At 36.7% G+C, this 118087-nt stretch overlaps 8 protein-coding genes, 1 long non-coding RNA gene, 1 other non-coding gene and 4 pseudogenes across 17 annotated transcripts; 10 read left to right on the forward strand and 4 right to left on the reverse strand.

Moving 5' to 3' along the window:
* Positions 1 to 8508: 8508 nt before the first annotated feature.
* On the reverse strand, positions 8509 to 23377 carry MAD1 (mitotic checkpoint family protein). Its single transcript, XM_059590040.2, has 16 exons — positions 23086 to 23377; positions 22597 to 22696; positions 21855 to 22015; positions 20086 to 20283; positions 19896 to 19988; positions 19426 to 19542; positions 17583 to 17830; positions 16089 to 16260; positions 14528 to 14638; positions 14236 to 14439; positions 13153 to 13315; positions 12349 to 12439; positions 12173 to 12242; positions 10431 to 10559; positions 9559 to 9597; positions 8509 to 8828 (listed from the first exon to the last, which is right to left on the reverse strand). Exons 1-16 carry the CDS (start codon positions 23260 to 23262, stop codon positions 8739 to 8741), a joined length of 2163 nt encoding a protein of 720 aa, XP_059446023.2. The 5' UTR covers positions 23263 to 23377; the 3' UTR covers positions 8509 to 8738.
* Positions 23378 to 28703: 5326 nt separating this feature from the next.
* ARF1 (auxin response factor 1) lies at positions 28704 to 40118 on the forward strand. 2 transcript variants are annotated; one of them, XM_059590043.2, is made up of 15 exons: positions 28704 to 28937; positions 29792 to 29887; positions 31129 to 31244; positions 32128 to 32223; positions 32348 to 32404; positions 32513 to 32665; positions 32777 to 32861; positions 34077 to 34167; positions 34266 to 34430; positions 35556 to 35675; positions 35753 to 35828; positions 37353 to 37518; positions 37600 to 38093; positions 38576 to 38766; positions 39461 to 40118. In XM_059590043.2, the coding sequence occupies exons 2-15, from the start codon at positions 29842 to 29844 to the stop codon at positions 39630 to 39632; spliced, it is 2028 nt and encodes a 675-aa protein (XP_059446026.2). In that variant the 5' UTR covers positions 28704 to 28937; positions 29792 to 29841; the 3' UTR covers positions 39633 to 40118. The 2 variants fall into 2 exon arrangements, with proteins under 2 accessions (XP_059446026.2, XP_059446027.2); XM_059590044.2 differs by having other exon boundaries at positions 29802 to 29887.
* A 938-nt stretch (positions 40119 to 41056) lies between these two features.
* LOC148586074 (homeobox protein) lies at positions 41057 to 41779 on the forward strand. The gene has a single exon (XM_088515408.1). The coding sequence runs from the start codon at positions 41203 to 41205 to the stop codon at positions 41683 to 41685; it is 483 nt and encodes a 160-aa protein (XP_088371534.1). The 5' UTR covers positions 41057 to 41202; the 3' UTR covers positions 41686 to 41779.
* Positions 41780 to 42472: 693 nt separating this feature from the next.
* On the reverse strand, positions 42473 to 50805 carry LOC132177828 (Zinc finger C-x8-C-x5-C-x3-H type family protein). Of its 2 annotated transcripts, none has more exons than XM_059590295.2 (9): positions 50322 to 50805; positions 50051 to 50203; positions 49803 to 49940; positions 49474 to 49632; positions 47078 to 47170; positions 46248 to 46364; positions 45538 to 45612; positions 45123 to 45310; positions 42473 to 44062 (listed from the first exon to the last, which is right to left on the reverse strand). In XM_059590295.2, the coding sequence occupies exons 1-9, from the start codon at positions 50712 to 50714 to the stop codon at positions 42832 to 42834; spliced, it is 2547 nt and encodes an 848-aa protein (XP_059446278.2). In that variant the 5' UTR covers positions 50715 to 50805; the 3' UTR covers positions 42473 to 42831. The 2 variants fall into 2 exon arrangements, with proteins under 2 accessions (XP_059446278.2, XP_059446277.2); XM_059590294.2 differs by having other exon boundaries at positions 45093 to 45310.
* Positions 50806 to 51498: 693 nt separating this feature from the next.
* LOC148586075 (serine/threonine-protein phosphatase 7 long form homolog) lies at positions 51499 to 54872 on the reverse strand (annotated as a pseudogene).
* A 3196-nt stretch (positions 54873 to 58068) lies between these two features.
* Positions 58069 to 63034, forward strand: LOC148586076 (uncharacterized; annotated as a pseudogene).
* Positions 63035 to 63720: 686 nt separating this feature from the next.
* Positions 63721 to 71608, forward strand: LOC132177392 (uncharacterized). Of its 2 annotated transcripts, XM_088515283.1 has the most exons (7): positions 63721 to 63828; positions 64490 to 64973; positions 65392 to 65451; positions 65548 to 65946; positions 70266 to 70370; positions 70440 to 70487; positions 71222 to 71608. In XM_088515283.1, exons 2-4 carry the CDS (start codon positions 64506 to 64508, stop codon positions 65863 to 65865), a joined length of 846 nt encoding a protein of 281 aa, XP_088371409.1. In that variant the 5' UTR covers positions 63721 to 63828; positions 64490 to 64505; the 3' UTR covers positions 65866 to 65946; positions 70266 to 70370; positions 70440 to 70487; positions 71222 to 71608. The 2 variants fall into 2 exon arrangements, with proteins under 2 accessions (XP_088371409.1, XP_088371408.1); XM_088515282.1 differs by lacking the exons at positions 70266 to 70370; positions 70440 to 70487; positions 71222 to 71608 and having other exon boundaries at positions 65392 to 66062.
* Positions 68199 to 71608, forward strand: LOC132179418 (uncharacterized; annotated as a pseudogene). The gene is made up of 4 exons (XR_015911855.1): positions 68199 to 69609; positions 70266 to 70370; positions 70440 to 70487; positions 71222 to 71608. The product of XR_015911855.1 is annotated as an uncharacterized LOC132179418 (transcript).
* Positions 71609 to 81752: 10144 nt separating this feature from the next.
* LOC132177391 (uncharacterized) lies at positions 81753 to 87446 on the forward strand. 3 transcript variants are annotated; one of them, XM_059589676.2, is made up of 3 exons: positions 81753 to 81910; positions 82647 to 82957; positions 85036 to 87446. In XM_059589676.2, the coding sequence occupies exon 3, from the start codon at positions 85376 to 85378 to the stop codon at positions 87305 to 87307; it is 1932 nt and encodes a 643-aa protein (XP_059445659.2). In that variant the 5' UTR covers positions 81753 to 81910; positions 82647 to 82957; positions 85036 to 85375; the 3' UTR covers positions 87308 to 87446. The 3 variants fall into 3 exon arrangements, with proteins under 3 accessions (XP_059445659.2, XP_059445660.2, XP_059445661.2); XM_059589677.2 differs by having other exon boundaries at positions 82647 to 82937; XM_059589678.2 differs by lacking the exon at positions 82647 to 82957.
* A 39-nt stretch (positions 87447 to 87485) lies between these two features.
* LOC132179467 (uncharacterized) lies at positions 87486 to 89939 on the forward strand. Its single transcript, XR_015911856.1, has 4 exons — positions 87486 to 87669; positions 88391 to 88883; positions 89293 to 89352; positions 89460 to 89939. It is a non-coding gene; the product is annotated as an uncharacterized LOC132179467 (transcript).
* Positions 89940 to 90189: 250 nt separating this feature from the next.
* Positions 90190 to 91723, forward strand: LOC132179208 (FAD/NAD(P)-binding oxidoreductase family protein). The gene has a single exon (XM_059591875.2). The coding sequence runs from the start codon at positions 90210 to 90212 to the stop codon at positions 91638 to 91640; it is 1431 nt and encodes a 476-aa protein (XP_059447858.2). The 5' UTR covers positions 90190 to 90209; the 3' UTR covers positions 91641 to 91723.
* Positions 91724 to 93677: 1954 nt separating this feature from the next.
* LOC132178737 (NAD(P)-binding Rossmann-fold superfamily protein) lies at positions 93678 to 97718 on the forward strand. The gene is made up of 5 exons (XM_059591255.2): positions 93678 to 94021; positions 94640 to 94709; positions 95447 to 95640; positions 96157 to 96329; positions 97366 to 97718. Exons 1-5 carry the CDS (start codon positions 93803 to 93805, stop codon positions 97433 to 97435), a joined length of 726 nt encoding a protein of 241 aa, XP_059447238.2. The 5' UTR covers positions 93678 to 93802; the 3' UTR covers positions 97436 to 97718.
* Positions 97719 to 98062: 344 nt separating this feature from the next.
* On the forward strand, positions 98063 to 101153 carry LOC148586077 (SKP1-like protein 1A pseudogene; annotated as a pseudogene). The gene is made up of 3 exons (XR_015911853.1): positions 98063 to 98066; positions 98972 to 99303; positions 100752 to 101153. The product of XR_015911853.1 is annotated as an SKP1-like protein 1A pseudogene (transcript).
* A 556-nt stretch (positions 101154 to 101709) lies between these two features.
* LOC132182655 (uncharacterized) lies at positions 101710 to 104217 on the reverse strand. The gene is made up of 3 exons (XR_009440319.2): positions 103858 to 104217; positions 102890 to 103022; positions 101710 to 102217 (listed from the first exon to the last, which is right to left on the reverse strand). It is a non-coding gene; the product is annotated as an uncharacterized LOC132182655 (long non-coding RNA).
* Positions 104218 to 118087: the final 13870 nt, after the last annotated feature.

Genomic DNA, 118087 nt, shown 5'->3' on the forward strand with positions numbered 1-118087 from the left:
ATTTCACTTCTTGGGTTTAGATTTTTAGTCACATTGCTAAACTTTAGCTTGTTTGTGAGCATTGTGTAATGAATAGTTTGGCACGATGTCTGATCAGGCTCTTTTCCTAGTCAAGACCATAGAGGTGGGAGAATAGAAATAAATAATTAATCATGAAGCCGAAATCCACACAGTTACTTTCTCAAGAGTAGTGATATATAGAACACCCAGCGTGCATGAGTGAATAGTACTCACGCTGGGTGAACAGTAATACAGATTTTACTGTTTTTTAAATTTTTAAATTTTTTTTTAAAAAATTATACGACTGTTCACCCAGCGTGAACACTGTTCACTTACGCTGAGTGTTCTATATATCACTACTCAGACCACAAATATTTTAAAAGGATGGCTTAGATTCTTAGAAGCTTGTCGGGGTAACCCGGTAGAAAATACTTCTAATAACCTTTCTTTGTTGCAGGTCAAGCGGCATTTAATGCCAAACTGCTAATGCTACGGAGGAGGATGGTATTCTTAGAAAGTCTATTGACACGTCGGGGTTTTTCCTTTTCAAGTAAGAGAAAATATTGGATGATGCGCAGTTCTATTGTAAACTAGTAATTCTAAAAGTCCGTCGTGTGTCCCTCTTGAATCCCTCCAAGAATGATGTGGCTATTAAAATCATTATGCGATCAAAATCTAATAATGATCAATCACAAACTCAATTATGATTTTAATAGCCACATCATTCTTGGAGGAACTCAAGAGGAACTTGTAACATTATTCATTGTAAACTTTAAGCATCTGCTATAATGGTTGATGCACTAGTCTAATACTGGGCCAATCATTGCTTGGAATGGGCATTTTGGTCCAATTCAATGGGCAAAATTCAAATGTATCAATTAATATTATATTTTCTTTTGTTTAATATTCTATGTAAGTTTCATTTTTTCAATTTTTTTTGAGAAAAATGGAAATTAATTAAGATGATCATGTTAAATTATCAGTCATCCCAAAAGCTTAAGCTGATAGGAAGAAGTAAATTTAATTATGTAATCATTACTTTAACACTCCTCTTCATGTGTGGGATCAAACTCTCTTTTAATAGGTGGGGCCCAACATGTAAAATATTTAATTTGAGGTAAATTAATGGAGTCAAGGTTCAATTCGAGGACTTTTGGCTCTGATACCATATTAAATTGCCAATTATTCCAAAAGTTTAAGCTAATAAGAAGAGATAAATTTAATCATTTAATCATTAACCGATCAAACCTTTTTAGTAAGGAAAAAACAAATAATAATAATAATTGAGGCAATATAGCACACACTCTCACTGGTGTATGGCACATGAAAGGCACCTTTGTCATCCAAAAGTACCTTCTTCTTTTTAAAGTCATATTGAGAAGGACTTTACGAACAACTATAGGGGACATAGAAAAATTACCCAAACAAAAGCAAGATGCTTGTTGGCATTTCTTTCTTATATGTTGGCAACTTTATGCGTCATTTAGAGTCGACAATCTTTAACACGACCAAAAAACTTATACAAATTCAACACAAAATTAACAAGCTAGATTGATGAGTTTAACCCATTTAGTTAAACGAGTCAAATTAAATTTTATATTCATATTCAACACAACCCAAACCCAATATGCAAATATGAATTACCACCCCCTAATACCATTGCACCATTGCCATGTTGGCAAGAATTATGCCATTTCTACGTATGGCAGTACTCGAGAGGTCTAACTCAACCACATTGTCTATGAAATGAGTGCAATACACATTGTAGACCATCTTCAACCCCTTTTGCTGATTGTCAACGACTCAACAAGGTGTGATGACGGCTTCATGTACATTTCACACATATTGACCTTATTTTTCATGTGATAGGGACCATCTTGGCCGTCCTAATCTCTACCACTATTGGATTTGGACACATGTCACGCCAACTCTTTGGTGTTCATATTTTATGTCAAAAATAGCTTGAACTTGGACACAATTCAACCAACTTGTGAGAAGAAAAATAGGGCCAAAGACAAAGGGATTCAAAGCACCAAACCATTTTCAAACACCCTTCAACTCTCTCACCAATAAAGTCAAAAAGGCCTTGCATATAAGCCGGTAGTTGGGCACTCCATAGGGTTTCTTCTACATACATTGTCCCTTCTTTCCGTGAGCTTTTTTCCACTCACCTCTCATCCTTATCTCCATTTGGTCAATCATCCACAAATGCACCAATTAGAGCATTTTCTTTGGGCTAACCAAAGATTAAAAAAAATAAATAAAAAAAACCATCTAGCTAGTCATTTTAGCTTAAAAAAAATACAAAAAACAAAAAAACAAAAATAGAAAAGGCTAATTGCTACGGTGCATAGCAAATTTGATGCGCATTGTAATTCAACCATACATAAATTAAATTTATAAAAAAAAAAATCTAATTCTCTCTCTTCTTTGAGAATAGTAAAAGTGAATAAAGAAATAATATTTTAAATAAAATAATAAAAATAATTAACTAAAATAGAGAGTGCGATATAGAGGTTTAAGAAAAGTTGGTAGCTATTTTTTACTTTTAAAAAAAAAAAAAAAGGTAAATCATAGCTAAAATTTGGTGAACGAGATGTCAATGCTCACTTTATGCCATTTTAGAACTTGGGTATATTTTCCCCAAGAGGTAGATCAATTGGTTGGGATCACGCCTAATGAAGCGAAGGTCATTAGTTCGAATCCCCCTCCCCCCTCTTATGCGGACATGTCAAAAAAAAAAAAAAAGAACTTGGGTTTATCTTTATCATTCATTAAAGACAAAGGTCTATATATTATTATCAAATAAATTAATGGGCGAGTGTCGTCAAAAAATAAATAAATAAATGGGCGACCACATGCCAATAGAGAATATAAGACCACTAGAAATAAAGTTCCATGTGGAAATTGACCAATTATCTCAATCTTCAAATTTGTAGGCTTCGACCATACATTATATATATGCTTCTTTATAATATTGGTCGTGCGCCTCAAAATTAGCTTTTACGCTTAAGGTCAAGGCCATTTTTAATTTTTTTTTTTTTTTTTGTTTCAGGTGAGACAGTTCCACACGTTTGTAGGTCTCCTTTATATACAACTCCCGGCCAGTCTCCCACCACAAGACCATAATAGCATTTCTTTCTTTTTCTTTCAATATTTTTCCAGTAATCAAGTCACGTTGCATCCTAAGTACAATCACATTTTCAATAGGATATGTTTGTTAATGTGATTTAGAGGGTATTTTTTGCTTTTGGTTTGAAAAAATGTTTTGATCTCGGTGAAAACCGAGTTTAAAAGTCACATTGCATCCTAAGTATAATCACACTTTCAATCGGGTATATTTGTTAATGTGTATTAGAAAGTATTTTATTTGTTTTTAGTTTGAAAAAATGTTTTGATGTCGGTGAAAGTCGGTTTTAAAAGGGTTTTGTGTTTTGAATATATTTTTGTTGAGAACAAAAAACCAAAGTTTTGAAACCCTTGGATTTTGTTTTTTAACAATGATTGATCAAAGGGTTGGCTGGACTACCGCTTTAGCATTGTGGGGATAAAAATGTAATTTCCATCATTACTCTTAATAAAAGCATTAACAAATTCGACTAGATTGTAACTACAAATTTAATTCACTAAGCACCAGAACATAAGAAATAAAAATGTTGAGAGCTTACTGCCAATAGATTGCAAAGTGAGTTTAAGCATTACATATTTATTATGGGGGCATGCATAGATCCTAGCTTAACTATATATAAAAGGAAAATGTTTGGATTATTACAACTATTATTACAACTTTTACTACAAAATCATTTACAAACTAATGTTGCAAACTTACAATTCATAATTGGTGAAATAATTAAGAAATTGATAAGCCGTATTTTTTGCTTAATTATTTCACCAATTATGATCTGTAAAAAAAATTGAAGTATCTCTGCGCTACTCTATAAAAAAATTTAGAAAAACAGAAAATGAGTAAAAATTAGAAGAGACTCCTCCGAGTAACATAAAAAATAGTTTTAAGGGCATTTCATGAAGCATTTTTAACTTCTAATTTGTTGATGGTAATGTCAAACCTTTTGACTTATAGCAGGATGATGAGAATGGATATGGGTGGATAATCTTCTCTTGTAGATTCCAAATTCATCCCAAAGTTGAAGATGGTAATATAATCACAGATTTAGTAGGATAACGTCGTTTTCTTATAAACTTTGGGAGAAAAAGAAATCAAATGCCGACACCACCACAAAAAAAGTATAGGTACAAATCAGCTTGTACTGCTAGGTCAAAATCTTTTTTACCAATTGTCAACTAATAAAGTTGAAAAGAAGCAATAATATTGTCAAATAATAAAGTTCTAGATTTTGGTGCTAATGCAGTGGAAGATCACATACTTGGTAAATTAATAATTAATTTACTTAAGGTAACTCGTTACAAAAAAAAAAAAAAAAAAAAGAACTATGTAGGAATTATTAAGGGGTGTAAACCAGCCGAGCCTAAACAAGCTTTTCTTGTTTGAACTCGGCTCGTTTAAATTTTACTCGAACTTAAGGAAAAGCCAAAAAATCGAGCTTGAGCTGGATCTTATATTTAATTTAGTTTAATTTTTTTTATTATAAATTTAAATTTCAAGTACTCTTAAACGGCTCAAGCCAGGTTGCATATGAGCATTTGCTTAGCTTGACTAGTCGAGTATAGAGTCTGAGTCAATACAGCAAGGCACTTGATTTTGAAGAGAAATGATATGCATCCTTTTATAATAAAAAGATGCTATTAGGAAAAAATAATAATAATAAAAATAAAAATCATCAATTTTGAATATTAATATGAGCAACTATGTGAACAACTACCAATTCGAGCCTTATACGAGCTGTTTACAAGCCTAACCGAGTCAAGCCGAACTTGCTTCATTTAATATTCGAGCCAGTATTTGTGTTCTCATTTAATAATGAGTTGAGCACGAGCCAAGCTTATACGAGTCGAACCCAAGCTCCCTTATGAGGGCTTCGCTCACTTATCACCCCTAAGGAATATGATTGTCCTTTTCATTATCAATCAAAGGATAATGACTTAATTTGGTGAGGGTGGATACAAGGATGCCTTGGCTACCACTTCTTTTTTTTTTTTTTTTTTTTTGTGTGTGTGGAGAGAGATCCACATATTCCATGAAAGGACAAAGGACAATAAACAAGCGAATCAATTGTGATCTTTCTTGATGTGGACAATATAGGAGTGCTAAATTCTTCTTATGCAATGGTTGCCTAGTAGAAGAAAGGCAAGGGTTGTGTAAAGCTCCTATAAACACTCTCCAAAGAAGGTGGCACTAAAAATGCTTCTCCAATTGCCTCACCACTAACTTGACTTTGTTATGTTCGCTCAATTCAGCTGTCAAAATCATCTATATAGAATAGGCCTTTCGCTTGGTAATTAGCATCTCTAGCTGGAGAAAGAAAAGCAACATGGGCATTGCTTTTTCTTGAACAAAGCAAGGCGGCCACAATAATTCAAAAGAAAATTTCTCGAAGGAAAAGAGAAGATGATAATGGTGCCTCACTCAATTGATGACGAATACAAATGTACTACTTGTGTACCATTTCTCGGCATCCTATGATGCACCGTAACGTTTGCACGGGTGGATTGTCCACATCAAGTAAGTGAAAATTATAAAAGTGTTTATAGATGCTAAATCTCACATTTGTTTCTTATTAAATGATTATGTGAAGTTTCAGTTGCAACTTAATTAGTCTTTTTGAAATAATGGTGCAAATCTCGTTATAGAGTATATCTTATTTTTTTGGTCAAATTTATTATTTCTCACTTTATGGAACTCAATGCAGCTATCAAACGATTTTATAGGAGAAAATATGAGACCTAGTGGGTGAATATTTGATAAGATGATAAATGTTGCATAAACAAAAATGATTTTTTTTTTTTTTTTTTTTTAACAAATTTGTTGTTCTTTTAAAATCCATTAGAGACTCATTATGAGTTAAAACAAAAAGAGAGAATCCTTTTTTCCGTTCTCTCAAACCCACCAATCCATTATGAAGGCTTAGAACCGAAGTCTACTTCTCTATCTAATCAAGGCCTGTTTGCTGTAATCCGAGACTTTCCCTTTATGATGACCATAAGGTGATTTAGAACTTTTCAACCATGTCGTTTTGCAATAAAGTTCTATGAATCAAGTTAAAAAGTATGACACATTTCACCATTATTGATTATCTATCGGCCGTTTTTGTTGAAATTGTTTCACCTCTTGAATAACTACATAATGCACCTATGTTAGTGTCTTTTCCTAGGTCTCATGCAAAGGAATTTTCCCCACAATCAAACAAAACTTGAAAAAAATAGAGCCTTGATGAATAAAAGTTATATGAAAAGTTTGGATTCTAGCTGTACTAAAGTACTCAGTGCAGGGTTGATAAATAGTAGTTGACTCTATAATTGTACCGCGTTGGCATCATACATGATTTAGACTGCGTTAATCATCTCAAATCAAATTACTGTTTATTTAAAGTGAAATAGAGAGAAGCCATTTCTTAATCAGGATTTAATGGTGTTATATCTAATGGTATAAATAATATCACGTGATAATTAAATATGTTGGCATGGGGAAGAGCTCTTGTGCAGACAATAAACAACCATATGAAATCAATACTTTCTCTACCTCCATCCCTTCTTTATGCATGAATATACATGTGCATAAATCAAGTGTGAAAATGTGACTACCACAGAAATCCTATATGGGTAGTCTAAGATTTTAGTCAATTGCATTTCTAAAAGGTTCTTTTAAATTATCTTGCACTTCCCTTTCGGTTGGTCCAACTAAAAAAATTAAAAAAAGAAAAAGAAAAGAAAGAAAGACATACCCATGACCAAATGAGCATCCCTTAGCAACTGCCACGTATAAGCCAAATACATCCTTTCCAACAAAACCAAGTTAACCAACCAACCAGTGGAAGTTCAAAAATATAATGTGGCCATTTGTAAGAGTTAGTAGAGAAAGTTTGACTTCGCTCAAAGAAAGAGGAAAAGAAAAAAAGACAAGGTAGAAATTTTTTTCACAAAATAGACTAATAATAAGTTCAAATTAGTTTTCTTACCCAAAAATAAGGAAAAACTACACTTATCCCCTCAAACTTGCACCTAAATTACAATGTCCTACATACTTTAAAAAATTGCAATCGACTCTTTAAACTACATAGCCCCTTTTTATTAGGCTTTTGAATTTTCTATTAAATCCAATGAAAATGAGTCATCGTACAATACTTGTGACTCAAATAACAATAACACCTTTGCATTAGATTTTTAAAAAAAATAAAAAATAAAAAAAAGTGGCAAACCTATGGCGGCTCGTAGGTCTCCACAGTTTGGCCACAAGGGGGGCTCGTAGGCCTCCACAGTTTGTGGCAAGGGCGGCTCGTAGGTCTCCACAGTTTGGCCACAAGTCACCTCCAGACCCACAACCAAAGACTCATGATCGTTGGTCTCTTCAACATGGCCTTGAAGATTTTTTTATCAAAAGACAATTGTATTTTTCACACAAGATAATAGGTGTATGATGGACATTATGTCACGTGTATCGAACATGACTCATTTTTGGTCCAATTTAACCAAAAATCCCAACAAAGGGAGCTTAAGTGAAAGGAATAGGTAATATGGGTACCCTGTTTAAAGTTTGCAAGGACGTTGCAATTTGAATGCAAGTTTGAAGAATAAGTGTTATTTTCTCCAAATTAATTATTAGGTTCTTGAGAGTCTTTGAGTTGCTATACCTGGCCTCTGAGTTGAACATACCAACAACACACGGCCAAGAATGCGGCACACGAAATTGCATTTCCACCACCCTTCTTGCATCGATGCCCTATCATCTTTGTACATGCACCAACAAAACCACCCCCACTGGTCTCACCTATTCTGTATGATTGACTAGATCTACTGCTTCAAGTTTTCACTGTCACTAGCTTCCATAATGATAGCCTGGAAGAAATTGGTGAAAGTGCCAATGATAAATCATTGCTTTTTTAAAATTACTTGAACAAGTTCAAGCCCTCTGGAAGATGCTGTTTACTTCTTTTAAAGTCCAGTAAACAGGGTACCCAATGACGTGTGCCACATAAAACCTTGCCTAATATTCTCTTCTCCATGTACTGCGGGAAGGAAAACATCAATTCTTATGGTTTGCCCTATGGCCCCCCTCGACATGAATCTTAAGTCACGCTATGCCATGCTTTCCCTACAAATGCTTTCATACATCACGAAAAATGGAAATATTATACATACCTGAAATTTGGGTCCCCTATGATTTGACACAAAGAGCATATATTGCAATGATTGGCCCCAGGAAAGTTCCATGTCCACGATAATGGTCAATTAGTTATTTACATTTCATCACCTGCAAAGGTTGATACTCACCCAATTTTATACCAGGAAGTCAATCTACATCCCATACTCCGCAAGAGTAATGCCAGCTGATGTGACATCTGCTAGTGTGACATAAGTGTGAAACATGGGTGCGAAGATTAACATTACTTGATAAACATGCTAGCCGAATGAAGCAAAATCCTGATCAGTTACTCCACAGAAGACATTTGAATCACAAATAGATGTAGGACTTGTTCTGTGAGTTCCTAGAATAAGATGAATGATCTAGGCAAAGAAATGGCTAGGTTACAAAATATGCAAGCCTGGAGATGCAAGAGAAATCTAGATATCACATATATGTAGGCTCGATGAATTCATTCATATTAAGATAAGGTTCGCCTGTTGAAAGACTCCACTGTTAAATTCGCAGTGAAAGCGGGAATCGAATTCATCTTCCGAATAAATATGTTGACCTGCAAAAAGGCAGGCGTTAATGAGTTGCACTTCATGAAAGATGTAGACAAGCACATTAAAAGTCAGACACAAACTAACAGTTTTAGCCACAAATCAATAGACTTGAATGATTTGAAAGCCTATAAAAAAATCTCTCAACTTGTTATACACTATAATTAACCAAAGAGAATGGTTCCAAAAACTTGTCTTCTGATTGGGATTTGGGAGAAATAAAAGTTGCATATTGCACTACCAGCACCTTTGAAACCCCTTGACTCAACAGCAAAGGGGAAAAAAATTTATTAAAAAATAGAAAAAAGAAACTCCGAAATGAAAATATAATTTAGGTCTAAAGAAATATTTTGGTAAAGCTAATTAAAAAGGCATATTACATTTTTTTCCCAATTAGCACAATTGATTGCCACCACAACAAAAGAAGGCTAGAGTAAAATACACATTGTTTTTGGCAAACCCAGGGCCTCAAAATTACAGGCCCTACAATTGTCCCCAAGGGATAACTAGTTTTTACATCAAATCAAAAAAATAAAAAATAAATAAAAAACAGTTCAAGATCCCGCACATTTCTCATAGCATCAGAGTGATCTATTTTCAAAATCAACATATGCGGTTGAGAAGTTTCACTGTAATGATCAGATCCAGGCCAGGTCAGCCATTTACAAAGAAGCAAAATGACACTGTAGTTTAGAAGCATGAGTTTATAAGAACTGTAGGAAATAAAATGCTTCTTACCTGATGGGATATCTCAGTTTGAGAGGTGTAATCATTTGTCTGTAACATAAAAAATAAAATTAGTTTCTAGTCTCTCTTTAAATCAGATATGTCAACAGTCAACAGTGAACTTTGAAGCCACCCCCCCCCCCCCCCCCCCTCCCAAAAAAAAAAACCCCTGCTGGCAGAAATATGCTTTCCTTCTCTTTGAAATGAAGGCCTCAATTATTACTTAGAAGAAACTTCAAGAAAGATTTTCAGTTGAAATCTTATGGAACACACAATTGACACATTAAATGCTACCCAAAAATTGTGGGTCGGTTTGGTAAACTTCTATAAAACTCTTTTTACTTCCCAAACGTTGAAAGCTATTCTCAAAACTGGTTGACCAAACGGATTTTCAAATGTAGCCCCCACCACAAACACATTTTTCAAAACAAACTACAAAACTCTTCTCAAAACACTTCTGAAAAAATAAAATAAAAGACGACCCTTTAAAAAAACTAACTTAATATTGTTATAAAAATAAAAAAACAAAAAAAAAACTTGGAGGTGCTGTTTCCGCCCTTCGGTGGCAGCAGCCATCAGATCACACCATGGAGGCGGCACTATTTCTATTTTTTTTTTCTATTTTCTTTTATTTTATAAAAATATTTTTCAATTTTTAATTTTTACAAAACACTTCCAAAATTTTACCAAACCAATTTTCAACTTTTCTCAAATGTGTCCCCACCAAATCAATCTCAACTTTTACTTTTTTCAAACCTCAAAATTTTATCAAACCAGATATTTTGTTAGACCATTCTTTTTCTATTCTTTGGGACATAATCCATGATCCCATAAGGCCAATAAACCCTATGGTTATTATTGTGGGAGATTAGACACCATCTTACCAAAATAATTGTATTCCCTGATTCATATTCAAATTCAAGCTTCTCATCATCACTTTGCGCATAAATAGACTGGAGAGTAAAACGCGTCACCGGGATTCCATTAGAACGCTGATGTTCATCCATTACAATCTGCCAAAAATAGAAGGATCTGCTCAAACATCTAAAGTTTCAGTATAATGATAACAAATGTTATCCTAAGTGATAATGTTAACATTAATGAAGCCCATAAGAATGTAGTTGTTAGTGGTCTAAATGTTTGCACTGGTATTTATCAAAGAATAAATGGTAGAACAATAAGATTTGATATCCTCAAAAAGGGAACGTTAAGATGTGACCTTGGGGGAGGGGTTCTGGACTTCCAAAGTTGTAAAAGCTCTTTCAGGCCTATCAGGACCTTCTTGGCTGTCACCCCATGCAGTTCATGTTGCTGAACCCATGTGTTTAAGGATTAAGTGCTCGTATCAGACTTGGCTAAAACTTAATGCAGGGCTCATAATAGCTTTGTGCTCATCCAGTATAGTTTAGAGAATGATAAGGTCCCTTTGCCATTACCCATTTTTATACTCTAGCATGGAGGTTTACAAATCCAAGCTCATCAAAAGGGGGAGGAAATGTTGGAAGTTTCAAATGATTGTGCGAGATTACAACCATGGCGGCACATTACATGAGATAAAAATCATATTTCAGCGGCCCATAACTGAAACAACTCAAAAATCAAGCATTACTTTAATTTACTGAATGTTGTTACCAACAGATTCCTTATACTTTTTGAAACAACACTAATTGGTTGAAACTAATGGCTTACCAAAAGAGTTATAGGGGCACTATTAGGAATAAATCTTCTATTGAAAGATTTAAAAATGAATACCCAGAACCATTAATAATACATCCTCTCAGCAGATTACAATAAAAAATTAAATGATATTCAAGAAAGTATCATAAATATATGTCCAAAGTGCACAGCCAGTTCAAAATGAATGTAAGAAAAATGATTTAAACTTAGTTTCCATCCAACGCTAAATGGTTAAAAGAACGATTATTTCTCTTCCACCAAATTGTCCACATAATGCAAACAGGAACTACCCACAACTCCTTTCTCATGCCAACTGATTCTCCCACTTAAACTTGCAAACACTATCACAGCCTGAGGCATCACCCAACCGACTCTAATTAAAGATAAAGAAATAGTGTGGCTACTCATTTTCTAGAGAGACGGCTTCCCTTTAGGATGGCAAAGCAATGAGTTCAGAACATGGAAGTGCTATGCAAGCCTGCATAAGTGGGGAAAACGACTCCAAGATCTAAACATCAACCCCCCCCATCCAAAGTTCGGAATCTCATTAAGTATGATCTGGAGGACTAGAAGAGGTCTGGAGAGAGAAATCTGAGGAAAATGAAGGCTAGAAAGAAAAATTGAAAAATTCAACAATAAGAGATCCCTGTAGCCCACTTTATAGCCATTCCTATGTACAGTTTACACATGTTTGATTCTTGGTATGGGTCAGGTAAACCATGGGAACAGCCATGTAACAAACCAGTCTATATTAGTTCATGTGTTCACCCAAGGATCGAAAATAGCACTCCTAATTAGATGAAGCATGCCAAAATGATTTGCTTGCTTTAGTTTTTAGGTTAACTAATCCCAAGTCAACTTGCACCATGGGAACAGCCAATTAGAATACAACGTGAAAATGGAGGCATTATAAGAAAATACAAAGCAAAATGAGAAATATTTAATATACCTTGTAACCAAAAAGTTCACAACATGCCCTCCTGAACACTGAAATTCTATCCGCAAAAACAGTCTTGTATCTGTTCCATGCATGTGTTCAAACACTTTGGTTTAAAAAGTAAGCTAAACAATAAATCATGATCAAACACTGAAATAAGAATCGAAATATCTCCATCAAGGACTTACCTCTCTTCACGTTTTTCAAGCGTCGCAATTTGTTCTTTTAACTGTGTTATCTTCCCAGATATATAGGAATCCACAAGTTTCCCAGCATCACCTGAATAGTCAAAAGATGCAATAAGGGAAAGAAATGAACTTGTTGCTTAACAGTGCAAGGAAAAAAGTTGTAACAACATGTAAAATCATCAAAAGTAACCAATTATTACTTATGAAACATCCTTTTGAATTCCTATCACCATTCAAGATGTGTTTCTTCAAAGTATAGAAGCAAACCATAACAAATAGCATCAAGCTTCACCACCGCCACATGGCATATGCAGTTTCAAGATCTGAAATAGCTTGAACAGTATTGGAGTAACAACTTTCGAAGTCTGTCATTACCTCCTCTTTTGGGACTGGGAGATATACTCAAACATGTGGTCTTTAAGGAGAGAGTGGGTGGGGAACCAACACTCTTGTTTAGTTAGACAAAGGACAGCAAGATATGGAACTAACTTCGCTAACTTCTGTTCTCTATGCCTCAATTCAGTGGAATTCACAATGTCAATGAATGCCACTAGACTAATCATACAGTTAACTTCCAATGTCAGCAATCCCCTTGAAATCATCATGATACACCCAGAAAAAGAAAGAAACAAAGTTGAAATTAAACAGCTATAATAAACAAAAACACTAAACACCGCACTACTTATAGCATAAGTAAAGCCTTACAAAAAAAAATTATGCAACGAGGGCCCTAAGAAGAAAATAGATATACAAACATAAGTGGAAAACTAAACGTTTGTCATTCAAGAAACAATGCTTTTATACCTGTCTGACTTTTCAATTCTTCAACAGCTTGTAACTTCTCCTTGGTCTTCTGCAACTCAGTTTGTAATGCCTCTATAGTTTGTTTTGCGTCATTATCAACTGCAAGGGTATTTACCATCCGCAAAACTTTTGTACTTGCAGCAGAATAATCACCATGGCCCAACTATGGATGGAAAAGCAACAAAAAAGTTATCAATGACACTGGGTGAGAACATAAAACAAATTGAGCATCTTTATGAAATGAATCATTTGCCTATATAAGTCTCAACAATATCTCAAAATAAAGAGAGAACATGACAAAATCTATGATTTCTATTTAAAACATTAAAAAATAAAAAATAAAAAATCAAGGGTTACCCATGAAAGAAAAACTAGCTGAACATATCTAATTTAAATATTATTGAATCCTCAATTTATAAATATGAACAATTAGGGAGCATAAAGTACAAAAAGAAATATAAGCGTCAAGTAACAGCATACTAGAACCATTGATGATCATTCAGGATTAAAAAATAATGGTAAATAACATTTTTGTAAACCTCCTAGCGTAATTGGGTTGTGCCCCGTTTTAATAAGATTGATTTACTTATAAAAAAAATATTTTTGTAAACCAAATGAACCGCCATAGAATCCAGAGTATTCTTTATGAAGAAAAGCAAGGATCAATTCCAGCTCCAGAGTTATATATGACAAACTACTTCATTAAGCAAAAGCAACCATCAGCAGACTAACCACAGGGTGACTGTTAATATTGCCATCATCAGCTTAAAAAGGCAAGAAGCTGAGGTAAAACCTTCAACCATCTACAAGGCAAGATTAATCTCTGTTGAATTGCATATTTTTTGAACTGATCTCCCTTGAATTAATTGCAAAGATTAACACCATTTCCTCAGCAACTCAATATGCAACTTCTTATTATTTATCAATTCCGCATTGCATGGAGATAAAATGGGTAGGAAGGCTTATATCACTGAATTTTTTTTTTTTCTAAGAGACCATTCAAGCCTTAAATCTAATGCTTCACCACAGATGTATCAGGAAGAGGGAAACGTATTGTTTCAGTAATCCTCAGAATATCTTCACCTTTGACTCCAGTAGGGAAATCTCTGAACGAAGCCGATCACCCTCCCTCTCCAATGACTTTAGTCTCCTTGCCTCGTTATTTAACCTCTCATTGAGCAACCTTATCTCTTCATATTGATGAGTATTGACTTCCTTCTGTTCATGTAAACTACTTTCCAGTTCTTTAATACACAAATCTTTCTTTGCAATAGACGATTCAAGCTCCTGCGCATGCAAACCAAGTCACACAGCAAGACCATATGAGAGATCGCATGAATAAAATAAGAGGCATGGGAGAAAAAAATAATATAACCTGAAGAACAGCCCCACTGACTGTTTCATTTCCTGCTTCATCATTCTTTGGCCTCTTGAATTCATTTACAAGATTTCTTAATTCATCTCTTTCTTCAGTAACCATAGAAAGCTACAAATACACATTCAATAGATTAGCATCAAATGACTGAACGGGAGAAAAATATAAACAAGTGAAAGATTACAGATATCAGAACCCAAGATTTACATATAGATACATCCATTCAGAAGAATCTGAACGATTCTCATACAGCAGAATTTAACATGAGTGCAATACCCAGTCAATTATCATCTCAAGCAATAAGCATATCACATCCAATCTCAAACAAGAACTGGAAAAATAAAGGGAAAAATAACCAGTATTTTCAAGAAAAAGGTCGATCCAAAGAATATAAAGGCAGCCATTCCTTTACTGATAGGGCCAACCCAAATACACAAGATGTTAACACGAGCCATTATAGACAAAAGAGAAACAAATCAAAAATTGAAGGCAAAGACATCCAAGATATCTAGAAGAAATAGAATCCGCCGTTCACTTAAATAAACTGCACACATAAGCAGCTGTTAGATCTGACGGGACACCCTGCTCCTTCTAGCTGTTCATCAACCATTAATTCCAAAAGAAAAACAAAGGTGCAACCCCCAAAACTTGCTGGATAGTCTTACTGTGAATCTAACATGCCAGGTAGAAGCAGTAAAAAAACTGACCATGCAAAAGCCAAGTTCCCCCAAACAAGGACTTCATAAAGCACCAAAGCTCCCAAGCTACCAACCAAAGCAGCAACAAAGAATCTACCAACTCACCATCTTGTTCTCACATGCAACACCAACCAAAACACACTTTCCCTTTATTAAAATATCAACAATCAAGATGTCAATGAAGAGTGACAGTTCATGTGCAAAAAGCTACTTTTGGAGATTGCCAGCTTGTTGCCTTTAAAAGAAGATAAAAGGATAAGGAGGTGCCATGATGTGCCTGCACATGCATGTCAGTGGTTTTCATGTGTGTGTGTGTGTTTGCAAGTATAAGCAAGTACAAGCAGCCAACTTTCAGCCTAAGCTAATTGCTTACCACACCCTAACCTATGGAGATTAAAAATCAAATCCTGATTCATATGATGAAAAAGGTTTGGTTAAAAAATATATTAGCCTGATCTCTTTGTCCAAAAGAAACACTTGAGAGAATTCAAGGACTTGGACATTCTCAATACATTATCAACCCCTCCATATCTGCTACTTTAGCAATTTATATGCAACCTCTTTCTTGCTTACAATCAACTTGTGAATGAACTATCGTATGAACTGAATGCATATTGTGAAAACCTAAAGATTGCAGGAAGATAGGTGCATAACACCATTTCCACTAGTTTTTAACACTCAATCCTCTTTGTTACATCAGAAGTCTAACATCAGTCACTTTTTTTTTTTGATAAGTAATGATGATATATAAAAAGAGCGCAGAGGGGCGCAACCCATATACACGGAAAGTATAAGTCTAACATCAGTCACTTGTTTGCCAGGATCCAATCATATGGCATAAAACCATCAAATCAAACACTTACCATCAATTCAATCCTCTTAACCTCTGATTTTGATACTTCTGCCTTCTCTTTGGCCAATGCAACCTCAGTTTCAGCATTTTGTCTTCCACTTTGTGCAGCATCAAGAGCCACCTCCAATTGTTTTAAGCGAGCAGTTGCATCTCCCACCTTCATCATGCTATCAATCACCTCTCTACATCAAATAGAATATCTCAATAACAAAAAAACAAAAACTCATGGATACTGAAAATTAGTATACTTCAAAGATACATCCACACATTCTGTCATCATGCACTTGCATGCATGTGTTAACCAGACCAGAAGGTATAAGAAGAGAAAAGAATGCTGTACAGCATTACAGCCATAAGGGAAGCTGGCAACTCAGAAAATTAATAAGCGAACTTTTGAGAAAGAAGATCACAGCAGAGCCAATTTATTCAAAAATAATTCTTGTATATACTGTAAGAGTTAGATTAGACATCCAAAATGGTAGGAGTTGAAATTAGACATCAGCAAAATCCTCAGTAATAACATAAGCACAACTAGAACCAAAAGTAACAAAGAAAAAAAAATGCACTCAGAGACCTAAACCCAAAAATAGACAACTAAATAATTAGTTGAACAAAACTCTTCCTCAAATATAGAATGATCTTTTCTAAACCTTAAAAAGCGATCCACCATACAACCCTGCAAAAGTCTGAACCCCCCACTTGCAGTTCAGCCTGAAAGCATAATACCACTTTCCAGGATCAGCTTAGTGTGTGAAGATATGGGACATATTTTGAGTTGCCCTTCCCCTTCAGTGTACACACCATACCCCACTTCACCTCCGATTTAACATGACAACACATGAAGATATGGGACATATTTCCCCACTTATCTGATCTTATTATAAACCATTCAAGTTTCCTACTAGAAAACATAATAACCCATCCATAGAAATAAAGTCTAAACAAAGGTCCAAACCAAGTTTCTCATCATAATTCAGATCATAAATAGGCACCACACGTGATCTACTTGTAAGCCATGTATATATCATAGGGTCCTCAATAGAGTCTGCACAGATACAGAGGGCAACAGGGGTTTGAGGGGGGGACACGCGTAATGGACATAATATGTGCACACAAAAAAATGTTTTAAAACTTAAGAAAAAATAAACCAAATCTAGAAACATCAAACAAAACATTCAGTCTCAATAAATTCAAATCGTAGGCAAAGAGTAATGACACAATGTACCAAACAAGTTGTGCAAAGAGCCAATGAATTTTGATGTTGTGGCAAATGTCCATTTTCAATCAATCGCCTAAAGTTGCTTTAATAGTACAATGCTATAGGAAACAACCCCACCCCATAAAAATAAAATTAATTAATTAATTAATTATTATAATTAAAATTTAAAAAAAAAAAAAAAAAACACTCTTTAAAGTTTTGGAATTACTTTTGTTCCCTAGTGACCCTGAAGAAGTGGTCTCAAGTTATAAAGCCAAAACTAGTGAAAAAATTGTACTCACTCACTTTTGTAGAGCTGCAAATTTAACAGGTATATCCTCAAAACATGACACACCGGGAATTTCTTCAATCATTAACTTCCAAGACAACAATTCATCCTCCACCTTCTTCATACTCATCTGGAATTCTTGTAATTTAGATAAATCAGCCTCAGCCCTCTCTCTGCGGCCTTTCTCTTCCAATAATTTCTCCTTCAATAACTCAATATTTTCATGAGAGGATCTCAACTTTCTTGCTTCTCTCACTTCAGACTCCTAATATAAATTCAAAGCTAATAAATAAATAAACTATAAGAGAAAGGGCAATAAAACAACATAATGACAAATAAATGTAAATTAAGTAAACTACATTAAGATAAGGCAATTATTTCAATATGAAGCAACTCAACACCCAAACTATCTATGGTTGATGAGACCAATAATATTCAGCAGCCAACCCCATATCTCCAAATATATGATAACTGCTCTCATGACATCATGTGCATAACCCCAACAATCATTTTCATTTCTTGGTTATCACTTTTAGAAAAGAGGAGCTTAAGTCTTTATTTATTCATACTTTGTATCTATGGACAACAACTTTTATTTATCCTACAGTGATTAGCTATCATGATTTCCTTGTTCTCTCAGACTAACTGATATCTCATCCATTACCCCTTTATTCAAACTTTCCACTTATATTTATATATTAAAAAAAAAAGATATATGTGTATGTATGTATGTAGTCTATTATAACCTATATATAGTCTGTTAAAACATCGACTTGCTGTATTTCTCATCCACTATATTTCTAAACAATATTTTAAGATAACGTCTTCATTTCTTAAAACCAATACCTACATGTTGTGAGCGCGACACTTAAAACACTGGTAAAAAAATGCCCAACTAGGCAATCAGCTGCTGGCCAAATGCACTGGAAGTACCGTTCACAATCTAAATTTAAATAGCAAGTGCATTATTTTGCATATAAGAATGTATAACTAAGTTAAATGAGGTAAATAATTGCAAGGATCAAATTTGCATCGGCACGGTTTCCTCAAGCCGAGCTCCTCTACTGTGGCCCATCCTCAGCCTTCTCTAGTAGTGCTGGGCTTGTCAGTTGATCAGTCTCCTCCAGCAACTGACAAGGGTTGTGCTATCAAGTCAACAAGATTGGTTCAATCCCAGAAGTGGCTAGTTAGCTTTGGTCCATCATCAGGTCTGGTGGTGAGAGATCAGGGAGGTGATTTTTGGGATGGGGAGGATGGATATTTTCCCTACCCTTTGGGTTTTTTTTCCCGCCACTCCCTTGGATAGGGCTTTGGTTTGCGTTAAGGATGTTTGTCCAGTGGCAGGGGTCTCGTGTGAGTGAAATGAGGATAAGATTGTGGCTCTCCTAACAGCCATTGAAGAGGATCATCCTCTAGAGGTAAAGAGTGCTTGCTCAAAGTCCAGAGGTAGAAGGGAGCTATTGAACTTATAATGCTCCATAAACTATGACAGTTCAGGCGCATCATCTAGGTGTGGGAAAGGCAAGGCTCATTTTGTAGCGTTGAGTACTTTGTGTGGGTTTTGGGTTAGAGGGCTTTTGGTGTTTTGTAGGTTTCGGGTTTGAGGGATTTTGGGGTTTTGTGGGTTTTACTTGATGTTTTGTTTGGGTTTTTGTTTTGCTCATTCTAGTTAGGTGCTTCTTGTGTATATTGTCTGTGTACTTAGGGGCGCCTCACGCTTTTTATAAAATTTTCCATTACTTATTAAAAAAAGAATCAAATTTGCGGATGGCCAGAAACATCAGACAGAATATTCATTATCACATGAAGGACCAAGAGGCTAACTATAAACAGTAATAAAGCACAAGCAATTAAACTTACATAGTTTCTAAGCTCTTCTTGAAGATGTTTAACCAAAATATTACTATCGGAAGAAGAAACTTCTTGAAACGTGACACTTGATAATTTCTTCTCCACTTCACTCTTCTGATGCAAGCACTGCAAAAATAAATGTAATAAGTGGCATTCAGAAAATTAATTGATCAAGTCATAGCATCATTAGTCAATAAGTCTAGAGAGTTATGATGCAAATCACTTGAATTAATTGCAAGCCTGAAACAAGAAAAAATTCATCATCAGCAACAAGGACAACAATTCGCTTGTGTTTCACTTTGAATTGACATTCAAAAAGAAGGCAACAAATGATATCCACAAAACAAAAATATCATAGAAGGAGAATCTAAGAGTGTTATCATAAGGCATATGATGTAATGAATATATATAAATATATTGTTGAACAAAGAAATTGTATATAAGCTCCAAGAATCAACAAATGAATAAGAGCTAGAAACCTCCATAAGTTGCTTCTTAATATCTGCCAACTGCCCTTTCAGTAGTTCTGATTCTTTCTCGGCATTAGTAGCTCTACAATCCATTCTTTCAAGCTTCAAACAAGAGAATCATGCAAGTTAAATAACAATCAATGAATAGATGTTCACACACAGTTCATGAAAATTTAGATCAACAGATATATCTACTCACATCCACCCTTATTCTAGAAACAGAAAGCTTTGATTCTCTTTTCAGCAGTTCAATCTCATTATTGAGACGTTTTTTCTCCTTCTCTGTGCTTTCAGAAAGATGGCTTAGTTTTCGCTCCAAGACGCTTGCTTTCTCTTCGGCTGAAGCTGCTGAAGACTCGGCTTTCAAACGAAGATTCATTTCGTTCTGGAGCTTTACCTGAGATCCAAAATGGGAGAGGACCTTATCTTTTCACATGCCACATAGCATCAAACAAACAAAAAAGAAGCAACAGAACACTATCAACAAAAATTTCAAGCATACAAGAAATGATCAGCTGGCACTTTACTCCAACAACCCACAATAAATAAACAAACTTCATCATTTAACTTGGAGATACTACTCATGATTAAATGAAGCTTCAAGTACTAAAGTGACTGAGGAGGGGGAGCGACAAACAGACAAGGAGAAAGAGATCTTAAGTTAATACAAGTTCAAGAAGTAAAAGTTTTTGTTGATCCATGAAGGATTTGATGTATCAGAGAGGGAAAAATTCTCTCGGTATGCTTCCAAAGTAAAAATGGTCTTTCTTAGGCTAGTTTGGTATGGATGCAGTTGAGAATATGAGAAATTGTTGTAGATAGAAGCTACCTTTGGGATTCTTCTCAAAAACTATCTAAGAATGCTAAAAGCGCTCCAAAAATGTGACAGAAAAATCCGCTACAGAACAGGTTGCAAGGTAGCTTCTGCATTTTAAAAGTTGAAGCAAACCAGAGAAAAGCTGTGAAAAGCCCTACCAAATCACTCAGTTGTTAGGATTTTGACAACAAAACCATGGATAAACTATAAAAGAAAATCAAAAAAAGGAAGATTCTTTTCCTAGTCATTTTACTCAAAAAAAAAAAAAAACACTCAAAGTGAGGACATCATCCTAATGCAGACATTGTCATAACTTAAATACTGTCTCCATCGTACTGACACACTCACCTTTTTTTTTTGGTATTATATTATAAAATAAAATTCGTTCACAAACAACAACATGGATAGAAGCCTTGTATTCAACTCAAGGTAGTACTCACATTATGACGAAAAGCCCCATCAAATGGGGCCTTACTCAATTTTTCCTCCTTTATAGGGCTCCGACAACAAAACCATGGACAAACAGTAAAAGAAGTTCAAGAAACAGAAGGTTCTTTCCTTAGACATGTTATTCAGTAAACTTAAAGTGAGTATATCATCCTATTGGGGACACTATCATAACTTCACTCCAGCCTCCAATGCATCAACACTCTAGACTTTTTTTTTTTTTAATTATATCATAAAAGAAAAAATTCATTCACAAACAACATGGAGAGAAACCTTGTACAATTCAACTCGAGGTAGTTACCCATATTATGACATCACAAAAGTTGCATAATTTGGCCAAGAAATGCCATTAAACATGTCTATTCAGTGACAATTTTGTTATATCATTCTGTCTTCAAATATAAAGAATTGTCCCCTCCACATTGTTGATTTTCATTAGACCTGCTGGGATAGCATCAGTGATAAGAACATCATAGAACTCACGAGAGAATGTAGCCACTGGAAGGAATATTTGGGGTGTGGAATTAATAATAGTTAAATTAAAGGGTTCACTAAAACAAATGAAACAAACAATTGTCATGGTTAAATTTCCACAATAGACTGAAACTTTCATTCTCCTAGTTAGGAACAGAAAATGACATGGAACCAAATGGATTCATCGATTCATCACATAAAATTAGGTTATGAAAAGCAAACAAGCATACCTCAAGTTCGCTTTGTGATTGTATTTGCTTTTTAAACCGTTCTTGAAAATCGTTCATCTCTTTCAAAAGCTGCTCTTGCAGCGCCTGTTCACGCCCTTTCGCAGCAGCAAGTTCTTGTTCTGCATATAAAAATTGATCTAGAAACTTCTTTCTCTCAGCTTCTGTAAGGATCATGAATGAATTAGGGTATATAAGCTTACACCAATTCTCGAAGACAATCCAACAGAATTTCAAAAAGAAAATCTTTACAATTCAAACATCTATTTAAGGAAACCTAAAGGTCATACAATTTACTCATAAAATATTTGTTAAGGATCCTACATACAATTGTGGAGCATAATAAAACATTCCAAGTAAATCAGATTCCTTTTTTATTATTATTACTCTCTTCCTAATAAGTTAAAAAAAAATGAAATAAAACCAAACTTCGTAAAGCAATTTTGTGCAAACCCACTGTTAATGATCTCTTGTGATTCATCTTTTTTTTTTTTTTTCTCTCACTGAGACTTCTTAAGATTATTAATCTCTTGATCATTCATAGGAATACTAACTATAAGAAATAAAATAAAGAAGTACAATTAGATTAAAAAAAAAGTCCGCACAACTACATTAAAAAAATAAAAAAATAAAAAATAAAAAATTATTATATATATAAAGGAACGCCTACAGAGATAGTATTTGATTTTGGGTTGCATTTCAAAATCAAGAATGTTAATATGGTGGAACCATTTCTTCAACTCACCAACTTTGCTGAAATTCTCATTTAATGTCTCCAATCTGGACTGGTAGTCAACAGCTTGCTTCTCTGCACTGCTTAAGGCCTCGAAAAAGTCCGATTTAACCTACAATAACAAGAGAAAGATGTTCGTGACCCCACAATAGATAAAAAGCAAACAAAGTGAGCCAATGCAAATGATATTAGTTTCCTTGCCAAGAAAGAGAGAGAGAGAGAGAGAAATTGTCACAGACCCATATATTCCACCGGCTAAACGTACATTATCCCAATCAAAATTCCACTAATTCATTTGCCAATCAAAATCCTCTTTCGTTTCCCTTCTCATTCTATGCATACGCTACTTACACAGATACATACACACAAAAACATACATAGTACCTCCCAGCTGAAAATCTCAAGATGTATATACTAGAAATAGGAAAACAGGTTAATTTGACAATTCAAAGTCGATGATGGAGAAATCGATCTGACCAATCAAATTTGTGTATTAAATACCATCTGGCGGCATTGGTAGGTGCAGAGCAAGTGCTCAGACTCGGCGGGCTGGGACGGTGCCGCCGACGGAGGATCCTCGTAGATGACGAGACGCCGGCCCGACCCGGCCGCCGGCGGGCTCTCCGGAGCCCTGGTCTCGGACCTTTGCCTCTTTGGTGGCGGAGTCCTCAGTAACATCCTCTCTCCCTCTCAGATTCCTCTATTTGAATTGAAAGCAAAAGCGCCACTTTTCGAAAGATGCCTCTGAAGCAACGATGGCCGATAGTAAGCAAATATACCTGGAAGAGTGATATAAAATATGTTGTAAAAGCCATATGCCAAAACGAACCGTTGTGCTCTCGCTATGGTCTACCCCGCGTTGAGAATTGTTCTAGATTTATCTCTTCAAAGAGAGTGGTCGGCGCCAAACAAATCAATTCAGAAAAAATTTTAAATTGGTACGGCAAGAGTTTTTAAATTTTTTTAAAAAAAATACAATTCTTTCTCATATATAACACTCACTATTTGTCATGTCAGTTTAAAAATTTTTCTTGATTCATTTGTTTAGCTCGCTAATACTTCTCTAAACGTGATACATAAAAATAACGATTTTAAATAATTTTTTAAAATGTAGTTAACGTTTTTGCAAATTTGTAATTTAATTTTAAAAATGGTTCATTTTTAGAAGTGCACTCTATATCAATTTGAAAATGTATATTTTATATGCAATTTTTTAAAACACACTCGTGTAGTATAAATTTTCTGATATTTTGTTTTAAATCGCACACTTAATTGACGAAATTGTTATGTCAAACACACTCTTAGGCTAACATCCAGTAAATTGTACAACCGGCACGCCTCCGCATGGCTTGCAAGCTAATTTTTACAATAAATGTTAGAGGTCAATATTTTTCTTTTCATATTTTGGTCATATCATCTTACAATTAACCATTAGATTCGTAGACTCCACATAAGTCAATGGTGGACAGGAACTAGCATTTAGAGTTTAGGGAGCAAAACTAAAATATTAAAATTTTTGAGGGATAAACTTATAATTTTTTTAAAATTATAAGGACATTTTTTAAAAAGTTTGGAAAAACATTGGGGCTTGGGGGGCTTCCATGTAGAGCGGCTTATGGGTAGACCCTACAAATTTAATGTTGATCTATTAAATTTATAGGAGAATTTAGATCAAATATAAGGAACTTCTTGACCCTTAATATTTCTCAATTTTTACCCTAACCTGCTATGCTATCCGCCCGTAGGCGGGGTCGATAACATAATATGGGTAGTTGATGGTGGAAATGTAACACTCACATTTCAATCACATAAATAATATATATAGATATGCTTAAAGTACATAAAGTAAATTATCATAATGTTTATCTACAATTTGTGTAGATGCCCTAGAGAAAATGAGATCATACATAATTCGATAAATGGTTGAAAATGGACCGAGAAAGATACAATACCTGAGAACTTCAATCACATGAAATAATGAAACAATATTATAAAATGCTTTAAAGAAAATACCAAAATGCAGGGCATGTTGGGATCAGGTTGCGAACTGGGGACGTTCAGGCAGCTAATGGTGTTGGGAGATTAATACTTTGGGGAGTTTTTTTTCTTTTTTATGTACACGGTATTTATCCATATTTTCAATAAAAATAAAAATAAAAAAATATCAAAAATAATATTAAAGCAACGTCATTTGATTATAATTTTACTCATTCTTAGACAATAAAAGTACAAAATGAAATATTGTCACAATTTTCGCCAATTGTCAATTATATGTTATAATTTTATTTTATTATGATTTTATTTGTAGAAAATTTTATTTTATTTTGACTTTATTTAATTTCCTTGATAGGATTAGATTTGCTTTAATTATTTATATTTCCTTATTACTTATTAGGATTAGGTTTATTATTACTACTATGATTATGTTTACTCTACAAGTATTTACCTTCTATAAATAGATTACTTTGGAATGTAAAAGAGACTAATTCAAATTATTGTCAAATCATATAATTTTATCTCAAATACTCTACGAAGTTTATCTTTCTTTTAACCTACGAGCTTATTTTATTTTGTAAATTTTAGTGATTATTTAGACACAAACGATTCTAATTATCACTACTTAGTCTTCAGCTACTTTATTTTTAGTCAGTTGATAATATAGCATGTTAGGACATCACACTACCCAAAAGTTTAAACTCATGAGTTTGGGTTAACAATGCCATATTAACTACTCTAACTTTTTACATATTTTCGCACAAATGGATGATGCTATTATATTGTTGTCCAGTTACAGGAGTGAGGAACTGCAACATCCCAATGGACGAGTGGGATAAGTGATACTTGTTAGCCACTAAAAATGGACAATAACAGAGAAACATAATCGATAGCCATAATTGTTGCATTTGCATGTTTAAGTATAGCATGAGAATTACTATGCTTTATAAAATTACCCAATTGCTATAGAGGCTTTGAAACCCTAAAAATTACGGGTGGGCTAATTAACCGCCTACCAACGATGACTGAACTGAAATTAACCGTCAATCGACTTTTATGGTTCAAAAATCGGTATGAATTTTTCATACCGACATTGGTTTGGTTAATCGGTATAAAATTATTTTTTATCGGTTAATCGAACCAAACTGACATCGGTATAAAAAATCAATAGTAGGCATTCGTTAAAGCTTGTAACCAATTTGTGAACATTTAAAACCATGAGAACATAAATAACTTTTCACTGAAAATACATGTTATAAAAGTGTTTTACTCTTTAAAGCTCTTTATTTTAGTTAAAGCTCTAGGCATGTACCAAAAAGTTGTTATTTGGGTCCCCAAGATTGATCACAGCCCCAAAAAAAAACATGTTTGATAAATTATTTTAGGCTTGTTAGCCAAAATAAAATAAAATAAAATTGGGCCCATTTAAAAATATCATTGGCCCAATTAAAAAGGCCCACGGCTAACCGATTAATCGACCGAAATTTTCGAAATTCTTTCTTATCGAAATGTTATCTGTGAATTAACCGATTTAACCGACAATTTCGATTAACCGACCAATAATGACTTTTTCAAACCAAACCAAACTGATACCCACCCCTACTAAAACTCACATAACATCATGTATGGATCCATAATGAAAAATTGGGGATCAATCCCTATGGTTTCAAGAACTAAAGGATCGATCAAGGAGTCAAAGGGATTGATCTTCCCTTCCCCAAAAATCTATATTGTTAAGCCAAAATTGATTCCAACTATAACATAGGGTACGAACTATTAATCTCAATCTTAACCTTGGTTTAAAATGGTGTGTTACAATATATAATTATTGCTCTAGGCTATTTAAGTGTCACTATGAAAAACGATGCACTTCACCAATCTTAAAGCTAGATGCAATATTAAACTACAAACTTAAGATATTTGATCGGATACTATGTTAAATCATCAATAATATTAAAAGCTCAAGGTAACAATTTTTTTTTTTATAAAAAAAAGTGTGAATTAAATCATTAATTAATAATTAAAGACTTGTTCCCTCTTCTTCATTGCGTGAGGATATCAACTAGATATATGCTATAGCATTTATTATTATTATTATTTATGAAAGACTGCATATATCTTGCTCTATAGAATCTCCAGGTTTTCATTATCAACATGCAACAGGAAAGTGTAGTTAGTATACTATAAGATTAAACTAATAATACATGCTTTTGTAATATATTGCTGAGTGTTTAGTTTATTTGGAAGGGACTCATGGGATACACGGACGTAACAGTATTTTTATTCTCTTATTTGCTAAAAAATTGAAAAACCCACTAATTAATTTGTGTGGATGGATATTCCATTTTGATCCAAAAGCATCAACCCATGAAACCTACTGTTATGCGTACTAAAAAATTCAAGGTAGATTTAATAGTCGTAATAAGCACAAGGGCGTGGTAGTCTTTTGTGAATAAAGACCACGACAAATCGGTAACTTCAAGCTTAAACAAGAAAATGATTATCGTCTCATTGATTAATTAATACTAGTTGTAATTAATTATTGAAAAAACCAGGAATAATTCATACTTGAGAATAATGGTTGTAAATAGAAAAAAATAAAATAAAAATTAATAATTAATTTTCTTACTGCGCGTGGACCACAGGACAGCGGGTGTAGCCTGTAGGGTTAGCGGGGCGCGCATTGAATCACTGTTCGCTCTTTTCCAATATACCAAGAGAGAGAGAAAAAGTGTGCGCATTACGCACCTACTAGATAATAATTATATCCATTATTCTAACATTAAAATTTGATAAAGATAAGCCCAGAATGATTAGTGAATTTTTTTTTTGGGTGATTATGAATAGAACGTAATGTCATTTGGATTTTAAAAAAAAAAAAAAAACTCAAAGTGATTTTAGACATTGTGAATGCTATTTTTATACGGACACAAATTTCCTCAAAACCAGTTTGAAAGAAATTTCCTTCAACCTACTTTAGTAAGTGACAAGTGCTATTCAACATTTTTAAGTTTCTAAAAAATTAATGTCTTGGTTCCTAAGTTAGTGGAATGACAATAAATGACTGTTAAAATATTTAAGAAAACATGTGAGTGATGACACTTGACACTTATTATAATATAGATCGAAAGAAATTTCCTCCAAACCAGTTTGAAATAAATTTATGTCATTTATATTATTACACATTGGATAATATTGGAATATTTAGATAAATTTGTTTAAATTATCAAAAAAAATGGAATAGCTTTTTTTTTTTTTTTTTTTTTTTTTTTTTTTTTATAACAAAAATGATATAATATTAAGACAAAATTAGATTTTTTTTTTGGTCACAATATTTATCAAGGATTAATCACTCCAATACACACAAGCAAATCAATTTTCTGATTTTGAGAATCAATTATAAAGATTCTTAAAAAATCTTAGTCATATATCTGATCATTATAAAGATTGAAAATTATGGAAGTTCCCTTTTCAAATTCTTTAAATCCTAATTATTAATTTTAAATTATATCATTTACATTTTATCATATTAACATTTGAGAAGAGTTAGATTTTTAAAGACTTTGTCTAAACCGGTACCTCACTATCCCATCACTCAACGCCTTTATTTACTAAAATAATAGATCACATAAGACGGTAAGACTAAACCAATCTCGAAAAAGTAGTTATCTTAATATTTATTAATTTTTAAAATACTATAAAATATAATAACTATTAATATAGTAAATCTGGGTTAAAATATGTTGATAGATTTAGAATAATTCTATATACCACACCAATCCGGATATAACCTTATTTTTCTTACCAATTTACCAACTCACTTGACATGTTTTAAACAAAATTTTTTTTTTTTCGTCGCTTAAAAAAAGAAAATATAAACCCTTAAAACATGCTATATTAGGGGATATGACGTTTATAAGATAAATAACAGCATTTATCAGTTTATATGACCGAGTATATTTTTAGAAAATGTTGATCCGAAATGGGAAACAAAAAAGATTCTAGACCCATGCCCTTTCTGGCTTTCTCCACTTCTAAAAAGCCAGTCCAAGTCAGAGACACGGAGAGAGGCGTAGACAAAGAAATTGAACAATATTGTTCACATAGTAAAACAAACAAACAAGAAAAGTAAAAACCGAGAGAGAGAGAGAGAGAGTGTGTGTGAGAAAGAGAACTGAAAAAGAGGCAAAGAAGAGGGTCCTGTCGGGTTCAACCAAACACGACCTTATCGATCCCTTACTCGTTCATTCATTTCGTTTCTCTGTCTGAATCCCAAACCCTAACCGATTCGCCTCCGATTCTGCTAATTGTACCAACCGGATAAGGCGAAGAGCAAGGAGGAGAAAAAACTCTCTGAGGTAATACTCACTTTCTCTCTCTCTCTACGGTTCGGTTCTTTGGTTTTGTTGTTTAGTAATCTAGCTCTACGGTTCGGTGTGTGTATCGTCTGTCTGTACAGCTAGTGGTTAGGTATGGGAATCTGTGAGATCGGGGTTTGTGGTGATGTTTGGTTGATGAGAAAGGTTGTGGAAGGCGAGAGTAAATGGAAATTATTGCTGAAATTGGAGTTGTCTGTGTTGTTTTATGGTTCTCAAGAAACGACAACGAAATTCGAGAGTGAGAGTAAACGTGAGCCTGGTGGTAGCTGTTGATTTTACTCGGATCGGAAATTGTTGCGGAATTTGGTGACACACTTCGTTGCTGATTTTCCTTCCATTTCCTGGTTTTTCCACCAACCAACCAGGGCATTAAATTAATCATTGATTGATTTCTTTATTCTTCTGCATGTGATGAAAATTTATATGAAATGCGATGGGTGCAGAAAGTATGGATCTTTTTACTATAACGGAAGTTTTGATGATTTTGCTTCGCGGAAATTTTGCTGATTATACTCTTGGCAAAGGTTTTGAACGTATTGGGCTCGTGAAAGTTTTGAGTGCATTTTTGGTTTTAGGGAGAAATGGCGTTAAAGGGTGAAGATCCACCTTTTTGGGCATTCATTTGAGTGCCTTCTTTTAAGGCACAAAGCAGAGCTAGACTGTCACAGGGTTGAGTGATTGGGATATTAACAAGTTGAGTCTAGAGCAATCAATTGTGGCTGACAATAATAAATATGTGATAGTTAATGGGTTTGGTTTAGTTGGTTAGACAATTATTTGATTTTAGATAATTGCCATACTGACCTGTTTTATGCAACAATCTTTGAACTCAGGGTTTCATAGATATATCCCAGTCTTTGCTGAAGATCTGTGTGGTTATCTAATGGCATTCGCAGCGTCAAATCACTCCTCTTGCAGACCTCGTGCAGGTTTGAGTTAGTTCTTCTAGTTAGTGCTAATTGTATATGATTTGCTGCAGAATTATGATTACATGGATCTGCTGATTAACCTGAAAGGGTATTTGTAGATTTATTTTATGCTACTAACTGATTTACATTTACAAAATGATGTTTTCGTGTCAAATAAAATGATATTAAAATAACATTCATTCTCTCTCTCTCTCTCTCAATATTTTGAATGGAACTGATTTTAATAGCTTTTTTTCTTTTTTTTTTTCTTTTGGGGGGTTGGGGGAAGGGGTGGTGGGTTGAAGGTTATATATTTGAGTGAGCAAAAGAGGATTATTATGTTTTCTGGTTAATCTTTATTCACACTTCTTAATTGTTGCTTTTAGTGTCCTTTTTTTTTTTTTTTCCTTGTGAGTTACGAGTAATTGGATAGAAATATGTTCTACAGCAAAACCGCGAATTTTAGTTCAGACATTTTTTGGGGGACAAAGCACCTATTTGAAGAAAAGGACAAGGCTCATTTGAGTTGAGAGGATGTTTAGGGCATAGCGTACAAGTTATACTTCATATTGATCTTTTTATTCAGTAATTCAACCTTGAACTATGATTAAGAAATAGATTTTAGCAACAAATGTGTTTACTAACTAATGAAAAGTCATTAAATCATCTTTGCATTTGGTACAGATGGGCAGTGAATGAGCCAGGACATGCCAACTTTAGGATCTGTATTCTGTAAAGGAGAATATGGATTATGATAGATTTTTTTAGAACCTAATTGCATTTATGTATGAACAAAAACTTTATCTTTACGTCTAAAAGGATTAATAAATCTCATCAGTATGATAGTCTCAGTATTATCTAAATTATATTCACTTATTAAAAAATCATGTATAATATATGCATTGGTGGAGCTAATTGAGCTTCCTATTTCTCTTCCGTGGCCTGTGATTGGCTTATGGTGTTCCCAAAATTGCTGGACCTGGTTTAAAATTTTATGCAGTTTGAAGTTAGGTTAATTGGATGACCTAAATATTTTATTATTATTCTATAACTTCACATGATTGGAATTATGTAAAACTTGTGCACATCGTGGTAACATGCACTGGTGCTTTGTATCTTTCAGTTTGTTGTCATAGACAGCTCTAAATTTTGCATGCTCCTGTCTCTAATTTGCAAGCTTTACTTTCATTTGGATCTTCAAAACACACATATTTGTTTCATTTTATCCTTGTTGACTGTAATTTATAATCTTGGGTTTATAGGGGTTCCAAATGATGCTTTATACAAGGAATTGTGGCATGCTTGTGCCGGTCCCCTTGTCACGCTTCCTCGTGAAGGGGAGCGAGTTTATTACTTTCCACAAGGTCACATGGAACAGGTATTTTGAAGTTCTGCAGTTGGATATATTGGTTAATAGAAAGCAACATATGTTACTTATAAAGAGAGAAAAAGAAAAAGAAAAAAGGAAGCGACATATATCTGGATTTTTGGATACTTGTTTTATTGGGCTAAAACTACCTTGGTCGCTAACAAAAGGTCCCTCTTTTAGGGTATTTAGAGGCTGGCTGGTTGTTTTCATCTTGTATATTTTGTTAAAGAATGTCAGTTGATCAAATACGACGTTTAAGCAAGTTATGAAGTATTGAGTGATGCAATTCTGAAAGGAAAAGAAAAAAAATGTTTGATGACATTCTATGAAATATGTTAGGATTATAATTTTTGAATAATTGATGACCAATTTACAGAATACCATTATAATTAATTTTTTTCCCTTAATAACTACCAGCAAGAATTAAAATGATGTGCAAACCAGTTCCTTTTCAACTTCAATGTTCAGTAGTCCATAACCAGGAAACACTATGACATTTGAGAAAGTAATTATTTTGCATATGATTTTTATGGAGTTGGGCTCACAGTGATCTGGTTTCATGTGCCCGAGTTTTCCCATTGTGTTTGTAGTGTACAAATTTTATTGAAATAAAATTTCAGTATAATGTGCACCTAATTTGATTATGTTAGGAATATCTCCTTATTCTCAGTCTTCAGGCCTTTGTTATGCATATAATTTATTTGTTTATTTTCTTTTGTTGATCTTCCATTTCTTGATTTACAAAATTAATTTGAAGATATGTGGATTCCTGCTCTTTAAATTATCTCACAAACCAATTTCTGTTTACTGTGGATTATTGTTTGTATTTTTCAAATATTCTGTGTTTTTATGTGCTATTTATCTCTGTAACTTATGTCTTCCTTTTTTGCAGCTTGAAGCATCTATGCATCAGGGGTCAGAGCAGCAAATGCCTTCATTCAACTTGCCATCTAAAATTCTTTGTAAAGTTGTTAATATCCAGCTTCGGGTGAGTATGTCGTAATCATCATTATCCTCACTACATGGATCATACTTTTGTTTGTTTGTCATACATTTGGGAAATTGGAATACTTTCTATGGTCATTCATTGGTACTTTTAATGTGGAGTGTAGGCTGAACCTGAGACTGATGAAGTATATGCACAAATCACTTTGTTACCAGAAGCAGATGTGAGCTTTCCTTGGCTTCTCTTTTTATTAGATCATAGAATTTTCATCCCTCTCTTTAATTTTTTTCTGCTATGCCTGCCTTATATTTATTTACCTCCCCTGGATCAGCAAAGTGAGGTTACAAGCCCAGATCCTCCATTGCCAGATCCTCCAAGGTGCACAGTCCATTCATTTTGCAAGACACTTACTGCTTCTGACACAAGCACCCATGGTGGATTCTCTGTTCTTCGGAGGCATGCAGATGATTGTCTGCCACCACTGGTTAGCTTCGTAGTTCTAATTAGCATTTGCGTCTTTATGAGATACTGGAGTCCCGAACCACCTTTTTTTGGTTATGTCATCTGTGCCTAATTTTTAATATTATCTGTTCAGGATATGTCCCAGCAGCCCCCATGGCAGGAATTGGTTGCCTCTGATTTGCATGGAAATGAATGGCATTTTCGACACATTTTTCGAGGTTGACAGATTTGCCTATTGAATCTTTGTGACAATGAATAGCCTTGGTCATAGCTGCAGATTTTCCAATAACTGCTTAGACTGGAATATTACATTCTCTTTATACTTTATGCTACAAGTGATGCAAGGGAAATATTGGTCCACCTAGTTTAATTTAGGTCCTATCAATTAATGGAGTTATTAGTATTTAATTTTCAGGAGTTAAGGGTGTTTCTGTAATTCAATAAATAGGTGTTCCCCTAGTTTATTTTGAGTAATTCAATAAATGGGCGTTGCCCTATATTATGTTAGGTAAGTCAATAAATGGGCGTTGTCCTAGGGATTAGTTGTGAGTCTATTTAAGCATGATTTGTATTCTAATGAAAGTAGACTTGATGGAATTAAAAAAATTAAGGAATCGATTCTTATCTTTCGTTCTCTTCCCCCTCTTCTTTCTTTTTCTTTCCCCTTCTCTTCCCCTAGCTTCTCTCTTTCTAGCTCCTTTCTCCTTTCTTTGCCCTGTTTTCACCGTGTATTTTTGTGATTATTGTTTGTCCTGCATCAACAAGGCTTATATGTATGGTTATTCATTAAGTTTTCTTATTAGTGTTACCACTTAGCACCACACAAAAAGTTTTAGTGGTATTGCTACATGCAATTTCCTGTAATATTGCTGGAAAGTGAACTTTATATATATATTTTCAAAAGTTATTAGTACTTATTTGTTTCTTTGGGTATGTTGGTAGCACACACAGTGTGTTTGCAAGTATATGGCTTGGTTGTGCAAAATAAAAGTATAAATGAAGGAACTGGAGGAGTAAATGGAATTGCCTTTATTTTCTCACTATTTCAGGTAGCTTATCATGATTTTCTGTGTCTTGCCACACAAATAGCAATATGCTTGGTGATCTTACATGACACTAATTTCTCGAGTTAGTCCCTTATTGCTTGGTTTATGGCATTTCCTTGTATTAGCTTCATGGTACAGCTTTTTGTTCTTTCTTAAGTAATTTCTTTTACAAGGTTTGGTATTAAAAAGTTATTGTTTAAGAGTTCTGCTTTCATTGGTTTGGCACATATATGTTCTGGAACATTTATTTCACGTCCTTGTCATGTTGATAGTGATATAAGGATTCTGATATTCTTTGTTGCCTTGATTTTGTGTGGTCATTTTGAGTCTCCATTACCAAGAAGCTTCTGTCTTACTGGGATATTGATAAAAAAAATTTGACTGCAGGGCAACCAAGGCGCCACTTACTCACAACCGGATGGAGTGTCTTTGTTAGTTCCAAAAAATTAGTGGCTGGTGATGCATTTATATTCCTGAGGCAAGTTATATTCTTCATGAAAATAGTAATGTTTGCACTTTTGTTACTTTACTGCCATCAATAATTGTGTCATTTGTTTATGGACTCGTCGTTTCCAGAGGTGAAAATGGAGAGCTGCGTGTTGGAGTGAGGAGACTCATGAGACAGCTAAGCAACATGCCATCTTCTGTGATATCTAGTCACAGCATGCATCTTGGGGTTCTAGCTACTGCATCTCATGCTATTGCAACTAAAACACTCTTTTCTGTCTTCTACAAGCCAAGGTTTATGTCGCTCTCTTAATTTAAAATGATTTTTTTTGATAGGTAAAAAATTGAAATTTAAAATGACTTTTTAACATCCTGTTTGGTGATATCTTATGTTTCTTGTGTAATGAGAATATAGTTAAAAAAGGATATATGTAAAGTAATTGTATCAATATGTATGATCTATGATGGGTGCCATTCTATTGAGATTAGTAGGACCTCATCCATTTTCACACAAAATTTTGGTTTTTTGTCATGATTTAAGCAATTCAATAGGTTAAAAATCTAATGTATAAGTTAATTAAATGCCTCTTTTCATCAAAACATTGAATATAGTCTTTGCTCATGCATGTAGAACTCTTCATTTTTTAAATAAAAGCGAAGTTATAAATCCATATGTTCAACTAATACAAAATTTGGAAGATGTCTACCTTCATGGTTTCTAGATTTGTTTGAATAGTTCGGATTTTTGAAAGATCCCTTAATTGTATGTACACATGGGTGAGACTCTATCAATCTTTTTTTTTTTTTGGGATAAGTAAAACAGAAAAATAACCAGTTGAGACTCTTATCAATCTTGAATTTTAATGGACCCGTTTCCCATCATAGGATATCCATACAAGGACTTCTAGCACTATGAGCAGTCAGTCACTCTTTATTTTGAAGAAACTTAGCTTGTGGTTTTTAATTGGATTTTGTTTCTTCAGAATCTTGTGTTGCTTTTTAATGCTGACCTTTTCTTTTGGAGAGAGAAGACTTTCTTGTACTGATATAGTTTGAGGTAAAAGATAGATAAATTGGTACTTATTAAAAAGAAAAGATGTCTCTTTATAAATTGGTCTCTTTTTTATTTTTTTTATTTTATGAAATTAGTGCCGTGCAATGTTAAATCTTAGTGTGGGTCTCTTATAAAATGAATAAAACTTAACAAAACTGGAGAGGTAAAGGTTTTCATTAGTTGGTCTAGGCGTTAGAAAGTGATTACATACTTCTAAGTGTGCACTTTACTTGAAATTTAAGATGAAGTGCAATAAGCTGACATTCTTAAGGAAAATAAAATTTTATTTTATTGATGGATATGGTATTTGTGTTTTCTCTTTGTTGAGAAAAAATAAGTTTACTGAATTAGTGTTTTTTTGTCAGAACAAGTCGATCGGAGTTTATTGTAAGTCTCAACAAGTACCTTGAAGCTCGGAGCCACAAGCTCTCTGTTGGGAAGAGGTTTAGGATGAGATTTGAGGGTGAGGAAGTTCCTGAAAGAAGGTATATTGTTTCCCCTGCTTAATATAGTGTTCTCATAGGAAGTTTATGATGCATCACCTGTCTCTATCAAATTACAGGTTCAGTGGCACAATTGTTGGCGTTGAAGATAATAAATCATCTGGATGGGCTGACTCTGAGTGGCGATCGCTAAAGGTTATATATTGCTTTTGTCATACACATTATCATTTTGGTTTTGGTCCTAGAACGTATTAATGACATCTGGAACTCCTAGGCATCCCCATGGAAGTAATTGATTCAACATCTGAAATCAGACTCCTTTTATCCATTTCTATCTTGAGATAATTGTTGATTCTTTGAAATCATTCTTTTCCTTCTCTATTCAAATATATCTATTCTGAAGGATTGATTTCTACCTTCAAATCTTTTATTATTATTTTTTTTTATGAATGATAATTTATTAAGAGGAGGAGAAAATCTCACATACACGAAAAGTATACAAGAGAAGCAACCACCCTATTAGGGTCGAAAATCTAAAAATTTAACAAGATCTACAAGAATAAAGGGAGAAGAAATTAGGAACAAAAGATTGTACCTTCAAATCTTAAATGAAACATGATGGAATGGCTTTATTCCCCATTTTATCCCATTAGGTCCTTTAAAAGATTATGAGGCTACTTTTGAGTATGACTTGCTACTAGACTTTTGTATGTATTTTGTGTCAGACGTGTCTTCTTGTACTTCACGCCCACTTGCAGCTAATCTTAACTTCCTCAAAGCGGATGACTTCCAGTTTAAATTTGATTGTTTTGACCAGAAAGCCTTGCATTCGTGTAAGCAAGTTCAATTTTCTTTGTGATATGCTCTCAACTTGACTGCAAAGGCAAAATTCGTTAAAAATAACAAAGCACAAAGGAATAAAGAAATTGGGAACCTAGGCTTTGTGGTCTAATTTTGTTCTGCAGCTGTTAAAATTCTTGGGCTAGTTAGGTTAGGTACTGGTGCTTCTTGTGGCTTACAGAAGGAGCATAATGAATATCTGAATCATCTAAAGCAATAAGTTGAACTGCATCATCAGGAGGACAATAAAAAATTTCAAGTTGTTCTCTTCCACTTCTAGCCAGTGCAGCTGCATACCTATTGGCTTCTCTGAAGAACTGCTGGATTTGGTTGTTGAACAGCCTCCCCATAATGTACCTGCAATTGTTTGTGACGGAGTTGAATAACAGAGTCTGGCCAAGAAGTGCAGCAACCTAGGAGTCCAGTGCAGTGCTGATTGTATGACCCTGAAACTGCGACCTTTTTCTTCTTCAAACAATCAATAGAAGATCCCAATCCCCTATGACCCATGCATTGGACTTATTTCTGGACTTCCTTTTGCATTGGGCTCTGCCTTGGTCTAGGGTTTAGTTTGGATTTATTTATTTATTTTCTAGAGAATCTTATCGTACTAGCTATTCTTGTGATGGGTCTTACCGTCTTAGGTGGACCCTGCAACTATTGGGTTATGATGCTATAAGTGCAACTTGCTAGCTGCATGTTACCATCTTATCATGGTAGAGTCTTGAGTGCTCAGATTCTACATCTACCTAGAATTTTAATTTCTTGAGAAGAACTTTGTGATGCAGCTCTAATGAATTTGTTTGATTCTAACTGGGTGTACTTCTGATTTTCATATTTGAAGTGATTTATCTTACCTCAAATGTTGATATGTTTCAGGTTCAGTGGGATGAACCTTCATCAATTTTGCGTCCAGAAAGAGTTTCACCATGGGAATTGGAGCCACTTGTGGCAAACGCTCCTCCAAGCTCCCAACCCACCCAAAGGAACAAGCGGGCAAGGCCACCTGTTTTACCTTCACCAACACCAGATACATCTGTACTTGGTAGGAGATTTTTCCATATAGCTATCCTTCATGCCAGTTCTGATTGTTGATTTTGCATAAAAGTTCCTTGCTTTGCATCAGGTGTGTGGAAATCCCCAGTTGAAGCTCCTTCTGCTTTCTCATATTGTGAGTCACAACGTGGACGAGACTTTTATCCATCGTCTAATTTCAACTCTGCTGCAAAAGGAAACTCTTTCAGCTTCAGTGGTAACAACTCTGTGACTGCTGTTTCCAGCAACTCAATGTATTGGCCTAATAGAGTGGAAGCTGTAACAGAGTCTTTTTCACCGGTTGTTAACAAAGAATCAGGTGAAAAGAGACAGGGAACTGGGAATGGCTGCAGGCTCTTTGGTATTCAGCTACTGGACAATTCTAATATGGAAGAAACTTCGCCAGTTGTTACTATGTCCAGAACACCGGGGGATGAACTGCCAGTTCAATATTTAGACACCGAATCGGACCAGCATTCTGAGCCAAATCGATCTGATGTTCCTTCAGTAAGTTGTGATGCTGAGAAATCATGCTTGAGATCGCCTCAGGAGTCACAAAGCAGGCAGATTCGGAGCTGCACAAAGGTAGTTTGGCTCCTTTTTTACCCTCCAGTTAAATAATTTTTGTAATTAACGAGATTTGGTGCAGTTTTCCCTCTTTCAGTTTTGACTCTAGGATCTGCTGCCTGAATCAACTCTCAATGCAGGCTGATAGATACGAGATGTCTAGATGGTCAATGCTATGAAAGGAATATTTAAAAAGAACTTTAGAGTTGTTTTTGCAGTTTTGGTACTTTCTCTAGGCATTTTAGAGCTTTTACACAAACTTCTGTTTGGGGTTTCATGTCTTGTATCAGGAAAGTGTAATTGTTCAAGTTTAAACCAACTGTCTCTCTCTCTTGCATTCTGTAAAAAACTGTTATTATTTTTTTAGAAAAGAACAGATTTTTACATTCTGGAATCAGAAATTCCGATCATGGCATAAATATGATTACTTGCTTTGTGTTGTTCAGCCGGGCCTGCTTGGTGTTAGTTGGGATTGTCTGATATTACTTGTCTTTTTCCAGGTGCACATGCAAGGGATTGCTGTTGGGAGGGCTGTTGATTTGACACGGTTTGACCAATATGAGGATCTGCTCAGGAAACTGGAGGAGATGTTTGACATTGAAGGTGAGCTTTGTGGATCTACAAAGAAATGGCAAGTTGTCTACACTGATGATGAAGATGACATGATGATGGTTGGGGATGACCCATGGCTGTAAGTTCATTTGCCTCTTTTTGTATTTTTTCCACACGTCTTGGCTCACTCTCTCTCTCTGGTGCCAAGTTCCTGCACATGTATACCTATATGTATTATTTTTCTTTCAATTTGAAGAATGGGTTTTAACTTCCCTTAAACATGTATCTCATTCTCAATGGTGTAGCACCCAGCTATAATAGGATTTCACATGATTGTGATCAATGTATCAGACCATCAAGTACGGAAATTTCTCGTAACTTGTCAATCATTTGATCTGAACCCCATAGTAATTATTTAAAATTAGATACTCTAGGCTTGTCCAATCACACCTAGATTGTCTCTAGATCTCTATGTCGGAGTCCCATTATTGTTTTCATTATCTTTGAGTTGCAGGGGATCGTATTTATTAGGAGTATAGTACTTCAAGGGGTTCTCCAGTGAATATAAATAGTTCTAGATATATTATTTCTTCTATTGGTCAAAAAATTTTAGAATTGTACAGATAAAAAACCTCAAGTTATGTCTTGGGGGTTTCAACTTGATATGCTCTAGCTTTTTCTTCTGCTTTTTTTGCTTTGATATTTGCGTTGTTGAGGTAGACCGTGAGACAAAAAAATGCTGTTGGGATTATAGAGATTCTTTCGCGACTTCTAAATTTACTCTTGCTGCCATGACCTAGATTGCTTTTTTCCTTTATATTTATTTATTGCAGCGAGTTCTGCAGCATGGTGAGGAAAATTTTCATCTACACAACAGAGGAAGTCAAGAAGCTGTCGCCAAAAATAAAACTTCCAGTTCCTGCAGAGGCCAAACCCGGCATGCTGGATGCTGAAGTGGCTGTAAATACCGAGGACCAGTCATCAATTGTGGGACCTGGGTGCTGATGTTCCCATGCCTGGTTTGGCCTGAAACCATGAACGCCAAAAAGGAAACCAGAAAAGCAAGTTACAGGGGTAAAGAGATGCTTGACTGTTTAAGATTGTGTATAGGTTTTACACGGGTGATGCTCTACAACAATATATTCCCAGTGGAAGGGCCAGTACAGTTTCTTGACATGCTGCATTAAGGACACATGGTGATATGGAAGGGCAGTTCTTTGGTGCACATGGGGGCGCATCTGGAGAGTGTGACAAGCTTTAGGGTTTTGTGTTTTGGTTTTTATTTTTTAGTGTAGTCTTTGCCAAATGAATCTCGTTAATGCTTTTGCTTGTTCAGACTTGGAATAGGCTGCAAAGTTTGTCAGCCGCGAATGAAGGGATATGCTCTTCCTTTGAAATATATGTTTTTCCTTTTTTTCTTCTGCCCCAAGTTTCTTTTGTTATTTACAGAATACATCTATATTTTTGTATATAAAATACATATTCTCTCTCTCTCTCTCTCTCGTGTGTGTGGTCTATTGGATTGGAAGTGCATTGGTTACATAATGAGAGAATCTTTTTTTTTTTTGGTTTTCAAATCCATTTCCTTTGGTGTAAAAATTTGATTTCAAGTTCCTAATTGAAAGATGAGAAATTTTGCCGGTTGAGTCAACTGACGCCCATAACATGTCTAGTCTCAAGTTGCATAATCTTGTACTTTGTTTGCGAATGGGCAGTGGGAGTGGATTGTGGATTGTGAATATGGATTTTCAGCAATTTTCTGTTTGGATTGCTATTAACCGGGCAGCACATGTTAGCTCTATGGAGCCTATGTGCCCGAGCAGGAAGGGGGTACTGGGCTGTCTAAGACTTAGAAAAGTGGGTTTTATAAGAGCTCTTTTACATTTGTTAGTAATTTGGACAATAAAATTGTCGAAGGTATCTATATGAATTGTTGTTGGAGAGTTCTGCATGCTCATTTGAGTAGAGCATGCGATGAGAACCAATGAATATAATTAAGAAAAGAGAAATCTTTGTTTTCTATTTCTTGTCCATCTTCACATAAGAAATGAGCAAATTTATCATTAATTATGTAAAACTATACGTAGGTCTCATAGATTTAATAGTAGATTTGCAAAAAAATTGACAAGTAACTCTTCTCTTAAAAAAAAAAATAGCCGTTCAGGAACGCTGCCCTCTTAGCACTCAATGGAGGTGCACCAAAAGATCGTAGAAATCGCACCCCCATAAAAGAGGATTTAGGGAGAAAAAAAAAGAAGAAAAAAACACAACTTAATAAAGTGGATCAAAGAAAGGCAACTCGGAATGCACCTTTTGTCATTTTGATGACTATCCCTGAATAGCACAAAATAGCATTGTAGGTGGCGTGGGGCCACTAGGGTCTAATGGGCTGGCAACGGTAACTTTCTCTTTTCAAAGACAAGCCGCACCGCACTTTCTCTTTTCAAAGATTCCTTACCAACGCTCCTTGAAGAAGACACACACACACACATATATTCTAATCATTTGGGTATCATATTCAGATCTAACCCAATTTCCAAACCTGGAGAGGGGGTTTTCGCAGTTTACCAGCTCCATGAAGATGATGAAAGCGGTGAAGAAGCTCAAGTTCTGGTCAAGAAAGAAGAGAAAAAAGAAGACACAAGATCCCTACTATCTTCCTCCCCCGCCATGTCATTGCTATCACTCATGCTATTCAACTCAGCCCTCGGCTCCGCCCTTACCGCCATGGCTCGACCTCGAGCAGACCCATGATCAGGCCATTCCAGCACCCGTGCTCCAGCCCGTCCCAGATTTATCGTATCCAAATCAAGCCCTAGTACCCATTCAAGAGATCGTCTCAGAAACGAGTCCAATAATGTATCCAACATTGCCTGCTACTGCAATTAGCACCCCATCTTATCAGCAATACATGGCTCCAAATCCTGTTTATGGTATTCCTGTTGGGGAGACAGCAAGAAGAGAGAGAAGGGCAGGGTTTTTTGGATGTGTAGTAAACTTTGGCATTCATCTATTCCGCTGCTTCTGCCCGTGTTTAAGCATTCGAGAAGTTCGCTAATGCAGCAGCCTTGAAGCCAAGTTTTAGTTAACCTAAAGCGTAGCTTTTCTATGGGGACCAACAGGGTGTAATAAGTGGGCATTGAAATCATTCACATGTAGATGTCTTGTTTTATTTTTGTTTTTCTTCTTTTTCGTAGAAATTTTTATTTAATAATTGGAAAAAAAAAAAAAAAAATCCTTGTTTGTTGTACATTTGTAATTATAACGCATGGTGCTAATTGTCTTTCAAATCGAGAATGGGACTTAATTGCATCTTTTCTGTAAAAGATCGTTATATGTTAAATGGTAATATTTTAAGCTATGTAGTTGGACTTTAAATCGCTTAATGGCTTGCTAATCACAAACCAAGTGCATCTGGCATAATTGATTTCTAACATAATATGTCGCATTAAATTTATTCAGTAGATTAGTTGTCAATTGTGGTAAACTAGATGGGTCGGTTGGGATCCCCTAAATTCCCCTGCCCGGATTGCAGAGAATCCCTTGTAAATTGTTAAGAGGCTCCCAATGGGTCCCCTAAATACCCTGCTCTGCCATGTAGACCCTAATTGCACGCCCAATTACAGGGGCATGCAATTGCAGGTCCCAATCCGAACTAGACATTAGCAATAAACAATGTTGTTAATTTGAACTAGACTGGACTTTTCAAACAAAAATGCTGTACGTCATCCCTGCTTGTAAGAACGAGGCTATCAAAGACAACAATGAACCAGCATTATGAGTTATGCTCTTGCAAATTTCTGTCCTTGGAAGGAGTTGTGTTTCTCAGACAGGAGATAGCGATGGATATCTGAACAGGATTTTTTCTTCTGATGTCTGAACTGTAGATGTAGATCAGGGACCTTGGAGTTCAATTGCTACTTAATAAGCACCACAATATAAACAACTCAAAGCCCCTGAATATGGGAGGATGCAAGAAACAGACTGCAAACTCACAAGAAAATTATATGCAACATAAAAGGTTAAGACTATTATCCTATGTGACTATAATCCTAATTGTCCGTACATTTGTCAAGAGTCACAAAATGAGCGTAATTTTTGTTTCCTATCATCATTTACCCTTCCATTGTATCAACTCGGTGTGCTAGACTCATAACTATACATTTGCGTTCTATGTTGCTGGTAATGCTCAGAGTGACGACACTTAATCAGGTTCTGAACGGTCCGGTTCCGGTTCGTCATTATATTTGTCAGAGTTGTATCTTGAATCTAGATCATGTGGTTCGTATCTCCCAAAATATTGACCTGAACTGCTGGACTCGTGACTCCCCTCTGATTTCAAATTCTCATTTCTGCTGAAATGATCCCTTCTTCTTGACCGACCATACCTTGAGCCTCTTTCTAGATCAGATTTATCTATGCTGGATTCCCTACTGTGAAATTTATCTCTCAACTTTTTAGCTGGTTCCTCTTCGTCATCTGAGAATTCTGACACTTCATTCCGGCGTGCATTATGTTTCCTTGTTTGACTACGGTGCTTTTCTCCATCACTGCCCGACCCATCATAACTAATATTGGTATCGTCAGCCCTGCTTTTACGAATGCCATGATCATCTGAGGATTCAGAAACTTTTCTGTCCTGTCCTGAGCTTTTCCTCCTTCTACTATGGTGCCTGTCTCTGTTGCTGTCCCTACCTGACCACTCTCCTTCAGGATCATGACTTCTGCTCTTGCTGTTCCCATGATCATCTGAATCTCCCACTTTCCTCGGGTACCTTGAACTTTTCCTCCTTTTCTTATGGGGCCTGTCTCTGTCCCTGTCTTTATCTGACCACTCTCCATCTGTATCATGAGTTCTGTTCTTGCTGTCCTCATGATCATCTGAATGTCCCACTTTCCTCTCGCATTTTGAAATTTTGGTCATGTGAGCATGGCGTGTTTCTCGGTCTCCTTCTCTATCTGACCAATCTCCACCAACTTTTTCTTGGTCAAGAAATTTAGCTTTTCTGCTGTGTCTTGAGCATTGCCTAGCGTGGCCATTGTGAGTTTCTCTATCTTCACTCTCATCCAACCAGTCCCCCTCAGACTCAGCTTCATCTGTTCTGTGCTTGCCACCATTGTTCTGGTGTCTGGAGCTTTTCCTTGCACTACGATGGTGTGTATCTCTGTATCTGTCTCTGCCTCCATCCTTGTCCAACCATTCACCATCGGAATCTCTATCACGAGTTCTGCTCTTCCTGTGATAACTGTCTTTTAAGTCTGCATTCTCTTCAGACATGTTCTCATCAAGAACTTTCATTTGCTTTCTGTCATCAATTGCATGCGACCTCCACTGTGTGCTCTTTTGAACTTCATTCTCACTGTAATTTCTTGTACTATAACCACCACTATTCAAGTAGTCCATCTCTTTGGATCTAGATCTTCTTGAGCGACGCCTGCCATGGATATTCAGGGAACTATTGAAAAACGGAAATAACCCCAACTAAGAGCACAAAAACATGCAATCATAGAGAATAAAACAAACTCTTCCTTCTCATCAAGAGGTAGACTGATTTAAAATGCATACAATATAGAAGAGTTGGATGATATGGAGGAACAAGCATTAACAGAAAAAAGTTTGTACTATAAACTAGGCACCATTAACAAGCACTAACACCAAAAGCCAGAAGTCGATCTTTGCCCAAATGACTTGGACTTTATTTTAAATATAAAAAAAACTATGACATGAAGTACTTTACAAAAATAGATCAAATTAAGAAACAGCTACTCCCAACACCAGGAAAAAAATGGCACATAAAATTCAATATTTACAGAAGAGTTTTACACAGCAACATTACCATCAGCTGATGTTTTCTACCCGCCAAGTCTATTTCCTGCTTGCATATGGATAAATAGTTGTGTTCATTGTCTAGTTTCTGAACATTATTTGGGACCTAGATTTACAAACTAACAAACCAAAAGGGCAGCCTTCTGCGAGCTATTTCTTCTAGAAATAATGATAAAATCTTTCAGGATCTACACTATAGTCCCTCCAGTCCCTTTCTTCCCGATCTTCTTTTTCTCTATTGGTAAGTAAAACTGAAACCTACAACTGGTGGTCTTGAAATCACAAGTTCAACTCCCAATTTGTTCTTATATGGGGGAGATGCCGTTTGAGCTAGAGCTCATTGGCCTCTCTCCTGATTTTAGGATTTTTAAATCAATAAAATGGTCTGGCAGCTTGTTAGGAACTCTATCCCGGATCACACTTAGCTTGGAATGAGAAAGTTGGGAAAAAAGGTTTCTAATAGTTGAAAGGTTTTGATGAAAATAGATAAAAATCCACTTACTCTGGTCTGTTTAAGTTTGAAGAGTGGAATAAACTATGAGTGCTAAAAAATTGAATTACAAAACATAATATAAGATACCAGATTTCACAAATACTAGGCACTGCAACAGCATCTACTGCCAAAACTATAAGCACACCTGTCATCAGTACTCATCTTGCTAGAGTACCTTCGCTGCCCTAGATTTTCTTGCTCCACCAGTTTCTCGTACCCAGCTTCATCAGAATAACCAAATAAAGCAGCCATCTTTTTCACCCAATATTTCGGGGGTGGTTTATCAAAATCAGCCCATTCATAGTCTCCACCAGGATTACGGAAACAGTGAATAAAATTGCAAGCAGTTCCATGAGAACAGGTCTGTAAAGATGCAACAAGAAAGGTCATCAACAAGAACGGGGGGCAGGACTCAAGATTAACATGAACAAGTGACTGAAGACCAATGTCCTTACATTATCCAAAACATCTCTGTTCAATTTTTATTTTTATTTATTTTTTTTTTAAAAAAGCTAATGGAAAGCAACAAAAGCCAATAGAGTATGAGACTGACTCAAATAAAAAGAAGAAAAGTGATGGGCTTGTTCTACCTTGAACCTCGACTTCATATACTCCCCACATATGGCAACCTTCCATCTGGTCACATTCACAAATTCACATCTTACCTGCCAAAAACAATACCAAGATCAATAACCATCCCCAAGAAACTACAGTTTAAAAATAAGTGAATAATCATAGTCGGGAAGAAAAAAGACCGACAGGAATAGAGGAATAGGAAGAAGGAATCATTTATATTCTCAAGAGCTGCAATCCATATATGTATGACCACAGACTTAAGAGGATATAACATCTTATAACAAAAACAAGTGAGCGAGTGAAACACTGCACATTATCCATGCACCAAGAATACTCCAAATATTAGATTTGAGCAATGTTTTAATTACATAAGATACTTGTCTGTTAAAGGAAAAATAATTTTTGTAGTCAAAGGAAAACACACACACACAGGAAAAGTGTAAGCAGATTGTGAAGGACGAAAACCATAATTATCATGTTAACTAAATCATAAAAATGAGAAGTTATATAGCAGACACAGAGCACATTCCAATTCAAATGATAAACCATTTCAAATACCAAAGTTCGAGAAAAAAAAAAGGTTAGATTATGAAATATGGTAGAAGGTATATCCTCTTGAGATAGAGCCAACTGCTCATGCAAGAAATTAAGTGCCTTGAGCTAAAATAAGCAGAATTCAGTGTCTTATATTGAAGAGAATTCACACTTGAAGCAAATACAATACCTGTTTGCCAGCAAAGTACCGACCATTAATAGAATGATAAACAAGAACAGCTGAATCCAGTGACTTATACTGTACGTAAACATTTCCCCGCAAGTGGAATGAGCCATTTCTACACACCTGACAATGATATGACATTTGTTACTCTAAGATTGATTACAGAGACAAAATTTAGAAAAAGCAAGCTCAAGGTTCTATATTATTGTTCCACAACAAAATGCTTTGCTTCTTTCTCTTTTAATATATTTATCGGAAAGTGAGGGGAACAAGAGGAAAATGCTTAAGACATATTCAAAATGCCTAGGACGCAAAGGCATCTTAATAGGGTTTTTTTTGTATTTTCCAGGAACCAGACAGATAACAAGTCTCTTGATAGAGCGAGAAAGCATATATAAGTTTTAGCACAAAAGCAGAAATTCTCATGGACATAATAAAATATTTACTTGATAGATAAAGCGAGAAGTTAAGGTAGGAACATATCAAGTGGTAATGTGAACACAACTTCCAACATCCAGAATTTGTATGCTACATGGATAAAAAAGCTGCTGATAGTCTTGTCAGGATACTTTACTGCTTCAGAGCAGAATAGATATTTCTATATATCCAACTTTACTCAGACACAACAAAAATAACAACTCCGTGCATTTTAGCACCAGGAAAAAAGTTTCATAGTTATTAATTATAAATAATTAACAACTTTGGACTAACAAACTGTTCAACGGACAGATATTTGTTATATTCCTCAATAGTCAATAAACACAACATCCCAAGATGTATGAGAAGACGTTATAGACACATTTGGCTAAAAAAAACACATCACAGCAGTCAACAACCTTAAAGTTCACAATTTCTCCAAACTTCAAGAACTCAGTGTGCACATCCTCGTAAAATTCTTCATAACTACGTTCAACCTCTTCATCTGTGAACTGAAAATTAAAGGGGGGTGGGGGACAAATCAAACCAGAATAATTGGTCAGAAATATATGCATTAGCTATTTATAAGATAAAAAGAAACAGATATGGATCCTTGTACTAAAAATCCATGAAGATGAGTCCTACAGCCTTGACAAATCATGATTTTGGTTTTAACTTCTGCCACTATTCTTGACTATTTGATAAAATACAAATGGGGCAGCCATGGAGCCACACCAAATTGAGCTGCTATAAAATTGGGCTGTAATCAGGAAGTTCAGTCACCTTTGGAGAAGAAAATAATGAATTCAAAGTTTGGGAGGAAAAATGCTATAGTGTTCAGATATATAATTGACAAGTCAAAACAAAATTTCTGAAAATAAACCAAATTAATTAAAAGAGCTACATACAAATTCCCAGCTAAAAAAGAAGTTCTTATGTTCTTGAATTGGGACGTATTTAAAATCTGGGTTGCAATATACTTCACCCTTCAATTAGCAAACTAAGGACACAAGGAAACCAAAGAAGTAAAAACACAAGCAAGCACATCCACACATCCAGACACCATCTCTCTCTCTCTCTCTCTCTCTCTCTCTCTCTCTCCAACTGAGTGTGTATGTGAACATGTTAAAGAAATAGCAAACCAAAGGAGGTTGAATCTTCATGCAACAATGCAAGGGATTTAGACCAAGAGGAGGTTGCATATAGTTGATTATTCACATTGGCAACTAGCTTTACTAGTTGAAAGGTTAAGCTTCAGCCTGTAGTTGGCTACTGCTAAGGCTTACTGCATGGCTATTGAGCTGACAGACAAGGACACTGGGCCGGTTAGGACATTAAGGCTAAAACAGGAACAAAGAGCAATAATTGCGACACTCAAAAGTACCACCTGATAAAATTACATGGTTTTATCTTCTTTCTTTTTATTTTTTTTACAAGTAAATGAAATTTATAAAAAAAGCGCAAAAGGTGCAATTCAAGTACATAGGAAGTACACAAGAGAAACATCTTGCTAAAAAAAGAAAAAAACTCAAGACAAACATGAAAGTAGAAAATGCAGAGCATGAAAGGATTTGCAAATGCTGAAAATATATTAATCAACTCAAAAAGCTTTGGCTTGATAACCCTTTAGATTCCTAATGCCTAAAGCAATGCAAAAGTATGAAAGGATTTGCGAAGTTCATGAGACCATTAGATTTTATAACAAACTTGAGTCACATAAGTAAATATTAAGGTCTAATAGACTATTTACATTCTTCTCTTCATTCTTTTTGTCTTTAACATAAGTAAAGAAAGTGCCAAATGTATCCACATACAAGTATCATTGCCTGAATTCTCAAACCTTGCAAGGTAATGGTCATTATCAGCAGAGAGCTCCAATTCTCCCAGGATACAAAAACTATACTCGTTAAGGAACAAGAGTTTGCAGGACAACTCATGAAGTAAGTTAACTATCAAAATTTTTCGAAGGTAACAAATCTCAAATATGAAACAATATTAGGACCGTCTTTATAGATATTTGTACGAGATAGAAATAACTGAAGCATCATTAGGAACAAATGTATCTTTCCATAACAACTATGACTACAAATGTTTTTGCAATTATAGGCATTATGATTACATTTATATAACAAGATCGAAGAAAAAAGAAAGAAATGAAATCAAAAGGTAAAGGAAGCTAAAAAGAAAGGAAAAAAAAGGTAATAATCCAGGAGATGAACAATTCCAAGCTAAAAAGAAAAAAGAAAAGAAAAGGGAAATATTGTAAGATAACCACCCTTGAGACCAGCAAGTAGGATACATTATTGCTAATTTCTTTTACTCCAACCAACCAAGGGCAAAACCATGAACCTTCATCGCAGTGAATCTTGATATGAATTTCTGATTTGAAGTCAAAGAAGAGCAATGATAATTCTAAATGTGAAAAGGACTGAATCAAATCGTTTTTGAAATAATATATAAGCATAAAGAAAGATTGACCCAAATGTAAAAGGTCAAAGGGTAACATGATTTTGGAATACTAAACAAACAATATCTTTCTGCATCAGGATTTATAGGGGGGAAAAAAAGAAGGAAATATTAGGCAAATTTCATATAAGATTGAGCAAGTGAGTTGCTGAAAATTATTTCGATGTGTCTGGCATGGTGTCAACAACTTGCTGTCATTCTGATACGCACTAATTCAAAATGTATACACAAGATAAAAATCACCAAGTAAGATGTGCCAAGTATTGACAAACTTGTTCCAAGACAGCATAGAAGCTTTCCAGAGTTATTATCAGGATACAAGAATCACATGAAGGCAGCATTTACAGACCTCAAGCCCCTCATCTTGCTCCCAAGCAAGGCCAGGACCGTTGTACATGTTTCTGATAAGCAGCGTGCATGATTTCTCAGGGTAAAAATGAACTCTGCTGCAACGCAGACCAAACCGACAAGCTCCAGTTTTTAAATGGAAAGGACAATGAGCTTTATCCTGCCGAATATACAAGTATCCAATTTGAAAATTAGAGACTATGGTCCTTAATAACGAATATGAGCACAGGAAAAACACATCAAACACAAGAATTCAGAACTATCAGGACATATATGAAGTTATCACAATAGAAGCAAATAATGAATATATGTGCATACACGTATGGTTACCTGTTCAGTTCCAAAATTTGGAACTTGTTGAGTGGCATTCTCGACAATCTGTTCCGCCGGTGCTACTGACACATTCTTATAATTAGCAAAAGCTTCAGACTGTGGAGGAAGAGGATTCGACGTAGGCCGATCGGCATTCTGCAAAGTAAACGATAACCTCTACGATTGAAAATCTTCGAATCCTAAACATAAAAAACACAACCACAAAATCAATTATCTACATTGAGTTTGTGATTGATGTGGCTTACCTCTTTCCTACTTTGTTGGTTGGCGCCTCTCTTTGGAACCCTGACCTTTTTCTTCTTGACAGTTATTTCATTTCCTTGCCAGATAATCTCCGCAGGTCCTTCTTCTACATATTCCCAATCATCACCTTCACCGAGCTCAGTCTCGGTCTCAACCTGCCATTTTATGCAAAGCAATTTAGAAAAATAAGCAGATGAAGCTTTCATAAGCTGATTTTTTTTTTTTTGTTTCCACACTTTCTCCGCAGCTAAACAGATAGAAAATTCCACGAACCTGTAGTCTCTTCGACTCTTCCTCTTCTTCTTCCAGAGCCTTCCTTCGCTCTTGCTCCTCTTCTTCTTCCTTCTCTTTATTCTTCCTCTCCATGGCTTCGATCCACGCCCTCTCTCGCTCCTCGAACTCCCTCCTCGCCCTCTCCACCCTCTCCTTCTCCTCGTCCTCAATCATCCTCAGCCTCCTCTGCTCCTCCGGATCCCTCAACCTCGCCTCCTCTTCCTCCCGCTCCTTCTCCGCCATCTCCTTCCTCATCTGCTTCCTCATCATCTTCTTCTTCGCCTTCCTCTTCTCCTTCCGGCTCATTTTCTCTGATGAACATTCCGTTCCGATTGTACGCTCTGCTTCTTCTTCTTCTTCTTCTTCTTCTTTGTTGACTATTGGTTCCGCCATTAGATTCTTACTTCGACAGGATGCGTTTTCTCAGAATTTTTCTCATAACAAACAGCGTCTCAAGTTCTACGGTGCCGAAAGTTTACAGCGTTTGGCTGTCCTTCTAAGCGCACCGTTTTGGTTCTTAGCCTAAATTTTATAGATTTGAATATATTATTATGTTATTTAAAATTTTAAAACTACTCGGCTATATACACACACATTTAGGTGCTATAAAATAAAATATTGACTACTTTGACTCATTTGTGCTAATTTAATAAATTTGGGAATTTATTATAGCCCTGAAAATTGTTAAAATATTAATTTAAATGACTAAGCCTACTATTTTTTATTAATTCAAATTTTGGAATAAATAATAATTTTAAGGGAAAAATGCTTTAAACGTCTTTAATGTATGACTTTTTATTAAATCACTTTCTAAGATTTAAATTATAAGTTCTCAAGAGGTAGTTCAATCGACTAGGATCACGCCTAATGAAACGATGGTTACTAGTTCGAATCTCTCTCCCCCTCTTGTGTGGACATGTAAAAAAAATTAAAAAATTAAAATTATAAAGTTTCAATTGTTATTAAATAGATCATATGGTTTATCTTTCATTAAATTTCTAACGGTGCTTTTGCATCATATTCAATAAGAAAGTGACACGTGTCCCTTCTAATGATCGATTCCGTATCTCACAAAAGCTGACAACCGACAATTGAATGAAGATAAAGAGGAAGAAAAAGTGGAGATGGAATTTAAGAAGAACGTGACCAAAGAGGTTAAATTGACATTCTGTATAAGCTACTCAACAATTATGTTACAGTCATAATCATTTTCCAAAATGTACCAATAATAACATCCTGCCACCAATAGGAACCAAAATGATGTTAGGCCCCCCCCATTGGACTTCTTCTTCTTTTTTGGTCTGGTCACATGGCTAGGCACCTCCTCAGTAAGTTCTACTAGCCCCTTGTAAGGGCCATCTTGTGGTAGAGATGCTGCTGTGTCCACCTCTTTTTTGCTTTGAAACAGGTGTATTGGTTCTGAAAATGGTGATGCTGCAGTATCTACCTCTTTCTCGCTCTCTTGCACATGCATTGATTCTGATGATGGTGGTGCTGTTGTTTCCACCTCCTCATCCTCTAGCAGGTGCATTGGTTCTGATTATGGTGGTGTTGCTGTCTCTACCTCTTTCTCACCCTCTAACATATAGATTGATTCTGCTGGTAGTGCCGCTGCCTCCTGATTCAGGTAGGACAGTCCCTCCAAATCACCATTGTTTGGTGGAGCTGTTGCTGGTGCTAGAAATGAATGTGGTGATGCCGCTACAACTGCAGCTGTGCTTTTGTGTGGTCTGCCGTGTCCTCTACCTTGACTTTTGCCTCTGTCCCGTCCTCTAAGTGATGAAGATTTACATGTGGTCGGGATTGTTGCCGGGAGAGGCGCAACATCCTCATGGGTGCGCTCTAATGGCCCCTCCATGTAATTTGTATGTGAAGGAGATAATGCTGCTGCAACTGCGGCTGGGTTAGCTGGTGTAGATGCTTGTCTTGTCTCAAGGTGCCGGGTCTCACCAATCATCTGTAAGATACGGATGCACATGGTTTGGATATCTTTCATTGCTTGCATAGCAGAGTCACTGGTAAAGGCACCAAGTATTGTAGTGCATTGATTATGGATTGCAGTCAAGCTCTGGACCTGCCATTCCAATTATGGATACCTCATCAATTTTTATTCAAATAGTTTTAGCACACAAGCAAATGAAAACAGATAACATGATAGTTATGATGAATTCATACTAATAGATGTGTTGTCCCACTTGAAGGCCGAAATCGTTTATGTGACCTTTGAGTGAGAGGAGTAATTAAACAGCGCGTAATTTTCCGATACCACTCCATGTATGGATCATGATAATGCATTGGGTGCTCCTCCGGCTCACCCACTGCAATAATCACTGCGCGAGCTTCCCATAGTTTTATATATTGTCCATGATACGCCCGCCAATCATAGTGGTGTCTCCCCCGCCTATCAATTGAATGGAGTTTCACCTCTGTATCACAAGGTTCAGGGACACCTTGATGGAGGCCAAATTGACGCAGAACTCGATCAGGACGATGCCACTCAACAATGTCAAAGCAAATTACTGGAGTAATTGTCTGCCACATATGCTGGTCTCTGACACATTCATCTGGTAGCAATGCAAGTCGCTCAGGAGTGTATGGCTGCCATATCATCTACATTTGAAAATATGTAAATCAAGTGGCAAACACAAGCACAAACACATACACTTGCACATTTTATGATAAAAGTACGTATTATATCATAAATTGTTAACACTTACTAAATAAACAAACCTCATTATCTGTCTGTTGATCAAGCTGGTCCCTGTAAAATATTAATGCCCTAAGAGGATTGTCTCTACGAATTACAGGAGCTCTCCACCTAATATAAAATAAAATAAGTTTAAATGAGACCAAAGGTATAGCAACAAAAATCTATATCAACAGCTTAACACGCACCTGCATCCTAATGGGCCAGCAGACAATTGCTCCTCATCTACTGTTGCATCCGTCACAACCAGTGCCGTATCCCCTACATCCTCACCATCTGGTACAATTGGATCCAGCACTTGTCTGCCAAATCGCTCAGGGTGACCAATATGCAATCGTTCCCATGCCCACAACTGTGGCAAACGTAAATTACAGAAAAAAGTTACAAACACATAATTGTTGAAGGATGCATATAATATAATATATACTAATATGCATGCCTGCAATAATAGAAGAGGTCTAGCTATCTCATTAGCCCCTGCTTTACTAGCTCGACAAAGCTCACTATATAAGTGTGCTAGTACAGCATTGCCCCAACTCAATTGTTCAGTATATTTAAAATCCCTCAACAGGGGTAGGAATATCAACTGAACATCAGCTCCAGATTTATCTGTGAAGAGAACACCACCCATCAATCCTAAGATATATGCCCTAGCATACCGTTGCAATGTTAGATCGTCTGCATTTGGTGGAGGCTTCTGGAAATGAGCTCGTAACCAACTAAGCTTGGGTGCTGAACCGTGAAGAAAACTACGATCTGGTCTGACCCCTAACAGCTCCTCGCAGAGATCATCCCATTAAAGGTCAGCATTACCAGTCACTGCATGACCATCTATTCGAAGGCCTAACAACACTCCTACATCCTGCAATGTGACAGTACTCTCACCCACAGTAAAATGGAAGGTGTGGGTCTCCTGTCACCATCTCTCCACCAATGTAGTGATTAAAGGCCAATCAAGCTGTATAAATCCAATCCTGTATACCCCAAAAAAGCCAGACTGGATGACAAACCGACGAACACCTGAATCCAATTGCCATTCCCGCATCATTGTGATTTGTGGCCATCCTCTGTCTACAAGTCAAAACACCAGGATCCTGCAAAAAACTAAAAAAGAAAGCCATTAGTTAGAACTTTATTGTGACACAAAATGCAATTTTTATAAACAAACAATACATAGACTAAATAAGTAAACCTCTCCTGCCTATATGGCTCCGGATCTGTGCTGGTCTTGCAGCACAAGCACTGTATTGTCAACTGGTCCTGGATCCAGAAAGCTGACAACTTGGGCATCTTGAGTGGCTTTTTCTACTGGTGTCTACGAAACAGAATATAAACTCTGTAGAAAAGTTCAGATGAAAAGCAAGATACTAAACTACTAAGGAAAGAGAGAGAGATAGAGAGAGAGAGAGAGAGAGAGAGAAACCAGTAAAGTAAATGACATTAAAACCGAAGAAATTGCTGAAACTCACTTGCTTATTAGTGTGGGCTAGCACAGTGACATTTACTTGATTTTCAAAGCGCACAAGGTCTGTTTCCAAATAAAGCTCCATACAGTTCGTTCCAGGTTGTCGTGCCACATCAAACATGATATCAATAGATTAATCATCGTCTATGGGCACAGGTATGTACTCCCTACAAGCTGGATACCTGCAAGTGATCTTCAACTTAAACCGGCGTTTGTCAAACCCTGTAACCCCATAAATCTTATCCAGCAATTCATTGTGTGTTATTCAATATCTGACTTTAATGAGCTTTCGTGCAGCACCTTCATAAGAAATGCCATGCGGTCCATTTGTCATCCTCCCATTCCAATAACACATTAGTGTAACAGCCTGTCTAGCCATCTACCTACAATTCACTGACTTAACAACAGAAAATTCTAATTATCAACTGAAAGAATACATATAACCCCAATTAAAAAGAAAAGAAAAATAAGATCGATCAAGAACTATTCACCCAAAATAAGATCAAGCAATTTGTGAAAATTCTAAACAACATATTATGATTTCTTAAAAACCCTGGTTGACTCCAATGTAACTGTTAAAAAAATGTCTATTTTCTATACTAATTAATGCTTGCACATAATGAACTGCATCTTTTGAAAAGTTCCTAGAATCAATACTATTTTTAAAAAATTTAGAGCACTTAATGCCCAAATTTTATTCACCCACAACTTTGTAATTCTGAGTGATCCTTCAATTGGCATAGTGTGACAACCATTTGAATAATTTTCTTTCTCTAGCTTCGTAGCCATAATGTATTTACAAATCTTGTGTTTATCAGAATAGAATACAAAATTATTATTTTTTGGACGAATAATATTAATATTAACTGTGAATTTTGAACTTATTGAAGCTTTTAACAGTAGACCCATTTGAATTTAATCAAACTAAAAGAAATGAATAAAAAAAAAAAAGATGCTACTATATTTATTCAGACAAACCAACAAACAATTGGTGTACAGGTAAAAACACATAAAAGAAAGTGTAATCCTTGGGAGACAAATATAGGGTTCTGGTTTTGTGGAACATTACCAAATAGAAAAGCCTATGAGATATGATGTTTGAAGCCTTTTTCCGTTGCGTTTCTTTCTTCTTCAGATTGATCTGGAAAACTTGGGAGAGACTATGGGAAAGAACCGCTGCGTATTACAACGTGTATCCGTTGGTCAATTCTAAAACTCATTTTACAGTTTCACGTTTTGTTTGTATATGAATCTCGGGGACACGCCACACGGGGCCACGGCCACGAAGAGCCTCAGCGCTTTTAGCGGTTTTAGAGATGTGTCTGCTTTTGACTTTTGAGGCCGCGGATTAAAGTGGCTGTTTCTTCTTTACCAAAGAAAAATAAAAGTGCAAGGTCTCGGGTCAAACTGCAAATAATTAGCAATTGAAAAAAAAAAAAAAAACACACACACACACGTACATTTTACACTCATTTCATACTGTGACTGACGTGTCCGGTTAGTCGCTTAAAAAACATGTTATATTAACCGATATAAAATTAATGTAAAAAATAGCATTATTAAAAAAAAATAATGCTATAAATTGCAATTTTAACTCACCACTACCACACTCTATTGACTTAGAGGTGCTAATCAATCATTCAATCTTCTTTTAACAAAGTTGATTCAAACATTGCAATGTCACAATGATAAGATAAAAGTATAGTTTCTAACATTACTAAAAAAATGTATAAATAAATAAGCATAAAAAAATGTACGAGTAATACAATAAATCATATAATTATTCCACAATGTTGACGTAATAGTCCTCACAAAACTATATATATATTAACAATGACTGAATATAAGGATTGGTTTGAATTATTATGTTAGCATTGTGAGATAATTATATGATAAAAATGTGATTTTTACCATTACTCAAAATATATTGTTAGGCACAACAACCTATATAATAAGACTATATTTGAAACTGTGTTTGAGAAATAGAGCTTTTAAGTTAAAAAATGTTTTTTTGACAAAAACTTCATTTTTAAGCTTTTGCCAAAAGTGAGTTTTTGTAATTTTTAGGCTTTTTGACCCTTAAAAGTACTTTTAATTTTTTTTTAAATTCTTGCAAACTTCCACAATATATTTGAACATAAATAACAAGAAAACAGGCGGAGTTTCATTAGCCAACTAACAATACCACGAAAGGAGAGAAAATGAGTGGCACCTCAAAACTAAAATATGTTTATTCCAAATTCTAATTAGTCTTCAGAGTACAATGACACACTTAAATAAAATTCACTGTCGAGTGACTCTAACCCTAATTTGATTGTCTTTAATATTACGTGAATATTTAACGGGGATAGAATTTAGGTTCTGAAAGAACCTAAACCTTTTAGATTTTGAAAAAAAAAAAACCTAAAACCATTTTTCAAACCCAAGGTTTGGGATTAATTATTTTTCCTTCTTTATTCATGATCATCCTTTAATTAGGAACATTACAACGACTTAGACTTGGAGAAGAACTCCTACTTACTTGGAGATAAGTTCATACGAAGATATAATATAAACCTACTACTAAATGACTTCTACACCAAAGTGCCACAAATAATTAAGAGATTGACTTAAATAGATAACTATAACTATTATTATTTAACATAATTCTATTCTAATACGACTTTTAACTTATCCCCACATTACTTTTGGTAACGTTCATTACCCCTTAAAAGCACCTTGTCCGCAAGGTCTTAACAATTCAAACCACAATTACTAACCAAACCTAATAATTAATAAGGATAACTAATGGTTAAAGATAACATTGCAACTACATAATTATTTGAATATCCCTCAAAGAAGTTGTATTTGACTTGGCTGCACTTGGTCTCCTTGATAAGTTGGTATTCTCGTAACTTGCATGTGCCTAGACTCTTGTTAGGCTAAGGATGCCCAGCTGGCTCATGATTTCCTTGTCATGCTTCCAAACTTTCAAGCGCTATATATTGTTGTGGTCGTGTGTTAGGTGATTTTTCTTTCTCTTCAGCAAGTCTCTTCAATTTCAATCTTGACTAAAACCAGTCTTGGGGTGCAAGAGGTGTGTTTCATGGTTATGGCCTTGTGATGTTCGTCCTTTGCTTTTTCCTCTTTTTATGTGATTACATGGATTGAGAGATGGTAGAAGTGGGTGACTGTGAAATTGGGTTGTGGGAATGGAATGGTTGTGTGGCTGGTTCTGATGGACACGATTGTGATGGGTTTTCTAGGAGACTTTAAAAGTTCAAGAAAGCCCTAATCTTGAGCATTTCACAGCTGTCATTTACTTCATAACCTCTCTTACCCTACCCTTTAAAGGATTGCAAGGTGTCCTGAAGTCAAACAGCGGATTGAGTTTTATGGTGACTAACATGTTGGTGCTGATATATACTAAAGATGGACAGATCAGACACATCTGACTTTGTTAGCGGGGGAAGTAGGATATTAGAATTTCTTCTACTTTTTCATTTAGTTCTGTTATATCGGACTGCTTGTAGGACATTGTAAAAAGTGTTCTTTTAGTTGGGGTTTTTATAGTTGTAGTGCACATAGTCAAGAGAATGGATCTGAACAAAAAGGACGTTTTTTTATCTTATATGGAGAACTAAAAAAAAAATGACACCTTCAGCGACACTACCCTACACGCTTTAATTGCCTTGGCTTTGGAGGTGGCGATGCAGGCAGATATAGGTGTAACCAGAGCAGTCTTGGGGTTAACTTTCCCAATGCTTCTGATGACAGCTGTCGATTTGTAACACCCCCAACCCGATTAGGGCTAGGTTTGTCACTTTTTTTTCTAAAATGATGCAAAGATCTATAATACCTATCAGAATATTTAATTTTAAAGGATATGATAAACATATAAAACTTTTCTCACGAAATATGATAAATAGTGAAATTCGAAAATGATAATTCTTAGTTGCATAATGTCAAATTATGACCATAGTTCTTATTACACTTATTACAAATAGTTGATATAGAAATATTATAAAATTAATAATTGTTCCCGCCCCCATTCTAGCCTCTTATTCCAGTGTACTCTTTACTTGAAAACAAGAAATAAAACTGAATGAGCCCAGTAAGAAAATTCTACAACCATGAATAATTTTACTCCTTGTTCCCAGTTTTAAAAATTGGAACACCATAAAGTATATGTTCCTAGTTTTGAAATCGAAAATCACATAAATTATATACATAGCCAATAGCAATAAAACATCATCATAAATCATCAATGCGATTATTTTTAGTTATTATCTCATAATATGGCCCATGTACATTGTTACCCCTGTGTACTAGGGTTGTGCGGCCCTTGCGCTCTGTGATGAGATACTGTGGCCACAGCCCCTTCCCCTCGGCCAGCTAGTTAACTAAAGGTGCACTCAGCATGGCAAAAATGATGGAATCACCTTCGAGCAAAGCCTTTTTTAGCGGTTGCGCCTCCATCCTAAGCATCGGTACGGAACTCATTTCTTTCTTTATCTCTTGAGGCCAAAAATACTCTCATCTATACATGTGCCCTCATTTTATAAACATTTATCTCATCTCTTATACTTTTCTTTGTACTTCCCTTGATGCATCTTAGGGCAACATGTAGGAGGGTTTATCATCATTCTTATTTCTTATAATCATCATCATTTCTCAAATTTCTTTTCTCAAAATGAAAACTTTTCCAAATATAAACTTACTGTATTTAGAAAGCATTTAAAATAAATAGAATCTTTCTAAATAATTTATTTAGAAATCTTTCATGCATGCAACATCTCTCCAAGATGGTAAATAAAATAATTATTTACAATTTAATACAAGAATATTTAAATAGCATGACATGAAGCAATTTTAGAAGAGGTAGTGAATTTGCTTACTTCTAGACTGAAGCTAAAAGTAGTATGAAGAATCTAGTTGCTCCAATCCGACTAACACCACTAGTATATTTTCTGAAACTAGTTTCTTAAGTCTGTTATCTCTCGTGTTCTTTCTTTCTTTCTTGCAGCGATTTATCTCTCCCTTTCTCTCTCTACTCTGTGTAAACACTATCAGAAAGAAGAAAGATCGAGTAGAAAGCAGAAGAAGGAAGAATATGTGGAAGAGAAGGGAGAGAAGTGGAGATATTTTGAAGGGGGGAGCTCTATTTATAGGAAAACAAAAATACTATTCTACATTTCATTTACAATTCTACCCTCCTTTTACTATTCCACCTACTAAATAGTATTACCTACCATTAACTATTCTACCTTCCATTACTCTTCTATCTACCATTTACTATTCTACATTCCATCATTTCTATCTACCATATGATACTCTTTCTACCAGTTACTATTTTATTATTCCACAAATTACCATTCTCTAATTACCACATTTCATCAATTCATATAACACTATAGATTCCTCAAGAATTAAAATCATTGGCTACTATGAATATTAAAATAATCATCATCAAATAAATATCTCTAAAATAGACTTTAAAAATTTGGGGCGCTACACGATTGGTGCTTGGGTTGGGTCCAACACCAAGTGCATACTCTGATAGTTATTACAATGTGGACTTAAAGAAGAACAAGGGACTAGCTGCAACATTGCCACAGAGGTTTTTAGCTGAGGGTGATTCAATCCTACAACTCAGTCTTTTCGAAGGTACTAATGATTATTCAAGTGTGCTTCATATTTCAGTTTCAACAAAGACTAATATTAATAACTTCTCTCTCCGAAACCAAGTATCTGCTGAAGATAATCATCTTGTGATTCCTGTTGTTGACAAAGGCCCTACCTCAACAAAGAAATCAGGCGGCTATATGCCATCACTTCTTTTGGCTCCAAGAATGGATAGTGACAAGGTTTCTACCCAAACTCAAGTTCTAGAGCTTGGGGCTAAATCCTAGCCGAGCCATAAACCATCCACTACCTCAGAGTACTCAGTTGGCACTGGCTCTGAGTAAACAACTATAGGAGCATCTTCTGACCACAGAAGTAGCAATTCTAAGAAATGCAAATTTTTAGGCTGCACAAAAGGAGCACGAGGGGCATTTAGTCTTTGTATTGGTCATTGGGACGGATAGAGATGCCAAAAAGTAGGGTGTAACAAGGGTGTTGAGAGCCGAACCGCCTATTGTAAGGCCCATGGTGGAGGGAAGAGATGCCTGCACTTGGGTTGCACTAAAAGCACTGAGGGGAAGACGGAATATTGCATAGCACATGGTGGTGGCCTACGATGTGGATATCCAGATGGGTGCAACAAGGTTGCGCGGGGCAAATCAGGCCTTTGCATTAGACATGGAGGGGGTAAGAGGTGTAAGGTGGAAGGCTGCACCCGTAGCGCTGAAGGACAAGCTGTTTTGTGCATCTCTCATGGGGGCGGACGCCGTTTCATATTTGCAGGGTGCACCAAAGGTGCTGAAGGGAGCACGCCATTGTGCAAAGGGGCATGGGGGGGGGGGGGGGGGAAAGCGCCGCCCCTTTGATGGTGGTGAAATTTGCCCAAAGAGTGTCCATAGGGGCACGAACTATTGTGTTGCCCACGGTGGTGGAAAGAGATGCGTCGTGGTAGGCTGCACAAAGAGTGCACGTGGCCGCACAGATTGTTGCGTTAGGCACGGAGGAGGGAAGTGGTACAAGTTTGAAAATTGTGGGAAGAGTGCACAAGGGAGCACAGATTTCTGCAAGGTGCATGGTGGGGGAAAGAGATGCACCTGGGGAGAGGGAAAATGCGAGAAATTTGCAAGGGGCAAGAGTGGACTTTGTGCTGCTCACAGTAGCATGTTGCAGGAGTGGGAGGCAAACAAGGGAGGCCTGATTGCACCAGGGCTCTTCCATGGTCTTGTATCTGTTGCTTCAATTTCAGGGAGCAGGTTTGGGAACACTAGTTCTTCCTCTAAAGTCAGTGTTGCCCCAAACTGCATTGGGTCGCTGGAAAAGCCGAGAAAAAAGCAGCATCTCATACCCCCGTAGGTGTTGGTTCCTTCATTAATGAAGTCATCATCAAATTCAAGTTTCTTGAATGCTGAGAAGGTGAGAGAGGAGGGGGGGGGGGGGGTAAGGGATGGATGGGCAAGGCATTGACATTAATGGTGGAAGCAAAAGCTTTGACTTTATGCTGCTCACAGTAGCATGGTGCAGCAGCAGGAGGCAAACAAGGGAGGCCTGATTACACTAGGGTTCTTCCATGGTTTTGTATCTGCTGCTTCAATTTCAGGGAGCAGGTTTGGGAACACTAGTTCTTCCTCCAGAGTCAGTGTTGCCACGAACTACATTGGAACACTGGAAAAGCCGGGGAAAAAGCAGCATCTCATACCCTCGCAGGTATTGGTTCCTTCATCAATAAAGTCATCATCAAATTCAAGTTTCTTGAGTGCTGAGAAGGCCCGCGCGGCGGGGGGAAGGGATGGATGGGCAAGGCATTGGCATTAATGGTGGGAGCAAAAGCTTCGACTTTATGCTGCTCACAGTAGCATGGTGGAGGAACGGGTGGCAAACAAGAGAGGCCTGATTGTACTAGGGCTCTTCCATGGTCTTGTATCTACTGCTTCAATTTCAAGGAGCAGGTTTGGGAACACTAGTTCTTTCTCCAAAGTCAGTGTTGCTCTGAACTGCATTAGGTCGCTGGAAAAGCCAGGGAAAAAGCAGCATCTCATACCCCCGCAGGTGTTGGTTCCTTCATCAATGAAGTCATCATCAAATTCAAGTTTCTTGAGTGCTGAGAAGGGAGGGGGATGGATGGGCAAGGCATTGGCATTAATGGTGGGAGCAAAAGCTTAGACTTTATGCTGCTCATAGTAACATGGTGTAGAAGCGGGAGGCAAACAAGGGAGGCCTGATTGCACCAGGGCTCTTCCATGGTTTTGTATCTGCTGCTTCAATTTCAGGGAGCAGGTTTAGGAACACTAGTTCTTCCTTTAGAGTCAGTGTTTCCACGAACTGCATTGGGTCGCTGGAAAAGCCGGGGAAAAAGCAGCATCTCATACCCACGCAGGTGTTGGTTCCTTTATCGATGAAGTCATCATCAAATTCAAGTTTCTTGAGTGCTGAGAAGGCCCGCGCGAGGGGGGGGGGGGGGGGAAGAGATGGATGGGCAAGGCATTAGCATTAATGGTGGGAGCAAAAGCTTCAACTTTATGCTGCTCACAGTAGCATGGTGCAGGAGCGGGTGGCAAACAAGGGAGGCCTGATTGTACCAGGGCTCTTCCATGGTCTTGTATCTGCTGCTTCAATTTCAGGGAGCAAGTTTGGGAACTCTAGTTCTTTCTCTAGAGTCAGTGTTGCTCTGAACTGCATTGGGTCGCTGGAAAAGCCGGGGAAAAAGCAACATCTCATACCCCCGCAGGTGTTGGTTCCTTCATCAATGAAGTCATCATCAAATTCAAGTTTCTTGAGTGCTGAGGGGGGGGGGGGGGGGGGGGGATGGATGGGCAAGGCATTGGCATTAATGGTGGGAGCAAAAGCTTCAACTTTATGGTTCCGGAGGGGAGAGTCCACGGCGGGTGTCTCATGTCATTGTTTGGGGATAATCTGAAGAAGGCGATTGATGGGATATAAATTCAAAAGATAGTTTGTGAATTAGGGATATTTCAGTGGTGAATTGTGCATAAGGTTGGATATGCTTATAACGTTCAAAAGACTCATAAAATAGTTTGTGTCAATGAATAGGGTTTGTATGTTATGCTATTTTTTTTTTTTTTTTGGTTAAATACCAAATACCTCCTTGGGGTTTTATTTTTATCACAGGACCTCCTCTGGGGTTTTGATAAAGGACCAAGTTAGTCCATCCGTTAGTTGACCGTTAGGACTGACACGTGGACCAATCAGATGTTGACACGTGGCACCTATTAAATTTTTTTTAAAAAAAAGAAAAAAAATTGGGGGTGGCTGAGGCCAGGCCTCCCCCAAATTTTTTTCTTTAAAAAAAAATACTTTTTTTTTTTAATTTAAAAAAAAAAAAGAATTAAAAAAATTAAATATATGCCACGTGTCAACATCTGATTGATCCACGTGTCAGTCATAACGATTAACTAACGGATTGCCTAACTTGGTCCTTTATCAAAACCCCAAGGGGTCCTGTGATAAAAATGAAACCCCATGGAGGTAAAAATAAAGTTACAAAACCCCAATGGGGTATTTGGTATTTAACCTTTTTTTTTTTTTTTAATATGTTTTTTTTTTCAGCAATATATATATAAAATAAGACGGCGGTATATATTCACGCCCATTTTGTAAAGGTTGAAAACTGCTGTCCCTAGTTTGCACTGAAAGCTCACCGAAGAAATTTCAGCTGCTTCCAATCAAAGCAAAAGCCTCTTCGCTGTTCAGAGTCCTAGCTCGCCATCTCTAAGGTTTATTATTCTTTTCAAATTTCCAGTTGATTCTCTGTTCTTTCACATTTTCTAATTTCATGAATCTTGTATTGTTTGTTGCTACTCGATTGATTTCCCGTTGAAATTTCCAGTTGATTTCTGTTTTTCACATTTCCGAATTTCATGAATCTTTGTATTGCTTGAATCTTTTATTGTGAGCCTTTCTTTTTTGTTTCTACAAACTAAATTCAAAATCTATCACGTGTTCGAGAAGTTCACTATAAAAACAAGAAAAAAAATTCGTCCAAAGCATTGATGTTTCTACTGGAACGTGAGTCAGCGCAATTCAGATTGTTCTTCGTTTTTGTAATTTGTTTTTCCTCTCTCTCTCTCTCTCTCTCTCTTGTTTATTCAACGATTTGTTCATTTTTCTCTCGTTTAATTCATTAAATTTTCATTTGAAACGACTGGAATTATCCGATCGTACGTCTTCTCTCTGTATTACCATGGCATAGAAGAATATAATTTACGCGGGAAATTCAATATGTTGAAAACCTAATTTCAAAAACAAAGCCGAAAGCAATTTATCCCTAAATTTCACCGAGAGAGAGAGAGAGAGAGAGAGAGAGAGAGAGAGAAAGTTAGGAGATTTGGCATGAGTCTCAGGCAAAATAATGGAATCTTCTTTTCGGAATTGCAGGAAAGCTCAACATCCAATGGAAGGCTTTTACGGTAACAGCAGCAACTCAAAGCCCCCTGGACTCAGGAGCAACCTAAACGGCAGCGCATCGATGGACAACCTGTCGCCGCTTGGAAGAGGCCGCTCCAGCTACTACAACGAGAACATCGACCTCGGAGAGTCGCAGCTCTTCAGGTACCTCCGCGCGGGGTCTCCGGACTCCTTCAAGTACGCGCCGCTCTCTCCGGTGGAGAACTTGGATGTGGTGAGGTCGCCGACCGTCTACGCCACGCCAGTGAAGGTGGAGGAGGACGTACTGGTTATGGATGGGATTCTGGTCACCTCAGCAATTCCAGCTGGAAGGTTCGCGAGGTCCGTCACCGTTTCAGGAGGCTCCACGACGTTGTCTTCTTCTCCGTCGTCTGGTGGGAAGAGTCTCTACAAGACCGACATTTGCCGCTCCTGGGAGGATTCTGGAAGCTGCCGCTACGGCAACAAATGCCAGGTCAGCTCCCCCCACGCCCAACTAATTGATCTCTCACTTTTGACCTATTATCGGACGGTTCCGATTTCTCATCATGACATCAAAAATAGTCATCGTATTCTTTAATGGCTGAGATTTAAAAAAAAATTAATATATATATATATATATATATATATATATATATATATATATATATATTTTTAGTTATATAATGCCATTTCTTTTCTCTTCTTTTCTGTTTCTTATTTTTCTTTTTAGTTATATAATGCCGTTTTACTGACTTTTTTTTTTGTCTTTGTTTAAACATTTATTTATTTATTTATTTTTAAATGTATTCTGAAAATGTTTTAAACAAAACAATATTCAAATTCAACTCAACTTATTTTGAATGCAGAATTGATAAATTACCCTTCTTTTTTTCTTTTTCTTTTTTTCGCAGTTTGCACATGGAAAGGAAGAGCTACGCCCAACTCGTTTCCCTGTCAAGAACAAATCTGAGGTGAAAAATGAGAAGAGAAAAAAAAAAAGAAAAAGGAATTACTTATATCCGACTGTTAACATAGCATTTATGTATTTATGTTGTGATTTTGTAAAGGCACAGACACACAAGCCATACAGTATCTTTGGAACAGGAACATACGGGCCAAAGAATCGCTTTGCGTGTCAGCTCATGGCAGCAGCATCCCAAACAGCCTCACCTACCAAAGCAGAAGGCACAAGCAAAAACTTGTCCACCACTTGTATCACTGAAGGCGATTGGTCTCCCCAAGATGATGGCATTGAGGTTGTGCTGCCACATTCTTCAACTGGAAAGCCTCCATCAAGGAAAGACGTTAATGCCTATGTTGAGAGTGTTCTTTATGGTCCTAGCAAGAAAAAGAGATTGCCGGTGTTTGATGAAATTTGCTCCTGATGGTTTCTCACAACAATCTATATACTATACATAAATACTTGCTCTTCTAATATTTGGGCCTCTTAGTTGGTGTGATTAGAGGTAATTGGGATTAGAATAATCCTCCTACACTTGTGTGTCGCTTTGCTTTTCTGATGACTCATTTACTATACTACCTCCATACAAACAATTACAATATTATTACATTTTGATGCAGTTCCCCCAAATTCTTTAGATTTTATCGTATTTTATATATTTGTCTTATATTCTAACACCACCTAATTCTAATAAGTTTGGCTTGCAAAATAAAGTTCTCAATCCTTGGGAGGATATGATGGATCGTGGATCTCTTTTCTTTGAGGTTTTTTTTTTAATGAATGGTGTTGAGACATGTGGAAAGGTAAGCCACATGGGCGTGCCACGCGGCGTGCGTGGCACGCCCGTGCAAATTTTTTTTATTTTTTATTTTTAAGATAAATAGCACGGGCGTGCCACGCATGCCGCTTGCTGTTTATCTTTACCCTCCAATCTTAGAGTAATGATACAAGTTACGCGGCGTGCGTGAACAGTAACGCACGCCGCTGACGTGGCATGTGCCACGTCGTAACCTCTGTTTTTAAAAAAAAAAAAAAAAAAAAAAATTTCAAAACCAAGCGTCAAAACCAATCCCCGGGATACCCATTTTTCATTTCCCCCCATTTTCTTCCCAAACCCATTTTCTCCCCCCAACCGGCACATTGGTTCTCCCCCACCGGTGCCGGCATGACTCCTCCCTCCCACCGTGCGTCTCCCCACCGTCACCGCCGCCAACGAACCCGTCTATCAGCTCCCGCCGGTTCTAGTTCTCCCCCACAAGACTTTTCTTCCCAAACCGGTGTTCAGCATATCATTACTCCAACCACCCATGTTATCCCTTCACCTTCAGCTCTCTCCCCAACACCATTACAGCTCTGCTCTCTCTCCCCCACCCCATGCCTTTGGCTTCCGGCGAGGCCCACGCCGACGCCGACCTATTGCACCAGATAGGAGCCGCCGTCCATTATCCGGTGCTTCTCTCCCCACGGCTCCTCTTTGATTTTTTTTTTTGTTTGTGTTTTTTCTAGTGCTTGCTCAAATTTCTTAGATGATGGGATATATTTAATCTGTGTATTTTTAAGATTGGCCCAAACCCAAAGAACGCTCAGCAGCACCCAACGCTACCACCCCCATCGACGACCCACCATCCAACCAGAAAAGAGGTTTTTTTTTTTTAATTTTTTTTTTTTAATTTTTTAATTTCATCTGGTATTTCTCACGTATCTGCATTATTTTTAGGGTTAAATACTAAATTAGTCCCTAGGGTTTCACAACTTTATTTTTTCCCCCCTGGGTTTTCATTTTTATCACAGGAGGTCCCTGTGGTTTTGAGAAGTGACCAAATTAGTCCATCCGTTAGTTGACCGTTAGTTGACCGTTAAACTGGACACGTGGACCAATCAGACGTCGACACGTGGCACATATATTAATTTTTTTTTAATTAAAAAAAATGTTTTTTTTTTAAAAAAAAAATTAAAAAAAAATATATTAAAAAAAAAAAAAAAAAAAAAAAAGAAAAATCGGAAAAAACTGGGGGTGGCCGAGCCACCCCCTTGGCAATTTGGGGGTGGCTCGGCCACCCCCTTTGGCCATGGGGGTGGCCAGGCCACCCCCATCTGGCCGGATGGGGGTGGCCGAGCCACCCCCTGGGCACCAGGGGGTGGCTCGGCCACCCCCTTGGGCCCCAAGGGGGTGGCCGAAACCACCCCCGGTTCCCACTGGGGGTGGCTCGGCCACCCCCATGGAGCCTTGGGGGTGGCCGAAACCACCCCCAATGGTGGTTTCGGCCACCCCCATGGCCAAAGGGGGTGGCCGAGCCACCCCCAAATTGCCAAGGGGGTGGCTCGGCCACCCCCAGTTTTTTCCGATTTTTCTTTTTTTTTTTTTTTTTTTTTAATATATTTTTTTTAATTTTTTTTTTTAAAAAAAACATTTTTTTTTAATTAAAAAAAAATTAAAAAAAAAATAATATATGTGCCACGTGTCGACGTCTGATTGGTCCACGTGTCCAGTTTAACGGTCAACTAACGGTCAACTAACGGATGGACTAATTTGGTCACTTATCAAAACCACAGGGACCTCCTGTGATAAAAATGAAAACCCAGGGAGGAAAAAATAAAGTTGTGAAACCCTAGGGACTAATTTAGTATTTAACCCTTATTTTTATGTCCTTTGAGTTTTTTCGATGCTTCTTTGAAATTGAGGATGGGAAATGGGTCTAGAGTGAGAGCTTGTTTTTGCACGCGGCGTGCTATATTACATTACCCGGACCGAAAAACCTCATCCAACGATGACTCTCTTCCTCTCTCCCTTTCCCCCATCACACTACACCCACCACCAACACCGCGTTCTACCCAAACCCCAAGCATCATCATTCCCCTCGTCCTTCCAGCCAATACAATCGCACCCTAAATCCACAGGTGTCGTCGTCATTGGAGCTGGCCTTGCGGGTCTTGCCGCCGCCACCCACCTCAACTCCCGCAACATCCCCTTCCTCCTCCTCGAAGCTTCCGACGCCGTCGGCGGCCGTGTCCGAACTGACGTCGTTGACGGCTTTCTTCTTGACCGCGGCTTCCAAATCTTTATCACCGCCTACCCTGAAGCCCAAAAACTCCTTCACTACCCATCATTAAACCTCCGCAACTTCTACTCCGGCGCTCGGGTTTATTACAACTCCCAATTCCACACTGTCTCCAACCCTTTATACGCCTCTTCTGGGACTCCATACAATCCCTCGCAAACCCCATCGGCTCGGTTTTCGACAAGCTTCTGATTGCGCCGACGACGCTTCGGGTCTTTTCCAAATCCGACGACGAAATTCTCACTTCGGAGGAGCTTCACACCATCGATTTGTTGAGGAGGTTCGGGTTCTCCGATTCCATAATCAGGAGGTTCTTTCGCCCTTTCTTCGGCGGAATTTCTTCGATAGAGAGCTCGAGACGTCGTCAAGGCTATTCCATTTTATCTTCAAGTGTCTTGCTCTCGGCGACAATGCACTTCCGGCGAATGGTATCGGCGCAATCCCCGAACAATTGGCGGCGAAATTGCCACCCAACTCGATCCTGTTGAATTCCAAAGTCGTTTCCGTCGATATTAAAGAACTGGATTCGGGTTCGGGTTCGCCGAGTGTGAGGCTAGAGAACGGCGAAGTTATTAGGAGCGAGCTTGGTGTTATAGTGGCCGTTGAAGAACCACAAGCGGTTAAGCTTTTGCCGGGAAGGAGCGAACCGGTGAAGCAAAAACCAGCTCGAAGCACGGTTTGTTTGTATTTTAGTATGGATCGGAGTCAAGTCCCGGTCCGAGATCCAGTGTTGTTTCTAAACGGGTCGGGCATGGGCATTGTGAACAACATGTTCTTTGCTACAAATGTTAGATCTTAGAAACCATAACCCGCCTCAAATCTAATAAATATAGAGAAAACCCTCCATCCCTCCTAATATTTCTCCACACCCTAAACCCGCAAGACCCATTGACAGCATTAGAACACCACCCTCCATAGTACATGCTGTCATATTTAAAATCCCCAACCAATCTCCACAAAGCCTTCCCCATGGAGAGAATTGCATTGTCCAGTTGGAATTCGTAGCTAGCAGTATTTGATAAGGATAGCTATGGTCTTGATTCATAAGATTGTGGATTTGTTTTGGTTCATAAGCTTGAAAGTTGAAGGAGGGGAAGAAATGTCTGAAGGTCAGGAACTTTCTCAGAGATTGGAAGGTGGATATTGTTTGTTTTCAAGAAAATAAACTGAATGTCATATCTCGTAGCGTTGCAGATTATGGGGGTGTCATCATGTGGACTGGGCATTAATCCCTAATAACTATTGATATCCACTATGGTGGGTTTGCATGATCTGATTGCCAATGGCTAACTCAGACTCTTAGTTTGGTTGTAATTGGAGGCAAATGGATAGAAATCTCACTCTTGTCGAAAATAAATGTTCTTTCACATTATATATTCAAATGGTGCATAGTACCTTTGAAATAAGCACTTTCACTTAGCTGCTATCACTCAAAATGGTAGAGCAGAGCTTTCCTAATATGTCTATAATAACCTTTCTGGGTGTAGCTGTAACCATATGTATACAAAACTGCGCCAGTGACCTTTGACCCGCCATCCATTGTTATTTTAAGATTGGTATTACTACAAGATTATTTTAGAGATTGACTTGAATTTATTGAATACTTCTAAGTATCTCATAAGGTTTACTTTTCTCTGTTTCACATTTCTGTTTGGATAAAGTTCCATTACATTGTGTAATCAAGGCAAACCACCCTCTTTGGGTGGATCAGTATTCTGTTTTAACTTCCCTTTTTTTAATTCTGCTTCTATTTTACATTTTGCAGATCAAATTGGGCTTTCACCTGAAGAAACTATTGCAAAAATAATGGCCAACCCTGAAGTTGCCCACGCCTTTCAAAACCCAAGAGTCCAAAGCAGCAATCATGGATGTATGTTCTACCTGAAGCACTTTTTTAATCTTTAATACCAATTCTCTTAACATTATGTTGCCTTTCCAGTGTTCACAGAACCCACTGAGCATTGCAAAATATCAAAATGACAACGAGGTAAGGCCAAACATTTTTTTTTTTTACCTTAGACATGATTTTTCATTCCTAGAAGTATCTGCTTTTTATATTAATGCTTCTATAAGAATACAAATTCAACCCCATTTTTTTTCTCTAAAATTAAACTATGCATCCCCCAATTCAAAATTCTCACAGTATTAAAATATAGATCCTATAGTAACCTTAATTAAAAACAGTTCTCCAAGTCTCAAATGTATTATATTTAGAGCCATTATTTGTCTCACCACCCTGTCTTGTTTGTATTGTACTAATACTGCTTATCTGACCTTTGTCCTTAGTATTCTTTTCTTAGTCAAGAGTTGTCCTTATTTCACTCTCATCAAAATAATAAACTTAGCGGGGAAAATTCACTTGACCCTCATGAAGTTTCAAGAGTTTTTCAATTCGAATTTCAATGTTTAAAAATTTGCAATGTACCTTCCTACTGATTCAAAATTTTCAATTCAGACCTTCCGTTACTAATTTCCAACTAATTGGACAAAAAAAAAAAAAAAAGCCCGAGGGTAATTACGTAATTTCATAGATTTTCATCCAATTTGATGAAAATTAGTAACAGAAGATTTGAATTGAAATTTTTTAAAATATTAAGGGGTATATTGCAAATTTTTAAAGGGTTCAAATTGAAAAATTCCTGAAACTTCTAGGGATAAAGTGGATTCCCAAACTTATATGTTTTTTTTTTTTTTTTTTTTTTTTTTTTTTTTCAATTCCAGGCTATGGATCTTTTCAATAAATTAACCGAACTCTTCCCTGGAGTGACTGGTCCGCCATGATTGTCTTGGTTCATTCACAGTTGCTCGATCGTGGAGTAGAAATGCTCCATTATTTGTTCTTCATGACTAAGGTGGTTAGAACAAAACTCTAAATCTAAAAGCATGCATGAGTGAACATACTTTCCCTTGCTGGTGGCCATATACTGAGATGCTTCTTGCCGCATCCTGTTCTAAATTTTGACCAGTTCTTGTAGACTGAATTCAGCTAAGAGTTCCCTCGCCTCATCATCCATGGTCTGAATATGTAGATGGTTGAATAAGTTTGCTAGTTGTGATCAGTTGTTAGTTAAACTCTTATTTTGGCGTACTTAATGCAATAAATTTGCTTGCATAGCGAAATACCTCTCGATAATGTCGTGGGATTCATCTGTCGCGCGTGCGCACACTTGCACGCACAAAAAGAGTAATAAGCATCAACTTTCGAGCATTTATAAGTTTTCCATATCTTATTTTGTTTTGGTTTTATTGTACCTTTTTTTCCTAAAATTTTTCAAAAGGTAATGCTAGACTGCGGAATTGGTTGCTTTTCCTCTCAAAATTCATTCACTTTTTTCCGTGGGGGGAAGAGGAGGAGGGAACTCAAAATCTCTCCCTTAATTTTCATTTTGTAAAACCAACCTCATTTTATTAAAACTCTTGTATAACCTCTTTTCATTTTCACTTTTATTTTTGAAGTACATCTAACAACAAAAAAACAGACAAACGACAAAACAAACAAAGGTAGGGGGTGGATCTTTTCTACTACAAATGGGGTAAGGAGAGAGAAAAGAAGATGAGACTGCAATAAGAGTGGACTTTAGTTGTATCTTATATCCCAATATGTCACGTGATGGACGTAAAAATTAGCACTTTTATGAATCTTTCGAACCTTCCAAGAGGAAGGAGATTCGGAAGGCTTTAGTGCAACAATCCATTGAGAAGTGTGGATGAAAAATATCCTAATTGTATTAGTGAAAGCGTAATGTCCAAGCAATATACTTGTTCTTGATATTGGCAATGAAAGTTCAGCATAATTTCAAAAAATTAAAAATTTAAAAAAGAAAATAAAATTATAATATAATATAATAGTCTAGTATGCACGAGAGGTCTATCTTATTGGCTATTTTCAACCCATTTCCACATTATGAACACCCTTACATCCCGTCGGTGAGATGTCTATTTCAAAGGAATGCAGACATCATTTTTTTTTTTTTGTGTCTTTTTGTTTATAATTTATTAAGTGTATTATAGTTAGGAGGAAGAAAATGACATACAGACACGCCCACAACTAGGTTGGACGCCCCCACCTAGGCTGGGTTTTCCCAGCATCATTAAATTATTATTAAACCCTATTTATATTATATTACTTTTCTTGCCAACTACAAAAACAAAAACAAAAAATGCTAGAAAGTATATATTTCTTGGTAGTAAATACTGACAGTTGAGTGTCCAAAAATTTATAGTAATGTGCTAGGATTTATAGCTTATTGGCACGTTTTTCATGCGCCAAAATCTCTCTCTTGCATTTTCATGTGCCAAAATCTCCCGCTCCTTCCACATAATTGAATACTAGGTTTATTCGAAAGAAATTATTTTAATATCAAATAATAAAAGCCAAATATGGTGCCACTTGATAATAAATTAAAAGAAATCATAATCATAGACATAAAAAAAAAAAAAATATATAAAATAATTAATTACTTATAAACATATATAATCGCAACCATATCATTTTTTTTTCTTGCAAATCTACTCTTTATAGCAAAATACAAACATACAAAATATCACAAATTCACATAATTTTTCATGGATTGGTGTTAAACTATTGCTCAATCAGTCCTAAGAGAGCGTCTACAATTATTATCGTCTATGCCCCTCTTGAGCGATACTTAGTGAACAAGTGCTATTATAGTCACGTCCAAATAAAATAATTACTTTGACTCTTCCTCCAATTTTGTTAAAAAAAAAAAAAAAAAAAAAACCATGTAGGGATGTGAAGTGAAATGAAAATTCATTGGCAATCACAAAACTGCCCTTGTGTGGACTCATCCTTGATTAGCATTTGGCTTGCATGATTCCGAAGAGACAAATATTTTAGACCTTGTTTTTTGGGTAAACAAAGATCATGAAATTTTCCTATTTAACAACCAGTTGGATAGCTGAAGAATTTATAAAATTAATTGTTCCATTTTCCTCTATTTAAATAAGATCATATTATAAGAAAAAGAAGAATATATATATATACAAAAGACTAATTAATTCAGTCCTAATCCAGAATATGCTAAGATAGTAAGATGAGTCATGATGCTTAAGCTTGCGGTGACAATGCCCCTAACATGCCCCTTCTCTCATCCGCAGGCCAACATATATAGCTAGTTTACACTTATACCCCCAGTTTTCTTGTTTTTTTATTTTTAATTTTTTAATTTTTATTATTATTTTTAAATACAAACTACCATTACCATTAATGTTCTCGTTAAACTACTAATTGTGTCAATATCATCCATAAATTATCACAAAATTTCAATGTCTCATAAGGTTTAAAAAGACAAAAATGACTTTAAAAATAAGACAAAAGTATTCTTACAAATCAAAATTTTCAAATAAAAAAAAAAAAACCAAATTTTTTTAAGAATATTTAATTTTTATTATACTTTTAATATTTTTTTAAAAATCTTATTAAGATAGTTTTGTCATTGAAATGAATATTGACATTTTTTGATAGTTTAGGAGAAATTATCGGGTTGTAGTTTGAAAAAGACATTAATAATTGGATAATAGTTTAAAGAGAATATATATGCTTTTTTTCAAAATAAAAGAAAAATTACTTAAAAAATGATAATTCAGTTAATATAAAGCATGAATGATAAATAGTTATGAAAAATAAATTGGAAAAAAGAAAAGAAGATTATTCTTATAATAGTAGTTGAAGTGTCGCACATGGAAGTCATCTGGGGGTGTGGGGTTTTTCCATTGTCCAATGAGAAGCAGTTGCGTCAAGAAGTCTCCGTCCACCACGTGTCATTAGTTTTCTATGGAATTGTCTTTGGGAGAGTTTTTGTCGCATTCTGAGACGCGTGGTGGTCACTCTCACAGTCGCGGATCTAAAACCCCTTTTTATTGTCCAGTTTTTCGAACTTTAACGTCCTTTCGATTCCGGGAATCCCCGCCCCCAATTATTGACCCTCTGCTCAATTGGAACGCGCCACGTCTCTTTTTGCCAGATTCTCACGAATAGCACTTCGAATGGACGCAGCAAACTGGCAGTGAGAGAGAGAGAGAGAGAGACCCCATTGTTGATGTTGGGCTTCTACCAAACCCAGCCGTCGGCTTGAGCCTTCAAGCCATGAGCCACATTCTAATTTAATTTGAAACTACCTACGACTCCACGTGGCACGCACATGTGACGGTGGTGGTGCAGCACACCAACAAATACAATTCTCTTTTTCTCTTTTTCTTAGAGAGAGAGAGAGAGAGAGAGAGAGATTTATGTTATGGAAAATATCAGCAAACAAAATGTGTACGGCCAAATTCTTGAAATTAAGATATAAGTTTTTCATTTTTTTTTTTAAAAAAAAAATGAAAAACCTATATCCTCCGTCTTCTTTTCAATCAAATTGATTAAAAATATGTAAAAAAATTCTAATTGTTATCTTATAATAGAAATTTCAAATCAGGAGGAAAAAAATAATAAATCAAAGCACCATATGGGAAGGAGATGAAGTAGCATTTAGAATTTGGGGATGAACAAAACTAATATATATATTTGGGAGTAAAATTCTAATTTTAAAAAATTATAAGATCATTTAAAAAAAAAATTAGAAAACCATAGTGACTTAGGAGGACTTTATATCACCATGGATTGGGTCTCCATGACCATGAGAATAAAATCTTCTGAAAAATATTCGGCTAATAGTTAAGATCTCTTTAGAAAGATTTGGTCATAAATTGGACATATGTTTCATTAATATAAACAATAATAAGATATTATTTATATTTTAAAAATAATTAAATATTAAAAAATTAAAATGTCCCAACAAAGGTGGCGCTGAAAGCAGGGAGAAGGAGGGGGGGAATATGGAAACATAAGGAGGACCATCGATAGTGGTTGTCCAAATGGGGAGTGAGGTCAGCACAAAAGTGGAGGGGCTACTACTTTTACTTATTATTTTAATCTTTCAAAGTGTCTGTCGTTTTTTTTATTTAATATTACAAAGTGTCTGCCTTTTGCTACCAACCAAAGGCTGTCCTCAAATAAATAAAAAATTAAAAAAAAAAAAAAGGAGGGGGGCTGTCCTTGCAATCCCACCCCTTTTCGATGACTTCGAATAATACTAGAAACAAAATTAGAGTTTTTATTTTTTTTTATTTATTAAATTTAATAATAATAACCTCAAATGCATATATTCAAATTTGTCTTTTTTTTTTTTTTTTTTTTTTTGTGACACTAATAGTTCTAAGCATCCATATGCTTAGATCCAAATGTGTTTTTCTCAAAAAAAAAGAAAGAAAGAAAAAAAATCTTAAATCAGCCCATATATACTACAGTACTGCTATCTAAATTTTAATTACTATTTTACTATGTTGACGTGACATTATCAATAAATTATTAGTTTTTTTTTTTTTTTCTTTTTTCTTTTAACAAGATCTATGATTTAAAGGTGGATTGAAAATGCCCATCAACACTGAGGTAGTAGTGTGGTAGATGACATTACTTTTAAAATGACTTTTATTTATTTATTTATTTTTATTTTTTATGAATCTTTTTCTTTTTAAGGAATACTGATAGTAGAGTATAAAAGATGATACTGTCTCCAATAAAGTGGAACTTAAATTTCCTATTCTTTTAAATGCAAAAGGTCAAAAGATTATGATAATTATTGAATTTTTCTTTAAGCTTTTGATGGGCATAACTTATAAAGAAAGTGGCTTTCACTATAACGTACAGCATGCTATGAAAATGTTAAGATTTTACTTTCGATTTTCGAATAATGATACAAGTGGGATTTTTTCTTTTCTTTTTTTTTTTTCTAAAGTGATATGATTTTTTAAATTATCATTAAATTTAAAATTATTATTATTAAATTTTGATTTAATTATAATTTTAAAAACCACTTACAAATGAGAAATACAATTCTTACTTCTAATATTACTCTTTCACCTTTGAATGGAGCTTCTAGCCTTCCAGCGCATTTGGATACAACTTCTTTATTATATTGATAAGGAGAAATGAGAATGCTTAGGAGCAGTTAGATAATCCAGTTCTGGCCGGTGATGGTGGAGGAAAGCGTCGGTGCTCCAGTATGGCGGAGGAACAAGAGGCTGGCGGCAGCAGAGAGGAGGTGAGGGAGGCTAATTTCGACAGTTCCAGCTTTATGGGAAACCCTAAACCGGTTACCCAGTCAGAAACAAGAAGCATTAGTGCAGAATCAGGTTTGATGTCGCGGAGATACGGGAGGCTACAAGGACGTTGGGGAACAAACTAGCGAGGATCACATAATTACTCCTTTAATGAACTTCAATGAGGAGGTTACGGCTGGTCTAATTGTTCATGGTAACACATTCCTCCAAAGTGTCAAAAAGTCCTAGCTGTGGGCCTCTCACTACCAGCCCACAACTGGCCAATTTCTCATCAACGTTGGATGGGAGTGTTGACCATATTTCCATAGCCCTCGATGGCAAGGCAGCAGCAGTTTCTGACTTGGGTTTATTGCAAAGTTTTGACGTGGAGGTGGGTGAACCCATGCACACGGACCACATGGACGAAAAGGAGGCAGCTTCGGAAGGGATGGAGTCCATGCAAGGGGACACGGCAGGTGTACAAAAAAAGAAGGGATCAAATCTGAGGACTTGGGAAAAGCAAGCACGCAGCAAGAAGGGGCTTGAGACTACTGTGAAATTTTTTTTTCCCAGTGCAACGTAAAAGGAAAGGAGTGGAGGAAAGCTTAGCGAAGGAGCTGAATGGAGGAGGAAAAAAGGGACGAAGGTCTGTTGAGGATCAAAATCTGACAGAATTTTTTCAGACTGGGGCTGTTCAGGAGTAATAATTAATGTATTAAGTTGGAACAAGACTAGGTATTAATGCTTTTGTTTTACAATAATGTCATCGTGATGCTAGGTTTATTAATTTGAAGACTAGTATTCTTGGCAGTGGTGGAGCCAACTATTTTATATTGGAGGTGTCACTAAAATTTTTTTGGTGTCCTATAAATTTTTCACTCTAAAAATTTGGTAATTCACATAATATATGCATCACAAAAAATATCTATACAAATTTATAAATATGTGCTGAAATTGATATATTAGAAATGTAACATGTCGATACTATATCAAAAAGATAGAAATACAAAAAAAAAAAAAAAAAAAGTGTCTAGAACTGCACTTTACCATAATCATTCCAAGAAAAACAAGGAAAATTTGACCAACTATACATCATTGATATATTACATCAAACATGTGATGTGTGTTAAGTTTGAGAAAGGCCAAAAAAGGAAACAAATGCTTATATCCCTCACAATCAAAGCTTAAACCATAATGACAATAAACAAGAGCAATTCAAGTCATGAATCAAGGTAAGTGGCTCAAGAATGTCACTTAGGCATCTAGTCAAACATGTGGTGTGCACAAATATTTAGTCATATGCAAACAACTCACGGATAATGGAAAATCATACCTAAATACATCACAAACAATGTGTATAACACAATCACAACCAGAATCAAGCATAACAATTAACAAGAAATGAGACAAGATTAAATCATGGGAATCATACCTAACATGTGCAATTTCAACATAACATTGAGAAGAAATTCATGCAAAAATAAGGCGAATTAAATATACTACAGTCTACAATGTGAAAATAAAACAAAATAAAAGATTCAAAGAAAACAAGCTACACCTATAACCAACTGTTGCATGTTGGAGCTTCCACCTAAAAGAATTATATACACATCCACCTCTGTTCGGTTGCAGAGAAATTTGAAGAAAGTGAAAGAAAATAAAAATGTTAAGCACTAAGTTTATCCATTTTGCTTTCATGGTTACCTGTAGGCTGTAGCTAGAAATTTGACTGAGACCAGCAGCCGGCTTGTTTGGCCGTCGATTCGTTCGATATTGAGGCCTAACGGAACACCGAAGCAGTGAGAAACTGAGAAAGGGAACGGTTTTTTTCTCGGTGGGACTGGTTTATTTGCCATCAACAGATTGGGTTGAATGGGGATGGGGGTGCGCCGTGCGGGAGAAGGGATGGGGGTGCCGGGGTGCGGGAGATTGGGTAATGCTGTAATGGGTAGGGTAGGTAAAATGGTAAAAAGATTTTTATTTTTATTTTATTTTTTTTAGGGTGCCGTGGGTTTAAAAAAAAAAAAAATTAAAATCCTTGGGGCACCCCCAAGGTACCACGTGGCTCCGCCACTGATTTTTGGTATGATACAATCTTCTTTATTTAACGATCCAATCCACTTTGATACTTTTCATAACTTAACTCTTGCTTTGAATGATATTCATATTGCTAAAGCCTTGACTTTAAATGTTTTAACCTCTGGTAATGACATGGAAGAAGATAGCAGGCCTCTTACTATCATCTACCGAATTTATTACAAATTGTTAAAAAGTAATCTAAATCCTCAAGCTGTAATCAAGAATTTTGGTAACTCTACTTTGTTAATACAAAGTTCCACTCAGGATGCTAATATATGTACTCCTAAAATGATTTGATTGGATGAGATTGATCTTCCAATGAATAGCTTTTGGAGAACGTATCTAAGCCTGCTAGAGTTGTAAATGATATCACTAATTTTGACTACATCCAACATTATTTAGATGGATCTGTTCAAATTAGTTTTGCTGATTTAAATCTTTCTAACATAATAGAAAGATCATTGACTATTAATGAAAGAATGAATTATTTTGCTGGTTCAGCTTCTCATAAGGATATCAACAAAGAGATAAAGACCTTGAAAATTTTCTTACTATTTCTAATTTAAAGTTGAAAGGTGTTTCCACTTATTCACAAGTTTGCTCTAGTTTTTATACTGCTAAACAAAATCCTACTCTTTTTCATATAGAAGAAGAAAAAGATGTTTCTCTTTCTGCTTCTGATTTTAATGCTCCACTTCCTTCTATTCACCAATGCAATATTATCGATGCTTCTGTTAAAAATTTATTTTCACAAATTGATTGGCCAGCCTTGCAAAAAGATTTTTTTCAAAAGAAAACCAACAACAAAGGCATGCTTATCGTGTTAATTATTCTAAAGATGAAAAATCTCGTATTAAAATCCAATGGACTAATAAAATGATTGAATTACAAAAGCATATTCTATTTTTTGATTTCCTTCAAAACCATTACACCTCTACTAATGCTTTAAATGTTGTAAAAAGACCCTTTGTTAAAAATGACAAAACTGTTATCAAAGCAAGTCATCCACCCTTAGAAAATCTTCTTATTGAGTGTAAAGGTGTTGTTCTTAAAGCTTCTCCTTTTAAAAATCCAAAAGATGATCCTGCTTTTTCAGAAACTAGAAAGATTATTGAACAAAATTATTTTGTTAATCAATCTCTCCATACTATTGGTCAACAATTGGATCGTATAGAAGAAAAGATTGATACTTTTGCTTTTACTAAAACTGAAAACCTATAATTCATTTACCTGAAGAAAGAAAAGGACTTGGTTTAAAAACTAGTAGCCAAAAAACTATTGAAAAATTTGATAAAATGCTTTCAGAATTAAAGGTAAAAAATGATCCCTCATGAAGTGCTTGCACCATAAATCGTGGCAAAGAAGCTTTTAGACAGTTCTCAAACTACTCGGAAGCCTCCCCTACTCTACTTGCCTCTTCATACTCTTGTTTCATTGTATTCTATCATGCTCTTACTTATGTAAGTATTCTCTATTAATATAATAATACATTTGCAGTTACTAACATTAGTGTTTAATACTCCTTTATTTGATTTGCTTTCGCACTTACTCTTGAATTTTTTGCACTACGTACATTCCCACAAGAGTGGATTACCGCCTGCATCCTCTCTCCCCTTCATATTTTATTATTGTCATTTTATTCTTGCATATTTCATTTATTATATTACATTTTCATTCTTGCATATTTTCATTATTGCGCTTCTTCTTCTTCTCTCTTCACTTTTTTTTTTTGGTTAATATATCTAAAGTTCTTGGGACAACACGCCAAAATTTTTATCTCCCTAAGTTTTTTTTTTTTTTTTTTTTTTTTTTCGAAAATTTACTCTTTGAGTCAATTGAAATTCCAATAAAATCTCTACTGTCAAATTTTTTTAACTGCCGTTATATTTTTTGAAACGCACCGTTTTCCACGTTAGCATAATATTTTTTTATTAATTTAATTAAAAAAATTAAATAAAAATTAATAATAATTTTTTTTTTTTTAAAAAAAAAAGTTGAGGGGGTGGCCGGAAGCCACCCTAAGGGCGGGCAAACCACCCCTTGGGTGGCTTCCGACCAACCCCAAGGGCGGTTTCCGGGGTGGGCCACAGTGTGGCTCGTGAGCCACCTCATGGGTTGTTAATTAGGGGTGGCCTAACCACCCAACGGGTGCCCGCGAGTCACCCTTAGGTGGTTTGGGGTGGCCTCCTAACCACCCAAGGGGTGGCACCCCTTGGGTTTAGGGGTAGCCTGCGGGCAATCCCTTGGGGTGGCTTCCGATCTGGCCATCCCTTCAATTTTTTTAATTTTATTTTTAAATGTTTTATTAATTTTTATTTAATTTTTGAAATTAAATTTATAAAAAATTATTATGTTGACGTGGCAAAACGGTGCGTTTTAACCAATCTAACGGCAATTAAAAAAATTTGACGATAAAATTTTTTTTTCGCATTTTGATTGACTCAAGGAATAAATTATCAAAAAAAAAAAAAAAAAACCTTAGGAAGATAAAATTTTTTGCGTATTGATCCATAAACTTTAAATGTATTTACCTTTTTTTACACCCATCCATGGTACTATATATATATATATCTGGCAAGATATGTCAGTGGTTTGGCTCTCAAGCTCTCAGCAGACCAAGCCGTTGACTTGCGGGTGCAGCGGCTCGAAAAGTAAGCCGACGCCAACTAGGACGGTTTTAATAAATATATATGGACTATGGTGATCTGGGCGCGCCATCAAAACTCCACCCTCGTCCCGACGTCCACTAGTTTCTCTCCGCCACGCTCACGACAAAATATATGAAAAACGGTACAAAAAGACAAAAAAAACCCTTCTTCAGTATCCCCACATCACATTCCTGTAAGAAGAGCAATTACGACATTTCCTGACACGTCCTTCTCAACTAAAAGTATGCATGGCCAGTTGTGCACGCACTAAAATCAGGGTATGTTTGGTATTTCACACTTCTTGACTAAACAACAAGTGGCTGCCCCCTCTAATTTTTATTTTTTTATTTTTTAAAAGACAAAAAAAAAAAGAAAAAAAGGAGAAAATAGAGCCGCCCAAGTCAATTTGGTTTCATTTATTACGTGATTGGTTGTTTTTGCTATTTTTCTCACTCTGCTACAAATCGCTCTGCTTTCGTCGCTTCTTTTTCTTCTCTACCTGGGTCTTTCAGCCGAGGGATGACTCCGGCCACTTCTCAGATCCGCCAGCTTTTCTGAGATTTCCTGTAAATTGATTATCAGGGTATACCTGCAAATTATTCGTCTTTTTTTTTTTTTTTTTTTTTCTTTCTTTTTTCTTTCTCTTTTGTTGGTGTTATTTCATTTGCTGAAACTTATTAATATTTGGGTTTGAAATTTGTGATTTCTTGGGTTTGTTTACTGCGTGGTTTGGGATTGTTAGCATTTTTGGTTCTTGGGTATTCTCAGTTCTCTGCTCAGCTTTTGTACTCTAATCTTTGCAGAAATTTGTTAATCTGCTATTTTTTGATTAATGGTATTTAAGTTTTTTGTTCTTGTTATATTTATTTTTTGTTGGTGTAAATGATTTGGGTATTAAATTCTTAGCTGAACCGGTAACATATTTGATCTGGTTTTTGTTCTTGATCGGGTTCATTGAAAATTTATATGGTGCTCATAGGGCTCGAGTCTCTCTCTGTTTTTTTTTTCCTTGTGTTCAGTGGTTTTGGTTTTTGGATAGATCTCAAATGTTAGTATTTTGATTTATCAGAAATTTCCATGGTTAATAGTTTGTGTTAATTTTAGTTCTTCTGTTTGTTATAATATTCTGCCAAAATAAAAAATAGTATTCCAATAAATCTGATATACTGAATTCATTTTAGGTGGACTGGAAGATTTTTTTCGCTTATTTTTGTTTTGAAGTTAATGGCCAAGTTCTGTTGGTGAACTAACATTTAGATATGGAAGTGCGTTTTGTTTTATTTCCATGTCTGAAGCTTTTACCTTTTCATGTGGTCTAGTTTCACAGAGGAACAGCCATAAATTTGCTTAGTGGGGGCTTTTAGTTGATTTGCATACATTGTTGAAGATGATACTGAGTGGAAGAGTTAAGGATGGAAAGGGAAAGTAGGAAATAAAAAAGACTGATTACAATCTTCAGAAGCTACATCCATCTGCAGTTTAGTGCACTTGTTAACCAGTAAAACAAATTAACAGTCAGGAGGAAGAATTGGCATTTATCAGGTCTGGACTGCATACTGCTCAGTACAAACAAAATGGATGTGGCTTTTTCTCCTGTTAAGTTAGTGAAGGTCAGAAGTCTTTGCCGAAGGTTTACCTCTTCTTTTAATAATTTATATAGAATCTGTATGTTTTCTTCCCAGTTAAGTGCTTTGTTGCAATGTCCCTTTTGAAAGAAAAATTTGGGTTCCTTTTTTTGAAGTATGCACTATCTATATCTTCCAAAGAATACAAAAATCTCCACATCTTCCTTCAACTCCTTGTTTTTTTGGCACGTGTTATTTAAGTATATAAAGAGGTGCTGCTCATTGAGTATGGGTTTTATCTCATTTGGCTCAGTTTGATTGTGTGAAAGTCATCTTTAGCTTGTTCTCTAGTCCTTGTCTTATGATTAATGATTTGTTTCATCAACTTTATGATTGATTTCTATATGGTAAGCTATAATTATCTTTAACATATAGGCTAGTAAGAGTTAACAAGAAGCTCAGAATGCATCTTTGTTGAATGAGGCATGGAACTAAATTAGCATGGTAATTATTCTCTGATGTAGTCGTGTCCCATCATACTCCTGCGTATATGAAACATCATTTTGTTTAGTTAACAGCCTATACCATCATTCCTTCCTATCTAACAGTAACATTAGGTGGCTTGAAATCATGCCTTCTCCTGTTGGTTTCAATTGGCTAGCTGAACTGCCTTCTCCTAACTATGAAGTTTATGTTCCTTGGTGGCGAAACATCACATAGGAACAACTAGGGTATCCTTGTTACCTGATATTTTACTTTTATTAGTATCTGTATAATATGGAGGAACCTATAGATAGAAATGGGCAGATAATATTTCTAAACAAATAGTGACTCTGACATCTATATGTACCAGACCTAAACGGTTACACATGAACTACATTTTCAGAAAGCCTGCAGTAGTTTCCAATTTTGTAGCATTTAGCAGTAGTTGGAAGGCCCTTATAATGTGGTACATGCTTGGGTAAAAGGTTTACAGATTGTTGATAACTAGTGACTTGAAACGTAAATAAAGTTTCTTTATTATTTAGTTACCAGCAATGCCACATGGATTCGTAAGGCACTCCTGCCATTTACTGGCCATTTTAATTTTAGTGCGACTATGTTAAAATGCAGCCACTTTAAAAGGGTGTAACTTTGAATTTTTAGGAGACTTTCAGCTTTGGCAGTTATGGAATTTTTATTGTGTTCAATGTCCAAGGGAAACAAAAACGTTTTTATGGGTTGAAGTCATGCCATATAATTATAGGGCTAATGATCCAAATATATATAGGGCTAATGGGGTTAATGACTCAGCTTAATTTTACTTCTAAAATAAAAAAATAAAAAAATAAAAACACCAAGCCTACTCATCAGAGGCGATGGCAGCTAGGAAATTAGGGCTGTGGAGGAGTCCGGAGGTTTTCCAACGCCTCCAACTTAGGTGGAGACCGAAGCTGGAAACTCTATTTCTGACTCCGATGGAGTCAATGCCCAGCCATATTAGAAAACATTACTAAACAGGCCCTCTTTTTTGCAAATCCTAGAATTTTGTTTTTTTTTGTCAGTTCTGGGGTTGTTTTTACGTCAAAGATTGAACTTTAGTATTCCAGGAGACTTAAAAGTTCAAGAAAGCCCTGATCTTGACCATTTCATGGCTGTCCTTTACTTCATAACTTCTCTTACCCTACTCCTTAAAGGATTGCAAGGTGTCCTGAAGTCATACAGCGGATTGAGTTTTATGGTGACTAATGACCATACTTCCATGCATGCATAATATAATTCATGGCTTGTAATGTAAATAATGTGGTTGTACTCCAATATTTTTGAATGAGGCTTGCATGCTATTAGATCTTGGTCTTGTGGTTTTGAATTGATAGTAAATTGAGACAGCGATTTCAAGTTTTGGTAGATTTGCTGAATGGGGATAATGACTCAGCTGAATTTTATTTCTTAATGACTTGGCTAATAGTTTGTGGATCAATCAGAAAAAGATTATAAGTGACTTTGTTTTTTACAATTTTGAGTTCGAATAATGCCAAGGTTTATTAATTAGAATATCCACAATCTTGTTTTGCAACCAATTGCGGAAAAAAATTTCATATCTAATTCTTTTCCCAATTTGACTATTTTATTTAAATGCAGTCTTCTTTTTTCTTTATTGCAGGGTTAATGAAGCTATATGGTTTTTCAGCTAGGAGCACAAGAAGCTCCAAAGATCTCTGCACATCCCTATTAACCATTCTTATTAAAGGGTTCTATCCAAGAAATGTTATCAGATACTGCTTAATGTGCTTTCACTGAAAGATTCTTCTGTGCTGTTGGTGCTGATATATAGTAAAGATGGACAGATCAGACACGTCTGGCTTTGTTAGCGGGGGAAGTAGGATATTAGAATTTCTTCTACTTTTTCATTTAGTTCTGTTATATCGGATTGCTTGTAGCACATTGTAAAAAGTGTTCTTTTAGTTGGGGTTTTTATAGCTGTAGTGCACAGAGTCGAGAGAATGGATCTGAACAAGAAGGGGGTTCTTTTATCTTATGATGGAGAACTAAAAAAAAATGACACCTTTGGCGACACTACCCTACGCTTGAATTGCCTTGGCTTTGGAGGTGGCGATGCAGACAGATATAGGTGTAACCAAAGCAGTCTTGGGGTTAACTTTTCCAATGCTTCTGATGACAGTTGCCGATTGGTGCTTGGGTTGGGTCCGACACCAAGTGCATACTCTGATAGTTATTACAATGTGGACTTAAAGAAGAACAAGGGATTAGCTGCAACATTGCCACAGAGGTTTTCAGCTGAGGGTGATTCAATCCTACAACTCAGTCTTTCCGGAGGTACTAATGATTCTTCAAGTGTGCTTGATATTTCAGTTTCAACAGAGACTGATATTAATAACTTCTCTCTTCGAAACCAAGTATCTGCTGAAGATAATCATCTTGTGATTCCTGTTGTTGATGAAGGCTCTACCTCAGCAAAGAAATCAGGTGGCTATATGCCATCACTTCTTTTGGCTCCAAGAATGGACAGTGACAAGGTTTCGATCCAAACTCAAGTTCTAGAGCTTGGGGCTAAATCCCAGCCGAGCCAGGAACCATCCACTACCTCAGAGTACTCAGTTGGCACTGGCTCTGAGCAAGCAACTACAGGAGCATCTTCAGACCACCGAAGTAGCAATTCTAAGAAATGTAAATTTTTGGGCTGCACAAAAGGAGCACGAGGGGCATCTGGTCTTTGTATTGGTCATGGGGGCGGACAGAGATGCCAAAAACCAGGGTGTAACAAGGGTGCTGAGAGCCGAACCGCCTATTGTAAGGCCCATGGTGGAGGGAAGAGATGCCTGCACTTGGGTTGCACTAAAAGCGCTGAGGGGAAGACGGAATATTGCATAGCACATGGTGGTGGCCGACGATGTGGATATCCAGATGGGTGCAACAAGGCTGCGCGAGGCAAATCAGGCCTTTGCATTAGACACGGAGGGGGTAAGAGGTGTAAGGTGGAAGGCTGCACCCGTAGCGCTGAAGGACAAGCTGGTTTGTGCATCTCTCATGGGGGCGGACGCCGTTGTCAGTACCAGGAATGTACCAAGGGTGCACAAGGGAGCACTGTATTTTGCAAGGCACATGGCGGCGGAAAGCGTTGCATATTTGCAGGGTGCACCAAAGGTGCTGAAGGGAGCACGCCATTGTGCAAGGGGCATGGTGGGGGAAAGCGCTGCCTCTTTGATGGTGGTGGAATTTGCCCAAAGAGTGTCCATGGGGGCACGAACTACTGTGTTGCCCATGGTGGTGGAAAGAGATGCGCCGTGGCAGGTTGCACAAAGAGTGCACGTGGCCGCACAGATTGTTGCGTTAGGCACGGGGGAGGGAAGCGGTGCAAGTTTGAAAATTGTGGGAAGAGTGCACAAGGGAGCACAGATTTCTGCAAGGCGCATGGTGGGGGAAAGAGATGCACATGGGGAGAGGGAAAATGTGAGAAATTTGCAAGGGGCAAGAGTGGTCTTTGTGCTGCTCACAGTAGCATGGTGCAGGAGCGGGACGCAAACAAGGGCGGCTTGATTGCACCAGGGCTCTTCCATGGTCTTGTATCTGCTGCTTCAATTTCAGGTAGCAGGTTTGGCAACACTAGTTCTTCCTCCAGAGTCAGTGTTGCCCCGAACTGCATTGGGTCGCTGGAAAAGCCGGGGAAAAAGCAACATCTCCTACCCCCGCAGGTGTTGGTTCCTTCATCAATGAAGTCATCATCAAATTCTAGTTTCTTGAGTGTTGAGAAGGTAGGGGGTGGACGAATGGATGGGCAAGGCATTGGCATTGGCATTGGCAGTAATGGTGGGAGCAAAAGCTTCGACTTTATGGTTCCGGAGGGGAGAGTCCATGGCGGGGGTCTCATGTCATTGTTTGGGGGTAATCTGAAGAATGCAATTGATGAGATATAAATTCAAAAGATGTACATTTTTTATGTTGTGAATTAGGGAGATTTCAGTGGTGAATTGTGCATAAGGTTGGATATGCTTGTAACATTCAAAAGACTCATAAAATAGTTTGTATCAATGAATAGGGGTTTTATGTTGTGCTATTTTTTATTTTTATTTTTTTTTTTATTTATTTTTTTTTTTAAGTTGTTTTTTCAGCAATATATATATAAAATAAGACGGCGGTATATATTCACGCCCATTTTGTAAAGGTTGAAAACCGCAGTCCCTAGTTTGCATTGAAAGCTCACCGGAGAAATTCCAGCTACGTCCAATCAAAGCAAAAGCCTCTTTGCTGTTCAGAGTCCTAGCTCGCCATCTCTAAGGTTTGTTATTCTTTTCAAATTTTCAGTTGATTCTCTGTTCTTCACATTTCTGAATTTCATGAATCTTGTATTCTATGTTGCTCCTCGATTGATTTCCAGTTGATTTTTCTGTTCAAATTTCTAGTTGATTCTCTATTTTTCACATTTCCGAATTTCATGAATTTTGTGTTGTTTGTTGCTACTTGATTGATTTTCCGTTGATTATTCTGTTGAAATTTTCAGTTGATTTTCTGTTTTTCACATTTCCGAATTTCATGAATCTTTGTATTGATGTTTTTTGTTTCTACAACCTAAATTCAAAATCTATCACGTGTTCGAGAAGTTCACTATAAAACAAGAAAAAAAATTCGTCCGAAGCATTGATGTTTCTACTGGAAAGCGAATCAGCGCAATTCAGATTGTTCTTCGTTTTTGTAATTTGTTTTTCCTCTCTTTCTCTCTCTCTCTCTCTCGTTTATTCAACGATTTGTTCATTTTTCTCTCGTTTAATTCATTAAATTTTCATTTGAAACGACTGGAATTATTCGATTGTACGTCTTCTCTCTGTATTACCATGGCATAGAAGAATATAATTTACGCGGGAAATTCAAAATGTTGAAAACCTAATTTCAAAAACAAAGCCGAAAGCAATTCATCCCTAAATTTCACCGAGAGAGAGAGAGTTAGGAGATTTGGCATGAGTCTCAGGCAAAATAACGGAATCTTCTTTTCGAAATTGCAGGAAAGCTCAACATGACAACATCCAATGGAAGGCTTTTACGGTAACAGCAGCAACTCAAAGCCCCCTGGACTCAGGAGCAACCTAAACGGCAGCGCATCGATGGACAACCTGTCGCCTCTTGGAAGAGGCCGCTCCCAGCTACTACAACGAGAACATCGACCTCGGAGAGTCGCAGCTCTTCAGGTACCTCCGCGCGGGGTCTCCGGACTCCTTCAAGTACGCGCCGCTCTCTCCGGTGGAGAACTTGGATGTGGTGAGGTCGCCGACGGTCTACGCCACGCCAGTGAAGGTGGAGGAGGACGTACTGGTTATGGATGGGATTCTGGTCACCTCAGCAATTCCAGCTGGAAGGTTCGCGAGGTCCGTCACCGTTTCAGGAGGCTCCACGACGTTGTCTTCTTCTCCGTCGTCTGGTGGGAAGAGTCTCTACAAGACCGACATTTGCCGCTCCTGGGAGGATTCTGGACGCTGCCGCCACGGCAACAAATGCCAGGTCAGCTCCTCCCACCCCCAACCAATAGATCTCTCACTTTTGACCGATAATCGGACGGTTCCGATTTCTCATCATGACATCAAAAATAGTCATCATCTCCTTTAATGGCTGAGATTTAAAAAATTTATATATATATATATATATATATATATATATTTCTTTTAGTTATATAATGCCATTTCTTTTCTTTTCTTTTCTTTTTCTTTTTCTTTTTAGTTATATAATGCCGTTTTACTTACTTTTTTTTTTTTTTTTTTTTGTCTTTGTTTAAACATTTAAATTTTTTTTTAAAAAAAAACCAGGATTCTGAAAATGTTTTAAACAAAACAATATTCCAATTCAACTCAACTTATTTTGAATGCAGAATTGATAAATTTCCTTTTTTTTTTTTTTGTTTTTTTTTGTGCAGTTTGCACATGGAAAGGAAGAGCTACGCCCAACTCGTTTCCCTGCCAAGAACAAATCTGAGGTGAAAAATGAGAAGAGAAAAAAACGAAAAAAAAAAAAAGAAAAGGAATTACTTATATCTGCCTGTTAACATAGCATTTATGTATTTATGTTTGTGATTTTGTAAAGACACAGACACACAAGCCATACTGTGTCTTTGGAACAGGAACATACGGGCCAAAGAATCGCTTTGCTTGTCAGCTCATGGCAACAGCATCCCGAACAACCTTACCCACCAAAACAGAAGGCACGAGCAAAAATCTCTCCACCACTTGTATCACTGAAGGCGACTGGTCTCCCCAAGATGATGGCATTGAGGTTGTGCTGCCACATTCTTCAACTGGAAAGCCTCCATCAAGGAAAGACGTTAATGCCTATCTTGAGAGTGTTCTTTATGGTCCTAGCAAGAAAAAGAGATTGCCTGTGTTTGATGAAATTTGCTCATGATGGTCGCTCACAACAATCTATATACCATACATACTTGCTCTTCTAATATTTGGGCCTCTCAGTTGGTGTGATGAGAGGTAATTGGAATTAGAATAATCATCCACACTTACAAACAATTACAGTATTATTACATTTGGATGCAGTTCCCCCAAATTCTCTAGATTTTGTCGTCTTTTATATATTTTTCCTATATTCTAACACCACATAATTTTAATAAGTTTGGCTTCCAAAATAAAGTTCTCAATCCTTGGAGGATATGATGGATCGTAGATCTCTTTTTTCTTTTTCTTTTTTTTTCTTCTTATTAAAGGAATGGCGTGGAGACACGTGGAAAGGTAACCACATAAGCAACAAAACCAGCTCCCGCTCAGAGTGGCCATCCCATCCAAATATCCCATCCTATCATCCGAAACCAAAAAACCTCATCCAAAGATGACTGTCTTCCTCTCTCCCTTTCCCCCGCCCCAATACGCCCACCACCAACACCGCGTTCTACCCAAACCCCAAGTATCATCATTCTCCTCGTCCTTCCAGCCAATACAATCGCACCCCAAATCCACGGGTGTCGTCGTCATCGGAGCTGGCCTTGCGGGTCTTGCCGCCGCCACCCACCTCAACTCCCGCAACATCCCCTTCCTCCTCCTCGAAGCTTCCGACGCCGTCGGCGGCCGCGTCCGAACTGACGTCGTTGACGGCTTTCTTCTTGACCGTGGCTTCCAAATCTTTATCACCGCCTACCCTGAAGCCCAAAAACTCCTTCACTACCCATCATTAAACCTCCGCAACTTCTACTCCGGCGCTCGGGTTTATTACAACTCCCAATTCCACACTGTCTCCAACCCTTTACGCCACTTCTGGGACTCCATACAATCCCTCGCAAACCCCATTGGCTCGGTTTTCGACAAGCTTCTGATTGCGCCGACGACGCTTCGGGTCTTGTCCAAATCCGACGACAAAATTCTCACTTCGGAAGAGCTTCCCACCATCGATTTGTTGAGGAGGTTCGGGTTCTCCGATTCCATAATCAGGAGGTTCTTTCGCCCTTTCTTCGGCGGAATTTTCTTCGATAGGGAGCTCGAGACAACGTCAAGGCTATTCCATTTTATCTTCAAGTGTCTTGCCCTCGGCGACAATGCACTTCCGGCGAATGGTATCGGCGCAATCCCCGAACAATTGGCGGCGAAATTGCCACCCAACTCGATCCTGTTGAATTCCAAAGTCGTTTCCGTCGATATTAAAGAACCGGATTCGGGTTCGGGTTCGCCGAGTGTGAGGCTAGAGAACGGCGAAGTTATTAGGAGCGAGCTTGGTGTTATAGTGGCCGTTGAAGAACCCCAAGCGGTTAAGCTTTTGCCGGGAAGTAGCGAACCGGTAACGGTGAAGCAAAAACCAGCTCGAAGCACGGTTTGTTTGTATTTTAGTATGGATCGGAGTCAAGTCCCGGTCCGAGATCCAGTGTTGTTTCTAAACGGGTCGGGCATGGGCATTGTGAACAACATGTTCTTTGCTACAAATGTGGCTCCGTCGTATGGCCCAGTGGAAAAGGCTCTGGTCTCGGTGTCGTTGATCGGGATGTTTGAGGGCATGTCTGATGATGATCTGAGGGCTGAGGTTATCCGGGAGCTGTCGGGATGGTTTGGGGATTCAATGGTGGGGTCGTGGAGGCACTTGAGAACGTATCGGATCGGGTTTGCACAACCCAATCAACGGCCTCCAACGGATTTGATGAAGAATCCTAGAATCGGGTCGGGTGTGTACGCGTGTGGTGACCATTTGACTTCGGCTACATTTGACGGTGCTTTGCTTTCTGGGAGAAGAGCAGTAGAAGCTTTACTCAGAGACAAGGCCTTGGTTCGGGGTTAAGATTTTTATTTTTTTTTAATTTTTTAAAGATGTGATTATTTTGTTGGCTTTTCTATTGTTATTTTTTGGACAGACCATATCTGCATTTATTTATTTATTTTTTTGACATGTCCGCATAAAAAGGGATGGAGATTTGAACTAGTGACCTTCGCTTTATTAAGCGTGGTCTCAGCCGATTGAGTTGGCTTTTGGGAATACCATATCTTTATTTTAGTTCCACTTCCATGATTTTTGCGAAATTTTGTTTCAATGGCTTCATTTATTTTTGTAAAGCCATAAATTTTGTATAAATTGGGTGGTAGAAAAATTGTTTATACTCATTTGAAAAGTACATATTTTTTTTTAATAGTATACATAATTTTTTAATATTATGTGCTTTATGTGTGTTAGGCTATTTTGTAATAATCATTGATAATTATTTAATATAATGGTCATAATTAAGTGTTTGTTAAAATAACAATTTATTATTATTAGATTAGCAGTGTATGAATATTAGATTGATAGTTTATTATAATTGGCATTTTATTACTGTTAGATTTATAGTTTATTATTATTATTAAATTAACAGTTTATGACTGTTGGATTAATAGTTTTATTATTGTTTTTAATGAATAGATACAAATAACTGCCATTCTAAAAGACTAAAACTATTAATAGTCTATAGCAGTCCAATTTTTAAAACACATAAAGATTCTATTTTCCTTTGTCTTTTCTGGTATGGGCAAGTAATTTCTTAAAGAAAACGACTTGCAACACACCTTTAGAAGGATTTCGATTTTTCTAGCATTTTTTGTTTTTATTTTTTGATCGGGTTATTATTATTGTGCTCCTTTAAAAATTCCGACCTCCAAGAAAATATGTTTTGAATTACTTATCAAGTACAAATTAAAACAATAGGAAATTTTAACCTTAGAGAAAATCCGTACTAGTCCTTCTTTGTCAACAGTGGCATAATTTAGAGGGCGATTGGGATTAATTTGAGCAAGACAGATAGAAATAACAAGAAGAAAGACATAAATTGAAAGAGAAGAAAATCGTAAAAGAAATTAAAAGAAAATGTGGAATGAAGAAAATAGACACAATAAGTTATGGGGTTCGGACTATGACTTATATTCACAGGATAAAGTCCAAAAGGCTACATTGTTGCTCTTATTCGCTATATAAAAATGACTTGCTTACATAAGTATTTATATACTACAAAGGATTCTTCTAGCTTCCAATATTAATCTCACACATATAACTCCTAATTGCATTATAAATGCTAAGTTACCCTCACATGTAGAATAAATCCTATGCTAAGTAATCATCCCAAGTGCGTTTAACATTCAAACGGACTTTTTGAATATTAAACGCATTTTTAAACCATTTAAACGCACACTTAAATAGGCCCTAAGTCCATTACATCAAGTTGGCCTCTTCTGACTATATATTTGAAAGTATACCCAATACCTTTCCTATTTTTTCTTACATTAGGATCAGGAAATGCCTCCTCATATAACCCTTCTGGTTTCCTCGTATTGCTAAAAAAAAAAAGGGCAAGGGGGGGGGGGGGGGCTATGTGTTTATTTAAGCTTAAAAAATAAAAAAGGAGTCAAACCTAGGTGGCCGCCCGCCAGGGCTGCGATTGGTTTTTTTTTTTTTTTTTTAATAACAAAACAAAGGGGGTGGTTCGTGACCATCTTAGTATCGGTTTTTCTAACCACCTAAACATAACAACAATTGTTATTAGTTGTTTTAGAGTTTGTTTGAGATTGCGTTTGAAAAATATAGCTTTTAACTCAAAAAAAGCTTTTGGACAAAAACTTTATTTTTAAGCTTTTATCAAAGTGTGTTTTGACAATTTTTAAGCTTTTTGAACTCTTAAAAACGTTTTTAATTTTTTACCAAACAAATATTCTTTTTCTTTAAATAAATTTTTTGAGTGTTAAACATTTTTAATCTCCTCTAACGCTATTAGTAGATAAGTGATATCAATGGCTTTTTGACCCATGGGAAAAGAATGGTAACTGGTTTGCCACTTGGCGCACCTTTCATCCAGGACGCGTATATATACCCTCCTCCTCTCGCTCTAGACAAATACGAAATGCTCCATCAACGCCTAGAGTTTCGTTTCCCTGCTAAGAGAGCGAAGGACAGAGACAGAGTGTGTGCTGCGCGGGTGTATGACGACGTCGTATAACGGGATGAACGGAGTGGGGGGAGCGAGTTCGCGGACCGTGCTGATAACCGGGGCGAGCAAAGGGCTCGGGAGAGCGCTGGCTCTCGAGCTCGCAAAGAGGGGCCACACCGTTATTGGCTGCTCTCGCACCCACGATAAGCTCAGCTCCCTCCAATCGGAGCTCTCCTCCCCTGAAAAGCACTTGTTCCTCAACGCTGATGTGGTCAGCCCCTCCCTCTCTCTCTCTCTCTCTGTGCTTTCTTTCATAGCATTTGTTTAGACCACACATTTGTGTTTGTATACCTGTGTTGTACTGGTAGTTAAATTAAATTTCGTTTTTATTTTTATTTTTTATTTGGACTTCAAGAATGTGATAAAAATTTGAAATTTATGGGAATTTGAGGAATTTCCACTGTCATTTTTAGTAATGTTAATGACCCATTTGAAATCTATAGCCATAGGCCCTACTTGAAGCAATTTTATGGGACCCTACATGCCCAATTTTATGTATTACTTCCAACGCATACTGAAAGATAGAAAATTTGGAACAAAAAAAGAAGAAGAACAAACCCATTTCTTTCTCCATTTATCTGAATTTTTCTCATAGAAGTTGGTGGTAAGAAGAAGAATAAACTCATTTCTTTCTCCATTTATCTGAATTTTTCTCATAGAAGTTGGTGGTAAGGAATAATTGGATTTGCGATGTTTTAATAAAATTCTGTTAGGTTTCAGGATATCTTTTAGTAACCACAAGGATTTGTGCTATTGCTTCTTCCTTATTGTTCCTTATTTTAGTGAGTTTTAATTTGGTTACTAAAAGGACCAAATTTTGTGTTTGTAGAAATCTAATAGCAGCATTGAAGAGTTGGCGCGTGCTGTGGTGGAGAAAAAGGGTGTTCCGGACATCATCGGTATGTATATTGTTACTTGCAATCGAGCTCTTTAAGTTCTTGTTCAATCGTGCTTAAACTTAACTCTATTGGTAAATGTTTTTATCTATTCTTTTTTTTTTTCCAGAAAATAATAATAATCGATACACATAGGGTTTTAAGCCTGAAATGACTTCCAAGATTCTGACCAACCACATTCAGAAAGTCTGGTGTGACTACAAAAGTTTTGCTTGATTCTTTTAGATTTGTACCGAATTGGATCATTTTGTCTGTCAAAATAGTATATGTTAACTATCTCTGTAAACACAACTGTCGACGAGGGGCACATGTGAAATGCCACTTGCCAAATGAAAACAGTGTATGCACTGCCCTGGACGCTGCATAAAACATCTTGAAATCTCAGTGTTGTATGGGTAATTTGATTTTTTTTTGGGTGATATATATGTATCATTTGAATCTTACTACTGAACTGTGCTGATTATATAGAGGCACAGAAGTTCATGTTTCCCTTCCCATTCTTTACTCATTCCTCTTTTTTAGTGAGATTTTTGCATTTGGCAGTGTAAGGGTTTATGAAAAAAAGGGTTTTATATCATTTTAAACAAGTATAATGCTTGGTGGCATTTCATTGCCCAGTGAAGCATTTTGGTTCAGAGTAGTCATCATGCCTTGATGTGTGGTTATCCTACGTTTCCTTTTTGGTTGTTGCCTGACATTTATTCTGAGTATATGTAGGACTAATATAAAGGGTGTTCCAGTAAACAATGCAGGTACCATCAATAGAAACAACAAGATATGGGAGGTTCCTGAAGAAGAGTTCGATACTGTTATTGATACAAACGTAAAAGGCGTAGCTAATATGTTGCGTCACTTCATCCCTCTGATGATTACAAGGAAGCAAGGAATTATTGTCAATATGTCTTCTGGGTGGGGAAGATCTGGCGCCGCACTGGTAAATTGACGTGATGCTATTGCAAATAAAATCCTTTCTTTCAGTCTTGATTAGTTGGATGCATGATTTTTATTTTTTATTTTTTATTTTTTTATATGATAATAATATATAATTTTCTAAATCTACTAGTATACAAGCGAATTTCTCCTGAAATCACATGCATGAGTCTCATCATATTTTCTCAAGAATAATGTGAGGATGCTTTACACAGACAAGAAGTTGTGGTCTACATTGAATAACTTTTGGATAAATCGAGATGGTGGAGAAGATTCCAAGTAATTTATTTTTAAAACCTGAGATTTAATGGACTGAAACAAGAACAACAATAGAAGAAATTCCACTAATACGGAGGTTGATAAATTATGGATAATGAGCTTACTTTATGCAATGCTATCTGAGAATTTTGCAATTGCCTTATCTTCTCCTTTAAGTTTCTGCTTCATGGTTATATTTGCATCTGGGACTCCTTTATTAATATCTTAAAACTTTTATTAAAACCTGATCATATTTTAACAGGTTGCACCTTATTGTGCGTCAAAATGGGCAGTTGAAGGTTTGACTAGATCAGTGGCAAAAGAGTTGCCTGATGGAATGGCAGTTGTTGCACTTAATCCAGGTGTGATAAACACTGACATGCTTGCTTCATGCTTTGGCAATTCAGCTGCCCTGTACCAGGCACCTGAAGCATGGTATGAATTTTCATCAATAATAATTTTTATACTTTCTTTCTTGTGTTAGTATTGTGGATCTATGAATTCTTTGAATGCTGTTTTAACATGTTCTGATCTAGATAATTTTGTGTTGCTTACTTTGTTGGTACACCATTCCTATGAATTTCCCTTTGCTTTGGCCGTGCAATCTCTGCCTTCAGTGCCCCCACCCAATAGGCTGAAAAACATTGAAATCATTTGCCTCTGCTGTTCATAATAGAGAAATGTTCATTCTTATGTAAGATTTTCATTCGTTATGTTGATCATATAGGATTTTCTACTTTAAAGAAGTTGTAAAGGCATATTGATCATCTATGCTTCTCGTAATGGATTTCCAGATATGAAACCTACAAAAGTACAATACTTTTATGTTGGGTAAATTGCAAAGATTTTGAAACTATAGCATAGCTACTGATGCAATTGAAACTTCAGGGTTCAGTTATAAACTAAGGTCCAGCTATGAGGTTTAGTATATAATTACTTTTTTTTTTTTGATAAGTAATAATCTGTTTTATAATTACTCCAATGTAATAGACATATTAGTACAGAATGGCAATTCCTTACTTTGATTTCCTTAAGAAAACACAAACATAACCTTTAATAGATCAAAAAAGAAATAGAGAAATTAGGATAAATGAGTCCTTTTATGAAGACTTGGACTCCTTGGAAGTCATTTCCAAGAATAAATGAGTCATTTTATGCAGACTTGGACTCCTTGGAAGTCATTTCCACTCACAAACAACTACCATCTATATTTGTTTCAATTTTCGATCTCATAATTTCAATTGTCCCAAATCACCTATCATTCTACCTTCTCCCCCACCTCTCCTTCTTTTTCTCTGTTAGTCTGTAATGGTTCCAACTGCATTGTTCCTTTTCCTTTTAAAGAAAAGGTCTTGCAATGTCAATGATGATGTCTCAATATTGTTTCATTTTCTCTTAAGTTTGAACTTTGTCGTATGGCCCATATTGTTGGGAGACTAAAATATTTTTGTTTCTCCTCTAACCCCATCAGGGCTTTGAAGGCAGCCACAATGATACTCAATCTTACAGCAGCAGACAATGGTGCATCTCTCACTGTTTGATGAACGTATCCATTCAAACACACTACCATTGGTTTATACAGATACCATCTGATGAGAAGCTTTAGAGTTTGGACCAATGAAGCCAGAATTTTCTCTCCATGTCAATTTTGAAATTCGATTGTAGGAAACTCTATTCAGTTTACTGTGTGTTCTTGATAGGTAAGTGTAATATTTGTGATTTGTCTTGCGCACTAGAATGTAACATAATGAAGACTGATTGATAGGCCAAGAGATTTTGATTTCTCGGAGCTATGGGGAAGGTATTGAACCCAATTCTTGACCACTTGAAAACCTTCCTTTGTCTAGAGTTGTTTGAAAAAACATAAATTGATTAAAGTGAATGAAAAAAAAAAAAAAAAAAAAACGATGTGACAACGCATGTTGGATAAGTATTGATCAGTTGTACGGATTTTATTCTTTGAACAAAGAAGCATTATTTTTCCCAGTACTTTTTAATCAAATGGGGAAAAGGGTTAAAGGGGGATAATACATTAGAGTACATATTATTAAGAAGCTAGTTTTTCTTGTTGCAATTGCTGTAGCATTTTTCTACGTAATCTTTTGCTTTCTCTGTATCTGCAACATTACGAGCGATTAGATTATAAGATTACGTTAACAAGTAAAGCTATGCGTGAGTCTGTGCTTGTAATATACCATGAAATATGAGAGCCCTAGTACACACTTTGGGAATATGGGAATACGCATATGTATCCATGCATAATGCATGGCTACCAAGTACTAAGGCCTTTTATGTTTCAGCGTAAAATATTTTTAGCTGGTTTTTGTTTTTATAAAAAAAGTGGCTATTTTCTGCTGTTTGTTTGTAACCTTGAAAATAGTTTGAAAAACATTTTTCGGAGGTTGACTTGTTAAAAAAATAGCCAATATTTCTTAGGACAAAGAGACAAAGAGTTATGGAGTAAGAGAGTGCATGAGAGTAGAAGGCATTCGGTGTTGAGATTTAGATCTAGTGTAATTGTGAGAGGGTCCACCTGCTCGAGCAAATGTTTGGATAGCTCGAGACTTGCTTTGGCAAATAGGCTCATAAGGGGCACTCTCATAATTGCTTGTCCGAGGGTGTGAGAGCAGCAAAAAATGGTTTACGCATATGAGAAGTCTAAACCATTTTAGACCTCATAAATGTTATTTTCTTTTAGTCATCTAAAAACATTTTTAAGTTGATGATGTGGCAATGACACTCAGGCATTGAATCAATACTTATATATATATATAAAAAAAATAAATAAATAAAAAAAAAGTGTTTTTCACTGCCGTATTATCTTAGTTATATGACAGTTGTATAATAATCTACTAAATAACATAACTTTTTATAAAAAAATATCTTATGTTGAAATAAACAAGGCATTAACTATACCATGAAATTAGGGAGAGAGACATACATATGTATCTATGAATGGACATATATACCAAAGAAAAATGTTAAAGGCACAACACAAACCCAACTTAAAACCAACTTCTCTCCTACGTGGCATTCTTTTTTTAAAAAAATAAAAGTTGAAATTTTAAACTATTCAGATCTACTTTTCCCCTTTCAGATCCAAACATCCTCTCTCAGTCTCTCGCTCCCCCTCCCGCGCTCATCCTCTTTCTCCTCCGGCGAGTTGTTCGGCCACCGGCGAAGCTGTCCGTACGTCGCTCCTGTCTCTCTCACTCCGGCGCAGGGTTCCGTCTCTGTCTCTCTCACTCCGGCGACGTCTTCGGCCACCGAGTACTCCAAGAAGCACGTCGAGGCCCCAAAAGCAGCTGCCGCGTCCGAAGAACGCTCCACCTCCTTCGACGACGACCTCAAGGCCTGGGACGCCGAGTTCGTCAAGGTCGACCAGGCCACCCTCTTCGATCTCATCCTAGTGTGTCTTCTTCCTTATAAACTCAAATCCCCCTGTTAGATCTTTTTATTATTGATTTTTTTTCTTCTGATTAGGGTTTTGGTTTTGTTTTCTCGGCTTCAGTGTCTTTGATGTGTTTTTGTTTGGTTGGTGAGAAATATTCAGGGGGAATAGTAAATAGATTTGAGTGCTTCCGTTGTTTATTGACCAAACAACCTTTAAATATGTTATGGCGTTGAAGTGGCATGAGAAGAAGTAATTAATCAAATAAGAACAAAGAGAAAGCATGAGAAGAAGTAATCAAATAAGAACAGAGATTGCTGAAGATGTCAAATGAGACGGTTTTGTTTATGATCGAAATTTTATTTCTCTTTGATTTATTCATCATACTATTATAATATATGATGACCCAAAAAGGCATGCACATGTATGTATCGGTTGTCCAAGTTTGTTCTTTTTTAATAATTTTTTTTTTCTTTCAATTTTCTCGTTTATTTGGTCTCTAACAAAGTGAGATTTTCCCGAAAGTACTTATATTTGCAAAGACTATGTATAGAACTTGGTTTGAATTGGTGAGCGGAGAAAATGATAATGAAATATTCTAGATAATGACCTCTTCATATCTCAATCTTTTAGCATTGTTGGGTTAATATATATATATGTTAGATTGGTGGCTGAAGCAAGGCATGAAGGAATTGCAATGGCTTCATAAAAGTGTTTGAAGTGTATGGTATAAGTGTGCTTGCAAAAGTGAAGCATCCAGTATCAAGGAATTGTCTCGAAATAGTTGCTAGTGTTTAAAGTGTTTGGAATGGCTGCAATGCACTGGCAATTGGCAAGTGCTATTATTAAGTAATGGATCGGAACATGGACTTATGGGTCTTTGAAGTATTAGGGTCATCATCTAGGTGAATTTTTGGCTAAGTGAATATTGCTTTTATCAGGCTTGTTACTTTTTCCAGTCTTTTATTTAAGGAATTCGTTTGGTAGCTCTATCTGTTTTCTTTTGTGAAGTATTGCTTCTGTAAGCGTAGGCTCTCGTTTGTTTTTTTCTTTTTCTTTTTTCAATTTTGAATGTTCTTTCCTTCTTCTCCATAAGTGGGTGTTTATCTCATTTACTCTATTTCTATTTAGGTTGTGCCCCTCTACGCCTTACCTTCTATGTCTTAATAAGATTGAACTACTTTTCCAAATACAATCTGGTTTATGCTTATGAATCAGTTGATGACTAAATTTATCAGATTATGGGATTTCTCTCTTTGTTGAAGGTCCAGTTAGTAGCACAAGTTTTTTGGACTTGCAATTTGTAGATCATCATGGCGGTAGATTTTTTTTTTTGGGTGTTCATTGAAGGGTGTTTGTTCTTGCATTTAACATGCACTAAACTACTATTGCATTATATGAGTAACTTCAACCATATTCACACACCTTAAATTTCAATCTCACTTTGGAGTATGTCTGATTGGCAGGCTGCAAACTATCTGAACATCAAGAGCTTGTTGGATTTGACTTGCCAGACAGTGGCTGACATGATCAAGGGCAAAACTCCTGAGGAAATCCACAAGACATTCAACATTAAGAATGACTTCACACTAGAGGAAGATGAGGAGGTTCGCAGGGAGAATCAATGGGCCTTTGAGTGAAGATCCAAAATAAAGCACATCTGTTTTTTTGTGGCTTATGTTTTTCTTTTGTGCTGGCAAAAGGGGATGTTGTTTCTACCTATCTAAGACTTCTTAAGATATTAACTTACTATTCTGGCTGTTACTATTGTAGACAATGGTTGTTTTGCTCAAACCTTGGCCCCACTTCCCTCCCTCTCCATTTATTTTTCCCATGATGTTCAATGGATCTTTTTTTTTCTATGTTAATATGGTATATGCTGTTTTCATTCAGTGCTTTGTCCTTGTGATTCTTTTATCTACAATTTAGTCTTTGTTAGATTAAGTCGATTCACCATTGACTTTGCTAGAGGGGATCCAATTGAGCTTTGGTTGCAGAGGTCGTGAGACAGGGGGTTGTCTCATTATGCTATGTCCGAAGAGATTTCTTCAGTGGGTTGTTTATAATAGCTCTATCTAATGAGCCAGATGTAGAATTTTGTAGGTGCTTCATTTATATTGCTATGTATATGCTCCTTATCTCATCCTAACATTTATTTGATATTATCTTCCAATGATAATGTGCTAAAGAGAAATGATCAACCTTAACAGCATCCAAAGTGGTTAAACATCATCATAATCAAATCCGTTTTTCTGGTTTTAGCCTTCTGCAATCAATCATGCCTTGTATCTATCAATCTTCTTACCATTTGCAGTCAGTGTTTCTCTTTTCTCTTTTCTTTTTTTTTTGGTGCACACTAATTGTGGTCAGGATTATACTCCAATCTTATTTTGCTCAACAAGATACGTGCAAAAAAGACATTAATAAGCACGACAAAATTTAGATCACATCATCACATAAAACGCGAAAAAATCAATGAATGGAATTTTCATCATTGAATACAAATTAAACATCGTATGATTATATACATAAACAAGTCCGGCGGGTATGATAACAATGACTTCAATGAAAGAATTGAATTCAATGAAGAAGAAGAAATTCTCATGCTTTCTATACCAGATCTGTAGCCAAAAATTGTGTCCTTTCCTATGTAATTGCTACACTATAGAGAATTTTTCCCGGAAAATAATCAAACCTGCAGCAAATGCTCCAACATCTTAAAGAAAGAGTTGTCTAAAGGAAATTGTTTTGTTCACACTCTATTCCAACAGTGGCTCCATCATAGGTTTCGAAAAAGGGGTATGGAGTTTCATGGTGTATGTAACTACCACCCCAACTAGTGAACAAAATGGTGGTATGAGACCCAAACCAATCCTTGTAACTGAAATATAGACATGTATTGGACTGGTCAAATGAGCTGCTGGAGAGGAACCTGCAGTTGGAGCATATATGAAGTTAAATAGAGTTTAAATTGAGAACTATTATTGGCATTTGAGAGTAAGAACTCATGAATTTTACACAAAAAAAGGGGGGGGGGGGGGGGAGGGAGAGGAAAAAGTGTTAATGCTACTGATTGAGTCTGCAAATTACAAAGACAACAAATAACAGAGGAATTAATCTGGAGATTAGAAGAAACTACATGTCCTGAAAAACCAGTATCAAACTTTGATCAAACTACATGGCACATGTACTGGTTCTTGGTGTTTTCCACCGTTTTGGTTCCAGATTACAGAATCTTTACAGAAAACACCAAGAACTAGCACACAGGAATCAAAACAGCACTAACATTTGAAACAAAAACAACAGCCCAGCAAACATTTTACAAGCCCAACAAATAGAAGCCTTTATGTTTTCAGTGGTCAACGAAAAACAGTTTTGGGCTGACCACTATCTTATGCTGCTCCAAACACGCAAAAAAGGAAAAAAAAACAAAAAAAAAAGTTTTCCAGACAATCTTTTATGCCGAAATAAATGGGGCCGTAATACTTGAATAATCATGGGTGTGCAGAATCTGCAGATACACACCCAACAAAGTACCTAGTATCATATGAGAAAATCCTTTATGTTAAAGCTGTTGCAGAGAATTAAGATTCAGATGACATACTTTGAAACGACTGAAGAACATACAAGGCAAGCCCACATGCGATTTTGTCCAAGAAGCTCAATGATCCACACACAAATGCACAGCCGCCAAGATTCTCACCAATTAGAACACTTTGCATGCTTACTCCAGTCACCTGTTATATTTGAGAAAAAGTTAAAATTTAAAAAAGAACCAAGATGAAAGTAATTACAAACGAGATCATATGCAACTAAGATGGTTTTTGTTTCTTTCCTATATATATATATATATTTGGGTTTTTGGTCATGCTAGGATTTGAACCGCTCTTCATGTGGTTGTTATTTACCACCTATCATTCTATCTACTGCAAATTGGAATTCAGCTCCCATACTATGCATTATAAATTACATTGACCGAAACTACAATAAAGTGTCCACACCTCTCTTCTCAATATTGCCAAAAAAAAACATTTGCACAAAAGACCATAACCAACCTAACCGAATGTACTGCAATTGATGTAGAATACTCTTATATTGTCATCTAGTAAGTTTCTTTTCCCCTGATAAAAGAAAATATTTTTTTTATAACAAAAATTTTATTTTACTAATGTTAAATCCAGAAAGCAACAATCAACTTTGAAACAGTCCAAAAAACTGAGATATATAGAAAACCAAAGTAATAACAGAGATATTCATATTGGTACATTTTTATTCACAACATTCATAGTGTTGTTACTAAAAGAAATAATGCAATACAAGGACTTACATTTGACAAACCGCAAAGAATAATGCAAATGAGAAATCTGACCAAAAACTATCTTTCTCGGGCATGAACAAACACAGCCTCAACCAACAGAAAAAGAAGTAAAAACCTAAACCCTAAATAATATTAAAAAAACAGAAATCTAAACCCTAAATACACATAAATTTAATACACTATTCTAGCACCCACTACACATAAATCAAAAAGCCATAGATTTTGAATGTGGATGAGAGAGAGGGATTACTTACCACCGGTGGAGGAGAGAGAGAGCCTTCGGCTTCGCCGGAGTGAGAGAGAGACAGGAGCTTCGCCGGTGGCTGTAGACGACGCCGGAGTGAGAGAGACAGTGGATGGAACCTTGCGACAGACGGACAGCTTCACCGGTGCCGAAGAACTCGCCGGAGGACAGAGAGGGTGAGCGCGGGAGGGAGAGCGATGGAGTGAGAGGATTTCCGGTGGCCGAAAAACTCGCCGGAGGAGAGAGAGGGTGAGCACGGGAGGGAGAGCGAAGGACTGAGAGGGGATTTCCGGTGGCCGATGAACTCGCCGGAGGAGAGAGGGTGAGCACGGGAGGGAGAGCGAGGGACTGAGAGAGAACTTTTAGAATTCTGAAAATTTGACTTTTACAGACCTTTGATTTGGTTTTAAAAAAATATATAATAAAAAATAAATAAATGCCATGTAGGAGAGAAGTTGGTTTTAAGTTGGGTTTATGTTGTGTCTATATCAAACCTCTATACCAAAACCGACACCGTTGCTTGGAAACCTCTTGCAATTAACAACACAACGATTGGCAATGTCTAAGGGAGCATGGCAATGGTCTAGAGTCGCTTGCACACAACCTTTGTACAAACCCACTTGTAGTTCTAAAACAGCTTTCGATCTATGAATATATTGCAATGCTTCAACATCTGACGTGCACATTCCACCCAATTATGGGCCTCTTGATCAGAAGAAGAGAGAAGGTGAGGCAAACGGAAGAGGGAGGGAGAGAGGGAGGGGGAGGGTCACGGGCACCGGCACCGGCACCGGCCTGCACTACAATAAACATAATCATCACCAACACAAGTTTCCTCGCACCCATATTTTCACTTGCTCTCTTGAAATTTTTGGATAGATGAAAGTTGAAGTCATCCATTATATATGCATGGGTTTTTGAAGAAATTTAAAATAAATATATATTAGTTCCTTAGTTTAAACACCATTTTACACTTATATAAGCTATCAAAGTTTCCCAAAAGTTATTTTTTCAAACTAATTTCTTCGTTTAAGAAAACTTTTCGTTCGAGGGAAAAGAATCAAAGTTTCCCAAAAGTCATTTTTTTTCAAACTAATTTCTTCGTTTAAGAAAACTTTTCGTTCGAGTGAAAAGAGTTTCTTTTCACTCGAACGAAAAGTTTTCTTAAACGAAGAAATTAGTTTGAAAAAATGACATTTGGGAAACTTTGATAGCTTTTAATTTACTTATTAAATAAAAATTTCTCTCTTAGACATAATTTAGTGATTGCTATGTTGGAGGATTAGAATCCTCCCAAATGTGATGTTGCATTTAAAATCACTAAGATCAAAATTCAATAATGATCATCTCAAATTTAATGGTAATTTTTAAAAAACACGTTACATTTGGGAGAACTCTAATCCTCTTTATATCACTACAAAAATTGACATTTTTTTTGACCAGCCATTTCTGACTGACACGTCAGAAAACTCTTCTAACGTATCTCACCGGTTAAAAAGGGCGGGTGTAAAAAAATCCAAGTTTTTGACGTGGCATTTTCACCACGTCAAAAATTTTTGACGTGTCAAAAACTGGAACGTCAAAATTTTTTTTTTTGACGTGTTGAAAATACCACGTCAAAAAAGTTTATTGACGTGGCATTTTCAGCACGTCAAAAATTTTTGACGTAGTGAATTCACCATGTCAGAAATTTTTTGACGTGTCAAACCATTTGACACGTCAATATATATATATATATATATATATATATATATATATATATATATATATATATCCAATGCATTCAATATCCAATATCCAATATTAAATACATTCAATTCAATTCAATTCAATCCAATATCTACATTTACATTATCCAATACATTCAATTCAATTCAATCCAATTTCTACATTTACATCCAATTAATCAAATACATTTTCGTGGGACTGGCTGGAATGTTCATTTAATTCGTGACATTTTCGTGGAGGAAGAAGCTGAGCTAATATGTAGTTTGCCGGTTAGCAAATACAAGCAGCCCAATAAGGAAATATGGAGAGCCTCAACGACGGGGGATTTTACAGTCAAAAGCGCATATTATTTGGAGCAGGAAAAGCTAGGAAGACATTGGGAGAGGTCTCAACAGAGGAAAGATGGACAGAGATGTGGAAACTCATATGGGCTTTAGAAGTTCCTAACAATGTGCGCGTGTTCATATGGAAATTGTGCAACAATATATTACCCACAAAAGCTAACCTCCTCCGGAAAGGGGTGGTGAAGGATGCGACGTGCATGTTTTGTGAGAGAGAAGTGGAGACAGGCAAGCACGTTATATGGCAATGCCCAGCGGCTCAGGATGTCTGGGGGGTGGGTCCACGGAAAATACAAAAGTGCCATAGCTTAGACACAGAAGCTTTGGATTTTATGGAACTTCTCCGAAGTAAATGTAACAAGGAGGAGATTGAATTGTGTGTGCAAATAGCTTGGGGGATTTGGTCCCGTCGAAATTCAGTGCTGCATGGGGGCCTATTTACTCACCCAGTCCAAGTTGTCCATACTGCAGAAAGGCGCTTGCAAGAATACAAAACAGCCCAGGCTAAGGAAAGAGGAACATATATTGATGTTGAGGAAAAACAGGAGATCAAGTGGCAGAGTCCTTCGGTGGGAATTTTTAAAGCCAATTGGGATGTGGCCTTGAATAATACGAGCAAGTGTATGGGGATAGGCTTGCTGGTCCATGATCATTTGGGCAAGATCAATGCTGCCCTGTGCAAAACTGTGGAGGCTTACCCTGTAACATCCCCAGCCCGTTAAGGCTGAGTTTGTCACTTTTCTTCTTTTTCAACAAAAGTTCTTGCAAAGATCTATAAGGTCTATCAGAGTACTAGATTTTAAAGGATACGAAAAAAAATGTATAAAACATTATTCAAGAGATTTTATTACAAGCGAAATTAGAAAACATTAAACTTTAGTTGCGGAATATCATATTATTACAATCACTGATATGAAAAGACTTTGAAAATTAATAATTACTCCCATCCCCATTCCGGCCTCCTATTCCAGCGTCCTTTCTACCTGAAAACAAGAAATAAAACTGAATGAGCCCAAAAGGGGCCCAGCAAGTAAAATCCACAACCATAAATAGTCTTACTCCTTGTTCTCAGTTTTGAAAATTGTTTTCACAAATAAATATACATCCAGTCGTAATAATAATACATGTATGTACGGTTGCATCTTCCGTAGCATATACGTACTATTACATATATTATTAGATCATCGTCATAAATCATCTTTATAAATTATCATCATAATGCATCGCTATAAATCATCATAGTATATCATCATTGAAAATCATCATAGTAAATCATTGTTGAAATTATATTATCACTTTCTCATATTAGGGCCCATGTACACTATTACCCCTGTGTACGAGGGTTGCGGGTCCTTGTGACCATGGCACTGAACTGTGGCCTCAGCCATGCCCAACCGTTAATTAACTCTTTTCTTGGTGCACTCAACGGTCATGTTGATGGAATACCACCTTCTGGCATAGCCTCCTTCAGTGGTTTCGCCTCCATCCGAGTATCGGTACCGAACTCTCATCTTATCTTATCTTGGGGCCAAAAATACTCTCCTCCATACATGTGCCCTCATTTCATAAACATTTATCTCATCTCTTGTACTTTTCTTTGTACTTCTTTTGATGCATCTTAGGGCAACATGTAGGAGGGTTTATCATCATTTTTCTTTCTTATAATCATCATCATTTCTCAACTTTCTTTTCTTAAAATAGAAACTTTTCCAAATATAAACTTGTTGTGCTTAAAAAGCATTTAAAGAAATATAAACTTTCTAAATAATTCTTTTAGAAATCCTTCATGCATGCAACATATCTCCATGACAGGTAAATAAAATAATCATTTACAATTTGATACAAGAATATATAAATAGCATGACATGAAGTAATTTTAGAAGGGGTAGTGAATTTACTTACTTCTAGACTGAAGCTAAAAGTGGTATGAAGGAATCTAGTTGCTCCAATATGACTAACACCACTAGTATATCTTTTGAAACTAATTTCTAAAGTCCGCTATCTCTTGTGTTCTTTCTTTCTTGTAGCGCTTGGTCTCGCCCTTTCTCTCTCTGTTCTGAGTAAATACTCTTAGAAAGAAGAAAGACCGAGTAAAAAGCGGAAGAAGGAAGAATATATGCAAGAGATGGGAGAGGAGATGAGTTGTGAAAATTGTGAAGGAGAAGAGCTCTATTTATAGGAGAAAATCAAACACTATTCTACCTTCAATTTACAATTATACCCTCATTTTACTATTTCACCTACCACCTACTATTCCACCTACCACTTACTATTCTACCTACCACTTACTATTTCACCTACCACCTACTATTCCACCTACCACTTACTATTCTACCTACCAATTACTATTATACCTACCATTTTCCAATTACCATTCATACAATATCATAAATTTCTCAAGAATTAACATCATTGCCTAATATGAATATAATCATAGCATCAAATTAATATCTCTAAAATAAGACTTTCAAAATCTGAGGTGCTACATATTTACTATCCTATTATTTCACCAATTACCATTCTCTAATTACCACTCTCATAAATTTCCCAAGAATTAAAATCCTTAGCTACAATGGATATTAAAATAACATCATTATCAAAATAATCTATTTAAATAGCTTTGAAAATTCTGGGACACTACAATCTTCCCTCCTTATTAGAATTTCGCCCTCGAAATTAAAACTTTAATTATCACTATATCCATGAATATAGATTCTATCATATTCATCAATCAATTAATAATTATGCTATTCTACGTACTTCAACCATAAAATAAGACTTTACAGGAAACTTACTCAAACAAATGAGGGTATTTGTTACGCATGCTTTCTTCCAGTTCCCATGAAGCTTCCTCTGTTGAGTGATTGTTCCACAAGACTTTCACTACTGATATACTTCTGTTTCTAAGGACTTGATCCTTTCTGTCGAGTATTCTTGTTGGTGTCTCTTCGTAAGTCATGTTGGGTTGGATTTGAAGGGGTTCGCTTTCTAAAACATGTGTTGCATCCGGAACATATTTCCTCAACATTGATATATGGAATACGTCATGAATCTCACTTAAGTTCGGGGGTAATGCCAAACGATAAGCTACCGCCCCAACTCTCTCAAGAATTTCAAAAGGACCAACGAACCTAGGACTCAACTTCCCTTTTCTTCCGAATCGCATTACTCCTCTCATAGGAGCAATCTTGAGGAAGACTTTTGTGCCAACTTCAAATTCTAGCTCCCGTCGTCTTGCGTCAGCGTAACTCTTTTGTCGACTTTGAGCTGCTGCTAATCTCTGCTTTATTACTGTTATCTTCTCACACGTATCTTGGATGATTTCTGGCCCAAGTAGTTTCCGCTCTCCTACTTCGTCCCAATATAGCGGCGACCTACACTTTCTCCCGTACAAGGCTTCATAAGGTGCCATATCGATGCTTGTGTGATAACTGTTGTTGTAGGCGAATTCTATCAACGGAAGATATTGGATCCAGCTCCCCTTGAAATCAAGAACACACAATCGCAGCATGTCTTCCAAAGTTTGAATTGTTCGTTCCGTCTGCCCGTCGGTTTGAGGGTGGAATGCTGTACTGAAAGTTAGCCTTGTACCCATTGCCTCTTGTAAACTCCGCCAAAATCTTGAGGTAAATCTTGGATCTCGATCTGACACAATGGATACGGGAACTCCATGTTGTCGTACGATCTCCTTGACATAGAGTTCTGCGAGCCGATCCATACTGTAATTCATCTTGATCGGTAGAAAGTGTGCAGTTTTAGTTAACCGATCAACAATGACCCAAACCGCATCTTGACCACTTTGAGCCTTGGGAAAACCAGACACAAAGTCCATCGAAATACGTTCCCATTTTCATTCAGGAATAGGGAGAGGTTGTAAAGGCCCTGCAGGTCTTTGATGTTCTGCCTTAACTTGTTGACACGTCAGGCATCGTTCCACGTATTGCGCGATATCCTTCTTCATTCCATTCCACCAATAGCTTTTGCGTAAGTCTCGATACATCTTCGTGCTTCCCGGATGGACTGTATATAAGGATTGATGAGCTTCTGACAAGATGACCTTCTTCAGTTCTGCATTATTGGGAACGCACACTCGGTCACGAAATCTTAACACTCCATCCTTGGAGATTTGGAAATCTGGTTGTAGCCCCTTCTCCATTCCTTCACGAATTATAGTTGACTCGTTGTCTGAAAGCTGTGCTGTCTTGATTTGTTCCAATAAGGTTGATTCCAAGGTTAGGCTGCTCATGCAAGATTGAACTATCTCTATTCCTTCTTTGTCCAGGTCAAGGAGTAACTTCTGTTGCATCGTGAATGTGGCCGATAATGTTCCCTCCGTGGTTCTTCTGCTGAGGGCATCAGCGACTACATTCGCCTTTCCAGGGTGGTAGTTGATCTTACAGTCGTAGTCGCTTAGTAGTTCCAACCAGCGCCTTTGTCGCATGTTGAGCTCCTTTTGGGTGAAGAAATACTTTAGGCTTTTGTGATCTGTGAAGATTTCGCAATGCTCTCCGTACAAGTAATGTCGCCATATCTTTAAAGCAAAGACTACTGCTGCTAGCTCGAGATCATGAGTTGGGTAATTGCGTTCGTAGGTCTTCAATTGTCTTGAGGCGTAAGCGATAACCTTCCCTTGTTGCATCAGCACGCAACCCAAGCCTTTAAGAGAGGCATCGCTATAAATTACAAATCCACCAGTTCCTGATGGAAGAGTGAGAACTGGTGCGGTGACTAGCCGTTGCTTCAGCCCTTGGAAACTTCGCTCGCAATCCTCCGTCCACTGAAATTTTTCATTCTTCCTTGTTAATCTGGTTAATGGTACCGCCAGCTTAGAAAATCCTTCTACAAACTTCCTGTAGTAGCCAGCAAGTCCTAAGAAACTTCGTACTTCATGGGCATTTGACGGCTGTACCCAATTGACTATCGCCTCCACTTTACTTGGATCTACTGCTATTCCATCCTTGGTGACAACGTGACCTAAGAAAGTCACATTGTCTAACCAAAATTCACACTTTTTGAACTTCGCATAAAGTTGTTGCTTCCTCAAAATGTCCAACACCATTCGCAAGTGCTTTTCGTGTTCCTCCCGAGTCTTTGAATAGATTAAGATGTCGTCGATGAATACTACCACGCATGTGTCAACAAGTTCTCGAAATACTCGATTCATCATGTCCATAAATGCAGCTGGAGCATTAGTTAAACCGAAAGACATTACTAAGAATTCGTAATGTCCGTACCTTGTCCGAAACGCTGACTTTTGTACGTCCTCCTCCCGAATTTTGAGTTGATGGTAACCGGAACGAAGGTCAATCTTAGAGAATACTTGCGACCCTTGGAGTTGATCGAAGAGATCATCAATCCTTGGGAGCGGGTATTTATTCTTGATTGTAACCTTATTCAATTCCCTATAGTCAATACATAATCGCATCGATCCATCCTTCTTTTTCACAAATAGAACAGGTGCTCCCCACGGTGATACACTCGGACGAATAAAACCTTTGTCGAGTAGTTCCTGTAGTTGATCCTTGAGCTCCGCGAGTTCTCGTGGTGCCATCCGATAGGGGGCCTTGGATATGGGTGCGGTGCCTGGAAGTAGGTCTATAGTGAATTCGATTTCCCTATTGGGAGGTATTCCCGGCAATTCATCTGGGAAAACGTCTGTAAATTCCCGTACAACGGGTATCTCTTCGACTTTTGCTTCCGCTTTCTCCTCTGTTACGCATGCCAAAAATCCTAAACAGCCTTTCCTAATTAATCGAGTTGCATGCAGTGCGGATATCAACTTAGGCGTGTTGATAGTTCGATCTCCATAAAATTTGAATTCTTCCTTTCCCGGCGGTCTAAACATTACCTCCTTGTGGAAACAATCCACGCACGCATGGTACATAGATAGCCAATCCATTCCTAAGATCACATCAAACCCGCTCATCTCGAATATTACAAGATTTACTGGCATGACATGACCTTTAATTGATACAGGACAACGTCTAACTACCGAGGTACATACGACTGTCTTTCCTACAGGGGTAGCCACTGCTAAGCTTACATCTAATGATTCTAGCTTTAGGTTACTTGCTTTAGCAAAGGAGTATGATACAAATGAGTGCGTTGCTCCAGGATCAAAAAGAACGGAAGCTATACCATTAGAAATAGGGAGGGTACCTGCCACCACTTCATTGGACGCTGATGCATCACCAGGCGTTAGAGCATAAACCCGAGCGGTTGCATGGTTCTTCTGTTCCTCAGGGCGTTTCTGACCGCTTGGGTTGTTGGGAGGGGCCTTGCAATCTCGTAGGATATGTCCAGGTTTCCCGCATCTGTAACATACCGGCTGCCCAAACAGACAATTCCCGGCATGAAGCTTTCCACATTTCTGACATGGTACACGGTGACCACCATTTCCTTGTTGACGGGGTTGTTGTGGTGCAAAATTTCGTTGTGGGGTCTGGTGAAATCTCTTCTTATTGGGTTGCTCTCCTGAATGGTTCCATTGTGGGACATTTCTCTTCCTCTGGTGGGAATACCCCGAATCTGCATTCAGGTTGGAATACCCCGAATTTGCATTCTGGGTCTGCTCGATTATCGCAGCTTTGTTGATGAGGTCTGTTAAGTTTCCAATCTGGAATCCTACCACAAGGTTCATAATGCGTGGTTGCAGTCCTCTTTCAAACTTCCTCGCTTCTAGCTCTCCAGTTGACACGAGATAAGGGGCAAATCGTGATAGTTCGATGAATTTGGCAGCATATTTCTCCACCGTCATTGACCCTTGAACTAGGTCCGTAAATTCCTGGGCTCTGGCTTGTCGAACTGTCTGAGGAAAGAATCGTTCATAAAATTCTTTCTTGAATTCTTCCCAAGAAATGGGATCCTCTTCCTTTAGTGCTAGCCGGCTTCGTACTTGTGCCTCCTTGGTTTCCCACCACCGATTTGCTTGATCAGTTAGGAGGTAAGTAGCATACCTAACCATCTTATTATCGGCGCAGTCCATCACCTTTAGCAGCCTTTCGGTTTGCAGAAACCAGTTTTCTGCAACTTCTGCACCCGCATTTCCTTCAAAGGTAGGAGGTTGCTGCCGACGAAACTTTTCGAACGTGCAACCTTGTTGTTCTTTGCTAGTGGATCCTTTCCCGCGTTGGACCTCTTCTAGCAGGTTCATAAGAGTAGTTGCCAACGTTGTCATAGGGCTTAACTCATGGTTGATGATAACGTTTCCTCCATCTCCGGAGTTGTTGAACCCGGTGTTGCCATCTTGGTTATTGTGAGGCGGGGACGCCATTTCTTCACAATCGATAATATAACAACCATTAAACAATTTAGACAAGAGTCTATGGATTATCTAGTAGTGACTACAACGACTAACTATACTTGGCCGGAATGTGGCTTCTCATTAACCCCCCAAATTTTTTTTTTTTTTTTTTTGAAAAGTCTGCCAGAACCTTATAACCTTTGCTCTGATACCAAAATTGTAACATCCCCAGCCCGTTAAGGCTGAGTTTGTCACTTTTCTTCTTTTTCAACAAAAGTTCTTGCAAAGATCTATAAGGTCTATCAGAGTACTAGATTTTAAAGGATACGAAAAAAAATGTATAAAACATTATTCAAGAGATTTTATTACAAGCGAAATTAGAAAACATTAAACTTTAGTTGCGGAATATCATATTATTACAATCACTGATATGAAAAGACTTTGAAAATTAATAATTACTCCCATCCCCATTCCGGCCTCCTATTCCAGCGTCCTTTCTACCTGAAAACAAGAAATAAAACTGAATGAGCCCAAAAGGGGCCCAGCAAGTAAAATCCACAACCATAAATAGTCTTACTCCTTGTTCTCAGTTTTGAAAATTGTTTTCACAAATAAATATACATCCAGTCGTAATAATAATACATGTATGTACGGTTGCATCTTCCGTAGCATATACGTACTATTACATATATTATTAGATCATCGTCATAAATCATCTTTATAAATTATCATCATAATGCATCGCTATAAATCATCATAGTATATCATCATTGAAAATCATCATAGTAAATCATTGTTGAAATTATATTATCACTTTCTCATATTAGGGCCCATGTACACTATTACCCCTGTGTACGAGGGTTGCGGGTCCTTGTGACCATGGCACTGAACTGTGGCCTCAGCCATGCCCGACCGTTAATTAACTCTTTTCTTGGTGCACTCAACGGTCATGTTGATGGAATACCACCTTCTGGCATAGCCTCCTTCAGTGGTTTCGCCTCCATCCGAGTATCGGTACCGAACTCTCATCTTATCTTATCTTGGGGCCAAAAATACTCTCCTCCATACATGTGCCCTCATTTCATAAACATTTATCTCATCTCTTGTACTTTTCTTTGTACTTCTTTTGATGCATCTTAGGGCAACATGTAGGAGGGTTTATCATCATTTTTCTTTCTTATAATCATCATCATTTCTCAACTTTCTTTTCTTAAAATAGAAACTTTTCCAAATATAAACTTGTTGTGCTTAAAAAGCATTTAAAGAAATATAAACTTTCTAAATAATTCTTTTAGAAATCCTTCATGCATGCAACATATCTCCATGACAGGTAAATAAAATAATCATTTACAATTTGATACAAGAATATATAAATAGCATGACATGAAGTAATTTTAGAAGGGGTAGTGAATTTACTTACTTCTAGACTGAAGCTAAAAGTGGTATGAAGGAATCTAGTTGCTCCAATATGACTAACACCACTAGTATATCTTTTGAAACTAATTTCTAAAGTCCGCTATCTCTTGTGTTCTTTCTTTCTTGTAGCGCTTGGTCTCGCCCTTTCTCTCTCTGTTCTGAGTAAATACTCTTAGAAAGAAGAAAGACCGAGTAAAAAGCGGAAGAAGGAAGAATATATGCAAGAGATGGGAGAGGAGATGAGTTGTGAAAATTGTGAAGGAGAAGAGCTCTATTTATAGGAGAAAATCAAACACTATTCTACCTTCAATTTACAATTATACCCTCATTTTACTATTTCACCTACCACCTACTATTCCACCTACCACTTACTATTCTACCTACCACTTACTATTTCACCTACCACCTACTATTCCACCTACCACTTACTATTCTACCTACCACTTACTATTTCACCTACTACTTACTATTCCACCTACCACTTACTATTCTACCTACCAATTACTATTATACCTACCATTTTCCAATTACCATTCATACAATATCATAAATTTCTCAAGAATTAACATCATTGCCTAATATGAATATAATCATAGCATCAAATTAATATCTCTAAAATAAGACTTTCAAAATCTGAGGTGCTACATATTTACTATCCTATTATTTCACCAATTACCATTCTCTAATTACCACTCTCATAAATTTCCCAAGAATTAAAATCCTTAGCTACAATGGATATTAAAATAACATCATTATCAAAATAATCTATTTAAATAGCTTTGAAAATTCTGGGACACTACATACCCAAAACAGGTTATAGCTGAGGCGATGGGAGCACTTAGGGCCATTGAACTCTGCCGTGAAATGGGGATCCAAGAAGTCATTTTTGAAGGAGATTGTAAAACGGTTGTCCAAGCAATAAATTGTAAGGAATACCAGTGGAGCCGATATGGACAAGTGGTTGAGGACTTAAAGACACTTCTGGGGATATTAGAAGATGGGAGATGAGGCACGTCAACAGGGGGGCAAACGCAGCGGCTCATGGATTGGCGAAATTTGCGATAAATGGGCCCATCGATCGCATCTGGAAGGAGTATATCTGATATTGTATCCCAAGAGCTTTATGCTCTTTCTATGTAGAGTCATGTACTCTGTTTTTATGAAATGAAATGCAAGTGAAATTGTTTCAAAAAAAAAAAAAAAAAAAATCCAATACATCCAACAACATCTCCAATTCATCCAACATCTCCCCAATACATCTAATACATCAAATACATCCAATTAATCCAATACATCAAACATATCCAATTAATTAAATACATCCAATTAATCCAATACATCAAACATATCCAATACATTCAATTAATCAAATACATAAAACATATTATACAACCCCATTTCAAACATATCCAATACATCCAATTAATCCAATACATTAAACATATCCAACCCCATTTCAAACATATCCAATACATCCAATTAATCCAATACATCAAACATATCCAATACATCCAATTAATCCAATACATCAAACATATCCAATACATCCAACCCAATACACATATAAAATTCCAATTCAATTTGCATATACATCCAATACATATGAAATTCCAACACAAATTAATTAAACAAAATTCCAACACATATATTACGTTCTAATACAACACAAAACAAAACAAATATATACATCGAAAATACGTTCCAACATTACAAATATCTACATCGAAAATACGTTCCAACACAACACAAAACAAATATACAATTAAACTATCTCTGTTCCCTCTACTCTCAACAGACATATAGCAAACTATATGTTTGTTATACATAGTAACAAAATATATATACAAACAAATACATTAACAAATAGTAACAAAATATATATACAAACAACGATGAGAAACCATATGCTCAATCCAAGTCAACATAGTCATCCCCCAATGCCTAGCCCGCATTACCTGCAAATGAGTTGTGAATCAATAAAAAAATTCAAAACACAGATATATATACAGTGATGCAAATATACGTTAGTTCTAAAATGAACCACGAGAACAATGCGTTGCTAACTGAGAATTTTGTGGAGACACAATTCTAACAGTTAAAGTGATCGATGCGGGCTATAGTCATTTTAACCGAAAAATAACAAAAACAACACAAATATAGCATTACCTCTGTCGGGCGCGAATCCAGATGTCGGCTCGAGCATGGCCTCAATCTGGCGGAAACGAGCCTCAAAGATGGCATCTTTCTCTACTATTTGAGCTTTTTGTTCTTCAATCTGATTGGCCATCTCATCCATCACCGTCTTTGTTGTGTCCGCTCCTCTTCAAGTTCTCTAATCCTATCCGTCATTTGTGAGAACGAGGAGTTCCTAGGATTCTGAGACAGTGCCTGGGACGGTGTATATTATGAATGTATGCTATACCGCACCGGTAGAACATTCGGACCCACCTGTCGGACCCTGCCAGCGTAAATAAATAAATCAATTATATATATATATATATATATATATATATATATATATATATATATATATATATCTGATCTGGAGAGGCTGGAGAATCGCCGGAGGGAGAGCTCGTGATGGCCGGAGGGAGGAGCGGCAGTGATGACCGCCGGTGAGAGAGAGAAACAATGAGAGCTAGAGAGAGGGTGAGAGAGAGAACGCCTGGTCACTAGCGAGCTAGCTAGTGAGAGAGAGAACGCGGGTGAGAGAATGCGTGTGATTGTGACGGAGAAGAAGATACGGCTGGCGGTGAAAAAAAAGTGGCGGAGGGGAGGGGGTTGTGGCGCGCGCGAGGGAGAAAGAAAGAGAGGTAAGGAAAAAGAAAGAAGAAAAAAAGAAGAGGAAGGAGCTGAACCCAAGCTGGACTCACGCCTTCCTGAGGTATGCTTCTTGACGTGTCACCATAGGACACGTCAAGAAGTTCTTGACGTGTCATATGTGGCACGTCAAGAATTTCAAGATAAATTTTTAAATTTTAAGTTATATCATTTTTTTTCTCTTATATAACACATTATACATACAATATACTTAAAACTAATTAAAGAGTAAATAAATTAATATTCTAGATGTACAGATAATAAAATCCATTTTTTCGTGAGGTTGGGCTCAATAATCCATTCACTGATGAACACATATTTTGTGTTGGCCGGGTTCATGTGGGGTTTGCGGGTCTTATAAAATAAATGTATTATGTATGTCCTATTTTTAAAAAATTAATATGGCTATCATATTAATATTAGTAGAATGATTTATGCATGATAATATTACTAGAATGATTTATGCTAGAATATTACTAGAATGATAATATCATATCATATCATATTAATATGGTTAGCATTTCATTTCAAATTAATATTAATGAAATGTTTGATTCATATGCTTGATAATATTAATTGGTATGATAAAATATTATCATGCATATGATAATATTATCAAATATTAATGAAATGTTTGATTCATATTAATATGGCTACCAATTAATTTATATTAGTATGATAAAATTAATTTT

This window comes from Corylus avellana, chromosome 4 (genome assembly GCF_965113065.1).
Source record: "Corylus avellana chromosome 4, dhCorAvel1.hap1.2, whole genome shotgun sequence".
NCBI lineage: Eukaryota > Viridiplantae > Streptophyta > Magnoliopsida > Fagales > Betulaceae > Corylus > Corylus avellana.

Coding starts and splice junctions, on each gene's coding strand:
- ARF1 (XM_059590043.2), top strand. CDS start 29,842: ATGGCATTCGCAGCGTCAAATCACTCCTCTTGCAGACCTCGTGCAG. Junction 35,829..37,352: donor CTGAGTGGCGATCGCTAAAG/GTTATATATTGC, acceptor GATATGTTTCAG/GTTCAGTGGGATGAACCTTC. Junction 38,767..39,460: donor GTTGGGGATGACCCATGGCT/GTAAGTTCATTT, acceptor TATTTATTGCAG/CGAGTTCTGCAGCATGGTGA.
- LOC132179208 (XM_059591875.2), top strand. CDS start 90,210: ATGACTGTCTTCCTCTCTCCCTTTCCCCCGCCCCAATACGCCCACCAC.
- LOC148586074 (XM_088515408.1), top strand. CDS start 41,203: ATGAAGATGATGAAAGCGGTGAAGAAGCTCAAGTTCTGGTCAAGAAAG.
- MAD1 (XM_059590040.2), bottom strand. CDS start 23,262: ATGTTACTGAGGACTCCGCCACCAAAGAGGCAAAGGTCCGAGACCAGG. Junction 14,639..16,088: donor TTAAGAGGATTGAATTGATG/GTAAGTGTTTGA, acceptor GTGTATTTGTAG/CTTTCTATGGTTACTGAAGA. Junction 14,440..14,527: donor TCAGTGGGGCTGTTCTTCAG/GTTATATTATTT, acceptor TTGCATGCGCAG/GAGCTTGAATCGTCTATTGC.
- LOC132177391 (XM_059589676.2), top strand. CDS start 85,376: ATGGATCTGAACAAGAAGGGGGTTCTTTTATCTTATGATGGAGAACTA.
- LOC132177392 (XM_088515282.1), top strand. CDS start 64,506: ATGGAAGGCTTTTACGGTAACAGCAGCAACTCAAAGCCCCCTGGACTC. Junction 64,974..65,391: donor GCTACGGCAACAAATGCCAG/GTCAGCTCCCCC, acceptor TTTTTTTCGCAG/TTTGCACATGGAAAGGAAGA.
- LOC132177828 (XM_059590294.2), bottom strand. CDS start 50,714: ATGGCGGAACCAATAGTCAACAAAGAAGAAGAAGAAGAAGAAGAAGAA. Junction 47,171..49,473: donor AGCAAGATGAGGGGCTTGAG/GTCTGTAAATGC, acceptor TTTAATTTTCAG/TTCACAGATGAAGAGGTTGA. Junction 45,311..45,537: donor ATATGAAGTCGAGGTTCAAG/GTAGAACAAGCC, acceptor GCATCTTTACAG/ACCTGTTCTCATGGAACTGC.
- LOC132178737 (XM_059591255.2), top strand. CDS start 93,803: ATGACGACGTCGTATAACGGGATGAACGGAGTGGGGGGAGCGAGTTCG. Junction 94,710..95,446: donor GGGTGTTCCGGACATCATCG/GTATGTATATTG, acceptor AGGGTGTTCCAG/TAAACAATGCAGGTACCATC. Junction 96,330..97,365: donor TACCAGGCACCTGAAGCATG/GTATGAATTTTC, acceptor TAACCCCATCAG/GGCTTTGAAGGCAGCCACAA.